Source organism: Falco biarmicus, chromosome 4 (genome assembly GCF_023638135.1).
Source record: "Falco biarmicus isolate bFalBia1 chromosome 4, bFalBia1.pri, whole genome shotgun sequence".
Classification (NCBI taxonomy): Eukaryota; Metazoa; Chordata; class Aves; order Falconiformes; family Falconidae; genus Falco; species Falco biarmicus.
Genome location: NC_079291.1, coordinates 93152706 through 93294697, shown reverse-complemented (window position 1 = coordinate 93294697; position 141992 = coordinate 93152706). Strand labels below are relative to the sequence as shown.

Below are 141992 nucleotides of genomic sequence, written 5' to 3'. Positions count from 1 at the left end.
CACGGGCTCCCCGTGCCAGCGCCAGCACCTCGGCTGCCGCCTTTGCCGACATCCTTTCTGCTTTGTGTCTGGCCACTGGCCCGTACGGAGCCAAAGGTGTTTCGACGGCACTGCCACAGTCTTCCCAGAAGCGTCCTCATCGAGCCCTCGGCAATCCATCGACTCCACCAAAAGCACCAGCTGTGGTTCTGCAAAACTCCCGAGGTGCCAAAGAGTGGCATTTCCCAAAAAGCAGCAGGCCTGCCCCGCATTTCGCCCCAGCCCCGTCAGGCCTGCAGAAGCACTGCCATGGCAGGCCAGGCAGCGATGTGCCAAGGGCCAGCCCTTGCCATCTTTGCTGAGCCGCTTTTCACATGGGGCCGGTTCCTCAGCAGCGCCTGCCGGAGGAGATGAAGGCAACGAACAGCCGAGGAAGGGCAGGCTAAATGAGCGATGAGTAAAGACAAAAGTTGATTCAACCACTCCTAGCTGCATGAGCACAAGCCTTGCAGGGCTGACTTTTTTTTCACTGTGCTTTCCCAATTTCTCTGGCGACTAAGCCAAGCTTACAGCTCCCACCACTGAAGAGCAAACTTCGTCCCCAGGCAAGAACCAGCACAGGCAGGAGGGACATCTGTGAGCTGCAGGGGCTGTGCCTGACAGCGTGGCAAGCGGGGCTGCAGAACGAGGGCAGTCTGAACAAAGTTAACCTATGGCTGAATACAAGGGGGAAAAAAAGAAAAGCGTTACCTAAAAAGCAAGCTAATGTAAGCAGCTTAAGGCAGGATATGCTCCTACCATGGCAGGAGGCAAGCATAACCATGCCCTGCGCTTTGAAGCGATCTGGACTCACACGAAAGCCACAGAGGCTTTTTTCCCCTCCACTGATGCCCATTTTAAGTCAAATCATGCTGACAGTCACCTCCCCATATTTAATAGCTGCTGTAATCCACTTACCCTACCCAGCCCCCTCATCCCCACACAGGTAATTTAACCCTTGCTGGCACCTCCACCAACTGCTTTATCTACGATTTGCAGAGACGAAGGCTTCCAATGACTTTTTTTTCTATGCCACACAAGTTTCCGAACAATACAGTGAGAAGCAGACATACTCCGAGGGCAGAGTTAAGGTTGTGCAATTATCACATGTAGGAAGTGTCATTTTCCCATTGCATCTGCTGTTTTCCAAACATTTTTGCTCTTTTAGATTACAGCAATAGCGTTTGCTTCAGGAATCTGTGTGGGAACAGTAACTCAGCAATGCTCATGGGGTCTGGTAAGCGCAGAGTCCTGGTATGCAATCGCTACCAGAACTTCATGGCAATGGTGCTTATGGGGGCAACGAGAATGCTGTGTTTGGGGATGAGGTCAGTGGAGAACCTGAGAAGCACAGAAAGGCAGAAGGTGCTGAAATGTTGCCTCAAGAGGAGAGCCAGGCAAGGACTGACTCCCGTTTTCTGCCACAGCTGTTTCCCTTAGCTCCCCACTGCTGCATTAAAGCAGAGCGACAGCCACCACAGGCACAGAGTAAGTTATTGTGGAAACACCAAGGAGCTACGGCTCATTTTTAGAAAGCAACTTATCTCCTTGAAAAAGTTTCAGGGTTGCTGTTTTCACAGCGAAAGTTGTTTTCTTTCCAAAAACCTACTACATCCTTTGTTATCAATTCCCCTGGAAACCTTCCTTCCTCAGCAAATAAAGTTTTCAAAGTTATGTGTTAAAAGCTTGGCAACCCAAGTATAGCATGACTTCATTCAGTCACGTACGTGCAATAGGAGATGATCATTCCCAGTCTGTTAAACACCCTTCAAGCCACAGCTGAGTGTCTCTGCCCTCATGGACAGTTTCTGGAGGAGCACCGTGACCGCTGGTGGGGTCACACGTTGTTCCAGCCAGAGCTTTTGGGATGCTGCAGCCTGCAGGCACCACTTCCCTGTTGACCCGCCCTAGACACCAATGCACCAAGACAAGAACCATTGGCAGGAATCAGGGCTGAAAATACAGTCCAACTAAATGACAAGTGTCTTGGTGGGTTATTTCCTTCACACCATGGTGTGTTCACACCATAACTCATATGTTAGCACAGTGAGTTATCCTGCAGGCCTCAAAATCCATCGGGGTGGCACAGGCAGTAGACTCCGCTGAGGATCTGGGGATTTTTAATGGAGTCTGGGATCTCATGTGCTCCTAAGGCAGACTTAGGCAAGTCATTCAGCACTTCTTCTCATTAACTCCAGCAGTCTGGATTTGAAAAGTGAAAGGAGTAAATTTCTAGGCTTGCACATGAATCTGTGGCACGAGTTTTCAAACCAAACTCATTCCAGCTAGATGTTTTGGACTCCACGGTGCTGTTCAGCTGGTGGTAAATCTACCTGAAGGAATTCCCACCCTTGCCTACAAAAGATGCCGCTTTCTCATCGATGCGAACTGTGTGCAACTGCTTGCTTGAAAGAACTCTCAAATGCAAGAGGATGCTGTTAACCCACTTCTTTCCACTTCTCCCATTCCCCCACCACATGTATTTTACTGACATAAAACTTGTCAAGAGACAAGACACTGCTTGCAGAGACTTCCAGGGCATGACAAGAGACCTGGCAGCAGGGCAGACACGGCACAGGGCAGGCATGCTCACAGCAGCTGGGAGAGCAGGCTGCTCTCTTGACTTTTGTCTTGTCTTGCTGCTCCCAAACCTCTCAGGCCAACCAGCCTGTGCTGGGGAGCTCATGCACAAATGGCTTGGCGCAGCAAAGCTTTGCCTTTGCATTAGTGCATCCTTTGCATCAAGTTACAGAGATGTTAGGGTGAGACAGACAGAGCATCCTTACCCTTTTGCACCGGCTCAGCATCCCCATCCCTCTCACCCGACCATCCCTCACACCAGCAGCATCACAGCTGCTCCTGCTTCTTTGCTTCAGCTTGAAAACACATAACAGTCCAAACCCACGGTCTGTACCCTCCACAGAGCAGCTGGCCAGGGATGCTCAGAGGCACACCCTGAACTAAGCACCCTGTTAGCAGCCTGTTCAGTGCAGTAAGATCTCCAAAACCTGGGGTGCTGAAAGCACGGGGATAATTCCATGCACCTAGACCGTCGGTATAAACGAATGTAAAAATAAGCTGGGACGCTACGCATGCAGCCAAAGTCAGTATTTGTGCATAGGGTTCAATGCCAAATATAAATATTAACTTGAGCTTCTCAGCCCCATTGGTCACTGTGGTAAATACACATTTTTGTAATTTTGCATCAATGTGCGTAACTTCTCAGAAGTGACTGCTGCCCTGAACAGCCCAAAGTCTAACCACTAGTAAATTACTTTTCTGTGGATTTAATAAGGAATTTGTTACACAGGAGTTGGAATCAGGCTCAGGACACAGGTCTCTCTATTAGTTCAGCCACAGCTTTAAAAGGATCAGAAGTGATGATGATGCTCTCTGGGGCAGGAAAGTTGTGTATCACCACACGATTAGCACCTTTTCATAGAAGTGGGTGGAAAGGGAAATTAGCAACTGAGGGTAGAAATGGTGAACCAGCTACACTAGAGCACCTTAACAGTCAGCATTCATTTCACTGTCTCCTGCTGAAGGGGATTAAATGTGTTTGGCCTCCCCAGATTTTCAGGATGAAGAGAAGGTACAAAGGGGTGGGAGAAAAAGAGGCTGTGTGAAGGCCGGCAGACTTCACACAAAGCAGCATGTTTGCCATGTCATAAAAGCACCCTTGGCAAGGGAAGCAGGAGGAAATACTCAAAAGCCTGGAAGCCTTCACCACAAAACAAAATACCAAACCAGAAAGCATGCGTTGGCCAGACACTGGTGGCCAGCTAACCACACTCTCTCTTGCTTTCAAAGCACAGCATTAACTGCCGTCGGCTTCAGGTGCCGATGCCAGCGAGAAGTCAGGAGGAAACTGCTCTTGGAAGTCGCACTTAGCACTTGACAGCACCTTTGAAAGGATGGCCCAAGCCGAGTTCGTAAGCTTTTGGGGAAATGCATTGTGTTAGGGATTGTGTAAACGCAGAACTGGATGATGGATGGCCCTGGTGCACCACAGAGATTTATGCATGCTCCAGCAAAACATACTGAATTAACAAGCCTCTCAGATTAGTACAGGGACACTAAGAGACTTTGCTGATAATTGTGGGAGAGAAACAAATGATAAGGAAGAGTTACTACACAGCGTTCCATTTTCCAGACTTCAGTAAAGACTCAGATGCATGGTCAGATGGGGTGTTTTTAGCTGTGCTGGGAGCCCAGTCGTGGCAAAGCAGGCAAGGGATGGAGCAAGGAGAGCCATGGGGCTGAAGGAAGATTGTTGGCAGAGCTCCTCAAAAAAATGCCTGGAGATGAACATTACTTGATATTTTCCTTCATGACCCCATTAGGAAAAGGGGGGTGATTGTGCTCATAACCTGAAGATGAGAAGCAGAATGTCATGTTGGAAGAGGATAAGTTTGAGAGAGAGAGAGAGGGAGGGCAAAATGGAAATGGGATGAAATACAGTGTTACTGACTTAGGCAGCTGGGCGCTTGTACTAAAACTTTCTGACTTAGAGCAGAAGCTCGTTGATATGGCACACAGGAGGGAGAAGACCTGTGTCAGGCGTTTCTGTGCCACCGGTGTGACTTAGCTCCTGAAAAGGGCAATGTCAAGCAGAGGGTATCAGAAGAAGTACCAATGAACAGAGACAGGGAAGCATATAATGGCACTGTCTGGTGCACAGGCAAGATCTTGTTGGAATTACCATTCTCCAGATGAAGAAAAAAATGCATTCAAGCTGGGACAAGCATGGAGAAGAGTTTCTAGGATGGCCAGAGGAATGGCAAGCCTGTTCTGTGACAGAAGTTTCTATAGATTCAACTTGTTCAGCCTAGGGAAACAAAGGCTGGGAGGAGATACGACCACTCTTTAAAATACAGCGGGGAAGGAAGCAGCACATGCAGCGGTAAAAGAGCTAGTAGACAAGAATGAAGAGCACAACTGATCTATGCTGGACATGTAGGCTGGAAACTAGACATCTGATTCTAACCTTCAGAGGAACAAGGAACAGAAACATCTTTGCAATGGGAGGAGCAAAGGCACTCAATGTAAAGATGAATCTTGATCGCTTACAGAAGGAATCATGGAGTGGAGCAGCTCACGCAGTCCCTCCTGCCCCTGTGATCCTGCTGAGGTCAGACCCTACTGCTGTCATCGGAGCCCTGACTCTCCCTCCTCACCCACCCACACTAAACAATCTTATCTGTCTTGTTTCCAGCCAACAGATTTCAGTAGATGCTCCCTCAAGGGAAAGGGAGAAGAAAACTCTTCATCCAGCTTTTGTGCCTAGAGATGGATTTCTCAAGCATCCAGGGATTTCCGACTTGCTTCTAAATTTTCCTCCTGGAAAACTTAAAACTTCCTCTATTCAGTAAAATAAGGGCATTTTTAAAGTTTTCTTTCTTTCTTTTTCTTTTTTTCTTTTTTTTTTTTTAATATAATCTATTTATAGACAGTCTTTCATGGTTTCTTTGGAAAATTGTTTTAGAACTGAATTACCAAGTGATCAAATGCTGACTATCAGGAACTTCAAACAGCAAGCCAAAAAACTTTCTATCAGAAACAGCCTGCTGAAGAACAACGAAGTAGAAAAAGGATCTGAAAGATGAGGAGCAATATGCAAGCAGCAGCCAGTGCCAAGAATCTCCAGGGTCTGCAAACCCTTAAAATGCCAGACAAACAGGAGTAGAAAACTGCCTGAAAAGGTAGAGAGGCATAAAAAACTCTGCTTGCAACAGCGTTAAATATAAAACTCGGCTGAGTAAGAAAGAAAGCCAACAAAAACTAGAGGCTCTAGCTAAGCATCCTGCGTGCTGTATTCTACAGATAGCAAAGGCTGTGCAATTTAAATCTGTAATCCCTTCCCAAGCAAAGAGGCTTTTGCAGTAGCGCAATCTGGATGTCACCAGCATATGAATAGGCATCTTGGGAGTGCTCTGGAGAGCAGAGGTCAAAGTTTAGTGATGTATGTAGTTGTCTCCCTAATGGGTCTTATTGATTATTATCCATAGAAACAAGCAACATCTCCAAATCTGCCTCCCCTTTTATGCTAGATGCTGGCAACCAAGAAAAAGTACCTTGATCTTTTTACTCGACACAGTTTGTAGAACATTGAAGCATGCGACAAGGAAAGACACTAAGTTGCTGCACAGACTAATGAAACTTGGCAAGTGGAAAATGGTAAATAGATCTGTGTAACATCTGTGTAGCAATGGTACATGGGAGCACAGTGTCAAAAAATAATATGTAACAAAATAAAAAAAATATAATTTGGGATAACAAGAGGTGGGAAAAAAGGAAGTCAACATTGCAATTCAATCACCTAAGTAAATTACATGTTGTGGAAGGGGCTGAAAAGCCCCATTACAGATAAAGCCAAATTCACGCTTGTCCAACCGCAGGTATTCCAGCAAGGCATCTTAAATATTGCAGCGCAATTGTCATATCTGTGATACAAAATGGTGGTAATAGGTTGGCATCTTCACAGCACAAGCACAATTCTGGTTTGGCAACTTCAACGGGAGAGCAAAAATAAAAAGAGCATCAGAAGGACTGAACCAGAAGTACCAATACTATGTTTTCCTATTCTAGTGACCACTGCTGTGGCAGCCAGCCAGCATGGCCATGTGAGCAGAGCCACCTCAGGCAGGGCACTGGGAACCCCCTCAGATGGAGACTAAGCTGATAAGCAAGGATAAGGGTGATTATCAGACTTCTTAAAACTTCCTGAGTTTGCAAGATAGAGCCAGAGAAAGCAGGCTCACTCTCAAGTCATTGGTACTTCCACTTTTGGCTGCTGCTAGAAACTGGAAGTAGAAGAAAAAAACCAATCCAACCCTGTCTACAGTATTTCAGAATCTCAGAAGATGTCCCATTTGGGTTCAGGGTTAGGAACCGTCTGAGGCAGCAGGGAGGTCCTGGCTTTCTCTGGAGATGTTTGCCCACCTCCATATGGAGACACAAGGCCATTAAGGCTGGCCCTACTGCTGCGCTGCCTGAGAACCGGCTGTCTGCTCTGTCCATCCTCATCTTCACCTATCTCACAGCTTGCAGGCTGAAAAGGGGCAGAGGAGGTTGGCTGTGCTGCTGGGCTCCCCTGGTCAGCCAGGGACCCAACGCTGGTCAGCAGCAGCCATTTCCCACTGGTACCAGACACCAGTTCCTGGGCTGTTCTGCACATACACATACCTTGGCACAGAGAAATATGAGATGTGGAAGAGGCTCCCTGCAAGAGCTCCATGCGCACACTCCTGCCACCTCATAGCGAGACCTCCGTGCAGGGCAGGGATGAAGCAAGGCTTGCTGCCCAGCAGAGGACCACGTAGATGACTCCTGCTCTTGGCTCCATGGCATGTGCAGCTTGCTAGCAGAGGTTATATAAACCTAGTTAGCTACCCGCACATTCTCATATTGAAGACCCATTAGAAAAAGATGGGTCTGCACACCTGAAAAAGAAGACAAGCATGTGAGTATGAAGCAGAGTGTAGACTGTCTCATTGATAGTGAGGCCATAGCACAAACCAGACCAGCAGTAACTGCATTTACTCCAGTGGAATTGTAACAACACAATCCCAGACCCTGCCAGGAATGTTTTTGTTCAATACACATCTAAGTCATAAAACAGCAACAAGCCTACCACACACTCAATTTTCTTACAGGTACAGCAAATCTGGCTTGCTCTGGGCATTTGAAGGGACCAGCTCCAGGCAATCAGAGATGCTGTGCTCTGTGCAGCTGGCATTAGGATCACTGGCATCTGGTAGGAGTGCAGCTACTCAGGACTCACCGAAACAACAACAAAAAAGCCTCTTTTCTCATACAGCTGAATTCCCTTCCTCCCATTCCCTTAACAGATGTCAGAAAAAAGCATGAATGGTGCAGCTCTGTGCTTGACTCACAGCTTTCACACTTGCTGCAGAGCTGGCCTGCTGCTTCTGAACACAGGAAGGCGTTGCTTTTTGGAAAGAAAAAAAGAGAGAAAGAGAAAAAAAATGCCTTAAACACTTAATAGTAAACTCCTTCAAAAGAAAACTTGCTTCAAGCCAGAAAACATTTGCCAAGTTTCAACTAAATGTGAATTTTCATGATGCTGTAATAAACACCTCAATATGGGGGTTTCAAAATGAGAATGCTGAGACAACTTTGCTCCAAGCAGTTCAAAAACTTATATATATAATATATAACTTTAAAAAAAAAAAAAAAAGAAAAAAAGAAAAAAAGAAAAATCAAAATACCCCAAGGAGACATTTTACGGTGTTTCAGTTATATAGAGATATTTATAAAACCCTAAAATACAGAGAAAGCAAAATGAAAAGCCATGGATTCATCTGTTGCCCATCATCCCCGTTGTGCAGGAGGATGTAGGCAGGAGCAGGACTCTCTCCCCAGAACCAGATCACAGGTCTGGATGCTATTGCAGCAGATTAACCTGGGAGTACCATAGGAAAGAAGCATTTCCAGGAGAAAGAAGTGGTCTACTGCAGAAATGCTCTTGCAGAACCTACCTGGCCAATTTGCCTCATCTAGACTCCAGCCAGGGTTCCTGTGCTCTCTGCGACACAAGGTGCTGATTTCTGAGCTCACTGCCTCCTTCCCTGAGCATCACACCAAGTGGTGCCTGCCATGGCTGTAGGCATCGGAGGAGCTCCAGTGAGGTTCTCCAGCAATGGATAACAATGGCATCAGCCATCAAACATTCCTAGGACTGGAAGAGTCTAAATTTTTGACTGCTCAGATGTTGAATAGCTTTTCCTGTGCTTAGGCTGATGCATAAGATGAGATCCCAAGAAAGCAGAGCTCTGAATGCTAAGCGTGAGCACACCTATCTTTCCTCAGGGCCAAGTCTGGCTGCCTGTTTTGCAGACAGCTGCCAATTTGTTTTGGAACGTACAAAAATGCCCTTCAATCCAATTTAGGCATTAAGGGGAAAAAAACCCCGCAAGTGCCGTATGGTAGCTTTGCAGCCCCAAAGGCATCTGCAGCTCTGGAGGGGACAGCAGTGCTGCCGTCACCAGTTCAAAACTAGTGTCGTTGTGCTGCCAGCTACAGCATCCCTGCAGAGACGAGCAGTGGGACTCTGCTGCCAGGGGAACCGACAGCCTAAGGCTGGTTTTAATTCTGGCCAGCTCCCTCATGCCATCGCACAAGGATGGATTGGGAAAGCTGCAATGAAAGAAGACGATGTGTTTCTGCAGGGGAAGAGACCACGTTTGGGACTGCAGCCATGAGTTAGCTAAACTTGTCCAAATAAGGGGGGGAAAGAAAGCTACTTATATTGTTTCCCCAGCCTCGGAGCAACATGTTTCCCCAGGATCAATTCATAACAGGTTGCTGTGTTCAGAGCTAAAATTAATCTTACACCAGGAGAATGAATTAAAAAAATAAAGGGCTTCCTGCATTCACTGCTAAAAATTTAATCTTCTGCTGAGAGCTTCCTTTTCTACTTTCCAGTTGGCCACCTTGCTTTCATTCAGGGAAAGCCTCAGTAAAAATGTAAAACCATTTCCAGGTGGTTTTGGTTAAAGCAAACAAAGAGCCATGAATTGTGTCAGAGCCTGGTTTCAGGCATGGCAGAAGGTGGAGGGTTAGCCAGAAAGAGAGAACCCGCCGCTGCAGAGATACAGCCACTGGCCTAATTAGGTGGAATAGCTATTAGCAATTCCACCTAATTAGATAATTAGATTAATTATCTAATTAACTGAGATTGTTGTTAGACAAAGGCAGGTAGAGCTTCAGAGGTGATAAGGAAGATATCAGGGCAAGGTTACTCTGTGATTTATATTGATTTCTTTAACAGTTCAAGAACTCCCCTGGTTCCCACATTTATTTACCCTAGTCTCACTCCTCCAGGGCTTGTTTTAAAGTGATTAAAGCAGGGAGGGGAGGGGGGGGGGAAGGGGAGCTTTTTTAAAAAAAAAATAGAGAAAAGGAAAAAAAGGGAAAATTTCACTGCAAGTTCCCTCCACGCTACAGAAAACTCAGGACTCAGTGGAGAGGAAGAAACCAGACTGGGCAGGGGAATGCCCTGCAGGCAAGGACTGCCCGTATCCTCCCATTTCTTGTGCTTGGATTTTGCTGTGCATCTTCCCCGCAGACCTTTTCGGCTACCCAATTTGATTATCTTCGGTGAGAGAGAGGATGTGTGAACTAACAACGCACCAACACCGAATGGTAGCTGTGATACCAGCAGATTTTTCTCCATCGCCTGTTCTTTGCTTGCAGTGCTGGTGGGAACCACAAGCCAATTAAGAAGTCCTCGTTGCGGTAGACGTGGCGTAAAAGTAGCATTAGAGCATTCTGCCCCAGAGACCCAGCAGTCCTAAATACCCAAGGGCTAGCGCAAGGCAGGTTTGCAAGTTTAATAAGCTAAGTCCTCCTCACTCAGGCGTGAAGCTAATATTATGCCAGGCAGGCCCGGGTGGAGGAGGCACAGCCGGAGCCTCTGGCTTCCACAATTTCAGCCACCTGCTTTGAATTTCACCGCGACAAAGTCAGGCTCACAGTGGAGCCCAGATTTCAGGAGGTGCAGGGGGTGCGCAACCAGATCGACACTGTCTTTCCCATCCTACATCTATTGTTAGATGCATCAAGGAATTTGACCCACTTTGGCAGTTTCTGGTGGTTTTTCACATTCCATTTGTCCTTTCTGACTAACGTTTTGCACTCGTGTGTCACAGTCCTGGCTCTGCTCCCTGTTGTGGATGCTCAGATTGCCAGAAAAAGATCCAGCTGCTGTATCCCACTGTGTTTAGCGCTTCTAAGCTCTAAGCAGATCCAGGATGCTACCTACACTGGGGTTTGAGGCATCCTTTCCATGTGCCAGCTCCACCTAGCATCCTCCCTTCTCGCCAATCTTCCCTCCTCCAGACAGACGGTTGAATTTGGACCGTACAGGCTTTGCATGCTCACTCACACTGAACACACAAGCTCTGCAGACTATAACACAATTTTTGCAGAGGCCCGTAACAAGTGCAGTCCCAGACAGGCTCTTCCCTGAGTTTCGGAGGTGGTGAGTAGGATGTCCTCAGCACAGGGCTTGCTCAGAATCATAGACTTACAGAATCATTTAGGTTGGGAAAGACTTTCAAGATCATCAAGTCCAACCATTAAACCCAGGACTGCCGGGTCCACCACTGGTGTCTTTTGTTCACCTTGCTATAGGACTCCTCACAAATCAGCCATATGGCAGAAGAAAATATTTTACACACCTTGTCAAGAGCTCAAAAGGTGTTTTATGGTTTATCTTCTCTAGCTTTGGTTGTCCCACAGCTAAACCAGCCCCTTGCTGCTACGGAGGCCTCACCATCACTTCCCCTAACTTCTCCTGTGCACCTCTGAGGTTTCTCTTTCATACGCCCTCATAACACTCGACTTCTTTGTTCAGCCTTAATACCTGTGTATAATAATAGCTTAATAACTTTATAATAGCTTCAGCCTGTCTCCTGGGAGGTACAGAAATAAACCTGTCTTTCCTAGTTGCAGAGACTACGTTAACAGTCTCCTTATTGGTCAAACCCAAATTATTAAAATTCTTAGCACTCATTGCCCCTGCTCCAGTGAGTGTGCCTTGGCATCCTTTTCAGCAAAATGCTCCACCCAGGCCTTAGCAGCATCCTGTGGAAGAGCTGCGGAGTGTAAATGTCACGCTAGTGCCTCAGGTACCAGGGCAGGCTGTGCCCTGCCAGCTGTGGGGTATCAGGCTCCCACTTTCCTGCCTGCACCCCCCATGCCCCAGAGGCTTCAGCCACGATCTCAGGCAGAACTTGCTCTTTCCTAACAAAACATTTATGTCTCCATGGGAGCTAAAGGGTTGCAAGCGCAGACCAGGCACACCGCTGCAAGCAGCCATCCATCTGTTAAGAGTATTGGAGCAAGTGACTTTCAAAGCCAACAGACACTTTTTTCACAGAGTTTTTCCACTGTAGAGAATATCACAAAAACTTCTATTTTGTTGTGTCATAATACTGGTAACTAAGAGAGATTTTTATCACTTTCAACAAACTCTGAAACACATCCAAGGCCTCAAGGAGGGAGCTCTCTTTGACCAGCCACAGGACGTGCTGCCTGGGGAGGGGAAGACCAGTCCCCAACAACCCTGAGAGTAGCCTCGCCTTTGGAAAAACTTCCCCCAATGATTTTGGCCTCCTTGGAAACCTGTCACCAGTGCGCTGAAGCTGTCCCCCATTAGCCAGTAGGACAGAGGGAGACCACAGGCTGAGAGGAATAAATTTAAATCATGCCCAGCAGCAGACTTTTAATCCCTATCACAAAATCTGGCTGCTCTGCTACTGTTTGCATCTGGTTCAACAAGTTTGCAGGAATCAGACTGCAAGAAAGCAGGCGACTTAGCTTAAAAGCTAAAGGCTGAACATCCGCAGAATCTAGCGGCCTTAATGTGCTGATCACATTCAGTGCCGAAGGGCCCAGGTGGGCAGTTATTTCATTTTCAGGGCTTGGAAATCAAGCAGCGCATCTCACTGCAGCCCCAGAGTTCAAACCCCAGAGGACAGTAAATCAGGGAACAGCACACAGGCAGTGCATTGACACTCCTCAGCATAAATATCAATTTTCACACTCTGGTCAGGTTCTGTAAGTGTGGGGAATTGGTGTGGCAACGGGATTTTAACAAGGTCTGCTTGCGATTAGTCCCTTTCTAGGCAGTTCCTTTAAATGACTCAATTCCTTACAATCATCTAGTAATTATGAGACTAAAGAAAACTGTAAGGGACCACAACAAACACACGCATGAAAATATCCAAAGCTGGAAAATAAAGGTACTTGCTGGGAATTATTGAAACAGCACAAAACCACAGAACTTACCTGAAATGGAAGGTGTATTGGAATGGGTAAGAAATCTCATATTGCAATTAATGCTTTACAGGACACTACAGCAAGATAGAGCATATCTATGAAAGAGCGCTGCAATACCAGAGCAAAATCCACAGCCAAGCCTGAGTGCCATGGTACAGCTTGTGCTGGGCTCCTCCCTGCCATGCTGCTTTTTGGAGGGGGGAACCCATCCCAGGCTGGGGGAGGTAGGAAAAGCAGCAGCCCCAACAGGGTGAGATAAAGCAGAAGTCTGTAATAATAATAATAATAATAATAATAATAATAATAATAATAATAATAATAATAATAATAATAATAAAAAAAAAAACCAACCCTGAAATTTGTCACTCAAGTTCCTGCTCTTACATCATCCATTCTCTTGTTTTTAACCCTGCGGCAGAGAAGATTCCCTGCCCAGAAGGCAGCCCAGCCACTGCCAGAGTACGCTGGGAAAAGGGAGTGAGGGTTTGCTTTGCAGGGGAAGCAAACGACTTCCTCCAGCAGATCTCCATCGCTCTTTATCTGCCCGCAGCTGCTCGCAATCTGGCCCCGCAGATAAGGAAGGCAGTACTCCCCATCCTTCCCGTTCCTCCAGCCGGTGAGGTCTGGCAGCTCGGTGTTTTCTGGAGCTGCGGACAGCAGCACCATACAGCAGATGAGCACGTGGCCAAATCCCACAGCTTTGGCTGGGAGCTGCCATGGTGTGGCAGCTGGCCACAGGGAGAGCAGGCACACAGGCTCAGCACGCATCTGCTCTGACCCTGCAGCTCTCCCCACGCTTCAGGAGGCTGGTCTGCATCCGTCCTAGATCCATCCCTCCTCTCCATCCTTTTTGCCACCCCCTCCCCAGCTGTAGCAGTAACTCAGTGCCTTCCTTTCTTCCAGCTTAGCGGTATGGCTGTCAAGTGCATCCACTGTAAAAGGGCCAAATTCATCCCAGGTGTCCACACAGAGGCTTAACTGGAGGGACACTTGGGATGGATTTAGCCCATTACACAGCGTGTTAATCATATTACTGCAGAAACCTGACACAGCTCCCAAAGCACAAGCTGACGAATCCTCCTGGAGCCCGACGGGCCTTGGAGCCTCGTTCCAGCATGCCAGAGGTTCTTTTATTCATTAATCATATTTGCTTAATAATCTTGTATCTCTCCAGCGGAGGGAACTGCCAGGCTTGCATAAGGTAATTGTGGGATGGCTCTTCTGAAGAGCTGGAGGTACTGGCATTTTCAGCCATGCATGTGGCACGGCTCCGTGGTAATTTCCTTTCCCATCCTCAGCTGCAAGGGCACAGGGAAGGATGCGAAGCCCTGCGGATAATACATACCCTTCTGACAGTGATTCTCCCTCAATCTGGCAGCAAAGTTTATGACAGTGGATTTATGATGTTCTGGGTCTGAGCTGCCTCTTGACTGACAAGCCCACGTGCAGCAGCAGCATGTTTAGTGCAGGTAATTACTGATGTCAAGGAAAAAATTGCAGAGAAGATCCTGTACGCAGCCTGTTAATTGTACCTGTTCCTCTCGCTAAAAGTTTTGATAGGTGTAATCCATCAAATACGCTGTATGCAACTTTGCAGTGGTTGACTAAAGGCCAGTTTTATTGCTTTGGAAATCAACGGGTGCAGCACTGCTGGAAGCAGAAGATCCTGTTGGTGTTTCCCATCTCCTGTATCAGCACCTAGTGTGCGAGAGGAAGGTGCTGATTCCAGAGCCTGCTTCTCTCTGCCGCTCACTTGCTCTGTGCGATGTCTATGGTCACTGTCCCAGGAGTACTTTTTGCTCTTGTAGTCTATTAAAGCCTCTGAGATTATCACTCGTGTTGTTACAGCATGGGGTCTTACTTTGTAGCTGAGGTTCAGGAACTTCCCTTTGATTAAGCTTGTTGAGAATCAAGCTTTTTAAATACCCTGTGATTACATCACTGAAAATCTGTAACTGACACATTTTCCAAACACTCTGCTGTTTGTGTGATGTTCATCAATCAGCCCAGGGTTCTCCATCCCCCAGGACACCCATTTCCATACAACACCGCCTGGGTGTCAGTCCCAGAGCCAGGCAGAGTGACACCCTGCTACAATCCCCAGTGTATTTTTTCCCCACTACTGATCAAGGAAGGGATTCCCAGCCGGCAACTACTGTGGCCAGGGCAAGGAAGAAGTGGTGTATTTGGTTGCTCATTGCCATTCAGTATGGTCCATAGTCTACAATTCGGTCTCAGCCCAGCAGATGATGTGCCGTTTCGTGAAGGGCCAGGGGGCTCAGAGGGGCCGGGCAGCGCCTGCGGGGATGCAGGGAGCGTCTGGCAGCTGCTGTTTCCTCTCTTCCTCCTCCCAGGAGAGGAGCAGTTTCGCATCAGCAGCCTCATGGATGCAGTTAAACTGCAGCGTGGGCCAGTTTTAAATCAACCCCAGATGGGCCATCTCCTCCTTCCAGGGGGTCGTAGATCCTCTTCAAGTCCCAGTGACCTCAGAAGGCACTGGGTGAGGCCCCTCAGACTGGCAAGATGCAGCCTTCACCTGGCGTTCTGTGTGCTGCGAGCACTGCAAGCTACTTGTTAATCCTCACGAGATGGACGATGAACTGCATTCATTTCCAGTTTACAGGCGGAAAACAGAGAGAGGATAAGCACCCGGGGATGCTCGGGGAGCACATGTGAGGGGTGCTGCACAGGGCACAGCGAAACAGTCCTCTGCTCCTTCTCTTTGGCTCATCCCACCGGAGCAGCGCATCCCGCTCCGACACAAAGCAGAATTGCCGCTGATGGAGTACAACGGGAGTGTCAATGGTCTTCCCATTATTGGCACATGGACACCAGGGAAAGCATCTGTGTCTGGAGCTGTGTCACCCTTCTTTCTGAAATGCACTACCCCAATACCTGTTCTGGAAATAGAAAATCAGGGACCTGCTGGCACATATGGATGGAGGGGAAGAACTTAGGAAATTCAATTAAAAAGCTTTTAAAAAGCAAAGGGAAAGCAGACACCCTCCCAAGACAAGGAGAGTAAAAAGTGCCTTGGCTACTGGGAACAGCTATAAATACAGGCAGGCTGGTTCTGGTGGAGTCATGATATTGTTTAATAACATTGCCGGAAGGCTAATTGCAGAGTTTAAAAGGAAACTTAAGAAGTAGTAACTATGAAAATGTTAGTTCTGAAGTTACAGGATTATAAGAAAGCAAACTAGTCTATGTTGTATGTTAATGGCTGAATCAACATATTAGAGCAATAATCTGCACATAGTCTAGCTGTATAAACCTGCTTAATATTTCAGCAGCAAGATATTTTTGCTTTGGTTCTCACAGAGAAAAATACACTCATTTATTTCCCTGAAATACTATATTATGATGGATGCAACTGCCAAGCTATAGCTAATGGATGTAACATGATGGAAAACATCATTATTTAGGTGGGGGAAATTGTTCTTTTAGGAATCCAGTGTCTGTAGCAAACTTGCACTCCTTGAACCTCAATTCCACAACACATTTCAGATGTGGATTTTAAGTGACTGTTTCTAATTAGTGTATCACAGAACCCTGTCAAGATACCTTTTGGTGAATGGCAATAACGTGTGCACAGGATTTTAAATCGCACCTAGAGACTGGCTGTGGAACTTGATGCCTGACAAAGCAGGAAGAAGACAAATGCGGCGACCAGCCCCAGTGCTTGTGGGTGCTGCTTGTCCTGTGGCACTCGTCCCCCTGTGCCCTTTTGCAGTGAAGGCACCTGGGGAGACAGTGCAGCTGGCAGCACAGATCAGGCTGGGATCACTACATCTGCGAGAAGCTGCTCCCAAGGGCTGTGCTTCTCCCAAGGGCTGTGCATCTCCCGTCTGCCGCAGCACGGGTACCCAAGGGCCACGCTGGGGGGTGAGGTGCCTGGCACCGCTAAGAGATGTTCCCAGGTGCACGGGGAAATTGTAAGCTCCCTAGTGACACATGGCACAGGAGGAGGAGGGCTTTCTGTGCTATTTCCCTTAAGAAAACGAAAAGCAGCGATCAAGGCATGTAAGCGTTGCGTACAGCAGTGTGTCCAAGCAGCCCAGCTGTAACAGAGAAAATTCATTCTTGGTTGGGGATTTCCCTTGCTACCCAGACTGATGGAGCTGGCCTGGTGTAATGCCTGCGGGGAGCTGCTCTGCCCACTGGGGCTCAGGAACCAGTCTGTGCTGAGCTTCCTTTGGCCGTTTATTCATGGTCCAGCACTGACTCCCTGTAATGCCCCATCACACCGCGCAGCCCTAGTGACACAGGCCAGAGCCCAGCACCAACACACCCCAGTCCAAACACACTTACTTGAAGCTTACACAGCACTTCCTTGCAGCAGAGAAAACCCCTCTCTGCTCCCCCAGCGAGGGCACAAGTATAAACATTTGCAGCTGGCTCCCATCATCCGCACAGGGGTGTGTGCTTCAGGTGTTTGATAAATGTTCCTTGCTTTCTATGAATGCTTCTGCTGTGTATCAAAAGAGGCATTAAACCTGCCTCTCCAGCCTTAGCAGGGGCACTCCTGACAGCTTCGGCTGTGCTAGAATAACACGCTTTGCTACTTCAGTGCTCACTTCTGCTCCTGGAGGTGTACAAGCAACTCCCCTTGAATCCGGTCTTTTCAGGGGATGGGTTTCCAAGCACTTTGCCAGTGCCTTAGCCAGTTTTGAGAGGTGCACAGCATCCAAAGGCTGGGTGCTTTGGCATGCTGCCAAATCATCCCTGCACTCACACAGGAGGAAAACTCCAGATGTAGTTATGTGGGCTGAGCCCTTCTGGTCACCCAGGCTTGGCTGGCATCAGTGACCACCACTCTAGGGCACTAGCAACACTCTATCTCATTAGCTGATTGGGAAATTAATGATAATCAACTTGTACAAAATCTCCATCTCTGGCAGTTGTGTGACTGTCACTGTCATGTATAGAGTCCTCTTGCTTCTCCAAATTGCCCCAGAAAGCCTGGTCCGTGCATAGCCTCAATGACCACCATGCAGAAGAAATGAAGCAGCAAATCATTATTATTTTAGAATCCCAATTCTTAGCTCACTATCACTATTTCTAGCACCCACTGTATGTTTTTAAGCTCCTTGGTACAGTCCTAACCTGTTAGAGGAGTATCGATCATGCTGGATCCGACAGCCTGCGAGAGGGGAGGCTGCTGCAGCTCTGTGCCCTCAGCAGGCACACGCGGTGTGCAGTACACACATATAGAGAGATATATAGATATACACACACAGCCGGCCACGCAGATCAGATAGGCACTAGGGCATCCACACAAATGGAGCCAGCACCCATGGCCTCACCCTGTTCCCCTCTCTGGCTGAACAGGGTGGAAGTCCACTGGTGACAATAATTATATAAGATGGGTCACGGACCCCTTTGCCAGCCAGTGGCGAAGCCAGTCCCTGCGCAAGCCTTGCTGGGGAAGCTGCCATGCTGGGAGCTGGCTGAACTGGGAGGCACGGTCAGCTCGCCAGCCACCACGCTCCAGTTATCCCTCATTACAGCTGGTACCTGTTGCAGAGCCAGGCTGGAAGGGGAATTGCATTTAGCTGTTTAACGACGAGAAGCTGCTGGGAGGAGGAGAGCCATGCCATGGCCACCACCACCCATCGAGCTGGGAAAGCCACCCCAATGGCAGCGCTCCCATCCCAGCAGCTGGGAGCCACGGCCACCTCCCGTGGGTGCAGCACCCACATGGAGCCTGCAAACAGCCCTCGTGGGAGGGGGGGGTTCCTGTGCAAATGAAGGGGGACAGCACGTCTGAGCAGTCGGCAGCACACGGGTTGGGGCATTCTTCCTGCTATGCTTTTTGCCAGCTGCTGTGCATGGAGAGGGCTTTCCTGCCTGGGCTGCTGAGCAGCTGCTGCGGCGGGGTTGTGTGGCTTTCTTTTTTTTTTTCTCTGTTTCTTAGCTGGGAGCTTATTGTGCATTTCCAACAGCAACTGGGTGATCCAGGTGATAATTCAGCTGCCACTTGGCCTGGCACCGGCACAACTTGGACACGTTTCAGACACCTGGCATCACACACGGAGAGAAGGAGGCAAAAGGGATCGATACCCTCTGCCCCAAAGGCAAACAAACTGCATCGATTAACTCCAGTGGCTGCAGAGACTTGCAGAAATTATTTGGGTTTCAGCAGGTCTCACAGAGACAAACTCCTCCACGTGTTTCTCTCCTTAGGAAGGTGGTTCAGCATCCCCCTGTGCCTCCCTGCCCGAGGAGAGCTGTGGGGTGAGCCCCGTTTGCTCCATCTCTCAGGTGTCTGGGGCCAAACCCTCTAGAAGCACATGTGGGGGCAAGAGGACCCAGAAACCTGCCACCCCCACAAGATCACTCCCCAGAGGAGACAAACATGAAGTAGAAAACATTTATTTGCCACAACCTACGGATGAACAATGCAGCTACGGGGTTTGGAGGCAGGTGGGCAGAGAGAGAAGCAATCTGTGCCTGTAGCTGCCAGCACTTCAGTTCAGCTCCAAAGCAAAGCTCTGTCTGACGGGGCTGAGCGGCTGCTGGGATGCAGGCACAGCTCCCACGGCCACCGGCCGGGGCTGCAGGCTGGCTCCTGCGTTTGTGGAAACGAGTCTTGGTCTGGGGGTCTTTACACACACGTTCTCCTCCTGGGGTTCAGCCCAGGCTCAGACCTCCCTTCCACTCCACCCTCCCCTTCCCCATGGCCCTCCCAACATTTCCTGCAATTCATGACTCCAAGCTTGAGGGAAGTCAGGATTTAATACTTTAACTTGGTCACTCTGAACTGATTTCCCCTCTAAATTTTAGAGGTGCTGTTGTGTCCCTGGCATGGCTCAGTGGGACCCCCTGGCCAGGCAATGGGCAAAACTCCACAAATCCTGTCTCAGCACTTGCCTGTAAACAGGTCACAGCCCTTTGCAAAGGGGGCACTGCTCTGTAGGACAAAGCCCCGTCCTCACCAGAAACAAAGTGTGCACTGAGCCTGCCAGTGGTATGGCCACATAAAATGATGAGCAGCCCTTATAGAAAAACACCATGCAGGGAAGGCACCGCTCTCTGTGGGCGCACTCCAAAGCAGTGCTGGGCAGGAGGGCTTGGGGGAGAGGGTGGCTGCTTACTGTGGCTCCCAAAGGCCAGATCCGCACCAGTAGTGCTGCTGGCAGCCTGCTGCTGCTGCTCTTGGGAGGTCCCAGGGGCTTTCCCGCAGAGCCATTGTGCTCCGGCTGCCTTTCCTTCTCCTCACCCTTCACCACTACGCTGTTCTTCTGGCTTCCCGGCTTGATACTCAGCCAGCGAGGACATAAGCCACTGATAAAAGGAGAGAGGCTTTTATTTATTATTCAGCCATCTCCAGGGTTTTGGTGCCACAATGCATTATCCTACTTCCCATATACATTATTTATTTCCTGGTTCAACACAGGTAAAGCTAAAGCGAATGTGAAAGATGTTTGAAGTCCATACACAAAAGACTAATCCAGCCCAGCTTCCCCAAGCTGAAATCCCTTCTCTGCTCAAAACCCAGACTAAAGATGAAATCCTGCTCCTGCTGAAGTCAAAGAGAGTTTTTAATAATAGATTTCGAGGGCTCAAAGCCTTAACAGATGTCTGAAGGAGGAACGGTCCTGGATGCAGACGTCCCCTCCCAGGCAGCCCAAAGCGGGTCTGCCCAAGCACCCATCTGTTTTGGGACAGGGCTGCCCTCATCACCTCCAACACAAATGCCTGCGAGCTCTCAGACAGCAGTGACACCAGCCTCGTGAAACCAAAACGTCTTGGGAACTTGCTGCTAATCGTTTTGGGTTTGTTTTTTTTTTTTGTTTAGGGTTTTTTTTTTTGGCATTGAGCATTCAAAGGGAAGCAAATTCAGGAACCGGAGATGTTCCCGAGCCTTTGGGTCACCACCTTGCCACCATCTGCAAAGGAAACAATCAAATTTCACCTCAACCTCGGTGAATCCCAGGCTGGTGCCGGTAGCTGTCCCCGCAGGCTGCCAGCCCTGGCAGGAGGGCAGCGTGTGCCAGGCAGCTGCCGTGCTGTCACCTCCCCGCGCTGGCAGCGATGGACACTGGCTCTGGGCCTTGGTGCCAAGTTTCCGTGGACTCCTCTTCTGTAGAGAACAACAGGATTTCTTTGGATAACAATGAGATTTCCTTGGATAAGCTGTGGTTCCAGGAAGGAGGGAGAGGAATTTGATCCTTCACACCTCGGTCCTGAGAGAGGAGTGAAAAAAAATCAGCTGAGATTATTCAGGCATATAGGTTTTGATGAAAGCCGGCACTCGCCAGGAGTTACCTTGCCGAGGAAACGCTCCTTTTCTTCTCATCCCTGCTGCAAAGGATTGACAAAGTCAGACAGGGTGGGCTTGCAGCACTCAGCCTTCAGCACTGTGCTTTGCCATCCCTGGTCATACATGCAGCAGTGCTGAATGGGAGCTCCTCAGCGCAGGGACACGCTGGCTTCCCTCCTCGCCATCTCCCACCCCTTCCCGCCTGCTGTCCCACCAAGCCCTGGCACTCTGACCGATAATTAGAAGCGCAAGCACTATTGATGTGCAGTGTTTAGAGAATACTTAGCCAGCATTCCCCATCCTCCTCCTCGGAGGTAAATGAGTCCCTTACCTGGGCCTGGGGGCTTGTCCCGTGTGGCGGGAGCTCCCCAGGCAATGTCCCTGCCAGGTTGGGCTCCAGGGACCCCATCTCCCCACGCCACCTCCATGCCTCACTCTGTCCCTGCCCCCTTGCTCCAGGTCTGGCTTTTCAATTCAGACTTCAGCTTTTTAATCCAGGCTTCATCTTTGCCCAGAGGCAGCAGGATTTGGGGCAATGACCCACAGCTGCTTGCACTGGGCATGAGCATCACGGGGACCCCCAAGTCCCCTCCCACTGGGGCCAGCTCAGAGGAGAGATGGCCCTTACGTGGGCAGGGTGCTGCCGGTGCCTGGCATCAGGCCAGAGTCAGCCACCAGCTCCCAAACCCCATGTCCCCCTCGATGCCTCTGTGGCTGCTCAGCCAGGGCTCGCTGAAGAAGCATGGTGGAGGATGGAGATTTGCTGGGCACCTTCATCCCCACCCTTTCCTTGCTCTGCAAGAGCAGGGTCAGGAGGGGATGCTCCCCCTGTCCCTGCCACCCGCTTCACCTGTGGCAAAGCATCTCCATGCCAAGACCAGTGGCCCTCCCTACAGCCAGTTCCAAGGGGCAAAACCCTCCTCAGATATGCAAGGTTTCCCAGCCATGAGTGTTGATACAATGATTACCACATTTGTTATGTTAAATACCACTACTTAAACAAGCAGTGCCCTTAAGCATGGTGTTTGGGAGCCCATGTCAATATTAGCTTGTGAGCAGCAGTGAGCAGATAAGCTGGAGCAGCCAGGACGTCCTCTGCCATGTGCCGCGCAAGTAACGCCTTCGCCTTAGCTTCCAAACCTTCTTTGATCACTTCCCACAATTGTCTTGTCATCAGAAAAAGAACGTAGCTCTTCATAAATAACATTTGCTTTGATGTAATATCTCTACGTTTTCTGCTAATAAAATACCCTCAATTCAGCCCAGCCCTCAGTAAAGCCCATAAATATTGCTTTTCTCTTCTTAAGAGCATGTTTAAGTCCCTGCGATAGCAAGGGAAGGTGTGCACATGCTGCGGCACTTTGCCGAACGTGGAGAGGATTCATCACAGGCTGCAATTTAACCATGCACTTAAGTGATTTGCTGAACTCGAGCATTAAATGGGAAGCAGCGATTTCTTTTAACTGCCTATAAATACCATAACTTCTTCTCATAGCTGGAGCTATTTTTTAATGACTGGTGCTTAGCTACATTGAAGTTTAAAACCCCATGGAAAAAAAAAAAAAAGCCCTGCTTCAGCACATGGTTAACACAAAAGCAACATTTCTTGTCCATATGGAGAACATATTGGCTGAACTCAGCTATGAAGCGACCTTTATCTTCGCTCGTGAGATGAGACCAATTAAGTCAGTGGTGGCAATGCTGCCAGTGAGTTATAGCTCTCCTTCCTCAGGCAGATAAAGGTCAGGCGGGAGGCGAGCGATGCAGCACTCGCTGCACGGCGGCTGGCTCTGCTACCTGTTGCCCTGAGACAACTGCAGATGCCCACAGGCTGCTGCTTCTTGCACCTTGAGCAGAATGCTGGGGAGAGGGTCTTCAGATGCATGACAGAGAGAGATACATATGTATACACACACACACACACCCTGGCACTGTGCATGGCAGAGCACCACACTGAGCAGCCTGAACTGAACCCTTCTGCAGTCCTGGGGGTTTCTCCCGCTGCCGCCAGCCCCGTCCCACTGTGGGACACGGCTGGGGACTGCAGGGCACACAGTGGCCTTCAAGCCATCTATCACCGCAGCTGGGTATCACGGTCAGGGCACAGGGCAGCTGCCTCCCCCAGGGGATGAATTACAGAGCAATAAACCACGCTCGTCTCAGCAGGAAGGTTTTATGCTCACCATCAATCAGGAGACACAAACAGCTCCGTTCCCAGCAGGGCTGGCAGAAAGCGAGGCAGAAATGGATGCGCAGGGATGCTGGGGATTTATGGAGGGTCTTGGCCAGGGTGGGAGAGCTAGGCACCTTGGCACCCCTCGACCCCAGCACCCCTGCAGTGTAAAGCACTGCAGCACTGGGGATGCGGTAGCAACTCCCTTATTACCCATCCAGCCCCTCTTGGCACCTGGGAAGGGACCAAGCAGAGACGATGGCTGTGGCCATGCTGTCCCAGCTGTTGAGCTACCATGGGTCTTATTTAAGCTGCTCACATTTAATCTGAAAAACTGCCAACAAGCTCGGTAGTTCCCAGGCTGGGGGCTCCTGGAGCTTCTACCCATGTGCCCAACACCACCCAGTCTAAAAATTCAAATTGCGAAGTAAAAGCACAAACCTGCCCCAAGGAGCCAGGGAGGTTCCAGGCGCTGGGGCCGGGGCAGCCGGGGCAGCGGCTGGCAGCAGCCAGAGGAGTTGCAGGTGCAGTTTTGCCAGCACTTGGCTCCCTACTCGTCCATTTGATCTCTAATTGATAAAAGAGCATCATGTGGAAAAAAAAAAACAAAACCAACAACCCAAAACACCTCCTTGAAGAGATTTTGGAGGAAGGGAATTGAAGATGTGCATTTGGGGCTTGCAAACCCTGCAGCGGTAGTTAGATACATAAGTGCCTTGCTGAATATGGCCCTAAACATCTGCTTTCCCATTATTTACAATTAAGAGAAAGAGTGAAATCCAAGCTAGCTCATCCAAATGACTGCATCCTAAGCACAAACACCTGGACAGGGAGAATATCTCTGACCTGATACCTGCTCTCTGGTGAATCTGCATTTTCATAACAGGCTTGTGTCACCAGCGGAGAGGAGTTGCTTTCCAAAGCATCCTGAGCAGCCCGCTGCCAGCTCTCCGGGGCAGTCAGCTACAGACCAGCCTTCTTGTCAAGACCTTAACCAAGATGACAAGGCAATAAAACTACAGACCCCAGTTCATTCTTCAAGAGAAAAGCTCAGATCTGAGCAGCAGGAAGGCTGCAAACCTGTTTTGCTGTGGCGCAAAGGGGAAAACAAGCCATGGCAGTGCAGAGTCACATCTTAACCTTGAAACCCCTCGGGATGTCCTCCCTACATTTCTCTGGGCAGAAAGGCTGCCTCCCACCCGCAGGCAAGCCGCAGACCATCACCTCTCCTCCTGCAGCCCAGTCGGACATTCCAGCCATCCTCCTAGCTGGGGCATTGGCAGCACAAGTCTCCCTCATCTCGGTGGGATCCCAAGGTGCGCTATTTTTTCTGCAGGAGACACTTCAAGGACATGAATAACAAGGGCTAATGACACAACAAAGTGCCATTCATGTATTTATGTACGGTCTTTTCCCTGGCTCCAGTTAGCTTCTCTAAAGCCAGCAGTTTTAATGAGCGTTTTGTTGTTACCCTAAACTCGCAGGATCTCATATCTTTTGCTCTGCTGTGAAAGTTTTCCTTGCTGTTGTATAGATGTTTTTCCAAGCTAAAAATAGGATTATCTTTTTACCAATCAAGTCTGTCTGGGATTATGTATTCAAAGAGTGTGATATAGAGACGTGGAATAAAGGTTTAATGAATCACAAAATTGAATTCTTTAGGGGCTGGCAGCATTTTTCTGAATAAAACAACAACTTAATGTCCTACGTGTTGTACTTTACGAACTGGGACCTAAACTTATCTTGTACAAAGGAAATTACAGAGGCAATCATGGGAGGTCTTTTATTAGTATTTCTTCTCTCCCTGGCACAGAGTAGAATATGAATTGATTGTCAAAGATTTTTTAAGTGCCTTTGATTGAAGAGATGATCTCTGATAAGCTGCTGGAGGAAAATAGAAGCCAACAGCTGCTCCATTTAACATCAGTTAGCCTCCAGTTCTGGCGGTTTGCTAAATAACTATTTTACATTCATAAACACATCTCTGTGTCACAGCCACACTTGCACACACCTCCCCACTGCTGCGGAGCGCTGTGCGATGCCAGCTATTCAGTGGTGCTGCAGGAGAAGTCGTGATGCTGAAAACACGCTCAGGTCCTTCCCCATCTTACCAGCCTGGACACTGGCATTTCGAAACACCCCAGCAGTTTCTGACAGTTCTATATCCATTCTTAAAGTAGGGAAGAGATCACCATTTGTGTTTCAGAGCTGAGGAGAGAAAATAAGCCATTTGTTGTCCAGGACATTGTGTCTAGCAGACAATTAAGACATAAATACTGAATCTTTGCTGTTAATAAATTTTGAGTGGGTTGCTGATCCCTGGATAACCCTGCCAAGCTTTCCCTCACGCATATTCCGTTGCAGCATATTACACCAAACCATGGCCAGACCCATTTCATAACTCTGGTAGCTGCTTGTTGCCATAAACCACCTTTGCCCAACCCCACACGCGTTGTCTTTGTTTTAACACCATCAACTGCCCATTTGCTTCCCAGGCTGCGCGATGGCTCCCAGCCCTGCAGTGCCTGGTCCCAGCGGGAGGGGACTGCCAGCTCTGTGCCCGGCTTGTGGCTGCCCAGCCTGCCAAAGTAGGACAGATGCGGGCACGGGTGGCCCTGACACCGCTGTGGGTACCAGGGGGAGAGGCAGCCCTGGCCAAGGCTGCTCCCCATGGGGGCATCCCCCAGGCAGACCCTTTCCTGTGGCCACCTCCAGGGCACTGCAGCTATAAAATCATCTAAATGACCTCCAGTTCCTCAAACAGTGCCGCATGCACGGGTGTACACCTGCAATGCCTACCTTGGCATGCCAGAGCAGCCCTACACAAGCCCAGCTACAGGATAAAAAAACCTCTCAGACAGCGCGTCCTGGCAGGCACAGGTGACTCCGCAGCCCAGTCCCATGACATACAGCCTCCTCCTGCACAAGGTCACCCTGCAGATGTGGGAGCAGGACCGGAGCGGTGGCCACGCTCACCCCGTGCCCAGCAGCAAAGCCCGACCTGACGGAGGAATTTATGTCCCACAGCTCCCCTGCGAGCAGCGCCCCACGGCACCAAAAATGAATCCCTCAGTACGGTTTTATTACGCAGTTCAAGGTGCGGATGAAAGATGTTGTCCAACACGGCCGTGCTTTCCTCCTCCTCCCTCCCTCCTTGCAAAGGAGAGGAGGAAAATCAAGTTGCTGGCTGCCATCAGCACCTTCCCTGCCCTGGCCGCTCCCGCACCAGGCTCCGCAGCCCTCCCGCACGTGTTGCAGCCTGGCTAATTGGCAGCCTGCATTTGATGCTATCCTGGAAAGGCTCCGAGAAGCTCACAGGCTCTGTGTTTAGCATGAGCAAAGCCTTTTCCAAAGGAAACACTTAAAGGGTTATGCAAGAACAAAGCTAAAAGGACTTGTAATTATTCAGAATTGAGCAGGGGCTAAATTAGCCAAGCAGAGTCATTAACCGCTTCAGATCTTCACTGCAAGGCAGAGAGAGGATGCACATCTCCTCCAGCTACCCAGCCAGTCAATTTGGAGGCTTTATTTAGCCCAGGAAACCTTCAGTCTCCCAAACAAAGAGCAGCTGCAAACCAGCAGCCCAGCGGAGTGGCCACTTCAGGCCTGCTGGAGCAGAGGAGGAGCTGGTGCTGAGCAGCTCAGACCTGCTCAGAGCCGCTCTGCCCTGGCCCGGCCACAGTTTGCAGAGGGTTTCATGCCCTCTGATCCCTCTCGAAGCTGACCGACCCCTCTGGGACAGACGCAGCAGAGCAACAGACAAACTTCAGGGTGCAGCAGCCCTCAGAGAGACTTTATAGAATCATTTAGGTTGGAAAAGACCTTTGAGATCATCAAGTTTACCGGCTTCAAACTTTGCCGGATCAAACTTTGCCTGCTGCCTCCCTCCTCCTGCCCCAGATTGCTGTGGCTTAAAGAATGAGTGGGAAGAAGTGGCGGCTTTTGTCCATCACTCTTGATGGAGCACTTGCCAAGGCAGAACTTCTTCCTTCTGCTGCAGGGCTCCTTCTGCTGGAAAAAGTCCCTTGGACTATGGTGGGGATGGAGGGAGCAGAGCAGGGTACGCAGAAGTTGTCAGCTTGGGCCTGTGCCAGAGCATCATGACCGGGCATTGCTGGGAGCATCGCTGTCGGGGAGAACCCTCCTGCCCGCGGCAGCAGCACGGGCGGGAGCCTGACCGGATCGCTGAGGGGCCTGAGCAGCAGCAGCCGAGGCAGGGATGGGCAGGGGCTCCCGGCGTGTTCAGGCTGGGCTCAGAGGCAGGGGGAGGCAGGGGTGGGGACAGGACTGTCCGCTGAGGCCAGGTCTGCTCTGGCCTTGTCTTCCTAACAGACAGGGAGAGGAGCTGTATTAGTACCATGGGCAAGTGTGAGCTTGTCGGGAAACTGAAGGGGAAACTGAGGCAACACTCGTTGCAATACAGATGGCTCTCCAGGTGCTGGAGAAGCATCGCCTGCCCAGTCATACATCCCTCTTGGTGATGGCCCTGGGGAACCTGCCCGTAGCTGGAGGCCAGCCCTGTGGCTCAGGGACGCACTGCGCCAGGGCCAGGGGTGCCAGCATGGTGGCTGTGGGACACCCTCCCCGCTCTGCTGTCTGGCAGCCCCACTGCTGGAGATCCACTCTCCTCCTGAGGTCTCTGAAACACCAATACAAACCCAGCAGAATTGGTTTCAAAATACAATTTCACCCTAATTGATATCATAAATATTAAACCAAACAAACCCTTCTGTGCCGTGCCATGCTGGGAGCGCTGCCTGCAAGATGCGCGTGCGGAAGCGCGGGCTGAATTTCTGAGCACTGTAGTTATAGCAACAGGCGCTGTCATTTAGCGGCAGCAGTTATGCAACTCTGGCCTGCACCTTGAAAAGTGCAACTTGCTGCACAGAGCCTCTGAGCAGCAACAGTGACCAAAAACCCACAGGCATGGGCGAGTGCTGCAGCTCTTGGGCACGACACGAGCCCCTTGCTGCAACACACCTGCCTTGGGCACCTGCGGAGCTCCCCAGCCATCTCTGTGCCATCACCCATGGGCACAGACCCCTAAAAAAGCAAGCCCTGTTGCCTCCTTTGCTTGCACAGCCCTCAAAGTGTTCTATCGACATTTTTGAGAAACAACACGGATGCCTGCTGCTGCCTGTGGAAGTAACCATCTCTTTGGTACCCAGCACGTGCGGGGTTAGCAAGGCACGCTGGTGCCTTTAAATGACACTTTGCTAATTTTCTCTTCTTCACAACATGCAGCTAGGCTAAAGAGCAGTTCTCCTGCCTACAGCTCAGACGCCCTGCTAGAAAATCAATACTCATTTGGTGATACTCTGGCACTTGGCTCACTGCATTGCAATGCCTTGGGAGGAGCAGCTCCTATTTGCCAGCCTCCAGAGTAAGCAAAACCCAGCAAGGCTCAGACTGGCCTTGGGCAGATACTCTTGAGCCATCTAAGCAGCACAGCCTGATAAATCCATCCAAATCTTCAGGTGCCTCATTTCGTGCCCGTCCACGGGACTGCCCCAGCCCGGCAGGTGGCAGAGAGCAGGCTGGAAAGGTTCCCCACGTCCCCCCAGCCGGGCAGTACACACCTCACTGCCGCCCGCCTGCCCATCCTAAAAGTCCTGAAAAACAGGGTGCACACCTCAGCCAGCATCACTAGACACCTGACAGGTTTATATGTCAGGTTTATATGAAACACATCGCAGCCTACACCAGCAACAGGTATTGCCAGCTGACCCCAGTGCAGAGCATAGCGTGAGTACTCTGAGCATCTGCGGCAGGAGAGCGACCAGAGAGGTCCCCAGGGCCGGACCCAGCACACACAGACCTGGCCCAGGCTGCTCCAGAAACACTACAAGGCACAAAGGGTGGGTACCAGCTTCTCCACCTCCGCTCAGCTTCTTTACCTACAGAAACAGAGAGAACGGGAATTACAGAATTCAGTGCTAGAAACAGAATCGCTGCTTCAGAGCTGGGAACTGGCCCTGGATTTCTGAGTCGGCACCAGACCAGGCTAAAGCGATGTGTTTCTGTTCACTGGCTTGCCCAGAGAGCCAGGGATCAATGAAGGTGGGCATGCCAAGCACCGGCTACGGTTTAGAACAATCAGGAAGTTTAAAATAGATTTGAACAACTTTGAACCACAAAACCAAAAGCTGATGGCATCTTTGTTTAATGAAGAACACAAATTGCTCTTTTCTGCGAATTAAGGAGAGCACCAGCCAGGCTGGATTTCAGCAGGTTTCAAAGGGCAGCAGACATATTATTTTTAAATGACAAATGAAATGTAATAGCCTGACCTCAGGAATACAATCGTCTGCTTTCAGTGCACTCCCGTTTCTTTAATTCTTCTCCATCAGCGCAGATATATGAACTGCCACAAATCCCTGCCACCTCCCCATCTGCGTGCATCACAGCCCAAAGCAGAGGACCTGGGCTGGGTTACAGCCTGGCCGGGAAGCAAATCCCTCCTGGAGAGCAGGAGGGGAAGGACATGACTCTTTCCCCTGGGTGCTGTCTGTGATAAGAGGAGAATTAAGACCTCCAATCTATTTCTAATGGAGAGGTTACGAGAGGGCATTTTGGAAGCAATTGAAAGGTTGGTAAAGGGGCTCGGCCAGGAAATGTATGGAGTCTCATTACCTTTTATCTTCTGAGCACATAAAGTTTGCAGAATCTGTGTTTAGGTTAGCAGGAAACCTCTGCAAGAATTATATATGCTGCCCACATGCTTATCAAGGGAGAAAGCTGTGCTCTATCAGCCAGCTGTGGGGCTCGGCGGAGATAAAGATATCCCCCTGCCCAGCAGTGACTTGGGATAAATCATCCTGTCCTCGCGCTGCCATTACGCCTAACCTCTGCTTGGCCCCTTCCAATCGTTACACAATTTAGCTGCAAGAGCCAGGATGAGGGAGCGTGGCTGGGGCTTAGTCCATAGTCCTCATGCTCTCCCCGCAGCGTGGAAAGAAGGGAGTGCTTAATGAACAGGCCCGCTATAAATGCCCTGTTCCAGGTAGCCTATGGAGACTGTGGCTTGAATACACACCCAGCTGGCCAGCAGCAAAATCAGCATTTGGATCGGTTGGTTTTTAGGCTGGATCCCAAGGCTGAAGTCTGAGAGGTGGCCGGGGACCAGACACCGGCTGGGCAATCCCCCTTTTTTCTGCTGACATCCCTCACCAGCTTCAGGGGTGTCACCATCCCTTTGTGCCTTCAACCCCTGGAAACAGCTGGCTCCACGACAGGACCTCCGACAGCCCCAGACCCTCCGTGGGATGCAGAAAACCAGCTGGGCCGAAGCTCAGGTCTGCCCTGTTGCTATTGCAAAGCGGGTTTGCTGTGGCCCAAAGTGCGTTGGCGTAGCCGCGGGGCCGGCAGCACAGCCTGTGTGGTGCAGCACGCCAGCGGGCCGGCCAGGCTGCCGGCGGAGCAGCCCAGGCTCTGCGTGGGTGACCTCACAGCCAGCACGTGGGGACCAGCACGGCCGTGGAGGCAGCACAGAAATGTCCTCAGGTGCCAGAAGTTGGTGCAAATCTTGTGTTGTGCATAAAGAGAGAGACAGCTGCTGCCTGCAGCGCTCGTATGTCCAGAGCATGGGCAGTGGACAGTACTAAGGGGACTCAGGGCTGTCACAGCCACCCAGGGAAATCTGTCCCTTCCAACTGATTCAGCAATGATTACAAGGCATGCTAGATTCAAGAAACTGCAAATGGAGCTGGCTGGCCATAGATATATAGCACAGGGCCTGCAATATTTGCTGTCAGCCAATGCCACCACGTCATGAAAAGTAGTGATGCATATAACCAAAATCCCAGAAGACTCATTGTTTTATGTAAGCACCATATATACACCCAGAAAATAAAACTGCGTGTGTGAAAGAGAACAAATTAAAATTCAATTTCATCTATACCAAATAAATGCTATCATCACTGGGAGGATGTTAGAGATATATTGGTATTCGCATAATTCCTTGGTGAACCTTTATGGGCCAATTGATAAAAAATATTCTCATGAGAGCAATGCACATTATTTCTAGAGCTCCAGTATTTTACCAGCGAGTCAGTGCAGAGATGTGTGATTTACACAATGAACACAGAGGGCTACCTCGACATGGGTAGCACAAGCACGAGTGCTCCGTGGGGAATCCTCTCCTGGAATCAATGCACGATGTCTCTGTTTGGCCTGCAGAGAGATGATGATCTAAGCCAGGATTTATGTGGATCTCTCCTGTTAGAAAAGTAGCAGACACTTTTAACAGTGATGTTCCCAAGCAGGACAAAATCCAGTGGAATGAAAAAAAAATATCCGTAGCACTTCTGCATCTTTTCTTACTATTGTCTTAAACACCTTCAGCAGAGCCGAGAGCAAAGCAATTTCCTCCGGCTCTCCACATGTTCACAAAACCAAGCATGAAAATTTAAATAAAATATATTCATCTGTGTCTTCTTTCCAGATACGTGGCACCAGGTTGAATCATTGCAGAGAAACAAACCACTCTGGTAAGGCCATCCCTGTTTGCTAACTGATGTCCATCCTCACCCAGCGCAAAGGAACGGCTGGCTGGTCCCTGCCGCATGCCGGCACTGTCACAGTCGAGGCTCCTGACACCTGAGGATCTCAAAGCACTTTCCAAATAGCAGCAAAGTGCCAGCTCCTTGCCCTGAGCTGACTGTAGCTCCCCTGGAGATCAATGGCAAAGGTTTCTCCCCGGACAGAGGATGCTGTTTCAGACCCCCCATAGATCACTGGTCGGGATTTGCTTATGGAAAACAGATGGAATTTGTGCTGTTCCACATGAGAATTACATTCGGTCTTGTGGAGTTCAGGGGTACAGCTGCAGCGGCGAAGGTGCTGGCTGTGGCTGCGGAGCTCACCAGTGCTGCTGCTGCAGCCCAAAGCCGCGGGCGCTGCTGCAGCACCTCCGGCGCACAGGCTGCGTGCACCAAGCCCTCCCTACTCCTGTGCTCCCAAGGGACCAAAAACTGAAATAAAAGAAAACAAACATGGAACATCGGTTTTCTGAGCTCGCTCACCAGGTGCAGTTTCCGATTTCATTGAATTTACAAGTCCTGTCTGTGTGGAAGAGACCTCCGTAGTTAACTAGTGGCATTTACAGAGAAGAGACCATTCAAAACCAAACATGAAGAGGCACGGCAAATTTATCCTGAAACTCGGAAATCAGGTGCTGAACTGGTAGCAGCTTTGTTGCATTTTACTACACACGTGCCTCCTGCCCCTGCTCTGCTGACTCAGGCAAGTCACGGGGCCCACCACTCCAAGGATGCTTTTCTATGTGATTCAGGGCAGCAGCAGCCGAGCTCAGGCTCTTGACCTCAGGCACAAACAGTTCCACGGGCACAACCTCTCAGCCCTGCGATGACGAAGGAGATAAGTCAGCTCTTTGTGCTCTGAAGGTTGGGGGGAGGGGGCTGTCTCAGGGAATATTTACTGGGGCTCAGCCTTCACCTATTGTTTTTTTATTTATTCATGCATCTTTGCATTAACATATCACAGCTCAACCCATTTCGATTTTTTTTGCATAAATGTATAATAAAATAATCTAAGATGGTTAAAAACAAAAACCTGAGGTTTTTATTTCTTCCACCGCAAGAACAGGTAAGTATTTTCCTCAGTCAGGAGTTCCGTGGGCTGCCCGGGGAGGTTAAGACCTCATGTCTAAGCCACGCATGGCAAACGCGCTGCAGATCACCACGGTCACACTCCCATCAGTGCAGCACGGATCCTGACTGTTTGCTCCAGCGGGACAGGGGCACCCAGCCGGCGGTGCCAGGAGAAAAAGGATCAGGATGGGCCTCTAAGGATCAACCTGCTAAATGTAACAACTTCGTTACTTCTAGCTGGCACGGTACTAGACACCGTAATCAACTTTGCCATGTTTTAGCCCATTCAGCAGCTTATCTGTCCCTACTATATTATTAAAATAATAAATTTAGTATTTTATTAAAATCTAGTCCAACTAAACGTACTATTTTATTATTATTTTATTAAAATCTAACCCAACTACAGAACAAAGAAAAATCCAATAGTAACATTGAGGTCTAATTAAAGACAAAAACCTGTTGCCATCTTTCTAGATTAAAGGGTCTTCATTCTACTTCACAGATTTGTACTCATGTAAATCAGCCCATCAGGCTCTTTTAGGCATGTAAACGACTCCAAGGGAGGGATGGCCCCCCCCACCCCCGAGAGACACCCCCAGGGGATACGACCCAAGCACTGCTCCAGCAGGTTCAGGTAAACGAGTTATCTGATTTTGCTGATTGCATCTTGGGCTGCACGGACTGCATCTTACTTTCTAAAAGCCGTTTCCCGTGGCTGCAGGCGACCTTACCTTTTTGCTTCATACCGGGCAGCAGGGTTTTCACCAGGAGGGTTGATCCAGCAATGATTTTTGGTATTTCTTGGATGTTTCCAACAGCAGGAAGAGTTGCTGCATCCCTCAGCCAGAGATCCCAAATTTAGCATCCTGTGGGAGGCAGCGCCGGTTATAGCTTGCTGGGGACTGCAGCCTCATGATAGCCCTGGAAGTTTGCAATCCCACACCAACTGGGTCCGTCAAATCACAACAAATTTTGCTGGTCCATGCACAGAGGTCGTACCAGGCAAATCAGACGTAGATTTCCAGGCTGATTGTTAAGTTTGAAATCAGGTGCCATTGCTGTGTTGGCTTTGCTCCACAACGGTGTATTCTCTTCTCCAACCTCCCCATTCCTTTCTTTAAATGGCAAAAGTGGCTTCTTAAGAGTGCCAAAACAAACCTGAACTGTGAGAAGACACAAGGATGCGACCAGACGCTTGGAAAGTGAGCAAGGACCAGAGCCACAGCTCTCCGCAGCGCTCTGGATGGTAACAGCACCCGATGGATGTGTACCCATTGCCTCCAACACGATGTGCCTGCGCTGTCTTGCGGCATTGGGGGGTTTATCTGGCTTCTCAAACTACACCAAGCACACATAAAAACATGTCCTAGTCAATAATTTATTATACTGAGATGGCAGTATAATTAGGTTACCAGAGGGCTTTGGGCAAATATCTGGTAGCATAAGGTGCTACGTGCTTTTGGCACGAGCTTTATTTAAACACATTGGATCAATTTGAATCAATCTGACATATACACACTTCAGGGCATGGCTAGTTTCAAATCAATTAAACTCCTTATGACTTTATGATTAGAAACCAGAGGTTATAAAACATTAATATAAAATCACAGTTTATAAAATGAAAAATAAAATCTCAGTGTAATGTTTCATGAAGATCACAGGAATCGTTATATAAGCTTCATTAAACAAACAAGGTAAGGGTAATTAAGCTGTAAATTGAGTACGGTAGTTAAAAAAAAAGACAAACTATAATTAGGAGGTGATGGCCACTTAACCAAAAATAAGGAAGTATGGATAACTAGTTGCCTTCTGCACTATTTCAAACAAAACCACAATTGATTTCTTCACAAGATGGTGTGTCCAAACAAAACCGCCAGCCATAGAAGTTGGTTGTAGCAAATGGCCACAGGACAAGCGAGGCAAAGAAATTGATTTACAATTTGCCTGGAAAGTAAAAAAACCCATACCAAGCAACCAGGTACATACGGATCTTGTATACAAGAGTGAATAAAATCCTAAACTGCATCATGGCCGCAAGTTGTGCCATACAGCTACAATTCAGCAGAGCACGTGAGCGGCGTTGGCCGGTGGCCCGTTGTGTTTGCTGGCCGGGGCAGGTCTGCAGCAAACCTATTTCAAAGCCAAGCAGCCAGGCAAGCCAAGAGAGCCTCCCAAATCCCGTAACAACATCCTGACAGCTCAGAAAATAAGGTATCGAGACTCCAATGAGACTTGAAATAAAACCCAAATGTGGATCGCTTCAGCCTTGCGCTGCCACTTTGAACTTCTTGGCAACGGGTTCAGAGCCTTTGAAGCTGCATCCCAGTCCCACCTCCCTCCCAGTTCAAACACGGTATGGTCGGCGTGCCTCCATCAGCTGGCCAGCACATTGGCGGCAGCAGGTCACGTGTGGGATGGATGGGCGGCTGCAGCACCCCAGCAGCATCGGTCGGGGCTGCAGTGCCTTCAGCACGGTGCTGTGTCCCCAGGGAGATTCATGGGGAATGCACCAGCTGAGGGGGTTATGGTGGGGAACGAATAAGCAGAAAGCAAGGATGAGCCTTTGCGGTGAGCCATCAGGCCAGAGGATCAGACCCTAAAGTTGAGGTATCTGAGTCAGGCCCCCAACATCATGATCTTGGTTTAGAGCATGAGGAGGTGTAACTCACTGCCCGAGGCTCAGCTGGCGCCCCAGCAGCGTTGGCTCGGTTCTCTAGGGTGTGATGAATCACTTTTCCATGCCTTCCTCCCTGCCCGGAAAGGTGAGAAGCAGCTAAAATCAAGCAGCCCCCCAAACCCCTCAATATTTCCTATGGCTTTGCTGCAGACGCCAGAAACCCTCCAACCCCTGGGGACAGGGCTCCCTGTGTGTGCAAACACAGAGGAGAAAAACTGGTTCTGTCACAAAAGCCATGGGGACACAGTGGCCTGGTGACACCGTCCAGCCCTTGCCACCTCCCTGCTGAGCATGGGGGGATGAGTCTCAACTTGGGCTCTGGGGGCTCCCAGGGAACACCCGACCCAGCTGTGGCACCACAGGGGTCTCAAGTGGGGAGGGGGAGGGGGGGTGACGACGTAGGGCTTCACAGGCTGGCAGGTGGCAACTGGCCGAGGACGCCTGAGTGCTGGCAGGGAGCCAGCACAACGCTCCTGCATTTATTAGGGGACCTGCTGGCTTACCAGGAAATTACACAACAGTTAAATACTTTATACATTGAACTAGTTTATTAAGGAGCTGCTAGAGAATTTTTTTCATAGAGGGACTGTTCTGGAAATTCTGATGCTGTGAGCAGGAGCTGGCCCTGCCCTGCGGCACAGCTCAGTGGCACGGTGCGTGGCTCGGTGGCACAGTGCCACTGCATCACGGCAGCACAGTATGCAGAAAAAAAAAAGCGCCATAAAACAGGAGCTGTCTCCAAGAAGCCTGCAAGTAAGTGTAGAAGAGCAAATCCCAACAGGCAGGGGCGAGCAGGGCTGCAGCTCTGTCTGCACACCAGCAGCCCCAGCTGTCCCACAGGCTGGCAGACCCACATGGGTTTTTATTCTGCGAGTGTGGGCACTGCTGGGCAAAATCCATGGTAAGATAAATCCCACAGGGAAAAAAATGCTTGTCCCATGTCTAGGCCAGGCTGCGGAACAGGCACGTCCCCAGCAGGGCTCCCCGTGCTGGCACCTCTGCCCTGCTGCTCCCTTGGGAGATGGGACCAGACCCCAGCGCTGCTTCTCAGGTCGCCTCTAATTTTGCCTGGATGCAAACCCAGCTGTGACTCGGCCTGGCCTCACGCACCAGGCAGGATCTCAAGGCTTCCAGGATGGCAAATGCCAGCACAGCAACTAATGAGGAATAATCCCTGCCAGGTAATGAGTAACTCGGGCGCCTACCCTGGGCTAGCAGGTGCCAAAGCCAACACAGATAAATGACAAACAATGAACCTTGAGACTAGAAACAAAACAATGTGCTGAGTGGAAAGTTCATGATAGGGACTGACCAGAAAAGTCATTGAGGCTGTTGCAGATAAGCAAAGAAAGGGGGGGGGGGGGGGGGAGAAAGAAATCCCTACACTTTTTTATGGCAGTGGGAGGCAGCGAAGGAACACTGGGCTCCTGCCTGATGGCCCACCTGCGGTGTGCTGCTACCAGAGGGACTTTGCAGAGGGACACAGCCATGAGCAGGGGGTTGCACACTTGTTCCTACAACCCATCAGCCCCAGGGATCACCCAGCTCTTGTTGGGGGGCCTGAGGCACAGCAGCAAACACCTGCAGGGACAGGGAGGGGAGGGCGACTGCTTCCAGTTAGGCAGGGAAATGGTGCAGCCTGTAACTGCCAGGATGGCTGCAACCTGTGAGCTCCCCGAAGCAGCATGTTACAATTGTCTCTACCAACACAAACCAAACCAAAAAAAACAACAAAACCTCCATGGCAGGAGGGCATGCGGCCACTATCGGGGTAACAGCAGCCGTTCTGCAGGTCCCAAAGAGGAGCAGCAGCAAATGAGCTCTCCACAGCAGGCATAGCTGTCAACACTGCGTCTGCGCTGCATCCATTACCGCTGGAGAAAACGGGATGGTGAGCGCATCGACCTTTGCAGGGACAGCACCAAGCAGCTGCAGGCTTTGGGCTGCAGAGCAGAAGCGCGCTGCTTGCCTGGCACCGCTGAGCCAAAGGAGGGGTCTCGCCACCCCCTGCCTCCAGGGCACAGGAATCCCAGCCCTCCAGTACCAGCACACCCTTGGCTTTGCCCAGCAAGCACTACCCAGCAGCAAAAAGCCTTCTCCCAGCACGTGGTCTTCCACTCTTTCACTCCTTCACCTTTTGACTTTGAAGGCGAGGTTGTGGAAGATACTCGCGGAGCTCAACAGCGTTCTGCCCTCAGCCACCTCTGATCCCGGACAATCCGGGCACACACAGCCCAGCAAGCAGTAGATCATGTACAACTGCTGGAGTGTCACCAGCGAGGATGTGGCAAACGGCAGCTACAGCCACTCACCCATGAAATGTAAATTTAATGTAACTATTTGCAATGTAAAGTGCATTGCACTTTGAAAAATAAGCTATTATTTGTGCCTTTTATTGGAAAGAGGGGGAAACATATATTCAGAAACAGTCTCTTGTGCATGTTGACTTCTTTCTGCATCCAGAATTATGGAATTTATATTGAAATTTAGCAGCTGTGGGATACACAGACCAACAGTGCCATCACCACTAAATCATCTCTTATTTAGCTAATGCCCTTCATTGCTCGCACTCTCCTGCAAAAGCTACATATAGAATAGAAAATGACCTGCCAGGCTAACAGCACGCTGGTCAAAAAATTCCTTCTTCCTTCAGTTCCTTCAAAACACCCTGTCTATAATACCAACAATGTGTTTATAAATATTTCAGGACTAGCGGGTTTATTCTTAGTCAATAATAACATTTTCCCAAGAGTCTTTTTTGTTTGTTTTCATTCACCTTACCAAAAGTGTCCACCTCAAAACAGTTAAACCAATTGCAAAGGAATATGTGTAAATGCATTAAAGAACATCTAATCCACTACTGCCACTAGGACATTTTATTCTATTTAAAACTATGATAAAGATTTCTTACCTTTCTAGTCTCACACAACTTATTAAGGAGCTGTCTTTTTTTAACTCTACGTCTGTAGATATTAACAAAGCAAGGAAAAAAAAAGGCTCGCAAATAGAAGGATTTCAATTATTTCAAAATAATGTGGGCTTTTTGCCATCTCCTGACTTTCAAATTCATCTGTCTCCCACTTTCAGGTCAACATCGTAAATTAGGAGTTTCACAGCCAAGGAACTGGAGCCACCGATAAGTCAGAAATTAATAGATTGGGGGGGGAAGCAGTTGAGAAACAGTGGTTATTGTTAGAAGTAACGCAAAGAAACTTCTTTATAAATAGCACTCTGTATCCACAGACTCCAAAGGAAACGCCTCCAGTAAATCCCTGCAGAAGACTGTTTAGCAGAGCTCTCGCATAGAACCATAGAATCATTTAGGCTGGAAAAGACCCTTCAGATCCTGGTCCAACCATAAACCTAATGCTGCCAACTCGACCACTAAAGCATGTCCCTAAGCACCACATCTATTTGCTATGGGCTATTAACGCTCATACAATCAATTAGTTGAGTGCAGGAGAGAGGTGATAACTTCTTTGCTCCTCTCAGTCACTCATAAGCCACCTCCCTGGTCTTCAATGACAGGGTAAGACTGGAGGCCGGCAGGAGGCAGCTAACCCGCTCTGAAACGCTGACGGACATCCACGGCGGGTGGCAGAGCTTCGGCCAGCACTGGGCACATCCACCCCACCTCAGGCAGGCGACATGACATCCCTCGTTTCTGCTTAGATTTAATAAGTTAACTATTGCAAGCTAGTTACATCTTATAAATTCCACACCCCACACCCAAAAATATGGTCTTTCATAATTTGGTTTCACTGGCAAAAGCGTGTGACAACCTACAGGCGACGCTTGCTGATATCTTTTCTTTCTTCTGTTCAAAATAAATCAGCTGTTTGTACTGTATTTTTTTAAACTGTAGGTCAAAGACTTGTTTTGCTCCAGAAAACGTGACTGCCTGCCTGGCCAGGCTTAAACTGGTGACGAGTCAATGGAGGCGACAACAGCCTCAGGTACTTGATAAGGAATTTGTCCCCCCCCAAACCTTAATCTTTCACTAAAAGTCAGGTGTGTTAAACACTGCAGTGGAGTATCTGGTATCCCAGTATGAAAGCAGATGCACTTCATCTCTGGGTGGCACCGTCATCTCTGGGTGACCCCGCCTGATGAAGGCAGGTGGCTGCGGCCCTGCAGAGCCACCCCACAGCCCCGTCCCTCCCCCGGGTGAGCGGGGGGGGGGTCACCTTGACCGCTTGGTACAGAAAGTTGAAGATTGATGATGGTGAGCAAGATTTTCCTCATTCAGTGAGATACCAAGAGGCAGAGATAAACACTTTTGCAGGCTGCAAGGCTGGTAGGAGTGGTCTTACCTCATGGTTCATTAAGTTTGCAGAAAGCTTCATCTGCTGTCATTAAGAGCTGCACTAACAGGACTGGGTGGTTCTCCAGTGACTAGACTCCAGGAGACAGAGCAAAACTTACATCAAGCGCTTTAAGCCACAGCCTTAGTGATGACTAATACAAAAAAAAAAAAAAAAAAGGAAAAAGGGAGAAATGCAGGTCAATAAAAGCTCTAAGGCCGGTTCTGTCATCCATCTGCAGCACTGCAGACAGCAGGAGGAAGGCAGGTGACATGGAGCAGGGGCATCCCAAAGTCAACTGCAGGGTCTGCAGTGCTCCCCACGTGGGAAAACAGGCGCGCACAGCACCGTCTGCAGCTCAGTCATCATAAAAGACTTGATCATTTTCTGACTTACATCAGTGTAGAGCAGGAGCACCCATGGAGGCACTAAGGTCAACCTGAAAGTAACAACTAAGTGAGAGAAATGGCCATCCCAGAATGCCAGATTGTGCAGAGCTCACCCCAGGTGTGAGGACACTGGCCCCAGGTCCCCTCCCAGGGCGCAGAGGGGACACATTTGTGCCGGCCAGGAGCTCCGGTAGAGCCAGGGCTGGGGGGTCCCATCACATGCACCATCGCCTTCGCAAGCTGCCGCTTACGCCTGGCCTTCCCTCTCATTTAGCATACGCAGTCAAATGGGTTAAAACCTAAAGCCATTCATAATAATTATTCTGAATGCTGCCTACAGATAATGTAGAAAACACTGGATTTGGGGAAAAAAATCTTTTAGCTTTAATAAAAGCATTTCAAAGCACTAGATGGTTATTTATAGGGTGTGTAAATGTAACTGGAGGGGAGGCAGAGTAAAGGGAGTTCAAAGGGTGTCTGTGAAAAGAAAAAACCCACTCCACTGTGTTATTGACACCACTTCCTGCTTTCTCACACTCAGCAGCCTTCTTAAAACAAACTAGAGGAAACAACAGCAACAAAAAAAAAAAAAAAAAAGAGCACTACTGAGAGTTATTTGAGATTAAATAATACTTTTTGACAGCTGGTAGGAAAAGGACTGGTCCTGCATTCATGCTTACAATAGTATCCTGCTCCATACCCTCACTTGCATTGCAGAAGCATCCAGAGTGAGCAGCGGGCTGGGGCTGGCAGGGGGACAGGGATGGGCCTGGGGGAAGTGCTGAGCCCTGACCTGCGGCACAGACGGGCTGGGGTGACAGCAAGGTGCTCCCTTGCACCATAACCCTCCAGCATCACCTATGGATCACGCACGGGGTATTTTTGTAGGACAAGTGGTTTTCATTCCCTCACACCGAGGTCACCGGTCTCCATCTCACAAGGACCCCAACTATTCTGGAATGCAGCTTTGGCTTCCCCCGCAGTCACCGCTACTGGACTTAGGTGGGAGACAGCACCAGCTGCTGGGGGCTGCCCACACACAGTCAGATCAGGATGCGTGGGAGAAGTTTTCCTGGCAGAAACATGGCTTCAGGCAAAAATAAAATCACATAGTGTCTTTGTTTCCTCAGGGCTTTGGAGCATCCGTAGGCTGAACAGGGCTAAGAGGGAGGCTGAGGTCCACCCTGTAGCTCCCAGCTTCTCCAGGGAGCTACAGCATCTTCCAGCTCATGTTTCCTGGCCTCAGGAAAGCTACCCACACACCCCCACAGAAAACTCTCAGATTTTTCCTTCAGCAGGTTCCCCACAGATCCATAATCCATCCATAGCATTCTCCTTGCAGGTTCTTTCCAAACCCAACATCTCACCCCTTTCTTTTGGCCCATCTGGGAAGTGGCCACTGTCTCCCTCACTGGCCCATGTGGATAGTCTTGGGTTTCCCATTCAACCCTCCGTAGCACCCCCACCCCACTGTTCCCTGTAAATATTGGGTGCCTTAGGCATGCAATGATACACACATTCTGACCCACTCATTTCCCCTTGGGAACAATAAGCACAGAATTAAAAACTGCTAAGGCAAGTCACAGACAGCACCTTATAAAAGATGAACTGCTTGCCCTCCCCGCTTCCCCAAAAAAACAATGAAGCAGAAATTAAGGACATGCTATTTTGTCATATTAGGTCTGAGATTTTGTGCCTTAAAGAAGCCATCAGCAAACAAGGATGAGAGATGATGAGCACCAGCTGCTTGGAGCAGCAGAAGAAACTGCAGCTTCTGGGGGTCCCTGCACATGCAGAGGAGCCGCTCTGCAGACAGTACCACGGAATGGGGACAGCACTTCTGCATCAGGTCCTCTCCTGTAATTGCAGCTCATCAGATGTGCAAAAAGTCCCAGTGGCCTTTAGTAGCTCAAAAAGGTGATGGAAAAAAACCCCACCAAACCAAACTGACAGGTGGCTTGAAAACTGCTTGAGAGAACCCACACTAGGAAAAGTCTACAAACGTATCAGCATGTTAGAGGTGTGTATCTGGCTGGCAAGAAGCCTACATGGGGTTGTAGAAAATGTTCTCCATTCTAGCAGTAAGAAAAAAGAAATCCTGAAAAGCGATGGAGGAAAAGACAGTTTAATTCCTTGCAAGAACCAGGGCAGGAAGGTGGGCACACTTGGACAAGGACACAGGATTACATCCCTACCATTCATCCAGCTCAGAGGGAAACAAAGGCCGGTGTCCCTGCTGTATCCTGAGGTCCCACCTGGAAACCTGTACCAGTCCTCCAGAAGCAACCTTCCTGCTTCAGTTTGCACTGAATGTTAATGCAGCCAAGAGGATTTGAAGCATGGGACATGAAAGCTTCACAAACATACACCCTTTAAAATGTCTTCTCTTCATCTTTTGCTATTCCCTTAAAAAAAGTAATATCAAAATACACTACACATTAGATTACTAAATGAACAGAAAGCCTTGGGGCCTGGGAGCCCATATTCCAAATGAGAAAACTGCAGCCACAGAGGCTGGCCAGGACCAGCCCAGTAGCCCCAGGCTTTCCTAATGAGCACTAACAACCCAGCAGCTGAGTTTGGGGAGCGAGATTCCAGCCCCCCCATCTCCCACAGTTTGGGGGAGAGACACCTTTGAGCAGTGGGGGAAAAGAGTTTGCAATGCACTTCACTGGGCAGTGTGGTTCAGAGATGGGCAATGCTGGGTGAAAACAACAGGCTACAAAGGCGCTTGTCCTATTTTAAAAAAATCAGCACACTGCAGGAAAGCCATCGGTTCAGCTGGCTGCTTCCCTTCTGGTTCAGGAGAGTCAGCCAGTGTATCGGATATTCATTCATTTTGGGTTAACTACCTTTTCCATTTCTGAACAGCTTCAATTTTCTTGATGTCTCAGGGAATGGTTTATGAGGAAATAGAGCCTTGAGGGTGGACAGATGGAGAAAAATCTCCCTTCTCACCAAATTGATCACTCTAATCTTTCATCTGCTCAGCGCAGACCCAGGCTGCTGGCATTCAGAGATGCCACAGCCCTACCTGCAGAGCAGCAGTCCGGCTGCACAGAGCCTGCTGCTCCTGCCCTGGACCGAGACCTGGGAGGAGGATGGATGGCAAAATCCCAAACCATTTCATGTGGCAGAAGGAAGAAGAAAGGGGGGGGGGGGTGTGGTGGGGTGGGTGTCAGATCCAGGGTCCCGCTCCAGTACTGAGTGGCCTCAGGGCCTGCCCACAGAGAGGACTCGCAGGGATTTAATTGCTGCTCTTGCCTCCTCCCTCTGCTACTGCTATTCTGTGGCATAAAGGAGCTGCATATCACTACTGCTGATAATGAGGAAGAGAAACCCACGGCCCTTGTTATGAAGCACTTGTATAACAATACATCCATGCCACAGGCTGTGACTGAAGCTGTAATGGTGCTGACAGTGACACACTGTGAGATCTCCAGTGTCGGCAGAGCTCAAGAATGGGTTAAGTAAACAGCTGCTGGCAATGATTCTGACACAGATCAGCCTGCCTGAAGGCAGGAAAACAGACCTTGCAGGGCCTGTTCCCCTCCCATGTTCCCTGATGCAATGACTTCACAGGTACACTTTTCCCTCCCTGGTCCTGGAAAGTTCTGGGGATGCTGAAAATGTGAGCAGCTCAACCTGGCCACAGGTGCACCGGCGGTAGAAACCATCTTCCCCCAAAGGGCAACCTTTGTTAGCTGGCAAAATGAGTATGTTGAACATTGAGCAAAATAACTATGTAGAAAGGAACATGCCAGGAACAATTGTGACACACAAAATTCGACCAGGTCTACAGGGAAGACCGCTAAGCTTATAGATACCAGCCTACACATGATGCAATTCAAGTGCCTGCACCAAGATACTCAGGGTGGAGTCACAGTGACTCATTTGACCTTTCTCATCCCCAGGCAGTGTCTGAATCCTCCTCCTCCTCCTCCCCAGGGCTCACCTCCTCACTCCCGGGCTGTCCAAGCTGCCCCAGCTGCCCCCAGGAGCAGCCCCAGCGCAGCCAGCTAACCCTCCCAGCTCAGCGGCCAGGGTGGCAGGCCATCTGCCCAGCCACAGGCAGGTTTCTTGCCAGCATCCCCACAGCAAAAGTTACAACAGACCTGGGGGGGAACATATTTGTAGGAGACCTGCCGGGGCAGCACACCACGACACAGCCCGAGCAACCCCCCAGCAAAGCCCCCCTGACAGCTCGCCCCCCCCCCACACCTCTCCTTTGGCTGAAGTCACTCCCGTGACTCTCAATTAACATTTAAGGTTTCACTGAATAGCTGGCTGATTTTATTTCTCAGGCTGGTAATTTATGGAAATCTGTTCCTAAAAAAATCAAACAAAATGCATTTTACTAATAGCTGGACCATTCCCTGACATTTTGCAGAGTAAATGAGCATTTGTGCCCAGTGGCATGTTGTCCCACGACTGAACCCCTATAAAGGGCTTCAAAAACATCTAGAAAAGCTCATTAGCTTAAATACTATTGAAATAGATTATATTTCTCTACACATAGGCCCCAAAGTGAACACTACACTCAGTGGTTCCAGGTCAAACACCCACTTCCTCCAAGGGCTCTGTGCTGAAAATGGAAAGGGTGTTACAATTCGTTCACACAACTGCAGCAGTAAGGAAGAGTCCCCGTACAGGAATGGATCTGCCCCTGCCTCGCTGCTCAGTTTAAAAGCATTAACGTCGATTATGCAGAATTCATGACAGATTTTCTTTTCCATAAGAATCAACTTTAAAGTTTCCTGTGAACATTAACAAGATCTTTACCTTAATTGTACTGCTTTTTAGGTTTATTTATGTATTCATTTAACCTGTTTAGGGACCCATTTTAAGGGAATGCTTTAAGGTGGGTTTACTTTGCTGTAGCACAATTTCTCGTATTTCTGGTTTTGAGGGGGAGTGTGTTGGTTTGTTTTTCCATTGAGCAGGCCAAAAAAATTAAACAAAAGTAGCACCATCTCCATACAAATTGCACAAACTCAATTAGGCTGATTTAAAACGCTCCCCATTACCAGGACTGATTTACTGCCCTCCGCTCAGCCGTCGTGCCGCTGCCGCACAGTAACTCCTCGCACACCGCACACCCCGCTACGCTCCGACACTCCTCTGCCTGCAGCAGCAGCTTTCGCTCAGGGTTTTGCTGCTCATCCCAGCCCTTGCTCCCAGCCAGGATACAGCGATGGGATGGGCTCGCTGGTGACCCACAGAGTACCCTCCTCGCACAACAAAGGGCACAAACAAGGCACACAGGTGTACAGGGATACCCGGGAGTGACAAGCAAAGAACTTGCAACCAGAGCCTGCACAACTGCACTGCCTATCAGAATGCTTATCCCATAAACCGATAATTTTTGAACAGCAGAGATGCAGCCATTCATTTGTCGGCTTTGCTGAGCCTAGGCTGCCAACAGGGAGCATTTCCTTCTATTCCTTGTCATACCCCACCAATAAAATTGTTTCCAAAACTCTGAACAGTTGCAATTTGTTACAACTGGAAGTTAACAGGACACAGCAGCATCACTAATGGTATAACTGGGGTGCGTGTGGTTGCAAAGAGGTCACATAGCCCTTGCTGTGCTCTACCTGCTACGGGTGATACGAGGGAGGAAAAAAAAAAAAATCTAGGGTGGCTCCAACGTCTCTGGGCTGAATTTGCAGAACTAGTAGTTATCGATGAATAATACCGTCAAGGCACAGTGAACATGGCAACCCGCAAAGTGATTTTCACAGCCCTGTCACAGCGGGCTCCTAACAGTCTGAAGCCACGAGGATCTGTGGCCAGGTGCTTGCAATGTCTCGAAAGAAAACCCTCCCAAAATGCCACACCAACTGAAGCGGGCAGTTACACCTCCAGCAGGTACCCACAGAACAGACCTGCAGCTGCTGCAGCTGCAAACAGAAATTAGACAGCGGGCAGCGCTGATGCCTGGATCTCAGTCATCTCTGGAGTGAAAAGTACATGTTATTACAAAAGCAATTTGTATGTTGCTATTCTCAAAGCATCACAGGAGTTGTACTTTCCTTGTTAGCAGCACCTCAAGAACATTACTGCCAATGTAACAGGAACGCAGCATTGAGGTCCCCCCGTTAGGGCTATGACAGATTGCATGGGGAAACAATGCGGTGATTGAGGACCTGGACTAATCACACCAATTGATATAAATTACCATGTCAGCTATACCGTTGCCACAGTCTGCAGGTTTACACCTCATTAAGCTTCCAAGTGCCAAATGAATCAACAGGGTTCAGCAGAACCATTCTTAATTAATTATTGTAGCAATAGGGAAAAAGTAACGGAAAAAAGAGAATCAGAACTCACAACGAATACGGGTGGGTCTGCACAAACCGAAACTGCTTCTCCAGTTTAGCATTTGAGATTAAAGACACCCACGTACTAATCTCAGCCAGCAAATAACTGCCAGGGGCTGGTTTTGGACTAGGGTGGAGTAAAAATACAGGCTGGTGACTTGGAAAAGTTTTTTCATCAAGTTCTTCAGTTTGTTTTGCCTAGCTTTTCAGGCCTCAACACTTCCTTGCCTATGAAATCTCCAGGTTTCCACCTCCCACCCCTCCCACAGTGGGCAGAGGCCACTGCTGGGCACCTTGGCATCCCTTGGAACCAATGGTATTTGCTTATTTTCAAGTTTAAGCCGAAATGCGTCCATTTTTTCCTGTCTATGTTCCCCAAAGCAAGATGTAAACTTAACAGCGAGGGAGGAGGCCAGGAAAGCTGCGGTCTCACCTCTGGCAGAGCTCCCAGCCTCTTGCTCTATTGCATCTGCCATGCCAGGCCGCTGTAAGGACACGAGGTCGAGCTTGGGGGACAAAGCAGCAGCAGCCACAGCAGAGGTTAAAAAGCAAAGGATTCTCTTGTCCCTCACCTAAGCACAGTGCCCTTGCCCCCACAGGTGGCTCTCCTTCAGCAGACGAGTCTCATCAAAGCTGAAGACCTGGAGCTCAGGGCACACCACAGAGAGCACAAGCACAGCCCATGGGACTGCAGCATCTCCTGCGCCGAGCACACAGCCAGCCTCCAGACACACTGCTATAACACCTTGTTGTTGCATCTTTAGGATGTATGAAACACAGCCCCCTGGACCCCATCACAGGCAGCAAACCTGCCCCGTGCCTGCTGCCATGCCTGCTCACACAGCTCTGCAGCTGGGGTGCTCACCCAGCACCAGCAATGCCTCCAGAGCAGCGGTCCGGGCTGGCAGCAGGCAAGCGGCTGGCGCTGGGCAGCATCCAGCTCACCACAGCATCATTACACCATCACACTCACGGACCAAATCCAGCCAGGACTCCGGTGTGCACAGCTCATGCTCTCCAGGGGAGTTTTGTGTATCTTCTTCTGCCTTACCTCACATGTCCATTACGCCAGCTTAAAACCTCCCTCGAGTTCACATCTGCTTACCACACAGCTTGTAATTGCTTGTGTAATGTAATGGTCAGTTTAGCGCCCAAACCACATTTCCAGCATTGGATGTCTACAGGTACTTACGCTTCCCGCATCGCTGCCAGTCATCCAGCCCATGCTCCCTACTCTATAAAACATCCATCCACTATTGATGTCGCAGTGGGGCTTCGACAGCCACAGCTTGTAGTCAGCGGCTTTTCCTCCAACATTCAGCCCTAGTTACACTATATCATCCAGTCAAATTACAGATCAATCAATGGTATAGCATAAGGGATTTATAAGTAAAATGTAAGTTTAAGACAAAAATAAGAGTATGAACACACCTCTTTCACGCCTTTAACTGGGGAGCACTGCTGCATGGCAAGGAAGTGTTACTGTTTCCATTTTAAGGGGTGCCAGGAGCACAAGGAAGGTGCCCATGGTCACTCAAGGAAACCGGCAGCAGAGTAATGAGCCAAAATTACCTGTCCCACATCCCACACCCTCCTCCTCCCCAGTCCCGATTTCTTTTGTGCCTGGTGTTGGATCCAGCGGGAAACACTGGCCAATTTCAGGGAACTTGGGGCTGTATTAAAGCAGCCAGGAAAACCCAGTCCTGCAACTCTAGCCCTTTCTGCAGGGCCTGGCTCGGTCAGAGGCCCCCAAGGAAGGCAGATGTCAATCCCTGAACCGAGGCAGCAGGCAACAGACTCACAGCTTGGTGCTCCCAGCACAACGCCTCCTGCATTCCCAGGCACGCGAACATGTGCGTCAGGGTCTGTATCACATTATCAGTGAAAACATCTTCCCATGACTTGCCAAAAATCCAACAGATTCCTTTAAATGACTGGTCTGGGACTTCACCCGCATCCTCAGATTAATTTGAATCATACCTCCTACTGACCTAACACATTGCTATTTTCTTTAGTTTCTCTTTTTCCCCATGTAAAAACTATACTAAATTAATAAAGCTGATGATTTGTTAAGAAAAAGTGATTTTAAATCATATTTCTAAGGCTCAGAATTCCTGTCCTAGTAACTATCAGTATTAAAAAAAACTAATTGCAGTTTGGTTTTAATGAAGTTGGGGCCAAAAATAATTATTTACAATATACATATTTTGTTCTCATACATTTATTACTGCAATTGGTACAGTAACATTTCCACATTTGTTTTATTTTAAGAGATTTAAGGTGCAAATTGGAGGATTAGCAATCCAAACAGAAAAGTGGGAATAGACACAGGCTTCCAAGCCCATTTATAAGCAGCTAATTGCTGAAGAGCCTCTGTTAACAGCATTCTGCGGTGAGACAAGCAAGGAGCCCGACACTGGAAGGCAGGTTCTTGTGTGGAAAGTCACTTCACACCTCAATTACAGCTTCTGCCAACCACTTCAGATCTGAAGTAGATGTTTTCTCTGGTGAGAGGATACCATTAGCACAAGGAGCAGTTAGCACCGAGGCTACGAACTGAGGAGCACCAGGGGAAATCACCTCACAGGGGGAACTCCTCAGACTTTTGTTTTTAGCCACTTTGAAAAGCAAATCGATTAACAGACACACTTGTGCACACGAACACACGGGCTTCCTTTGCCACCTGCGCTGGATATTCATTGACATCCAGTCAGCTTTACAGTTAGTAAGAACAACATGATGTAGGACTTTTCATTAAGGTCGTTAAGGGTCCACAAGCTTCCTGTTTCAGCAATATAGAACAGGTTCAGGAAAGACATCACTGTAATTATTCATAACTCAAATCCCTCAGTATTTGAGAGCATAATCACGTTAGCATCAGTCTCTTCTTGGAATAAAGATTTTCCCAAATTTTTTAGACAGTACTATTCCACTTACTCTCACAGACCCTACAGATCCTCCGTGACTGATGTAGTTTGCTGTGGGATATCTGAAGACAAAAGGGAACTTTCTGCTGGCGCCCCTCACCAAATCCTTGCCTAATACTTCAGACCACGGATGAATGACTGGAGCGCTGCCAGGCACCTCGATTTAGTTTCATAGGTCTCGTAGATGATCCTCACAACTCTGACTGATACAGCCTGGTGCGTCACTGCAGATGAAGCCGTGATCCTTCCCACGTGGTGCCACGGCGAACTCCCAGGAATGCCAACCTTTCTGCTCCTGCACCTCCGCCGTTTCCCAAAGCAGCGGGCACGGCGTTGCTTTGCAGGTCTGCAGGGCAAACGGGCCACAGAGTCAGGAAGAAAAGCACATTAAGTGTTGTAACTCACACCAGGACTCAGGAAGAAGCAATTTCAGCTCGCTCTTTTACCCCCAGCTATAGGCACCAGGCACACACAGACCAGTCGCTCAGGGCAGGTGTAAAGCAGCATGGGAAGGATGAACCAAAAATCTCACCTTTCTGTTGCAGGCTTGGTTATGCGTCTGTTCCAGACAATTTAATTCCTAAACTGATGACAGGACTAGCAACTCCTGAGTAATCTGTCAAGTATAGCAAAGTTAGGAGATAGCACATGGACACAATCAAACCTGCAGGGATGCACACAGTGTGTAGCTCCTCACAGTGCTGTTCCCGAGGTGCAGAAGTGCACAAAAAAGTGCTAAGGCAATTTAAAACATAGAAGGATGCACACCACAACTTTAACCTTAAGAGTCTTCCCCCTTCCAAGTGCATTATTCCCAGGGTGTTACAGTCCCTGTGCATTACTTGTTATAACGGCCCACAGCACATTCTGGCCTTTTTTAATTCCTCAGGTATTTTCCAATCGGACTAACAGACAAACTGATCTGATGAGTTACCTGCTTCCAGTTGTTCGCAGCCTAGCAGAAATCAGCAGGAGAGCGAGCAACACGTTACCCTATTGCCACTATTGATCCATCAGCAATCCTGAGAGCATGAACAGGAAAAGCAGCTGTGGAGGCATTAAACTCCTTGTCCAGGACAGCAAATACTGAAAAGCAATAACAGCTCCTCTCTGTGTGCTGCCTGGTACTACTCCCCACAGTCCTCAGCAACTTCTTCCTAAATCCACAGCATCCCACTTGCTTTTCAGACTATCATCACTGAATCCCAGGCTCAGATGCTTTGACCTTGTCTGCTTTTACACTTCTACATTCAGATCTTTAAACTAATCATCTAATTCCAGGTAACTGCCTTTAAATTCAGCTGAATGGGGCATGAATCTTGCTGAATGAGAAATGCGGGTCTCTATAGTGAAATAGATTAACCGCTGCTACACCCCCCATTTTGTTTCAAGACTTCAGTTGCAATTGCCTGCTTTAATTTGAGATGGGAAGTCTCACTATAGGGTAATTAAGCACACAAGGAGCTCAGGAGAGCTGCCTACCAGCACCTGGCAGTGGGATTCCCCTTCCAGAGGCACCTGCACTAAATGGTAATTCCTTCCCTCCATTTCCCACTTCACTCCCCGATGCTTCTCCCAGCAGCTCAGAGGAACAGATGGAGCAATCACCCTCCTCCTCTCCACAGTATGGACCCCTGCTGCTACCCCGCGCCTTATGCGGTTGTTATACACATAATTAGGCAAATCAATGGACAATGCAGCATATTAGAGGAGGAGGAGTTACATCAAGGCAAAACACGAATCCCAATTTATTTACCACAGGAAATGGGATATTTCTGCACAATTGCCAAAACTTGCGGACATGAGACAAGAAGTAATTACAGCCCTGGCAGGTAGGGTGCCACAGTCCAGTCACTACCCGGACTATTTGGAGTGCAGCTGAGGGAAGTTTGTTCTCCTCTTGATATGCTGTTGATTTATGCCTTAAACATCTCATTACCATTTATGAGTTATACTCCCAGATCTCTCACACATCCATAATTAGAAAGAACTATGTCTAATGCCATTCACCCTACCACTGACACCAGACCAAAAAGCACAACCGAAGGTTGCAAGCAGCAGCCCTCCCTGACCTTCATGGAAATCCAAAGCTTGCATGGCAGAGGCCAAGCACACACAGCTGCTGTCTCCCAACAAAACTGGCTGCTGAACTTTCTCCTCCTGTTGTTTCCCAGCCACAGTTTAAGATCAACACTGGCTCCATGATCCCTGCCCAGCAGCTTCTCTCCTCTTCTCCTTCACCCCCTGCAGCTCCCACACAGCAAAAGGCAAGGGACAGTGTGGTCTCACCAGATCCAAGTGGCAGAATAGAGGCATGAGAAGCAAAATACATTGACATAAAGAGCAGGCATACTGTGGACAAGTGCCCTATGAACAGGCAAGGCAACAAGGGGAATAACAGTCAGAGAAGGGACCTCCAAAAGCAGCTCAGCACACAAGCAGGGGGGTTCTGCACTGTAAGCGGGGTCGTGCAGAGAAGAGCGCTGCAAGCAAATCTGCAACAAGAATGAGAGAGGCTATTAAATTTCCACACTCTTCAAAGAGGGTGATGTGTCTGCCAGGAAGAAACACCAGAGAACCGTTTCCAGTGGTAGAAACAGTCTCGTGCATGCACAGTGGGTTTTATACTGGTTTAGTGACTTGAAGCAAGGTTATGCCTGGGGATTGCCCAAGAACAGGACCTTTCCAAAAGATAACCACTGCAATATTGTTCAAGTGGAGATGAGGCCTCACAGATCTTTTGTTATATTTTTAAAGAGGTTCCCAGCATCTAATTTTGGCCAGGTTTGTCTAATTTTCAGTTTAGAGGAGCAGTTACTCCAGCTGGTGTGGGTGAGAACCACAGCTCCCAAAGCACTGACAGCTTTGAGTCAAGACACTCAGATACCGATACATAGAAAGGTACTTAAGAGTACATGAGAAACTAGATTTTAGCCTCTTGCCCTTGCTCAGCATAAGTCAGTAGCAAAGAAAGAAATCTCCACTCTCAGATTTGAGCTTTATTCCTTTTTACTGTATTTCTGTGCTCCCTTTCCAAAGTCTGAAGCTTCCCAAGTTAGGCTTGATACCTCTGTGAAACCTGGAAAACCGATTTGCAAAGTCACTCAGAACATCAACAGCAAAGACGGAGCGGCCACTGAGCTCCTAAGGTCACCAGTTAGTAAGGTTACCGCCTGGCTGACCTTGTTAGTCTACAAACCTGAAACTTGCTATTCTTTTCCATGCTAATCACTAGCCAGCACTACTTGACTAAAGGAAGCTTCTCCCACAGAAATGACCAGCTGTTGGGTCAGAGCTGACCCCCTTCAGAGCTCTGCAAACATTTCAGTCCTCACCTAAGGGACACAGCTTTTGTTCTTGTCCTCAAGCACTCCAAAATGCCAACTACGCTCAATTGGATTGCAGATTTTGAGAAAATGTTTAATGAAATGCAAACCAACATTACCAAAAGCATTTCAGATATGATCTAAGTCACATCTCCAAATACAGTATCTGTGGAAGCAGTACTGTCACTTCTCCAAAGCCTAAGAATAATAATAAAAAAAATCATACGAGTACCATGACACAATAAATTTGGATCTGTAGTGTCAATGCAAAATCACGCCTCACACATGCCCACGTAACCACAGCCTGCAGCCCGCTTACCACTAAAAACCAGAGAAATAGATCCACGACAAGCTCAGAAAATACTTCTAAAAATCAGTGACTTCCTAAGACAACTGACACCAATACCATTTGTTTGTATGCTGTAAAGATGTAAATATCTGAAGTACTTAAGAAGAGCTTGCAAGTTCACCTTAGACACTGCCCTGGGTGCTGCACCCTACTCACTGTAGAGATTCCCCAGGTGGGGGTACCTGTATTTGCTCCGTGTGTGAACACCCAAGTACGAACATAGCAATTCCACATTCATTTTATTCTCCCAGCTTATCTACTCAGCTTTGGAGTGCATTCTTCCTTATCTTGGAGACAAATGGCCTCCAAGGAGATCTCTAAACAGCAGAGCTATTTATCTGTTTGACATGTGTTTCCCTGTTTGTTTTCTCCAGCCTTGAGACAGTCAGCTGGGGCTTTGACAATATTCAGCTGTGTCAATGGCGGAGGGTTGTCTGGCCCCTTCACTCCAGTGCTATGAATCTATTTCTTTGCCATAGTTATTATTTACTGTAGTAAATCAAATTAATTGATGCTCTCTTCTGTAGATATAGAGCAAAGTTTTCCCAAACTTTTCAGAAAGTTGTTTGGAATTAAGAAAAGGTGGTGGTGATGAATATTTTATCAATTCAGCACTAACTTTCTCATTGGGGAAAAAATGAAAAGATAGTAAAGCCCTGTGGGTCACACTACCCCCATCAAAACAAAAATGGAGAAAAAACCAAACCAGTTTTGTTTAGTTACTTCTGATTGCTTCCAATATTTCACTTGTTGCTTTTAACACCTTAAAAGCACTACATGAACAAAAGCATGTCCCTAACACAGTGCATCTCCATTCTCTCCAAGCAAGGGCCTCCCTCCCTCCCTCCCTCCGCACACACATCGTGCTGCCGCCTCAGTCCTGCCAAGCAGCAGAGCCAAAGCTTGAGAGCATCAGATTCGCCTTTGTTCTCATTTACCAGGGCTCTGTTACACTTGGGCAGCTCAAGACAGCAGGGCTGGCACATATACCACCGACAGCACCAACAGGGCCTGCAGATCCGTCTCCTGCTATCCTTGGCAGAAGTAGCACTCCAGGCAGCAGTGAGGATGGAGAACAGACTCCCCTGGGGCCTCAGGCATGAATCCAAGCTGCTGCCATTCACTTACCGAGGGAGAGCAGCTTCCTCCAAGGTCAGCTCATAACCATTGCTGCAAAGATGTGGGTGTGGGAACGAGACCTTGCCCTTACCTGGGTCTGGGTAAAAGCAGAGGCCAGTGCAGTCCCAGCAACAATCTACTGCAGCAGCAAAGTGTTAGGATATTCACTGGAGTCAGCTTCCCATGGCCACCTTAGCTGGAGCTCTGCACCACTGCCACAACATAAGGTCAGGATAAAATGCTCTATTTAGCCTAAATCTCTAATATAAAATTAACTGATTAATAATAAAGACATTAAGTTATAAATCCAACTCCATTTAACCTCTCCCCCAGAGCACTCCATACACATCAGACAACTCACTTTCACCTCCTCCAGCAAAATGCCATAGCTCTTCCCCTGTCAGGCTCAGCTCAAACTTATTTTCAGTAGGAATTTTGTCCAGACACTGCAGTTTATTCCCTTCAGACTGATTATGATGATGAGAATCAAATGCCTTAAAACAAAGTATTGGCTGTGCAACAAATATGCTTGGGTGGATAGGGTGAGGAGGGGCACTAGAAACAAGGAGTATTTAAAAATCATTAGAACCAATTACATATGTATTGAGTTCCTCATCTACCAACCAATTTCCAGCCTGGAAAACCTGCGTAAGAACAATTCCTATGGATTCATCCAAAAAGTTCTTCTACATAAATTCAACTCTGAGTTGACTCACTCCTTTCAGGACCCACAGCAGCTTATGGGATTGAGGGGTCTGGGCTTTGAGGTTTTTCGCTCAAGTGTTTGTGGCTCATAGATTCAGCAAGCCTCAGTTTTGGCTAAACAAGGTTACAGAGCTCCACTTATCTTTTAGAAGTATCTCCGAGTTTTCTTTTTGGAGAAGCAAGGCTTCTCTTTCATACAGACATTGCTCACCCTGAGCACTTTGGGTGTGCTGGATAAGAATTTCACATGTGGCTGCATTATCACCCAATAGGGAAAAATTCCCCACCCCACCACAATGGTCACATAAAATTGCTATCTATCAATATGTAACAATCAGCATTCACTATCAGCCCCACAAGCAGTGAACAGCTTTGTAAAAAAGGCAATGATGAACATCAACATTGGACAAAAAGGGGAAGAAACCTGGGAATGGGCCTCAGGGTATAACACACCACAGCATGTTTTGCCAGGTGCCAATGTGCAGAGGAATAGCAGGATAGAAGCAGAAAGTAAGGCAGCACACTATAGACCTGCAGGAAGCAAGCAGGCACTGGAATGTTTTCAGAGGCAGAAACAGAGCTCAACTATGCAGGGTCTCAAAGGTGAAGACATCAATGACATCGAAGTTACCTGGGAGTTAACACCTCTGTGCTGGCCACGTTCTCATCTGGCATTTATTGCAGCATCACATTGTATGGACACTGAAGATATTTAACCCAAACTGGATTCATGCAGACAGATGGAAAAGGCTCACAAACAGCATAAAGAAATCCTGCTTATAGGCACAGAGGAAAACACAAAAAGATTCACTAAAGATGTCCTCTTTAGAAGAGGCAGCCAGGCCCGGCAAGTAATCAGGTCTGCTGGGAAGAGAGGAACATTTCCCTCAACAGCCTGCCACGAAATGGGAGAAGGGAGACACTGAAGGTGAGGGGGAAGAGCACAAGAGCATGCTAAAGACCTGGCATATTAAAAATACCCATCAATTTTCACAGTTTGTATTTCCTAACTTGTACTCATACAGCTTTCTCCAGCTCATGTTCAGCTGAAGGAAGTTTCAGAGTTCATACTTGTAATTTGGGGAGAGTGGGAGAAGGGTTAGGTTTGTGTGCGTTTTTTTGTTTGTTTGGTTTGGTTTAAGTGCATTTTTCCCCCCCTCTCTGACATGTGCTGCGTAGTTGCAGCTACAGTGTAGGTTTTATTGCTAGCATTTAGAAGAGTAAGTGCTTACTGACACACAAGATAGGAAAGGTTCCTCCCCTGGGGAATGGAACAGAGACTGATTAAGCAACGGGTAGGTATTTAAGAACATAAAAAATATTGGCAGATCAGGGTTGCGGTTCTCACCGACCAGGAGTCAGTGCAGGAACAGAGATAGCCTGCTGGTTTCCAGCAGGGTGTAATGTCAGTGAAGAATAAGTCTTTAAGCTCAGGATTTTTATACACTTTTTAATAGTAAACACGTTTAACAGTAATCAACGGCTTGTTCCTCCAGAGGCATGAATTAGGTGTTCCTGTTTTGCCAGACTGCTGAACCAAACCTGGTGGTCCATGTCCCATCTTGTCTCCCTCCCAAATCCTTTTGCAGAGATTGAATAGCAGCAAATAATTTGCAGTAGCCAGCTGGTTTCAAAAATCTATAGGTAACAAATTAGCACAAAACATACCAACTGGATTATTTTAACCTTATAAAGACAAAAAGGAGCAAACGAGTTGGCCAAAGCTATGTCACAGACTAGTAATAAAGCCAGGTCTATCTAGACAGCACGGGTTTGCTTTCAGTCCTATACTCGAGACTGCTGTACCATGTTGTTTCTTCATTTTGGTTAACATTACTGTGGCAACATTAAGAGCCATGGAGAAAGAAATGAGAGTTAATTAGGATTTCTGTTCTTTAAAGAGCAACAGCAGTGTCCACATGTGGAAACATTTCAAAAACAGCACAAAAGAATGAACAACTAAATTACTGAAACTTACATAAGAACTGCAAAATTATATTATAGCCATTCTATCTTCTAGAAATATAAGCTATAACCCTTCCATCTTGTACTGACGACAAAGAAATTTCCTTTATTTTGTAAAAAAAAGTAAAAATAATTTGTCAGCACTGTTTAGACTTTTCAAGCTATAACCATTTTTTATAGTAAAGCATTTTGAAATGTGAAAAAACGCAGCAAAATGTCATAAACCAGTTTACACAGACATAATGAGGATATTTTTCAAGTAAATCCCAAGAGCTTAAGGTAACTAAAATAATGCTGTAACTTATTAAGCTTAATGAAAACCGTTTCTAGAAGTTTACTGAAATTACACATTCCCAACATGCAGGGATCAAACCTGAAACTGTCGGATCAGAGAAGAAAAACAAAAATCTAACTATGAAGATGTCTATCATAGTCATTTCAAATCTTTCCAGGATCTCGTCCTCCCAACTGTCAACACACCAAAGAAGAAAAAACATCAACTTCTTTCTGCAGCTCAGGATAGCCTTGGGAACACCTCATTATAGCAATCACCTGTGTTGCTAGTGGGTCACACTATGTTCTAACATAGTCCTTTAGTCTTCATCTTCATTTATGCTATGAAGAAAAAAGTAACGGGTTTGTCTTTGACAATACCGCCAAGAAATCTCCCCAGTAGCATCTCCTGATTATGTGTCACGTTCAGATACACAGTTTTCTCCTTGTTCCTGCAAAATGCAACCTGCATTAGCCAATCCTTCAGGCTGTTCTGAAAGTCTAATTGCAGTGTGCATTTGCTTTTCTAATTCTCCTATCAATTTTCCAGGAAGAGATGTAGATTGCAAAGAAACCTTTGATTTTTCATCACTAACCTCAAACATCGAAGTGTCTGTGCCCTGCCTTAATCCATTACAGTCAATAAGTGGAGCTGTCCTCTCCTCTTGAAGCGTGCCTTGTAAAGAATTTATTTTCCCATCTCCACTGGTTGAGGACTCTTGCTCCTCTGAATCAGAGCCTTCTGTCTCAGATGATGAAGTACTGCTTGATTCTTCAGAGTCACTTGTCTCCCACTCAGAGGAAGGCAGCTGTTGCTTGGAAACTGTGCCAGCAGCTTTTAAAGCATTCTCCTCTTCTTGTACTAGTATTGCTGCTGCTTCCAGCTCTTCCAGTTCAAATCCTATGTGAGACTTAGTGAGTGTGGTTTTCTGCAAGGATTCAGAGAGCATAGCCAACTTTTTTGACCTTCAACAAAAAACAAGACGTATTATTAAACTTTCCAAATAGAACTTTCCCATTTGATAATGCGAACACAAACCTTAAACATTTCCACTATTCACTTTGTTTGCAAACAACTTCTTCAGTTATGACTACAAAAGTGGATGCTACAGGGGGAAAGACACCCACAAATATTCATAATTACTATTATCTTGGGTAACTTTTCCCACAAGGCTAGACAATAACCCACTGAAACTCTTTGGTGACACTTTCAGAAAAGATACTGCTTCTTTGATGTTTCAGCAGCGCATAGTAAAGGAAAAGGGATTTCAGAACAAACCTTTTCAGGATTGCTGCCTTTAGCAGAGAACTCTGCACTATGTGGCTTGCTAGATTAAGTTTAAATGCAGCAAAATAATTCTGGTTTACTACCCTTCCAGATGTGTGTTAAATGCAGATGAACCAACAGAACACAGCTGATCAGGTCTGTCTCAGTGATACATTCTCCTCCTTTCACAGCTAGCTTGGTGCACCCATGACAGCAGGAGATACTCAATGCCCCATCTGCAGATGTGCTTTACCTTTCACTTGTAAATCAGCTGAAATATAATTCAACAGAAATATCAGGACCATTTAGATAAATGCCTCTAATAAAGCAAGCACAATATGTCAGCTTCAAATCTTTGGTACAGCCATATCCATTTCCTCAAGCGTTCTGAAGTCAGCACATGCTTTAGCAGAAAAAGTGCATCATGGATTTATAAATAGAGAGAACAGAAAGTAAGAGAGTACCTTAAAATGGAGGTGGGAGGGCAGAGGGGAAAACGGGTATAAAATAACAAACATACATCCTGTTTCTTGTTGTAGAGTTTTGCCTCAGACTATCAATCAACTTTTCACCACTTCCTGCAACAGCAGGTCTACTATAAATCCTGCAGAAACTGACTGGGTTTCATTTCCTCTGCCAAACCTGCTAACCTGCAAGGCATGACACACTGACACTGGAGCAAGTAGCTGATAATGTAATACATGACTCCTGCGAGGCAGAAGTTAAAGTGCTTGCTCTCTCAGTTGAATGGTTTTAAAGATCTTTATATTCTATTTCCCAGGGGGCATAATTACTCAGTATAACATAGAAGCTTCCATTTTTTTTTCTCCTAAAGGAATTGTATTTAAAAGTGGGGGAAGGGAAATCCAATGCAGCTTCTTACACATTTTACAGAGACAGCGCAACATTTAAAAGCTGAATTTGGAATAAAACATACTGAACTTCCTTAGTTAACCCATAGACTAAAAATCTAAGAAATAAGAGTTTCCCATAAGTAACTGAAGCAGCAGAGAACAATTTATATTTCCAGGATTTTTAAATCTACAGTGAAGAATTAAATCATGTTATCCTGCCAGCCTCCAATATAAACACAGGTACCAAGTTTTAAAAAGCTGCTTACTTAACACTACCCTTTTTTCCTTTTTGATGATGCATTTCCATTTTATTTTTTGTCAAGAACTTGACTTTTTCTTGTAAAGTTATGGAGAATTTGAGAAATTGCCAACCTAACTGGGAGCAAAGAAAGTATTCTCCAGGTACCATAGGTAAAAAGAAAGAAAAAGAAGCCCAGTGATGTATCGAAAGGTTCACAAAGCTTTGCAGGTAGGTGGTAACAGAAGAACTGGCTTGCAGGGAAATCTGCTTCCCGAACACACTGGCGAGAACCTAGTTTACACCCGAAGCAACAGGAGTTTATATCCCTTTCAGAAAGCATTTTACAGTGGTTTTGAAACAGTCTCCTTCCCTCCTGCTAACAATACATATGCATACGTGTGCACGTACCCCCTCTTCCACTGTGAGAGCTGTTAATAATATGAAGGTACAATACTTTCTCCTGTCCTATTGCCTGACTGTCCACAAGAATATGAGCTCCAAAAGCTAAATGTGCCTTGTGACAGAGAACACTGTTTTGAAGCCATTTTATATGTCGGTCCTTCTAATTTCATTGACAGCCATGAGCAACTAACTGTAGGCACAACAACTTCCTCTAGTGATACATCTTCAGCTCCAGCTACCTCAGTCTCACCTACCTGTTTTAATACTGCCATTACAGATAGAAAAATCAATTTTGAAAGTCCTGTTTGTCCTCACACCTCTTCCATCACGTCTGCTACTGTTTCCCAATCTTATATGTATTTTTTTGCTTTTCCTCATTTCTGCTGTTCCAATTTTTCATGCATGTTTATCCTGCTAGATACTCAGTCCTTGAAATCACTCCCTCAAAATCCTCTCCTCCTCTTTCACTCTTCTCTTACAATGCAGTTAACACATTAGATACAGAAACATGTCACATAATCAAGTATTAAGGAGATGTATGGCATCATGTATGTGTTGGCATTAATAAATATTTCACTGTGCTCTAAATCACTTAATGCCAAGTGTTAAGGAAGAAAATACAGTGATATATACTCATTTGACTCAATACACATTATGTTACTAAATTAGATGGGGTTCTACTGACAGATAAAAGAATGGCCTCTCTAAAGCTAGATGTGGTCCTACTGACAGATAAAAGAATGGCCCCTCTAACGCAGCAAGTGTTCAATCACTCTATACACAAATGCATTTTTATCAGAGTTCAAAGGGAATGAACGAAAAGGTTGGTGCCTGACAGCTACAAACATCCATCCTACTGGACAACTGTAAAACTGCAAAAGGTATTCTTAATCTGAAATTCAGATCAATGCCTTCCGAGGTATCAAAATACCCTACCAAATAACAACAATAACAGATTTCATAAAACAACTGTGGCTTCAACTTTCACATGTAGCCCTTCTTCCCCAAAGTTTTGACAGAACTACTGAGACACAACAGGCTTTTTATTGTTACAAAGGATTACAGAAAAAAAGCCATTGAAGAGAACAGCCTGCTCTTCCCTTCTAACAGTAATGGCACAAATGGATACTCTGCTTGGATAAGTAAGTGCCTGCAAGAGGCCAAGGATTCCCATCTAGCCTCTTAACCTCTACAACTGCCTGCCTTCGTCTCTCTCACATAGCAGTCCCATGGAGCAGTGTGACTGCCACCACCACACACAGGGACACAGCCCACAAACGTTTTGGCGTGTTTCAGGAAAGGGGAAGGGATACAGTCTTCATGCAGACCTGCACAACCTTCTTTCTCTCTGCCCTACCAATACTCTAAAGGCCCTATTTAGGCCAACCACAACAGGAATCTAATAAATCATTACAGAACTACATTATTTCACTTTTTTTTTTTTTAAGCTCTTGGCCACATCAGGTGTTTTATTTAAACAGTGTGGGAAAAGTCTCTTTTCAGTTACTCAGGAGTTCTTAGTAGGCTAAAAGTTTCTTCCTAACTTTCACTCTGGTCATCTAGTCTCTTCCAGAGACTAACAGAACTGCAATTAGCTATCAGTCCATCTTGTTTAAGGCCATTACCCAACTTCAAAGAGAACCAAGTTTCAGGAGCACATTTCACATCAGCCTTAGGAAAAGGTGGCAGCACTCCCTGGACAAGAAAAAAGGCACACACCATAAACCTCAGAGCATGGAAACGCTTTCAACAGGATACCATGGGTCTCTGAGCAAATTATTTCCCAAGCTGAAAAGTAAGAAACAATTCGGGAAACAAAAATGAGACACCAGAAATGAACTATCACGTATTAGAGACTTGCAGTAAACAGGTCCTGCTGTTTCCAAAATCTTTTGAGTACTGTTTTAGAGATTAGACAGCAAATACTTTAATTTTTCAAGTATGATTAATGGAATCGCATGATTACTTTAAGACATGCTCATTCAGTATGCACATTTGCAGTAATGATATCTTATTATTATGGTAATAGTGTTCTTACATAAACATGCATAATAAGCTTTAAAGGTGCTACACATGATAATTATTAGTTATCAAGATGTCAGTTGCTTAAGGAAAATGTTTAATTACAGGTTAAACTGATCAGATGCATGTTTTGTTTAATGTATAGCTTTGAGGAACAGATATCAACAGAGGCATCTCAGGGCTTGTCCACATAGTCTAGAATTAAAATTTCAAGACAGAACTACTGTAATCCTTGTCTAGCCACAGGAGTTTCTCCATGTGCTAGAAAAAAGAAAAAACCACTTGTTCCATAGGTCTCAGATTATGAGAGAGTAAAACTGAGGTGAAAGGAAGAAAGAATCAAAGTACATGTAACAAATAGAGATGGATGAAACAAGGAGAGGAGGAGAGGATTATGGCAACAGGAAAAGTTTATAGCAAAGCCCACCTGTGACAGCCTGAAGACAAGCTATTGTGATTGGGAACTGACTGCAGAGCTGACAAGCAGCAGCCAGGGTGAGAGAATAGGACACAACTACTCCAGTTAGACTAATGCTCCTACAAACTCCGGTTCTACCTTATGTTCCAAGGAGTAAGGAGACGACACTAGGATCTGACGAATCAAAATAGCTGTTGCCTCCAGAACACAGAGCTATGAGAAAAAGGTATCACAGAAGGCAGGCGTTAGGGATTTTATTGTTTCCAAGGAAGATTTAACATAAGCTGGAAGGAACAACCAAAGTCGGCGTAGCCGCAGAAAGTAAAAAATAAATGCAGGATTTAGGGGATACATCCCGCCACAAAATCATCTAATTCTTCCCCAATGTAAAAAAAAAAATATTAAGTAATTACGCCTCTGTATATTATGCCCATCAGTCAGAAATAGCAGTACAAAAGGAAAAGGTTTAAAGAAAAAGTGTTAGTGGGCCAAGCCTTTCTGTCTGCCTGGTACTTACTTGTCTTGCATCTAATTCCCTTGCTTTAGTAGCTTAGTTATCTTAAAAAAACCCCAAACAACTAACTCTAAATTTGAAAATATGAAAATCAGCATTCTGCTCCTCATTCTGTAGGCTGGGTGACAGCACATACTCCATCACAGCATGGGAGTTACCTATGTAAAACTGCAGAGTACTTGTAAACAAGGGAGTAAATAGCCAAATCGGCAGCACAACCTTTCAGAACAGGAGTCAGTAATGTTTCACTATGGAAAGAAAAGGGACTTTTCTTGTACAGACACAAGCTCTAGCTTGCTTTAGCTTTCGTAAACAATTGAAGGATTATTTCTACTGCCTCATAAGTTTGGCTTTGCATTTCACAGATGCATACGAACATCCACTTTTCTGAAGTACGCCATGTAAAATGGGTGTAAAACATGGCAAAACGCAACAGAATTTTATCTACCCCTAGCTTCATGACAAGCAAGTCTGTGTACATCGCCCAAATGCTGGCATGGCAGACTGAGTATTCTTGCCCCAGCACAACACAAAAGCAACAAAGCATGGGAACCCATGTATCAAAAGCATTGACAACAGCTTTAGTTCCCAGCCTTAGGTCTGAAAATGACCTAGCTAGTCTTGGAACCAAGCTGGAACCTAACTAATCTTGGAACCAACTAAAGTCTCATTGTATTACGTTGATCAAGTGTGGTTAGGGCCTGTGCACTGAGTTACAGTGGGAATCAGTCCTCCACACCTAGCAGTAGCTCTACAGGGCTGACAAGCCCTGTTTTAAGTGTAAAACACTTTACATTAATTATCTTTAAGCCTTACAGGCAAGATAAACAAGTCTCAAAGAGAATAGATATTTCAAGTGCAGACGTGCCTTTGCAGTGTTGTAGGTTCCACCAAATATGAAAATGGGCCTGTCTCATTGCCAAGCAGCCATCCCCTGGTAGGCCTACAGTTCCTTGAGATGCATTCAAATACAAACTAGCAGCATGCTCCGCCTGTCAGCAGGGCTGACAAGTATAAAAAGGTCAGTTATTCAGCTTACCTCCACTCAGCTGGAGCTCTACACACATAGAATCCATCTAACAGTAAAGCTGGTGCATTAAGCAAAAGGCTTTCCATCTGCTGGATCACAAGTTATTTCCCAACTGCCTTAATTTTATACATTTATTGTATGAGAAACTACCAAGTTTAAGGAGAAAGCGTCACTCTATATTTAAAGTACCTTTCTCAGCAAGGCCTGGCAAAACTCAGACTTCCGAAAGCTTCATAGACACCCTCTTTCTTAGATAAAACAGACAACAAGCAATACAACCAGCCAAAGTATAACTACTTTAAACGTGCTCCAAGTTACATACCTGGCAGCATTGCTTACAATTTCCCACAATTACTCTTTTAGCCAGAGGAATTTCAAGTATTAAGACAACTCTAGAGTTAGTATGACCTCAGACATCACCAGATATCATCCCAAAGTAAAGCCTCAGCAGTTCAGATACAGAGGATGTGTAAACGTACTATCTGCAAGACATTGAAATGTCAGTTAAACTATAAGGGATAATGACATTGCCCGTCTTGCCACAAGACTGCTTGAGGACAGTCTGCAATAGGATGTAACTGACATTTCAGCATGGTCATCACTGGTGAACCAAGGGGCACCTGCAAAAGAGCCAGATTCTCCAGATCATCCTATTTTTCCCCCTGCCCAGAGTGGTTCTTGCTGGATTCCATATATTGCTGCCTTCCAGCCCAAGCCTTATCTGTCCAGACAGAAGGGGTATGAAGACACACTTTTCAATATTCAGGCCCTCAATAATGCCAACATTTACTTTCCACAAGAACTCTGTCACAATCTTGATGACAGTTAATAACCCTATGGCAGTAAGTCTACTGCTTAAGCTCTCTTGCAATAGAAGGCTCAAGAAGTTACAGCCAAACATAATATCAAAAGGTAAAAAAGTAAGCTCATACAAGACTGACACAGCTGATGAAGCATCCAACTATTCTTAAAGATACTTAAGAAAAGAAATTGTTCTTCAATCTAAAATTCAGATGTCAGCTTCTATCTAGTCCTGCACAGCTGCCCGAATAACTGAACTGGTGGCTTTAGGGAAAGTCTCTTGAAACTTATAATGGAACTCACCCTGTTAGCCAACACACCATAAGTCACTGGAACAGCATATTCTGACACCCAGGGGTAGAGGACAAAGTGAGGGAGACACACATACTCATGAATTACTGTAACAAACTTCAGGGCTTTAAAACAACATAACATGCTTCCTTCAGAAAGGCAACTAACGAAGTCAAACATCCCTTCACACTTGACATACAACTTCACATAGCTAGAAAGAAAATATAATGATTGAATTCTTGCTATACAGAACTGAAAGAATTTGATTTTAATAGAGACATAAAAAAGAGTCTCAATTTGATCAACCCCAACTGGTAAAACAGATGCAATAATGGTGATTGTGTTGAATGTAAAAGCAGACTTCATTGATGTAGAAACACCTAAAGTCAGTTTGCACAAAAAAGCATAATGGTCAAACAATAAGCTTAGATAAAAAAAAAAGTCTTCCAGTTCAGGAAAAGAATCCTTACAAATGGACATTTAGCTGCAATAAGAAACTCATCACACTAAGCACACCATCCATATGCTGAAAATACTCTTTAAAAGTCATGGGTCACAAAAGAATATGAGCCTCTGAATATGCCTGGAGATAAAAGACTAAGGCTCAGTTACACCTTTTAGCATGCATTTTATACAATAAGCCATATTTCACTATTTCACTTACAAAGTTATTCCTAATGAGCGCTTCAGGTTATACACTAGTCAATAATCTCCAACCGGAGTGAAGTAGTATTGAAAAAGCAAGCTCAGAATCAGTGAACAAAAATACTCCAAATTAAGTTCTGAAAGAAGTTCATAGCAGAAAGGCCGTAGTCTTGATAAAAGTTAACAACTAGCGAAAACCACTTTGGCTATCTGTACACACTGTTTAGTATTACAGACTATGACAATAAACCTAATTTTACACTGGTTTTATTGCAAAGTACCTTACACACGCCTTTACCGTAATTCCCCACAAGCTTGGGAAAACTATACATAGATTTTATTTCATCCAGCTCTGGGAACCCAACTATCCTCCACAGTGAAATATGGCTAACACTTAACAAAGCATTACAATACTGCCGTGAAATTTAAGGCATGAAGTGGGATAGAAAATACACACAGCACCTAAATTACAGGGCAATACTTTCATAGAAAGAAAAGGCACAGAAAAATCACAGATAATCTTTGTGCCATACACACAAAATACCATAGGTTTCTAATGAACATAGAAGTCCAAAACCTATTTTACATTTCTTTTCAAAAATGGCACCTCAATGCACAAAATTCCTTACTGCATCAGTTAAGGAGAAAGACGAATATGCAACATTTACTAAATCACTTTTCAGCCTGTATTACCTGTTAGCTCATCATAACCCCACCTAGCTTATGAGATCTGAAAGAATCACAGAATAGATAGTACAATTAACAGCACCATTCAACAGTTTCAGGTGCTTAGTTTAGTATACGTTTTTATAGTAAAAGGCAGAACCAACAAATAACTCCATTAAAATCTCATTAGCTCTGATCAATGATTAAGGAAGATAAGAACAAAGAACAATTTAATGTGTTAGTGAAGGAGAAATGGGTTCATTTTATTCAAGACTCAGGTAAAAAGTGGTCTAAACTAATCTTCTACATTATCTGCAGCAAGAAGACAGACAGGTGAGTGCAAACAACAAAAATAGTGCAACATTTATTCACACAATTTAGTCCTAGATTAAACACAGTCTCCATACGAAATAAACAAGCCATCTCCACAACACAGCACTAAAGGCTGTTTAATTTCTACCCTTTCTTATGAAAAGTCAGCTGCTAAAATAAAACGTGCTCAGTCTATTCAAGGTATTTTATGCAATTGTAGCTAAGAACTCATTGCATTTCTCAAGAGGATGGATTCTGATTTTTAGCCTAAATAACTTGGGTTTACACAGTTACAACTGTCCATGTCCATACTGCTAATTATTTCAGTTCTAACAACTCCTGGAAACCCCAGGCAGCTTCAATCAAACTGAAGAGCCATTCATGAAAATAAGCAGAAATATAAATAATGACCCTCAAAGCCGACAGAACACAGCTATCATGTATTCTCTTGGTAGAAGGCCACAGCATGCACATATCAACCAGGTTATCAGTGCGAGGACCAGCTACTGCACTTGCTGCCTCTTTCTTACCTGGTGGAGGTGTCAAAGGATATGATGAAGACATTAGGGCACAAGGCTTGGGTTTGTAGGAAGATTACAGAATCTTCCCCACCCCCACCCCTTGTGGACAAAGCAGAGACTGGAAAAGCATTCACTGCACACCAAATCTTTATGTTAACTTAAGAAAATCATGCTATAAAAAAAGGGAACACTGGGTTCAAAAAGAACCCTGGAAAACACATCTCCCTGTAAGCAACTTTAAATCAACATGATTAGAAGAGCAGAAATCCAGTGCTAAGAGACTGCTATTGACATGAGGAACCCACCACTTAACTTCAGGTGACAAAGCAGTCCTGCAGCATAGAACAATGGGTGATGTGGAAGACTCCAATGAGTAAGGAGAACATAAAATGCTTTCATCTTGAAATTCTGGCTTTCAAAGGTCATTACATGACCTGAAACAAAGGCAGACATACTTACACTGCAATTCAACTTGTAGTTTTGTAAACATTAATTGCTATCTACATAGCTTCAAGTACTAATGTTTGTTAACCATAAATCAAATATAAAATGTAGCAAGTTTCACTTGAAGTGATTTCTTTTATGTTAATAAGTCTGAGTATTTCAAGTGACTTTCCCTCCATATTTGTTCTGAAATTCCACGGTGCTTCTTTCATAGTGTATCTAAACACTGCATGAGCTGAACTTCACATTTATAAATTTTTTTTTTTAAAAAAAGCTTCCCAATATAACATCTTACTTTCATTACTTGGTCTTTTTGATAAGTTGGCACCAAACATATAATGGATTATAAAAGAAATCAAGTACAGCTTACTTATGTAGATGATACTATGAAAATATTTGTAAGAGAAAACAGAATATTGGACTATAAAAAGTAACTGAACAGTATTTATGTGTTTTAAGAAGACTTTAGCTGAGCTTAGAAGCAGCTCAGTGTTGCCAAAATAGCTCACTAAGTTGCCACCAGTCCACGCATCTAACAATGGCACAGCTTCCAAAGTTATATATGATTAATACAATGAAAGATGAACAGGTAACACCACAAAACAGATACAAAGAAAGGAACAGATTTTATGTGACAGGAAGTATCGGCTACACTACAGAAATGGAACACTGACAACTCTTCTACATTAGCCTCATTTCCCTCAAATTTCTTAATTGCCATTACCTAGAACCTGGTTTTCACCATCACTGCTGGTGATCCAGGAGACAGCACTCCTAACACTGCAAATTGTACAATTTGCGTTACAATATGAGAATGAATACAGTGCAGAAGATGTGAATTTTAGTGTCATGATAAAGTTAGTGAAGTCATGTATTACAAAAGTAACAAGAACAATGACAACGAACAGGCTTAAAGGCAGAATTACAAACACATTACTGCAACCTAATCCTATCCCTTACAAGGTTAAGTCCTAGTGAGGTCCAACAAAATTTTAACTCTGACTGCTCTGTTGCTTCTGACCAACACCCTTAACACTTGGGAGGGAAGCCACCAGCTGGTAGCCTTCCCATTCACAGTCCATTCTCAATTCACACCATCTAAAGATCAAAAGACACACAATATGAGTATATTGTGAATTCCTTGCAGAAAGCAGAATTTTTGCAAGGACCTAAACTCAAGTGCCTACTCCCACCTTCTCCCACACACACCCTGCTGTGTTTGTAGGGCACCTATTATCAAATGCTCTAGAGCACAATCATGCCTCTTATGAATAATAATTAATACCACCATCACATGCAACTGAATTGGCTACAGATCTGGCTCCCTGACCCCGACAAGAAAACTTGCAGGCCATGCATGCAGCATCATGTAGCTGGCCCACACTACCCAGTTCTTGCAAGAAAGAGCCCCCAGGGAATAGTGGGGAGTGGGTGTTAGGCCACAGACTAAAGTACCATCTCTCAGTATTACTTTTTTTGTCTCATTCTACCTCTGTTCTGTCTTAAGATTTACGGGGTATCACTGCAAGGGGCAGGGGCAGGTGGAAGAGACCAAGCTAGTTACTGACAAGGCTGGAAACAAAACAGGAAGACATTATCAGCCTGCCGATCAGCTTCCCACTTTGATCACAGCTGCACACTCCACCTGCTTAGAAAGCCAACAACTACACAAGCTCATCCTTCCCCTAGTCAAAACAGAAGACGAGTCGGCTGAGATGTGCTGACTGAAAAGACATGACACAGATCACTGACCCTTCTGTAGGCAGATAGGAACTGCCTCCCAACAAGTTTTGAAAATCAAAGCAGTAGCCTGAAGGGGAAAAAATGGCTTTCTTCTTTGCCTTCTCTACCCACAGCAAGGTGCATTCAGACACAGCCTGAAGGAATATGAGCTATAGAAGAGTGATGGAATAAATAGAAAAAAACAACAGAGAAAAGGAGAGGAAAAAACAAAGGAAACTGCAGCTAGCAGCTGGGAAGAGAGATTAAATCCCTTGCTAAAAATCCATGTTCTACAAGGCCTGCTAAAACACATATAAAGCAGAATTTCTGGTATTATATCCACCTGTCTATCACCTTTTTCAGCCTTCAGGGCAATGTTTTGCTTTAAGCCTCTTAACTCCATATACTACACTACTCAGGTATTGTTATTTACAAAGTGCTCTATGGACACCTACTGCTTTACAGACAATTGAAGTGACAGCTTAGGCCTTAAATAAGATGCAACATTTAATGAGAGGCATGGCAGCTCAAGATGACAGTAAACAAAAAAATTCTATTAAAAACATGTATCAAAACAGTGAAAGAGGAGACATAATGTGCTTGCAAATTATTAGTTACTATTTTTAAAGCAGAGAACTGTGATCTAAGGATCAAGAGCAGATGACTTGGGGTGAAAAATAAATCTCTGTTCTCTACAGAACTCGGACACCAACAGTCAACATGCTGTTTGATAAATTGGCAAACCCTTATCCAAGTTTTAAGGAAAATTATAGCATAATAAATGGCACAGAATCTCAAATACTTTCTGCACTAGACCCATAACTAGTGTTTGAACCACAAGGTACTTCTTTGAGCTATGCTATCTTGATGGAAACAAATAAGACAGTACAGAACTACTCAAGAACCTAGAGCAAATGAGCCAACTCAATTACTCTTCACTAGGAAAATGTGAAAACTTAACTGCTGTCAGAATTTTTCCTGTTCCCTGTTCAAACTAGATCAATTTTATTCGCAATTCTTTGTTATACTACACCATGGCTAAAACACAAAATGTCTGTTCCACCATACTTGCAGATAAGTCCAAATCAACCTTTAACTTTCTTACCAATGAACTACTGAGTTTATTCAGTGTCTTGCCATAACATAGGTCCTTAAGACATACACGTTCATGGAACCTTTTTTACCCCTCCTAGTTCTCTCCATTTCTCAACATTTTTGAATAGACACTACAATTAGTCTGTTTTGGCAGTGCCTCACAAATGCATTTAAGGTCATGCCACTTCTTTCTAAATGATACTGCTCTGCTGCTTCAGCTGAAGATTGTACTTACCCTCTTACCTCCTCAGAGATAAATAGGTGCTCAGGTTCAAACTACTCTCAAACATGACCCAATGAATTTTTCTGGAGCTGCTGCTGCCCTCAATTGTCTTATGTTCTCCAATCTATAACTATGATGTACAATTTTTTATTGTTCATCTGCCGTCTTATACTTGACTGTATGAAGTGCATGTTGTTCAAGCAAGCAAGTACTGCCAATCTGGGTCAGTCTCCACTATTGATTTTCTACCTTTATATAAATAACATGTAATGTCACAAAAGAGTTTTTGTCTAAAAAGACATATAGTGTATTTTCTTACAGATTGTGAAAGATACTGGACCGTACTTAAAACAAACTCTGAAAACAATGGATGATACTAACTTTATAAAGCAATTAAACAACCTCTGTCTTGTCCCAGGTTGATTTCCCACTCCCCACCCTTTTCCAATGTTTCCTAAACCACTCAGATTATTAGTAACTCCTATTGTTAGTGGTATGTAAACCGAGATATGCATAAAACGAACCTCAAAAAGCCTGCAAAGAGACCATTTGAAGTGGCCACTCCCATTATTGGCTAAAGCTTGAACACCAGCTGGGACATCTGAAAGTTAATACACCACTACAGGCCACCAAGAAGTGAATGAGAAGCAAACCTAATGCAGCATGATTACTCAAAGCAGTAAGCAAAAGTAGTTCTGCATGGTGAACTAGCTGCCAACAGTAGTAATGCCAGATTGTAAAGCCTGCTAAGAAGGAATTACAATAATTAGGGATTGTAGTCATGAGCTACTGTCGCAAGTCATCACAGGACACTAAGGGTGAAGCCTATGTAACCAGGTAAACAACAGCCTTTTTACTCTGTTCATGGAAAAGGTGTGACCACAAGCAGCACCAACATTTTTTCATTTATCCCTTATACCTGTATAGCTCTTACTAAGCCAAACAGCAAACAAAAAAATAGCCTTCAAATTAAGAATCTCAAAAATCAAACAAGTTGTTTTATTTTGCAGAGGGTGAGGGGCAAGTAATTAAGTGGCTTCAGGGTATCCAGAATGACAATACCATTGAAGTAGTATAACAGAGAAAAAAAATAATCCTCTAACTGCAAACTAGATCAAAATATGGGATTTTGTGATAGTGGCAGTGGGGTTGTTACACTACCTGATAAATAATATCATCAGAACATACGCTAAAAGCATATGCTAATGGCAAGGCCACTTTCTAAGCAGCAATGTGAAAGCAATGTGGCTCTTCCATGTAGCACCTACTTGGAGTTTTTATCAAACCTGGAATTACTGCAGCCTTCTCTAAGCTAAGGTTAACATGGGCAGCAATGAAGGTAAAGTAAAACCTAAAGTACTGCCAAAGTAGAGTACAGTTGACCATGAAATGGTAATGCACATAAAATACAGTACTATGAGGTGTATTCTTCCTAAGGTCTTAACTGTATGAAGTGCTTTAAACATGCTCTACAAATCAGTTCAATCTCACAGAGCCAAGAAGCAGGATTTTCATCCAGAATGTACTACTCCTTATGCCTTTGTTCTTCTGAATCATGGCTGCTGAATCCAAGAGGTTAACAGCTGAAAATATTCCTCTAACATTCAAGAATACTTTAAAACACCGATTACTTTTTCTTATTTGTTAATATGCTCCTCCCCCCATTACAAATCAAAAATTTAATGAACTTGTTAGTAGTACACCATTTGAAAACCTTTTAGGATAGTTTTGTTCCCGAATCCTCCTATCTGAACTTGTCGTCTTCACAGTAGAGGTGCAGTCAACAAAAGCTACAGCCCTGAGTTCCAGACATTACAGATGAGGCATTCTTAGGACCATGGCAATGCCACAAGGAGTGAACAGGACTTCATAAGTATCAACCCTACAAGCAGCATAACAGCAAAGACCAGAAGATCTTTAAAAAGCCTGTTTTTCCTCTAGTCAAGTATTTTCAGATTTACAAAACCCTAAACCGCTAAAGAAAACAAAAAACACCAAGAAGAAACAGCTGCAAGAAATAGCACAATGAAAACAACTTCCACATACTTTGATACACTTTTCTAAGCTTTCCAGATCCTAACAAATAATAACCAGGTCAAATTTCCTAAGTTTGCAGATAGATGATCAGTTTCACAAATAATTTTAACATACAATTGGAATATATGTTAAAAACCTATTTACATTCATCTAAAGATCATAATACTTGACTATAGAAGCTTAAATATGTTTTATGTTAACAAATATTTCCCCAAATCTAGCAAAAGCTTAAAGGTAATTCTTTCAGGAAGGCTGTAATACATGACCTGTTCTCTAATGCTTTTTGCCCTACAAGCAAGCACAGCATAGGATATGGGTGAGCTGGTATGTGTAACAAGATACAAGGAAAATATATGAGATTCTCTATAGAGAAAACACTGTAAATTAGTAACAGATCTATACAGCTAACACAAACACTTGTATGAAGAAAGGCTTTTGATGATTCATTGTAGTGCAGTGTGTTTAAATTGGGCTCAACAAACTATCAGCACTATTCTGATTGCCAAATGAAAAAATATCAGTAGCCTGTCCTATATATTTGCAGAAAAGGCTGGGTTTCAATGTAAAGAGATGATAACTTGTAAAATAAAATTTTGAAGTCTGTTAAAGCCAATAAAGAGGGCAGAATGATCATTAAGAAACCTTATCTCTACCAAAATTTAACCAATGCAATGGACGAAACTATGATGCTGAGTTCCCCACTCCCTTGTGCTCTTTATGATCCAATGTGACACAGACAGCAAAAATCCCAAACCTCACAGATCTTATTTTTGGTCTGAAAGATTTGGGCTCCATAATGCCTCTGCAACTGAGTCCTTAACATTTCAGACCCACATTACACTATATTGATTAAAACAGTAATTCAGAAAACCCAGGGAGAAGAAAAGGGGGACTGAACAATCACAGTCAATCTCATCACCTCAATGACATGCTGTGAATGTAATTAATCCTACATTTATTTAGAGAACTTCACACCCTACACATAAAGCAGCAACTCCCTGCTGGCTTCAGACTAGCTAATTATGTTGTAACAAGGATGAGGTTTCGATTATAAGAAAGAGATGAAAAGACAGACCGACCTATGAAGCTAGCCTATCTTTTAGGGTATGTCTTACCTGCAAATGAAGAGAAGCAAATATAACATACTAAGGAATATCTGACTTAGCTTTAATTTCTTTAGTTCCAATAAAGATAGCAGCTTCTACAGAGACTGTATAAGTGCCACCAGGAATCCTGGTTTTTACTTTAAAGCAAATAGCCCATGCTTGAACTGACACATTACACCTACAGTCACCAAAACTAGTAAGATTACATTTGCCTTACATTGCAGAGCACATACACATGAAGGTACAACTACAGAGCACACATACATTAAAGTGGCCTATATACCAACGTAACAAACCAAGTTGCAGTTCTGGTTCCACAGGACACACTGAGGCAATTTAACAGCTCATCTCTCAACATACAGACCTCCTTTACCGCACCAGTTGAAGCTACTACAATACACAACACAATGATTTTGTAATTTTTTGTAGTAGAACAGATCCTGAATAAAAGCTGAAACAGTAAGTTGAAAATTTTTAAAAAGTAAAATAGTAATAATGAAAAATATAGTAAAAATTATATTTGTATTTGCTTGATCCCTAGCTTATTCTCCTGTATTCCTCACACCCACAAAACTTTGAGAAGTATACAACCACGCAACAGTACATAACTAAGTGTACTAATCCCTGGAAAACTGCCAGGAATACTAACAGCTTCACCTCCAATTCAGGAACACAGAGAATACACATTAACTGATACTAAAGTGGTACATGTTTAAAACTAAACATGTATTTAAATGTTAATTAAAAACACTTTAAATCCATACGGGCTCAATTGTTCCCTTATGCAAGCATACAGAACAGTATGCACTTGTCCAGGCAGGCAGCTAAGGACTCGTAGGAAGCAGTTCAGCCTTCCACCTAGCCACTCATGTTATGGCCAGCAGGCATCATGCAGCCGAGCTACCAGAAGGCACATATGTACAACAGCAGACAATAAAAAGCAACATGAATAGAGACTGGCACAAAGGGGAATACAAAACACTGAAGAAAGACATCAGGCTACACAAAAGAACCTCAGCACAGCAAGAGTCAGTGGGGAGAACTACTCCAACTTCTGTAAAGGACACAACTCCTACGGGGTCACAGACACGTAAATCCCTCCAGCAGAAGGGAAAAAGCTCTCCTGCAACAAACCCACACCTATATTCCCCTGGTTTCAGTAGCTCATATTGTAGCAACCAAACAATCAGTGGTTTCCCCAAAGCTCCTTCTCCTCTCCCTCATTTCCTTCTGCTCAAAGGCAGGCATGAAAGATGGGAGTAAAGCTTAGACTTAGAATACAGATTCAGCTATAACTTCACCTTGGAGAGGCTGCCATATGTAGCATAGTGGTTTGTAAAAGCTCTGACCTAAAGAAAAAAGCATGCAAACCAGACAAATTAAATTTAATTTTATTATGGAAATGAAAGCAATAACAGAAGTGACAGCAGGGTGGATGATAAGCTCACTTAGCAGGGGGATCAAATGAAGTGATGACATGTCATTATGACCTCAGGGGTTAAAGAGGCAATTTTCCATCTGGCTGCATCTGGCTTTTCAACATAAATATTGACACCACCTGCCGAGATTTACTACAAGCTGCCTCCATAGGTCTTTGTCTAGCTTTTGTTACCCAGGTTAACATTTACTTTTCCCCTCTTTTCTTGAAGTTCTCCCAATCAATGTGCTCCCTTTCTTCAAAACCTCATGAAGAGTTAAAAGGATTTACATACCACTTTATACAATAGATCAAATTAATAATAACAACTTCACAAACAGCTCAAAGAGAGATACTAGATAGCTATAAAGCCGGTAAAGTTAGCTTTAAGACTGCAAACAGGAAGACAAAACTTTAGCTACACTTGTGTCTTGCATTGTCTTAAGACTTCTAGGGATCTACTTTTATCTTACTAATAGGCACCTGAATGAAATCCTTTTTCTGGAAAAAAAAATTAAAAATACCTTAGAATTAGAACTAGCTTGTACTCACCATACCCAATGGACCATTAGCCACCTGCATGTGTTTTATTCAGCAGCTTAATTGCTTCCAATTCCAGATACATTGTGCTTAAAATAAATCATCTTTTGCCAGCCCAGTGACACATTTGCTTATTCATCTAATTTAGCCACAGCCAAACTAGGATCTCAAACCAAATCTGGGATCAGCTATTAACGCACTGTTGGCTATAAGGTTTTTGCTTCCTCACTGTACATTTAAAAGGTAGTACCTACCAGTGGTGTTCCTCTCCTGGAGGCTTAACCTAGAATAGGACTGTATGCTTGCTACCACTTAATACAGCTATTACATTTTTGCCTGTGCCAAGCTTTTTTTCTAAACCTATAGCTCCCAGACTTTTCTCTGTCAGTACAGGTGAGCTAAAAAGCTTGCTTCCAGCTGTTTTTGAAGTGCCCAGATTCTTCACTAAAAAGAAACAACAGCCTGTTTCAACTGTTTAAACAACAGGGCCCCAACCTCCACTAAGGCTCTGTTACATACCAGCAAAAGAAGGGAAGAAAAAAACCCTCCACAGATTTTGAGAGCGCCCTGGGACTACAGCTATGAAAAGACAGGAGAACACGGAGACAAAGGAAGTTAATGAAGCTTGCACACAGCAAAGAATAGATACAAAACAAAACAGAGAAAGCATCCAGACTGATCAGACATGCAAATAACTTCACTGAAAGACCACCACAAAAATACTTATGAATACTTCCCCCTCCCAAAACTCTTTCACCACAAAGCCAATTACCAGAGGGATGTCATAACCTTCTTCCCCTGCAAAGGAAGTTGTACTACCCTCGTCTCCAAATGCTTTGCTCACCCCTGGGAAGCTGCAAACCCTTGTCTTTTAACAGATAAGTCGCCACTCATTTCTGTACGTTAAGGTATTTTCTGAATGACAAGTGAACTTAGCGGTTCCCTTCCACAGAGGGGAAAAATGAGAAGTGTTCCTGTTCGCTTCGCACATGCTTAACTTCAAGCACATGCTTCGCTGCTAAACTGGAATGACTTAAGCATACACTTAAATGCTTGCCCAATTCAGACCCTAGAAATAGGACTAGTTTCTGCAGTTCCTCTTTCTCCTGTTCTCCTAATGACAGACAACTATTGTGCCATGTCATTATGCCAATAAGATAGCTTAATTGCCCTCTTTCCAGAAGCTGTCAGTTCTGCTTAACTGGTACATAATGTATGCGTCTAGGAGTAAATGTGTTAATATATCAGTCGCTTATACCTACCATACATTTTCCTCTGCTCTATTTAAAGAAAGCCTTGGTTTTTATGATTGACTTGCTAGACATTATATTCATTGATAAGGGCAGCAGTAATATTACTGTCTTATGACTCATTTATTTGTGACAGATGCACAAAATAACTTTCTCCTTCATTTACTGCACCTTTTCAACTGAACTTAAACCTCAACATGAATTCCCCCATACTTTTATTTTAGTTCAGGTGCAGTCAAAAAAGGCCTCCTCAAAAAGACAGTGTAAAATGAACTGGATGTTCCTGTAGCTAATCAGGACTGATGAATCAAAATTTTAGGAAACATCTCTAGTTGCTTTATAATATTTTGGGCATTGTTACAGAGTCACTCAATGCATACAGAAAAAAGTAAGAATCAGCAATACGTACACCACATATGAATGCTGCAGCTCTGAACTGAAGGCCTTTAATTCGCCAAATACTGGGGTAAGATCACACCTAAACATAACGGCCTACGCAAGCTGGCTCAACTCTCCCTCGTATTCCCCTTTCTGATTATGATTATTACCCAGTTCCTTCTATATCGCCTCACTGCTTCTTGCGTGTTGTGCGCTTAAGAGGTTATTGTTTTGTCCCACAGTCTCTTGTTAAATTGTGAGCTGGAACGCAAAGACTATTTTTAACCACTCTTTTATATGTATGTTGCTGTATTAACACAAAAAATGCTGTTGTCATATTTGTTTATATGAGTAATGCCTTCCTTTTCAGAGAAATATTACTTTCAACTCATTCACATACTTTTGTGGGCCTTCAGAGAAGGCTGTGAAAACATAAAAAGCAAGGGAAGAAAAACACAAAAGCTGTATGAAAGAGTAAATCTGACACCACAATACAAAGCTCAGTAAGCTTTGAACATGCAGCTTGCTTCATTCATTTAATCCATTCCTAACTGTTTTCCTACCAATACTTCTGTTTTTAAAGCATTGAAGCAGGGGTCCTCAAACTACAGCCCACGGGCCAGATAGGGCCCCCCAGGGTCCTCAATCCAGCCCCCTGTATTTACAGAACCCCCCCTGCCCACCCCCCACCAGGGGTTGGGGGGGCAGAACCAAGCAGGCCCAGATGACTGCCTGCCACTTCATCTGCATGCCGGCCCCCTGTTTAAAAAGTTTGATGAGCCCTGCATTCAAGCATGCTGATACTTCTAACCAGTCTGGTTACGAAGCTCCCAAGACTCTGAAAGTAAGTAAAGCCATGCTGATGCCATTCAAAGAACAAAAATGAGACACAAAAGCACTGAAGGGCAAGAACTTTGCCTGGAAGTGGCAGAGTCACTGTTTCAAGTGAAGTAGAGGCCAGAGTGTATTGCCAAGCAGAGTGAGCTGGCAAGCGCCTACAGGGGCAAGAGTACACAGCACACAGAAATTTGTGACACTTACTCTGGTGTTAATCATCAACTGGTACAACTGCTACAGTTCCTACATCAACCATTTCACACAAATGTACATGGTTTGCATGTGCATCTGACCAGATTTGAAGTTGTCAATTCTATCTGAAGTTATAAACTCAGTCCTGAACTAGGAGTTGTTTCCAACCTTTTTCCTATTGTTACACAAGTGCTATATAAACATTTTCTTCCTAAGAAAAATCATAATGAAAATCCCCCAGAACCTGTTTCCCACGCACACAAAAAGTGTAATTACTGAAAATTCACATTTTTCTTTAAAATGCAATTCCTCTCTCCCTTCTCCAATGATGTCACTGCATTAAAAAATGCACCGAATGTCTTCGCTTACATAGTAAAAATAGCTGGATAAGCAAGGTTAATAAACGGAAGAGACTGATCACATTTCCATTTATAGGAAATACCATTTCTTTTGATTTTACCAATACTTGTTTGTAGATGAAGTACACTAAAAACATTACCCACATCAATAACTACTTAAGAACTTACTTGACTTTTTGAATCCAGATGCAATAATCTGTAATGAAGAGATCATTAAGGAGGTAGGCAGGGTCATTCTCCTTAAAAATCTGGTGAACATCCAACAGACACTTCAAAACAGCAGCTTTTCCTGGAAACAAATATTTAGTTTTGTAATACACTAGAAATTGTAACAGATAATCTTCATCTTCTCACCTTTCAAGCTTTAATAATCAGCTATCTACAACCATCTTGTAACTTCAAGTTGATTCACAGTCTCAGAACAGCAGTAATATGACTATGCCCTTCAGTATCTGCATCTATATGGATGTGGAGCCTCTGAATTCAGTAGGAACCTCTCTGCAAGACTGAAGCCTCAAGGCATAGTAACTCATGCATGTAATTCTGTACAGCTGAAGCAGCCCCCTCCCCCAGCTTCTGCACTTCCCAGAGCTGTGCTAGCCCAAACTTTAGCAGAGTTATGTAGTGCACCAAATAAAGCAGCAAGCTAAAAATTATCTCGCAAATAACCGAAAGTTATGCCCTATCATTTCTCTGAAGAAATCCTATTTCCCTGTATGCCTACAGAAATACCTGTGTTGGAAAATAATAAGGCTGGGAACACACAGCCCACAGCAGGGTCAAGCAGGCAGGAGCCACAGCCATTGTGTAAGCCAGTATAAGTAATACCATTACCTAACATCTAACCATTGCCTTAAATTAAGCGGAACTTTTCCTGCTTCTGTTAGTTACAGAACCATTTGGCAAACCGAGCCCCAAGAAAGAAAAAAAAAAAAATAAAAATCACTTGAGGCTCAAAAAGATGCCCTTTGACACACAGTTGATAAAGGCAGTAAAGATTAAGAACCTGAATGTTTTTTCATACCACAACCAGAAAACTTTCTGTAGTCAGCTTGATTTTCTTCACATGCAGCCATAGTTTCTAAGAGGAAGGCTGATTAATGTAACCCCACCAACTAGCTGGAATACCCTCCCTCAGTTTTCTGATGAAAATTGCTAAAGAGTTAAGTGCTAGAACACTAAAAAATAAATATTCCTATTCAGTGTTGGGGGGGACACCACACCAAAACCCCCAAATGCTCAAATAAAAACAGCCACTACTGCAAATGGAATCTAATAACCCTCTCCCAAGAGGCTGGCTCCTCCTAGGCTATGAAACCTGAACATGGATGAAATTACATTTTAAAGATTTAAAAACAAGCACACGCACAAAAAAGAGAGAGATCCGAACTCCCCCTGCTGTTCAAGCACGAAATTTGTTTGTTTTTAAGTAATACCTTGCTGAAAAAATGTTGACAGAGAATGAGAGTTAAAGGATGTGGAAGGTGGAAATAAGGAAGGACCTGGAGAGTAAAATGCAATAGAAACAGAAGTGACAATCCCATTGGTTTGGAAAAGATTAACTGAAAAAGGTCAGGAAATAAAATATAGAATCCCAAATATAACTGATGAACTTTTAGACTGCATCACGATCAATGCGTGCCAAGCCAAGCTTGTCAAACTTAACTATTTTGACTAAAAATAAATGGGCTCTTTTAAAAAAAAGTTGTATGTAGAATTAAAAAGAGCAAAATTTTAAGATTCTAGCTGTCAAGCTGCCAACCCAAACCATTTATAACATTAACCACTGTTACTCATCTGCCAAGTAACAATGTAAATTAGCAACTATATTACCAATTCTCAATAAAAAGTAGTCTTTCTTCATAAAGTTTTGGATTATGGTAGCTTAATGGGCTTCTAATCAGAGGTTGCAAATCTAACCAGGCTTTAATTAAACAGGGAACCCTACCTACAAACACATGGAGCATTGCAAATTACTAAACTTTTGCTTTCAGAAAATGCGTCTCATACATGCACCTTATAAACAAGAAGTCCTTATGTGAAACTGCATTTAACATCTTACTACAGGAACAAAAAAATAACAGCTTAAAAGCAAACAGTATTTAAGCCTTAATGTAGGATATTCCATACTACACAGATGATTCTTGGCCTATTTCTGTGAAATTCCACACCACAGGTTCTGTCTTTGGATATCTACTCCAGTCTTCAGTAGACATCTGGTCTTAACTTTCAGGCTGTAGTTATGTATTCAGTTATTACTTACACTGGCTTAAGTACTCTCTCTTTGTTACACTCCTTAGCCTCCCTCTTTCCCACAGGTCTTTCTGATGTGCCAGTGCAAGTATCTGCGAAACCATACAGTGTACTAGATCAGAGAACTGATGAAGCCAAAAGATGAACCGGCTAGAGGCTTTTTTGGCAGCTATGTCAGTCCAACTCACTGAAATGTTGTCTATCAAAGCAAACCTAAAACGTACTAGTTTTAAAAGTCTTCCTTCTTTTGTAGCCCTAGAATGATCATTTTTTGAAATTCACTGTATACTGGAGTTAAGAAAGCCATGGAATAGAAGATGAAGACATGCCAAGGGCAACTGATTTCATTTTCTTTACATAGCTTAAAGAGGCAAGCACTTTTAAGTTCAAGGGTGAAGAAGAAAAACTGTCTATTTAGAAAAACAGCAGTAAGTGTTCAAGAGCTGGTACAAAAAACTTTGATAGTATCAGGCAAATTAATGATGTATTTTTAAACCCATTTTTGCATTATCTTCTGTGTAAAGTTACAGGTCTGCACTACACCGATCAATAAACACACTGCTTTTTACATACAGATACTATTTCCTGATTACTCAAAAAAACCCCACTAGTTATATTTAAAGATTCCAACTTCTGTAATAGAATCAAAACTGTTTGATAATCTTCTAAGCCATTAAATTTTAAAGATGTGGAACTTAAAAGTATATGACTTAAAACAGACTCCAACATCCTCTATTTTTTTGGCTTGAAGATCTGTGTTAGAGGTAAAGGAGGATAATATCCCATTTTGCAGTATATATGGATTTCAAGTTGGTTATCAAGCCTATGTACTAACCCATTGTTTTTCTGAGAAAAATGTGAATTTCTTTTCCTGCCATTAAAAAATGATTACACTGCTGTTGGGGAGAGGATGAGTTGTAACTTCAGAGGAAAAGCAGCAGAGAAACCAAGCAAAGAAGGCAAATATCACAGAAGAGTAATACATATGTCCACAGAACATTGGATTCTTCTGGAGTTCATTGCTATGACAGCTGGTAGAGAAGAGCCTGCAACTTCAATTCCAGTTTCACACAGCCAGTCCTCCTCCTACAGATTAGTTCAAACAAACATGTAATTTGACCCCAGTTCTGGATCTGCCATTTGATAGAAGAACCTACTGATACACCATCATGAAATTCTACCAGCTTTCGTACTGAGTATTTGGAAGCAAAGGAAATTAACAGTCCGATCATTTTATTTCACATGAAGTTATTTTTCCTGCAGACTTCAGCACGTTCTTCCACGTTTTCAAGAAGGAGGAACATTCAACTAAAAAGACAAACTGAACTTTACTGTCCCATTAAAAAAAAATAAAAAGAAAAAAGTAGCATTCTTAAAAACAAGAAAAGAGCTCTTGCGGACTTTTAAATGAAAACACCCTGGTAACAACTTACACAGCTAGGCAACAGTACTATCTGGTTTTAATGGGTAATATAATCCTAAATCTGTTACTGTTAACTTCTGTATGGAAAGAAGCAAAGTATGTTTTATGTTGCAGCAAAGAGCACAAATAAATTCTCTTTATTATTAGCTCATAGACAGTAACTTTCAAATCAGTATTACGCAAAGGTAAAACAGTTTTGAGTAAATACTGACAGAACCAGCCCACACCACTGGCATATTACGGTCTACTGAAAAGAAAAAGGGCTACACGTTTTCACATAAACACACCTCAGATATTTGTTAGTCAACTGTCACATGCAGTATACACATTATGTTGGAGATAGCATTGTAGCTGGATGCACCAACACATTTTATTCCCTTTTTTAATCCTATCCAGGAACAGATAAATACAGCAGATAAAATAGTTCACAATTCAGCATAGTTAAGTATTATAGATCACTAAAACAGCATCAGAAAAAAAATATCTGCTGAGGACCTCAACATTAATCAGCTTAATGCATCTGTTTTACAATTAATGCTTTGGCAGGAAATCTTAATTCAAAATAAAAAGTGTTTAAATCACATGCAAGGATCCTTAATAGCTTAAGAATGCACTATCCTCTACCTTGGAAATGATCCACCAACATAACACTAGTATTTTAGAAGTCAAGTCACACAACCTGAGGCATAACATCTCAGTCCCATCAGAATTCTTTTCTATTTTTAAATAATTTACTTAGCTTATTATTATTATCAAAACTTTGTATTATACTATGTCCCAGCTTCCTCTACCAGCATCCTGAAAGAAACCTCAAGTCAGGATAAGGTCAACTCAAACTGATCCCTTAAGTTAAACACCATTCCTGTTGCGTCTACCTGAAAAGGAAGTTGTGTTACTACTTAATTGAATTATTGTATGTTACTTCAGTCATTTTTACCTATGTTCATCACACATATCACAATACAGTGCCAAATTGGTGAGGCATCATTTCCAGAAAACAAAGAGGGTAACAGTATTTAATGCTATCTATAACTGCTAGCTTTGCACATTGAATAGTTTGCCAAGTATTCTGTAAAAAAAAATTCCTCAAAAGCATGGCTCAACTTCCATTGAAGTTTGAAGGAGGAAACATTTTGACTGAACAGGTGTGCCTTGGCAGTACAAAGATTATCTAAGAAATCTAAAAATTACTTCTTTTAAGACTATATATACACACACACTTCCCCCCACCCACTTCTGATTATAAACAGCCAATACATCCACGCTGTATCTTAGTTCTTTGGTAGTTGGCTACTTAAAAAGCTTAAAATTTTTCACACTATACATGCACCATAATAGTAAATACTAGTTTGATACACAAACCCCAGAACTTTCAGAAGTTCATCAGAGTTACTTTTATCACCAAACTACTAACTTGCGAAGTCCCTCCCAACAGATTTATAACCACATGAAGGAAGCAGCGCACTTGTGTCTGCTTCCCAGGCAGCACTTGGAGAATGTCACAGCTCATACTCAGGATAGTGTTGTCTTCTCCACTACCAGTTGAAATGGGCACACATTCTCTTTTCTTGAGGCTTGCTTGTGCTTTTTCAGCATCTTGCTGATCCACGGCCAGCTCTGTGGACGCAGCCAGTCACCCCATACTGCACCGTTTCCCAGGCAACCAGCACAGCACAGACATGCACAGAATGAAGCCAGGCCTGCTGCATTTCTTAGCTAGAATGGTTTAGAAGCAGCCACAGAAGTTATCAACTAAATTAAGTTGAATTTATTTTAAAGCTTATGGCAGTAATTTTTATGCAAAGCACTGAGGTCAGAAAATACAAGCCTAGCATGTCTCCTGGTCCAGTAGAGAATGAGTTAACATACCCAAACTACTCCTCCAGAGATGACAGGGACTTTGCTGTTGAAGCAAGACCATCGTGGGTAACGTAGGGAGACCACAATGGTAAGCCCTACTGGGGCCATTGTGTTCTAGAACCAGAGGGACATGTGGCTGCTGTTGCCTCTTACCAACACAGGAGGATGGAGCAAGAAATCTGGCACACAGTTATTGTAGATGTCACTTCCCTTACCAAACTATAATAATAAGAATGTCACTGCTGAAAGAATAATGCACAAGCATTAAGATAATGACAGCTCCACGCCTGAAAATGAAACAAAAAAGCTGCAAGTATGTAGTGCGTAGTCCGTTTTTTCTTCAGTTTTAAAAGAAAGTATTTTTTAAATTGTCATTTATTTTTTGACAAAATAGTTTTAATGATATTCACTGCTTGGTTTTTTATGAACAGCCTTACTTGGCTGTTATTTAGGACTACCTTACTTCCTAATAGCAAGCAGAGAACTAAGATAACATACACGAGTCAGAGATTTCGGCCTCTGCTCCCAAGAGAGAAAAATTATATAGGAAGTACTAAAAGAACAATGATGCAAAACAAGTTTTAAAGCTGACACAAATTCAGAATTTCTGTTCTTCCCAGACTACCACTGGACTTACCGAAGAGTCATCTCAACCATTCTGCCTTAATCCTATGGAGAACTGTAACACTGACTATGAAACACAAAACCCTCCTTGTCCTCAAATTTGTGATTCTGTATGGCAATACCAAACTGGCACATACAATGAGACAGTTTAAAAATTAAAATGGCTAGATATCAAATAGTTATTTTGAACAAGAAAACAAAATTAATGGACTGGCTCAGTTACAAAGCTGAAAACCAACAAAAAAAAAATCTAATCCTAGAAAATAAAACTGTCAAGGAGAACAGGACTTCAACATTAGGATACATTTCCTTTCTGTCAAAATCCTAACATCACTGACAAGGGCTGAATTAAAACAGTAATTCTTCCAAACAGTAGAACATGCATGAAGGCTGTCCAGATTTGCAACTTCAAAACCATGATGAGCAGAATTTAAACCGTTGGAACAACTACAGACAACGATGCTTTAAAAACTTCCCTTAGGTACAGACAAATTGGAAGGATTTTTGACAACTTCCATGATCTTTTTTTCACAGGGTTTCAGTCAGGTTGTTAAAGAACACAAAGAATAACAGAAAACAACAGGACTGTTCTTATACAATAAGAAACTCTGCTTTGAAATAAAAACTTAAGACACCTTAAGAATAGGGTCTGAAAAAATCATAGTATATAACCTACTTTAACATAAGCCTCATTAAAATGTTCTTGTCCAACAGAAAAATCTCTTTACAGTTTAACAACAGTATAGAGAAAAATACTTTAAAGACTTTTTCCCTAAAGCTTTACACATCGTGGCTGGACTATCCTGATTTATCCAGAAACAAGATCTGATCAAAGACTTTTCTAAGAATGAGTCATTCAAAACATTTCTTCTGAGTAGATTTTCTGTTGTGAATAATACAGCTGAATTTACACCACAACTGTTGCCTAATAAATGAGTTGCTTCAGGGGCTTTTTCCTGCTAAGGAGACTAATTTTGTTCTTGTCTCTCCCCAGCCCCATTTTCAGATCTATCAAGTTTTGGTGAAACTGGCTAAAGGATTCAAAATTTATAAAAAAAAAAAAAAACACAGACACACAGACAATGTGGCTATACAGGCATTACTTCCTATCCCCAAAAAACTTACCTAGTTGCAGTATCATGACTGTATCATTGAAGGCACGTGTCACTAATCCAAAATGTCTGTATAGGGGATAGCACAGCACTCTTCTTCCAAAAGATACCAGGACATCATGAACACTAGTGAAACTCTGTGCATACCAGTGAAAAATCTGAATTAGCCTGTATGATTTTGGATACTAGGAATTATTTTTTGTTTTCCTTTTATGAAAAAAATCATATAATAGTTTACATGGCAGGATAACAGAAGTCCTATACATTTTATTGGTTTTGAATTAAAACTAAAGAACATAGAGAACATTAGAATAAAATAACTCAAGGCTTTGCCATCCTTTAGATTAAAGCAGTAAGTTACATCTGTCCCACATAGTTACATATATTAAGGGGAAGCTATCAAAAGCCTTTTAAGAATAAAGAAAATGTAAAACCACATATTAACAAAATACATGTGTACATAGAAGATCTCTAAAAATGATCCATGACTGCCTTTCATGAAAGTTAGATATTCAAGACAGGGATAAATATATCTGCCTAGGGAAAGCAGGTCATCGACCTCCTTTACAAGTGAGAAAGACCTCTAATTTACTTAGGCCAGAGGCATTAATGACTTATTAAAGACTTTACGACAGTGATTTCCTTTCCAGCTTTCACTTTTCAAGACAAAAAATTCCATTTATGAATCCAAAAAGAAATACCTATTCCATCTTGAACTCTCAATTTATTAAAATTAATAAAAATGCTTTGCTGACAGCCAGCACTTTTTTGCATTATGTGACTACCTCAACCTATTTTTCATTTTAATGGATCGACATTAAGCATTTAAATAATTTATGTTTTGTTATTTAATATTTAGAGTCTAAGGTGTGTACATGTCATGCACAGCAAAATGGCAGTCAGTTCAAACAAACCATAGCTGAGGCGATTTTGTTTACAGATTGATGAAAACACCCGCCTCTACATGGTTTGTAGAACAGATATAGTTATTAACAGCTTGGTGCCAGGAGACTGAATTTTCTGGGTGTGAAATATACTGTTGGCACAGGCTGCACCAGGATCTGCTATATTATAGGATAAGCACACACAGAAAACCCGTTCACTACGTTAGGACATGGATCTGAAAAAAATTTGAGACAAGGCAATCACTGAATTGTAACTTCACTCCTTTGTAACTTGCTACTGCAGAACATTCAATTGGACACAAAACTGACAGGTCTAGAAAACCAGTTGTCATAACATAAGTTCTTACTGAACAGAAGATTCACCACTACTAGAAATCTTTGAAGGACTGAACCCAAAAATCCCGTCAAATATCATTTTCGATCCTGTAAACAGAGACTTGGCTCAGTAATTTTGGGAATGAGGACAAATAGTCCTTTCTAGCTTACTGCAATCATAAGAAATCATGGATTACAGGCCAGATTAAGTCCCTTCCCACTTGAAGCTCTGTAGCAACTGAATTACATACACAGGCCTGTGTGCTTTCAGTAAACCGTCTGGAAGTGGAAAGAATAGAAGTTAAGTTTCCTTCCTCTATCTATGTTGGTTTCAAAGGGCTAGCAGCAACTAAACAAATAGGGACGTGGCAATAACACTGAAAAGCAGCGAGTGGGCAAAGCAACACATGTACTCTAACCCTCCATAAAGCCTGAAACAAAAGTATTCAGCCTATGTCTGAAATGTCACACAACACATTACAGCCTTAATGAGACAACAGTTCTACAACTACCTAACTGAGGTCTCTTTGCTACAAGAACATGGAATTCGACTTTTCCATGATCGAGGGGGGATATGGGGACAGACAACGCCACACAAAACCAAACCACCTTTTGATTGAGTTCTAAGAGCTTTTCCTATCATTGGGTTTGCATTTACTTCTGGGCTTCCCAGTTCCACTCTCCAATGCATTCTGAAGCCACACAGCAGAATGGAGGAGAAGCCAGAAGCCACCTGATTTGCAGCCTAGAAAAAGAGCAAGCTAGAAGTGCATTCATGAACTACGAAGGCTGAAGAAAGGCTCAGCAATCAAAACCCCCAGAAGTGAGCAATAAGCTTCCATCTTCTTAAGTTAATATATATCCAAGGCAGGACTTAAAGGACACAAGAAGACTAAGAAATTACATTCCCTATTTTTTATGCTCTTCTTATTTTGATATACTTCAGCCAGTTAAATGGGAAGGTATCTATGACTTCTGATCAAGGAGCCAGAAGGCTGTATTTTCTTGCCCTAAGCATGGAGCTGCACACACACACTGTGGATAGATGTAAGGAACAATTACAGTTACTTCCTAAATAAACGTCATTGACTTGAGAATCAAACCCAGGAGAGCTAGGAACAATGTGTAGACAAGCAGCTTTTTTCATAGTGCCTATCCTCAGCTTTTCCAGAATGAGCTAGAAGGCCTGGCACCCAGACAGATAAAAGGTCATACTCCAGCCTCTTGAAGCTACTAGTAGCTGGGAGCCCAGAAGTCACAATCAATTTCTTATAACTATTAAACAGAGGACATGCACTTAATGTGAAGCGCAAGCTTTCCACAAAAGCAACGCACAACACCAAAACCAAATAATACAGCAAACACATGATGCAAAACTTAAGTTTTAACTTACCTCCAGCCAGCACAGTGTTGCACTCAGCTTCCTGACATTCCAAGCTGATTCAACCTGGTTTTAAGAGAAGACCGTAAAACAAGTATTATGTAATTCAACATTCAAGACTGCCAGCAAACTATTTAAGATAACATTCTGGCAGTAATTTAAGAACCTTTGTGAATATGAAGCAGTAATTATATTATGTGCATAGAAATGGGCACAGGACAGGATTAAAAATTATATTGCAATGCAGATGTTAAATAACTGAATTGTTTTCCATATTGGGATTATGTAGCCCATGCACAGAGGCTTCAAAATACAACAGCAATCACAGAAAACCAGTATCTTAGTGGAATTCTGTCCCTTTTCACCAAGCAACAGAAACTTGAATCAACAAAGCTCAAGCTAAAATGCTTTGTTTTGTGAAAATGGCTCAAGACTTTTGGCTTTCAGAGAGGGTCCTAAAGCCAGCGGTACATGTGAAATATCATTGTTTTTAACATGTGACAGATTCAGACTATTTGTGTGGTAGTGTGGTCTAGTGAGGTGATTAGGGTTAAAAGCCAGGAAGCCTTGATATATAATCCTGGCTCTCGTAAAGATCTGCATGGCCTGAAAATCTTGGTTTTTCTATTAAAAAGGAGAAAAAACCTAGTGTGTTTTCCACATGTACCATCTGGTTATTGTGAATATCAGTAACAAACTGTACAACTGTGTTCATCACCTATTTGCGATTTTGTGCAACACTAACTCATGATACAACAACCATCCTAGATTATTCTGTCAAATAAGTGGGTCTCGAAATTTCTGCCTACCATTCTAAAACCCATGCCCTCATTTTAGTCTATGGTCAGAATGGTTTCAATTATGTGATCCAATAGTTTGATTAAAAGCCTTGAGAGAACATCTAATTGGTTAACACCAGCCAAGGAGATGCTAGGCACAGAGCTGTATCTGGGAAGCATGTCTATTTCAAAACAGCAACCTAACCACAGAACAACATGGCATCCATTCTGAACTTCTTCTATTTTCTTAATTCTTTATATCCTGTGAAAAAACTAGGATACAGAACACAAAATCAAGGTAGCTGCTGCTTGTGTAAGACATGGACAAACACCAGAATCTTGAAAACTGACACTTGCCTTCCTACTTCCATTCAGTGACTGACTACTAGAGAAACCTCTGCATTAGGATTTTTTTTGGTTTTACATACGTATTACTTGTTAAAATTTTTAATGCCTCACTTTAGGTTCTAGCATGCTTCAGAATACACCTTCCATACTCAGTGCATAAGCTTAAAACCACCCTAAAACCCAAGAAAAACACCCAAAAACCCAAATCCACAACAAAACCCCCAAAAATCAGTTTTTTAAAAAGCATGTAATGGTAGCCTATATAAAACACTACAGTTTCAGTCCTACAGACTAAATTATTTCCCATGCTTTCTCAGAATCCAAAAAAGTAGTGGTATTATCATAGTCAAACATGGTGGTTTTGTACAGTTCCATCAACATAAAATAATAACTATTTGTGAATTCTGCATTTACAAGAATCAAGACACATCACAACACAGAACAAATCACAAACAAACAGAATTGTCTGGAGTCTCTTGCAACTCCACTTCTCACCTACAGCTAAAAAGCTGCTCCAGAAGAGCAGCAATACTTAGAAGTCTTACTAATTCCCACATGCATCCTAACAGCTCAATCTAGACATATAAAGCCTTTAATTTTAAATGACTCAATTATGTATTTTTAATGCACAGAAGCAAGTTCATTTTAAAAGGTAAGTTTGCTAAATGACAGTACAGGGTCCAACACTAGGTCCCTAAAACATACAGCTTTTTTTTAAACTTACATTCTTTTCTCCTTCATTGACATAGACTTCATAGCAATACGCCAGAAGGATATCGATTAAACCAAGATATACAAGGTAACGACTTCTTTTATCCAGAAGATAAGATTTATTTGTGAATCTTCTCAGCTGCTCTCTCTCTTCCTCAGAGAAGACAACTATAAAAAGTAAAAGAATAATTGATAACAAACTTAAAGCTGGCACATTCATTTTAATAGGTGGCAATACTACTGCAATAGTCGCTTTAAAACGAAGCATGTAACTAATCATGTATCACTCACTCAAGAAAAAGCCTAGTTAAAGTCAAAAATGAAAGTAAGAATGATTTAAACTCTTATTAAACTCTTGATTTCAAATTCAAGTTCCAGCCGTGCAGTGTACTACACGTACATACGAGCAATTCTGAACTGCTCTGAACGTGCCAAGGATTTCTGTGGATGCCCGAGTATCTTAAAGATAAATGCACAATCAGGATCTGAGTAAACTGAAGTTTAAGTCCACATTGTATGAGACAAAACTAAAAACAGGATAACAAAAACATATTTTCTCATTGTAGAAAAGGGTAAGAACTAAAGAAATAGGGAAGGAAAAAAAAAAAAAGATACAGTTCTGTATTTCCAAGCTTCACCAGTTTCAACTCATGACCTAGGTGTGATTTAGGAGCTTTTCTTGTGCTGTCTGATAACAGCCTTCCAGTGTTTGAGGAAGATCAAACATCAAAACCTTACCCCACCAACGCTGGTATGAAAACTGCATCTCCTTCCAAAGAGCTATGGTATCTACCATCAGTGCCTGTCATATTTCGCTCTTTATATCTTCAGTGTACCTCATTTAGTTAAGAATGGTTACACTGAGCCAACCCCAAGAATCTTCTTACCCAGTACTTTCTCTTTGGGATGCATAATGAAGACAACAACACTGCAGGCATACTGTGACAATCCATCAAAGTATTTCTCAAAGAAACAGTGATACAGACATGGATAGCTAAGACTGAATATTGAATAGTAATCCTTCTGAAGGGCACTTAAAACATTTCAGAAAGCATGGCAGAATTGCCTTGAAGTAACAGTAGAGATTAAGAAGATGGCTTCTTGATTTACTTTTGAACTTGTTCAGAGATGGCTTCTAGTTGGCTATTTAGTACAATTAAAACAGCCAGAAACCAGAGCTAAGAGACTTTCATCCAGGCTGCCCAGAGCACAGGCATTTCATGTCAACAGGCTCCAGTTTACTGAATAGGATAGATGTAGCGCGCACATTTTGGTCACACCACAGAAGGAAATACTACTAGCTTGACAGCTAATGCTTTGCTACGCTGAGGAAGTCCAACCCCATGATTTGTTCAAGCACCAATTACACTGGAACCAAGTTTAAAATACCACTCATTGAAAGAGATTTCTCTGAGGACAGGAACAAGCCTAATGCAGCACTCTTGTTACTCTTTCAAAATAAACCCTAAGTGCCAGGGTAGATACACGATGTACCCCTTAACTCATTGATTTTCAATTATTTTTTTGTAGGGGAAGGGGAGGGGGAACAAAACCCAAAATGCTACAAATAGCAGAATCTCTCATCATTTATTCTTTTATCACCCCATTTTCGAGTCACTATGTTCTGGCATACTTACCTGGGGGCAGAGAAAAGCTGTAGGCAAGATTAACAAACTTTAAAATGTAAAACAGTTAACACTAAGATGAGGATGTGATACTGGTTAAGCGTTACTATGTTCATAACCCCTGACTGAGTACCCAAAGAGTCCTTGCTGTCCGACAGGCAGCTGTAGAGTCAGCCTTTGTAGCTCCCCGACACAGATCCCTGAATATTGCTCTGAAGTCAAGCAAGTCTCCCTTTATTTACAAGCTCTCACAAAAAGAAACTCCTGCTTTTTTAACCTCTGGAGAAAGCAAGTGTCTTCCACTTGCTATGATCTCATCACAAAGTGACAATTTAGCCAGACCAAGGCAGCTTAACTCTGGTTTTCTGTTAATACAATGCAGTTTAGCATCACCCCTTAAATCACAAATACAGATGATGTATCTACAGTATACAGCAAATTTCTTTACGAAGCTCTTAAATTGCATTGATTCTTCAGCGAGTCACCTCTATCATTAATATTAAAATTAACCAGAAACCCATACATGCAACCTTGTAGCACATTTGAAAGAAACAGCTTCTGAAAAACATAAAACCACTTTGTAAGTTGCTACAGTAGGGTGGGTTTAATGAGGTATCACAACAGGGTGTTTACAGTTAGACAGTCCAACTGGAAATAAAAAAGGCATTTCCAATTTCAGCTAGCTTCTACTAGAAAACCCTCTCCTGGAGTACAATACAATTTATTATAAAGTAATACACAAATAGCAGCTTCACCCTGAAGAGCAGCACAAAAGAGTAGAGCTGAAACTAAAGCTAAAGATGGAAAAGCAATTCTGAACAGCAAACAGCCAAAAGTTTGTTAGCGAAGACCACTACAGCAGATCACATTTATAAATGTTAAGATCACTTCTGATGATTACAGTAATAAAGATTTATTAAAAAGAGGCAAAATAATTCCTTCAAAGCACATGAGACTATCACAGACAGAATACCTGTTAAATAGTTATGCCAGCACTCTTGTATTTCTAAGCCTACCTCAATGTGCTTGCTACAGTTCGCAGTCAAGATGCACATGCATCAAGAATGCAACTGCCCTCCTTCAGAAACTCAGTATATTCAGTACTGGGCCCACCTCTGAGAATGCACTCTTCTTAATCAGCAACCACAACCTGAAGTTTGCTTCTGCCTCATAGCTGATCAAAATTAAATGACTTTCTTCAGAGAGAAGATGCAGTCCAACACAGAACAAAAAATTCACTTTATAGTTTTACTAGCAAGTATTTGTTAGATTCTCTAAAATCCACATTCCAGAGGAATATGTAAATGTGAGCCATACTTCTAAGCAGCAAGCAAAGAAACACTTGATGAAGTTCATGAAATCTAAGAGATAGTTTTCTTCTGCTAAAATTCAAACTTTCTGAAGCATCATAACACATACAACTGGACCATAAACACAGAAACTGCAAGTCTACTAGACAACAGCAAACAAGACAGACCAGATAGTTCGCAAAGCTAAGTGTTACAAGATGTTCATTAACTCACCGCAAAGTACCAGGTGTTCTAAATAAAATTTCTCCCTCTGGAGAGAATACTTCAATTTTACAAATAAAAATCTACGCATTCCTTAAAGTTCTTGATTAATAAATGATCCAGGCCTGAAACTCATTATTAACGTGTCAAAACCACCACCTACTTTGTTTTTCCAATTCAAAAGTACATAGTATAAGATTAACAAAACAAGTGAAATTGTAATTACATTTTCTGTTATATTGCCAGTACACTTTTGCACCATTGCGTTACCAGTGTTCCATCTAAAAATCTGTACAACAATTAACCTAATGCAATGCAATATCTGCTACTTATCAAGTATTAACTTCGCAATTTTTCCTGAAGTTTGATTTTAAAATGTTTTCTATATTTGTTAGCGCCAAAATCATGTTTCTTCTAGCCACAGTATAACTGTGTATTAACATATGTCTAAAGGAACCAGAGAAACTAACCACATACAAAATTATCGATAGATGAGACTACAAAGGCTACCCTTACTTGTTAATCACGTTAAAATGCTTACTTCAAATTGCCTTCAGTCAATGAAGTACAGCTTAACCTCTAAAGGGGAGAGTGAGGTCTGACAGCTAGAGAGTGTTTTGTTATGGTCTTACTGATATTTTATGCTGCTGACCATATCACTTAAATCAAGCCAGTGTAAGATCTCTATCTCAAGACTACTATGACACTTACAATTCTACGTGTTTTAGAACTTAGATAAACCATGCTATCTAGATAGATCCCTGACTCAGTGGTCAGACTCAGAAAATTACAGAAAGTATAGGTCAGGAAGGGCCTCTGATAATCAGATAGTCTGGCCTTCCAGTGAAAGCAGAGCCTTGGCTTATGGTCCATCAAGCCAAGTCTTTCCTTCGAGATGGCTGTGGAATTAAAGTAACTGAGCAGAACTGATCCCCCTGCCTGTCCGCCCCCCACCACCCCACCCCCCTTTTTAAATGTTAACTAAAATATCCTGCTACAATACTAAGTTTTTAAATGTGTCATTCTGTCCCTGTAAATTAAGGAATTGGCAACACCAGATAAAGGAGGACATCAGCCAGCAGAGAGTAATTTGAAGTAGAATAAAAATGAATTTTTAATTAAGTTGAATGTGATTGTTACAAAATACAAAACCTTTTGTCTGGAATCTGCAGAAGCAAGACTCTAATGTAAACTTCAGCAGCAGCAACCGAGCTTTCCAAAAGCTTTATTCCCTCATGGGAAAGTCTGTGTAATTAGTTAGGCTTCATGGAGTATTACTTGACTTCCATTAGATATTTTAAGTGTGAACAAAAACTGGGCCTTTCAGCTTTAGAAAAAGACCACTCCAAAAATGGTATTTTGATACAAACATGACAGTGAAACCTGCTCTCTAGTATTTCTTCTGTTCCTCAGCCATACTGCAAAAGCAATCATCTTAGCTGCCTGGTGATTGACCAGCCTACGAAGAAAATAAACAAAAAACCCCACAAAGGGCAAGAAGAGACAATACACAGTGAAATACTCTCCTTCCCACATGGTAACTTGAGGAGTCAGTTCCCAGTGACATTCCTGATTCCACAGACACCATGTAGGTGGGAACTTCCCTAACAAGAGCAGTAACAGAGCACAAAATACAGGGACTCTAAAGGTACCAGGTGTCAAATTCTAGTGCTGACACTCCAATACTGTGGTAGCCTGTACTGTAATGTACCATCAGCTTTAACATTACTATTCCTACCTTCTTGTCTTACCAGTCATCTACCTTCCATAAACAACCCTCTAAAAGGATACACCATGTCATGTTTGAGGGTAGCAGACTTCTCCAGTACAAGCTGCTGCATGTTGGACATCTTGCAACTTCCATTCCGTCTCTCTGTTTCTATGTTCTTGTGTAACAGCTTTGGACAGCACAGGTTTGATCAAGAATATCACTTTTCTTCAAACAGGACAGACAAGTGTTTCTGCAAACTGGTCATGGCAGTCCACCTACCACTAGTTGTACACATTTTAGACACCCCAATATTTGAAGTCTCTTTACAAGCTGTATACTTGGAAGTTCTCATCATGGAAGATTATGGAAATGACCTTATTTCTGATGCTTTCCTTAGCACAAGACATGAATTTCTAACTCAGGAAGAGTACAAAATCTGGGTACTGTTTTATGCCTTTTTTCCATAAGCAATGAAAAGAAACTGCATGAAGGTTTCAACCCCTCCTATATGCCCTTAAACAGGTTCAAAAGTGCACAGGGGAAATTTGTATCTGATTTTTATAATGAAATGGTTTGAGTTTACACCTACCTGCAGCAGGATACATGCACACACAGGCTCAAAGAATCACTGCACATCACTTCATAAAACACCCCAAAACATACTGCAACACATGTAACTTTTGTGCTCAAGTACACTTTGGCTTTTTATAGCTAAGCACTAGTGTTCAAAGGCTTTTTACTACAAGCACACACTAGTACCAACAACAGCCTACTTACCCTTCTAGCCGTATAGCACACCTTGGCTTAACGCAGTCAGAACTCTACCCAGTTCTAGTGAAAATAACATAAAAATTCTCAAGTAGTAAAGAAGGTCCTTCACCTAGCACAGTCCATCTTTCTTTAATGTGCCTTTTCTATGTCACTTCGATTTACTAAGCGTGCATACTGGAATATATATTAAAGCAGATAATGCAGTCAAATTGCATTCAGCTTGTAAAAATTCCTCAATCTGTAACTGAGATTAGCTGCACCATCCCCTTTGATTGAATAAGGCACAAAACCAATGGAAAACCACAGGGAACTCATCCTACTGATGATCAGATTCCAAGTCCAACAGCCTGGACCCATCTCCTGCCCTTTTGCACTTCCATTCATAAAAGATCTTCAAGTAGAACCTGTACTCCCTCTCATGGTGGTTTCTTTCACCACAACTCACACAGGTTAAAGAACCTCCAATGGTTTCAGATCTTCAGCCACTTGCCATCCCCAGTCCCTGTTGCCAGTCAAACAGCACTAACAATGCTACCAGAACAATGGCCTTTCTTGGGGAAAGGGGGAGGCGTTGTCATTAACTTCACCCAAACACCCTTCGCCCTCTTACATTACTTATTTCCTCACGATCGAGAAAACTACATGAGCCTCCTCACTCAGCCATATGAAGGTCAGGCTGAATTTTTTGCTCATTCTTATTAAATATATGTTTTATAACAAATGATTTGGAAAAAATCATTTACGTAGCCCCACTTTCTGCACAACTTGGTTTGCAGCAGGCCTGTCAGGCTTTCAAGGAGTTTGTCTGTTGTTGTTGTTGCCCCTAAAACCCAGCAATATATTTGGGTTTTCTTCAGAAATTCAATTTAGAGTAAAAACATACTTTTATCAAATGAAATCATCCAGCAGCTATTCATTTTCATTATATTCCTTAACACAGGCAAACATTAGCTTGTTTCATTTACTAAGGAGTGAATGGATAAAAATGAACAAAGGAACCCTTCATTATTCTATTTTCAAGCCTCTTGCACCTTTGTCCAATGCTTTTTAAATCAAATGCTTATGATAGATGTAATTAACAATTTCTGACTTCAGAGGCTGAAAAGAAACCAATAATGAAGATCAGATTATATTCACAGTAAAATATGCAACATTTACCCTAATTCCATTGTTCTCCTGTAGGAGATGTGAAAGTGCAGGTATTATGAGTGGACTAATATTTGTTAAGGACCTCTGGTGAAGGGATTATCATTACCTATTTTAGTAATATTGGATTTTCATACTATGTAGAAATGAACAAAAAACAATAAAAGAATATACATAATAGTAACTTGTAATGCTCTCTGCAACCACTGCGTACAGATCTGTGTACAGCAAGTTCTCTCTTACCAATACTATTACAAAGTCATCTACTCAACCTAAAACCATCCCTTTTACTTTCTAAAAGGACACAAAGATTTTCCTTTGAAAGAAGTCCAAGACCCATAAAAGTAACAGTAGAGTAATAAATACTATGAAATTCTGTGGTACTGTGTAAATGAAATAAAACATCCTGCAGAAGACATGCTCATCAGAAATAGCACAATCTTCCACAGCTGATCCTTGGAAAAGCTGCTGTGAATTGTCAGCACCATATTTGGAAGTGGGCACAACAAACAGTTTTAACTATTTTTTCCATTGAAAGTACAACTAGGAAAGGGAGAACAGTTACTCAAAAAATCTGGAGGGGAGAAAAAGAAAAAAAAAAAGATGCACCAAAGGACCCCTTTTCTAGCTACTACAACCAATGCACGAAGATAAGTTTGATTTGATTTCAGATGCCATGACTTACTGACACTAGCAGCTCCTTTGAAATCCTAAAGATTACAACATGTCCTTGAAAGTAAACTTTTTCTTCATTGATACCTGAGTTTCTAGAATGGCCTTGATGACCAGTTAACTCCAAAATTTGTTATGCAGATGAAAAAAATATTAAGAAATCACACACTACACTACATAATTGACAGAAATGCTTAAGATTAAATGACCACTTTACAATATACTGTCAACTGCTCCACACAACTGCCTCAAAGATTTCAGTATATAACCCTCCCTCAGAAAAAAAAACCAACTTTGCAGACAGGAGATGTAACAGAATATTCCTCTATTAAGAATGGTTAAGACTGCAGATTGTAGGATAAAACCATCCTTATTCCTGTAAGAACAGCCACCTAGAACGTAACAGGCATCACGACAAGTACCATTCAAGCAACAAGTGGTTTTGTGTGTGTATATATATATAAATATATGTATGTTCTCACCAAATTTATCAGTGTTATGCTCCTGATGACTTTCTCCCTGCAAGGCTGTCATTTTTTTATGAGCATCAACCCACCATGGTTTGTACTTTAAAACATGCTGAATAGCTTCATCTTCAAACAAATCAGCTCTGGGAAAAAAAAAAAAAAGTCATGTGCTATTTATTTCAGTTTATAGTGTATGTGGGTATATTTTAAGCCATACATTTAGTACACACGACCTAGCTCCAGGACATTTTCCATACATTAGAAATAAGTTCTTTGACTTAAAACCAGAAATAATAAAAGCATAAACAATATTCTCTTATCTTACAGTACCCCTTCCTTTATTTTTCCAGCTTTCCTGAGCTGGATAAGAAGCCTAGGAAATTACTGACCTTGCAGCATAACATGAAGGTGAAGAAACCTGAATTGTTGTGGATATATCTGAAAGAAACCATTCCAAAGAGAAGACTTCTCATACAATATCACTAGCAGCAAACTTGGTTTTACTGAGAACTTCTCCCACTTTAAGTCTGTATACTTTGGGAAGGAAGGGAATGTAGCTAAAAGACAACAATGAAATAGGCATGGGGGTTGACTTTTAGGTAAACAAGGGCATGCTGTAGCAAGGTGGAAAAATGAAGAGTTGTACATCAATTCTGGAAGAGAAATTACCTCCATCTCAGCACATCTCAGCCGCTGTGGTAAAAATCTCAATATAGTAATTCTGGGAGGATTTATACTAAAGGATTCGATTTCTAAGCCTCCTCTTACCATTTCAGCTTTTTCTTCACACCGAACAATAGTATAAATAGTGAGAATTGAGAAAAACCACAGAAATGTAATACATTCTTAATCACGATAAAAAAACTGCCAAATCTACTGAACACAATGTAATTTGCTTTACTCACACTGACAGATTTTTTGTTGCCTTCCTTCAGTGTCTTTATCAAGTAACTTAGATATCAGCCAGCATACATTTCTCTCAAAAGCAACAGAACACTTGTTTGCCACCATTTCCCCCAGAGATGTCCTTACCAGGGTACACAGGAAAACAATCTTTGTTGAAGAAAGGTTGGTATCATCTGTTCTGAAGCAACTAAAACAGCCATTAAACTAAACTGTTTGTAGCTCACCTACCAGGCCAGAATACAGGGTCTAAGATGGAAACTTACAATTACCATCATTTGCATCACATTATAGGTTAGGAACTACCTCAATTCTAGTGATATGTGCTTCCAACTGAAGTTTCAAGAAAGTGTTTCTAATTTTTATGTGCTACAGAAAGACATACAGCTGCCTCTGAAACACCTGCCTGGGGAAAAAGGCCACGTTTGCAAAGATATCTTCTGAAACAACTCAAAATGGGTTAAGCCTACCTCTCCCTGAACAAAACATACCACAAGTACTAATTGTCCCTACTAGGGACTAGACTCTTGTCCCACCAAATCAATCTTGCAGCAATCACCGTATAATTAACAGATCTCATGGCTTCAATTTACTTTATTGAAGTTTCTGAACCTAACTTGACCTGAAATACTCCAACTTGAAAGGTACAAAGAATCATTTACACCTTCATTACATAGAATGTAGAAGGCACAAATAAACACAAAGTCTTGGTTTGAAACTTTTCCTTGTTCTGCTGTAAAACAGGTTTCACATGATGGGACGCAAAAACCATGGTGGCCTAGACAAAGTCTTCATAACTTCAAAACTCAAGTTTTTCTTCCTCAGACCAGGCCATTTCAGTAATCTTTGTTTCACAGAGCAAAACAACGTCCTGACATCTACAAGCCAATACGCTGGCAGAGACTGGCTACTCAGCTGCTGAACAGACAAACTACAAAACAACGTTCAACAGTTCATAGCAGCCCCTGCTTGAACACAGCCTTAAGCAGTAATTAAACAGTCGAGTTACCCCCAAACAGATGAGCAGTATGTTGTGTCAGTGTCACACTTAAGAATACCCTTTTATGGCCTGCTGTGATGAGACAAAGAAACAGGCAAATAAAGTAAAGCTATTACTTCTGAAAGTGATCTTAAAACCAATCATTATGAAAAGAAAAAGTGAATGTATTCAATACTCACAAGTAATGATCAGAGTCAAACTTGGCAGCCTCAGCTGCCAGGCGTTTCTTCCTGCGTTCATCTACAGGAGTCTGGTCTGGATGCTTAATGTCAACAACATCACTGAATTCATCCTGTAAATGCAACGAAAATTATAGGACCCAGCCACAGGTATAACAAGCAACATTTATTTAATAAGAGTTTAGGAAGAAAGCTCATCAGCATTACACTGAAATCCCTAGATGCTCTTCAGTCTCCCTTTTAAATCTTCCAAATTCAGGCTCCATTGTACAAATACAGCATAAGAATTCCAAGGAAATTCAATTATTTGAAGGTCCTTAGAATTCCATGATATTATGAAGTCTATTCAGGTTGTTTTATCATAAGACAAGCCCATTATTTTGCATTATGCTAAAATTTGCAGTCTTTAACAAAAGCAAGCAACCACAACAATGACAAGGTAAAAATCATAGCTATGGTTCTTGTGTCTTGAGATTCTCACACTCTGAAGTGGCCATACATTCATTAATGGGCAACTGCATTGTCATTTTATGCATCATTAAGCGGCAGTACGTTAATGCTGATGGGAAACTTCATTAATTTCATAGTAATAAAACAGTGTATATACCCTAACAGAATGTAAATACTTTCTCCTGAATAGCAACCCTTCTGCTCCAAACTCCAAAAACACAATTCATGCAATTATGAGTTACAGAGTTACATAATTGCTTTTAACAGCTACATCTTCAATTGCTCTAAGAACACCACAAAAAATTAAGTTACCATCTGCAATTAGAAGTTGTGTATACTATTACTGCAAACTGCAGCATGCTAGGTAGTACAGATAAGCTTCAATCTATTTGTGAATTAAAGAAGCTGCTGAACGCACAAAAACGAAGTAACTTCATTTTAAAGCTCCTATCCTACCAAGTAATCCACAGAAGCAATTTCAGCACATCAGCATAACCCTAGTAAATCTCACAGATAACAGGTGAGCAGACATCTTGAAAAGTACACACTTCAAAAGTTACTGCCTTGCGAGAAAAATCAAGTCTAAAATAAAAAGTACAATCATATAGTTACCATGAATTTCACAGTGAAAAAAAATGTAGTGCCACAACAATAACAGGACCTATAGATTAGCCAGCTTTATGTGTTTTTTTAATTGTGTAATTTCTTTGTAATTCAAAAGTATATTGAAATATACTCTACACCAATGTTAAGTATGTTTGAAGTCTGAATAGAAGACAATAACAAATATAAAGCAGAAGTGTTAACAGCACACTGTTAACAGCCTGTAGACTGTTTGCAGCTTGCCAGAACTATTCACCTGGCACGTGGCCTACTTCATACAGGCCTTTTCCTCCGTGTCTTCACAGGCTAGCTGAACCATGTTGGTGACAGCAGCCCACTTCCTGAGGCCATTTGTACTAAGGACCCCACTCAACCCTTTCCTCCAACACTGCAATCACTGCAGAAACAGATCAGCCTGTTGACTCTGCTACAAGATGAACTCTGTCTCAACTACCTGCTACCTCTGCAAGAACAAGGATTTGTCTTGACTACCACAGGCAAAAGCAGAATATTCTCAGTCACAGAACGCGCTAATGGAAAAGTTACCTAATGATCCTCTCTCGACTATGAAGTGAGCCAGGAAGCCCACCTAATGAGAAAGTTATCCAGAACTTTTATGATAGGACAAATATGCATCTACCTGCAGACGCTGGAACACCCCTGACCGCATATTCCCAAATCCGTAACAGTACTGTACTAGTAGAGTGTTTTCTGTGCTTGCTTTGTAAGGGGTCTGCTCTATTTCCCAGTCAAATTCTTCTTCCTCCTCTTCCTCCTCAGACAACTCGGCAGAGGCACCTTAATAAAATCACACAGTCAGAGAAAGATAATTACATAGAAAATATATATGATCTAATAGAAAGGAAAACACTGATAACACAATAAGCCTTTCTCATTTTAGTTTATCTTTTAAGAAGTCTTAGACAACACTGGGTCATACAGGCAAATGCTTCCATCAGTAATGCATCGGTCCTGCTCCCAGTTCTCCTGCTTTCAAAAATGAAGACCAGGAACACTAAATTTTTTAAGTATACTCCCTCAAAGACTGAGGTAATTGTTCCACTGATTTCAACAAGATCACCATTTCTACTAAGAGAACCCTGACAGGAGTAAAGTGACATTATCAATTATTTAAGACAGATATTAAAAAATTTAACACAGGTAGTCAAACATTTTTGTCTGTTAAATACTGATGTTAAGCAAGTCATCCACTGGAACCTGCGGTTTTAATTAGCTTCTACCATTCGAGCTGAAAGTCCAGTTTTACTAGCTTGTAGAAAGCACAAGAGTCAAATGTGTGTGCATTATGCAGCCACTAGAGGGGCACAGAGATCTACAGAGGATTAGCATCTTGGGCACATTTCTGAAAATGTAAACATAACTATGCCTAGAAAGATGATGCGTATATAACATACAACACATTAGTTCTCTGCTCATCCGTATTTTCAGATTCATTCACACCATTCCTGTACCTTGGACTAGACAATAACCGAAGTAATGTATTTTTTCACATCTCACTATGAAGTTCTATAATTATTTCACTATGTACATGTACCACTAGGTTAGACAAGATTTTTTTTGTCATACCTATCTCTTCCACTAAATGTTTTGCTGTTTTTAATTTCTTTGGTGCTAAAAGAGATGTCAGCATGTCCAGTCCCTCAAAATATTGACCAGGAATCTCCTTAGGTAACCGAAGTGTAAAAATTCCTTAAAGGAAAATAAAAATACAATTATTACATTAAAATATCCCAGAAAAAAAAGTGCATTTTCCCTCTGATGAAAAGCTCACAGAAACTGGGTCACATGCAGGTAGCATGTTGTTAAGCATCAATCTCTGTGCATGTTTTTAACCTTACTTCACAAACTTCTCAGAAATAAAAGATTCTGATAATAGAGCATTAAAGAAAATATTTAACCAGCTGTAGTCTCTTGACTCACATGGCATAAACACAAACCAACAAAATACAAGCTTTATTTCATTACTAATCCTTCCACCAATCAGGCAATCAACAGAAGTTCATAGAAACCTAACTACATTCAACAATCCGATTGTCTTAAGTCAAGCACATAATAAAGGCTTTGCAAGTACCAATTATAGGTTTATCATTGTGTTATTTTATAAATAATACATTAATTCCAGAAGGTATATATTTTATTCCAGACATATCTTCCACGAAGGTGCTGAGAAAGGCTAATGTCTTCTCTCCTAAGAGGTATCCAAGAGACTGCCTTAGAATTCTCTGATTTCTACTCAGCCCTACCTGACTTCTTTGTAGATTTACTAGACTAACAATCTTGGTACAGTAACACATCTAGCCCCCACAGGGCTCGAAGAGGACTTGTACTTGTTGTTTTCATTATTAGGACAGCTCTGAACACATCCTTGGTGCTTAAGGATGGCCTAAGTACATACAATAAATCCTGTGCAAGATATTTTTTTTTATACTACATGACATAGGAGAAACTTGACATTTATGGTATCATACACTTCACTGAAGTTCTATGCAATTCCAGTGCAGCAAAGAAAAATGCTACTAACTTTCCAGTAATTTATAAATTATACACATACTAATAACATTAACTAATACCTTTGTCTGTATTGTAAGATGCTTTTTCTCTGCCATCTTCTACAACTCTTCCAGGAAGTGTCAATCTGTGGGTAAAAAATGAGGCACCTCATTGAATGTCTGACTAATTCCATAACTTTACATTTCAGCCTATAAAAACATATGGCACATTCCAAGAGCAGCACAAAGGACTTAACCACATGACTCCTTCCAATAGTAATGGGAGACATGCAGCTGATTTCCCATGTACTTCAAAATCTTTTTCCCTAACTTGGCAGAAGAGATCAGCACCCGAAGTTGTGACTCCTGGTTTCCCAGGTTGGATGAGGTCACAGCCACCACAGACGTGACACTCTCGGCACTACATGCAACACCGAAAATGCTGCAATTTAAGAACTGTAAGATAACCCACAGTGACAGAATATGAGAAGTCATCCAAAGTTCTTTTATTTCTTATTCAGAACACCTAGGTCACTGCATTCTATCAGTCCACTAAAACCCCTTGCAGCTGGTCTACTAATGCATATTACGGAACCATGTGCAAGAATACAGGGAACAAAAAATAATGAAGGTTAATAGCTCGTCAGCTCTTGCACACCTTAGGTTCCCTTAACACTTTTAACACCGAGATTGTCTCTTCCTTTTCTACAGAGTAGTAGGAAACTTGCTATCTAGAAAAAATATACAGCACAGAACCTCACTTCCTACTGCCTCCACCCACATGACTTTGCTCCCTTTATATTATTACAAGTTTATCAAAATCCATTCTTTACCAAATATACTGTATCTGGCTCTCAACAAGGAAGAGGCACACATATATCCAGAGAATTGTCTTGCCATTTTACAATTAACAATCTATTGTAAATTTATAAAATTTTCTTTAAACTCCCTTAAATGTGATTTAATGACTAGAAACAAAGAGGCCAGATCCATAAAAACAACTCTTTGCATGAAACAGGCTGTCTGCAGAACACAGTGTAAAAGCTGCAGATGAGGAGCGTTCTGAAGAGACCAAAATGAAGTTCATTCTCTACTGACTTATTAAGTTATTTTTTTTAACTCTTCCACTACTTACCTGAGAAAGTATGGTTTAACATGAAATTTAAAATCTTCCCCTTCAACATACACATCAAACTCTGAAGGTCTGGCATAAGGTACTTTGATTATTATTGTAAGAAAATCCGGATCCTGGGTAAGTTCAAAAGCTGGAGTTATCATGATGAATCCAGCAGAAGCAACCACTGGCTGTGTGGCCCTACCAAAACAGGAAAACAAGAGAAGATTATTGTAGTTTCCGATGTATGACAGCAAATAGAGGCTCTTCAAAATTCTTTAAGAACAACGTATCAGATTCTCACGGAATTATCTTCCACATGCTCAAGAAGAAAACACTCACGACAACAGCAATTAAACAAACAAAAAAGCGTTATCATTAATTTGAAGGTACCACCTCTCTGCACCTTAATGAAACAGTTGAACATGCATCAAGGCAAAACATTTGGAGCACAGGAAAGTGCCTATTCAATTCCGTACAAACAACACACTAAATTCAGTCCTAGAACGCAGCACCTTTTTGCAACTGTTGTTTACAGTTTCATACATAGTGGATGTTAGATCTTTACAGTTCATTACTGACCTGATCACAAACCACTACTAAAAATTACTGAAAAACAGTAACATTTCAAAAAAATTAAGAGCTGTATTTTATAATTCACACACATATTAGTCCTAACACAAGCAATAGATTCAGTACACCCTAGATTATTAAATTTGAAGAGCAGTATGCTTAGTGTGTATGCTCAGATACACAAGCCACTGGAATAGTACATGCACAGTAAGAGAAAGATGCTCCTTTGTGGTGGGCTTGTGACACAAGAGCCATCTGAACCGTTTAAACATGAGCAGCTGACACATTCAGGATGTCCAATGCAAACATGCTTACTGTTTTGATCAGTTTGCAGGCTTTTCACAAATCTTGAAGTATCCTAAAAACCTCACATTCCTTCTGAGGATTCAGTCAGAGAAAACATAACTAATACAGTAGTTGTAACTGAACTAAATTACCTAGAGGATTAGAGCATATCTGGCATCTCCTTCACCAGGTGTTTTTAAGGGCAATTTAGATAAACATCCATCAGAACCATATGTACATGGGCATGTGTATATATTTAGCATGAGAGAAGGAATTTATACAGTACCATTCACCTTATATATAAATTGTCAGACTCTTCAATAGCTTCTAAATGCAAGATAATTCCTCAAGTTTAACTTAGAATACAGTTGGGGGGGGGGGGGGGGCGTGCAGGTAGGAAGGATCACACTCTTTTAAAATTATCTTTTTAAGATAAAAATATTTTTATCAAAACCTGCAAAACAGAGCTATTATCTGGAAAAGAGCTACTTTTGACTTTCGCAGTTATCTTTATTAAGCTTATACCCATTCTGACAATTTCATGAACACACACAGGAAATCAACCATAGAGGTGACTTAGCAGTCCTGAGTTAACAGTTGCCCTTTATCTCTTCGTCTTGAAAGTCTTTTCCAACCTAAATATTTCTGCGACAAACCGATTACCCTTTTTTTAAAATACAGATCTACCTCATTCAACAGGTATGAAAAAAAATTAAACTCCCCATTTCACCGCATCACTTGATTCCAGGGCAACATTCCCATCCATTCCAAGCTGAGAACCTGCCACGTGTTTATTGAGCTCTAACTAGATAGGAAATACCTGGCTTAAAGAACACCTGCACAGTGATTTACATTGCTGCGGGCTTTCTCCATTTAAGCACCACATGCTGTGCAACAACACAGGATAGAAGGTAACAAAAACCCACTAGCTCATTTAGACCCTTCAAAACAATATGCCAACCTGTATTTTTATCCTCTCAAATCAGAGGTCTGTTTTTGTTTTGGTTTTTTTTTTTTTTTTATTTTAACAGTAGCCCCAAAGCCAGGCCCAGCTGTTCCTGCTCTGAGCTTCTCAGCGCTGCTGCACCTGTGGAAGCCATAACACAAATAACCCCAAAACAACCTGGAAGCTCGCACACAAATCCCTGTTATTTCCCAGACCACAATCTCAGAACCACCGAGTTCCAATCCCCAGCAGCGCTTGCCACAAGCTAAAGTCAGGTACTCCAAAATAATTAAGCTTCCCTGCGTTTTCTGTAAAAGAGACAGCTATGCACCACAGAAAACAAAACATCAAAATTAAAGAAACCCCCCCACACACACACACAAAAACCAAACAGCAAGTAGAACTGAACCGTTTCCCTTGCAGCAGGAGCTGGCAGGAAAAGGGACGTCGAACGCTTTGCCCTGCTTTCCCTCAGAGTCATTACAGTAGGGCACAATTCCCCCCCGCTGCCCGTTAAACCGGCTCAAACCGGACTCTCAAGCCGCGCCGCGGGGCACACAAGAGGGAAGCCCCTCGGCCGTACTCCCGTCGGCCCCGGGACAGGCGGAGAAGCCGCTAAGACAGCGGGGACGCAAGGAAGGAAGGAAGGCAGGCAGGCAGGCAGGCAGGCACGCGCGGACTCCCCGCAACAGACCCGCACCCTGGCTGAGGGCCGCGAACCGCCGCCGCCCGCCCCAAGACCTGCTGAGGTGACGGAGCCCTCCGAAGTTGCGGCTGCCGGCGGGGACAGGACAGCGCCGCGCCGCTGCCCTCAGGCCAGGCCCACCCGCCGCCGCCGCCACTCACCGCGCCCGCGCGGCTCCCGCCGCTGCCCGCCCTCACCGCGCGCGCGTGGCTTTGCGACAGGGAACGCGCATGCGTCAGGCGGCTCCGGAGCGCGGGAAACGGCGCCGCCCCGCCGGGCTGCCCCGCCCCGGTCCTCCCGCCTCCCTGAGGGGCCGCCCTTCTCGCCGCTCCCCGCCTTTGGAAAAAAAACAAAAATGGAAGGGACGGGGTAGAGTGGCGGCGATAAGAGAGCGATGTAAGGCCTGGGGAGGGTCCCCTACCACACACCAGGCCTGGCCTTCCCTTACGCTCCCTCAGGGGTCTCACCGTCGTCGGGGGCGCCAGCGAACAGGGCCGTTCCCGGCAGGCTTTACGTTAAAGCAAAAGTGATGATTTGGTGGGCCTGATGTCCTGGTTTAAGGGAGGTCTAAGGGTCTCCAGAGAGAAAAGCAGTATTTGAGCAGATCCTAACCCTCAAATTACTGTCATTCTGATACATCTATGGAATGCTAGTCAGAGACCGGGCTGCTGCAGTGTGAGGATTGCCTGCCTAACCTCAGCTCTTCTCTCCTTCATGATAGCTGCAGCCATACCTAAAACTGGTTTCTAACGTGGTCAGATACTGCTGAAAGTAAATTGTCTCACAACTAAGTATATAAGAAATACCTGTATGTGTGTAAGTAAAGCGTGCAGTGAGAACAAATACCTCTGGAGAGGACAGAATGAAGTTAAGAACTGAGTAAATAGGAATAGAAGGTTTGGACCTAATGTAAGGTGAGGTGGTAAGGATAAAATGATTTCAAGAACCAAAATGCATCAAAGTGGAGGACTGCAGAAATAAATGGAAGAGTGACCTCGCCAGCAAGTCAGAATAGGAATTCCCAGTTACATAAGTCTCTTCTAAGACAGCGGATAAATGCAAACAAGACAGACAATGTAAATAAAAGTCAATCCTGATGAATCAAAAGAAATACAGCATCAAGGAGAAAATACAACAGGCAGCTCAAAAAATTGCTAAAAGCAGAAAAATTGGTTTAAAAGCCATAATTTACGTATCTTTAAATATAGCACCTAATGTAGGATTAATCTGATTTTTCTGTCATTAGACCATGAAAGGTATTCTGGTTCCAGATAATCTTCTACATTTTTAAATTCCTCTGACTCTTCCTCTCCCGGCCTCCTCTGAAATGCATTCAAACATTTTTCCTGACGGGAAAAAAACATAATTATGTAACCTCTGCTAATGAAGGTTTTTTATTAAAAAAAAAGACAAACAATCTTTCAAGCTAATAAAGATTGATTCTTCTTGGGGGAAATCCACTGAATATACCATCTTTTCACGAGAAAACATCTTCACTCTTGTAAAGAACTGAACCAGCAGTTTAAATACTGCACAAAAATTAAATAGTTGCTTCAAAATAGATCATTCTCCCCATTGATCTAAAATTGATGGATGTTTTTAATATTCAGCCTAAATTTTCTTATGTCCCAGTTTTTTACATGCAGAAATTGAAGATGCATGGCATATAAAATGCATTTTTTTATATTAAGATGTTAATGACATCTAATTTCAGATGCTGGTTTGACTTGGACCAAGGCCTTGATCAAGTCCTCAGAAACTTTTGACGCATTTCCAGAGAACAGCGCTATTTAACCTCTGGACCTTGCCAATGCAATCTATAGTAAGAATATTGGACAGGAAGCTGAGTTATGAACCAGTAGGCGCCATCTACTCTGGGTATATTTAAATTTGCATGACAAGTCTATGAAAGATAAAGATGATGTTTCATCAGAGAGTTTATTCTTGCCTAACTGACACTTTTCAAGACTGCCTCAGAATTATATTTTTAGAGTCTAAGAACTCCCAGCCTTTTTTGTCTGATAATACTTTCCTTGTAAGAGGAATATTTATATGCTGATTTCAGTGACAAAGCTGGTGCATCAGCCACCCGGCTTTTCCATCCCAAATTAAGTATGAAGAAGCATCTCTAAGAAATTTACATTGCTTTCTTCCATAGAAAGCATACTGAGTTTTTTAGAACTATAATGAAAAAGTCTTATCTAGAAATGTAAAAAGACTACCTCTTCTGGCGCATCTTTCTAATGAAGAAGTGAATTTGGCTGCTATATATTTAATGGAACACTGAAGAATGAAAATGCAAGTATCTACAATTACCTACAATGTCTTGGGCAAGTAGTTAGCAAGACTTGCTATCCCTTTGAAAAAAAGAAACATGAAGCTTTGCAATTTACAAGCGCGATTGACTCTACATGGCTAATAATAACAAGTAAATCTCGCATAATCCCACAGACACAATACATGCTATATTCTAGATATATAATTGGCATGTACATAAAAATGGTAATCAGATACAAAATGTGCATTTAGTTTAACATGTAAAAAGAGGAATAAAAGTGTTTCTCTACCCAGGAAACAAATGGAAATGCAGTAGGTGTATGTTTCAATCAGAAATATATTCCTCCATGAAATACATTATAAAATACAATATAATACATAACTATTTCCATTGTCTGAATTGCCAGTGCTATAATTGTTATAAACAACTAGAAGTAGTTCTTTAATTGTCAAACTTACACTTGGCAAAAAATCAGTGTAGATGAACAATGTAAATTATAATTGAGGGCCTTTCCCGAGATGGAAATAGAAAATATAATTGTACACTTGCGTAAAATGCATATTATTCTTCCCTTTAATTTGAAAAGAAGTGAAAAACAAGTATTTTGGCTTCTTTTGTCTAAGTGGACTGAAGCATTCCTCCAAATCTAACGCATTTTAATCTGAGTTTTCTTTCCCCATAGATTTGATTTTCCAGGAGTTTATAATCCTTAGCAATTTCACTTACAGAAGTACTGTGTTCATAATACAATGTTATCTTCATAGTTTTATTGTCCCTCTTTCCTCTTGCAGTCTCCATTCTACAAAGATAATGAAGCTTCTCATTTTATTTCTCCAGAGGAGGTAAGGATCCTAGATCATGAAGACCTTCTGTCCTTTTTCAGATGAGGATAGCAGCATGGGTCTCTAGAGGCAGGATGGTGGTCTTTATAAATTCAGGATCAAACTTGCAATAGTCTTTACAAGAATAAGATTGTAACAGGCAGGGATGTAAATACGTAATGTGTTTCTTGGTGTTACCTTTTGTGGTGTTACCTGCTTGGCAGATGTCCAACTTGCTTTGCAGGAGGTATATGTAAAACTTGCATGGGAGAGATCAATTCACAGTTTAGCTTCTTAGTGACTGAAGGACATTGAGTGTAATATCAGTACCTAAGAGCCTGACCTGCCACTGCTAAGCAGGAGAGTTCTTAGATCAGTGGCCCATGGAGTAGTCCAGAGGCAGGCACATTGCATATGGCTCTATGTGTGGCAAACGTGGTTTTTTTTGTGCTGAAGCTGCTTTCAGGTTTTTGAACAGCTTCCTAGGGATCTGCTGGGGTTAAGAGCCCTTGGAGTTGTTCAATTTACACTCCAGAAGTAGCATATAAAAACCTTCATCTGGGTTTTTAGATCAGCTGTAGGACAGTGAATTTTTAAAATTTATTACTCACTAGATAGCATGTGTATAATTTTCTTACTGTGTCTAATCTGTAGAGAGTGTACTTCCATTACAGCCCTGTTCCCAGGAACCTGGCTCTTTTAATGCTTGAATCTTTGGCTGCTGCAGAAAATAGCACCTCTGACACAACCTTAGAAATTGTCATAAAAAAATTACTAAGAAAGCTTCATTTTTAAGATTTTCTCAAAATACAACTATACTTTAAATTAGTTCCTTACAGAGTTACATTATAGTACAGGCCTCTGAATGATTTGCCTTTTGATACAAACAACAATGCCACATTACTGTGTTTGCAATACAAAATATGCCAAACACACTTGATATTGATAAATTTGTTTAAGTCTAAAATATGTGAAGTTTTACTTAAGCTGGTTGTCACTATTGTTTTAGATCTAAGCCACGAGTTTAACTGAATATCTCCGTAGCCACTATCACGTATAGACACTGACATCGTGGCCAGTCCACAGCTTTGCTGCCAAAGTTGAACAGTGTATTCAGCAATGCTGGTCTGAAGCTGTGCAATGGAATTTTGTTTCAGTCCAGCAGTGGAACTGATTCTGGGTGAGTGTGCATGCTGGTGGCATGGAAGAGTGGATATTTGCACAACTCAGTTTGAAAGAAAATGGCGCAAGGAGGCAGGTAAGCAGTATACTACAGCATGTCACAGAAACAAGGGGAAAAGTCTCTAAAAATCTCTTAGAATGTTTTTCAGATTTCATAATGTTTACCTTAGTATTTTTATGCAGACACTGCTGACACATCTCCTGCATATGAAATAGGTTTTATTGACAGTATAAAATCACACATTTGTACAGGTTGAGGATTTTAGGGGGTTGCTACTGGTACTCTTTTTTTTAATGTTTGGTAGGGTTTTATTGTAGTATATATATTCTCAGAAAAGAGCATATGTTCATGCATTGTGGTTTTTCTGTAGTTTCTCATTTGGTATTGCTATTTTCTCATACCATGAAGTAATTTATATTTTGCATCTGCTCAGAATCTGAGTTGGATGAAATCCTGAAACAGTAATCATTCATTGCATTTTCACTGATACTAAGGCAAAGGACTTTTTGGGACACCACTAGTGAAGGCATGTGGTGACAGCAGCATAAAATGGCCAGGCTGCATAGTTTCACTGCCAAGTGAATGCCATTTAAGTAGCAAAGGACCAGCTCTAGGAAGATTTATCCTAAAAGTAAACCTGCCCTTACAGAGTAAGCTGTGCAGCTGGAGGTTCACCCCTTTTGCAGGACATCCATCATTTACAGTATTGATATAGTGAAAAACCTAGAACTCTGCTGCAGACTGAAGCTACATAGATAACAGAAACATTAACACCCGAGAAAGAGCGAAGCTTAGCACTTCGCATTTCGAGAAGGGACAATTAGTACCGATGTAGATGAGCTTAACAAGAATGTCAATAAGGAGCCTTCTGACAAGGACGTGCTAACTGCTAAAAGAAAATAAAACAAGGTAAAATAATGGAGGTAGTAGGAGATCAGCAACTTCCTACTCAAAAGGCCCCCACCCCAATGAAGATGGATCCCCCCGCCTGGGGATCATGCTGATACAGATAAAAAACAGCCCAGTGGGCATGTATTAGCTTGACTGTTTAGAGTGGACAATAAGGAAGGACTAATCGTTAGTTAGCAGATGTTTTGAGATAACAGAAACTAAACAACAAAGACTGCTAATGTGTGCAAAGATAAAAACTTCAGGTAACTGACCAAGGAGATGAAAAGTACATCTTGTAGAGGCGTCAGACGGAGGAGATGCTGACTGTTCGGAAACCTTATGTATATGCATGAGTTTGTGTAATAAATATCGGACTGCTTGTTGAAACGGTGTGCAAGTTAGGAGGAGCGATCCCCCTTGCACGCGGCGCCGTAATAAACAAACATACCCACATTATGACTCTCCTCGAGTTGTAGAGTTCGATTCCACACGTCAGTATGTCGATCTCTTGTTCAGGAGACTTTGTCCTCGCAGCCTGTGTAGTTACTTGTCTGAAATGTAACACTTTCTCTCAGCACTGTGACTTCAGCCTTCACAGGACAGTTGCAGAACTGAGCATTTATTTGTTTAAAACAGATGAAATAGCCCTGCGGAGAGCACACTTCCACAGAGGTGAGGGACATGCTGAGAGCTACGCTGGGCATCTCAGCTCCATGGCCTTTCTCCAGTGTGGGTCAGCAGTGTGAGGTCACCGCTCTGCAGGGCAGTCCTTGGGGCTGAGACCGCCACGCAGTCTAGCTCGCTTCCAGTACTGACACCATGAGGGACGTGGGGGGCTCTGCTTTCCCAGTTCCCAGGTTGGTGTCTCCATTCTTCTCACCGTTTCTGCTCCAGCTCCATGGAGCAGCAATATGGCTTGTATTTCTGTCATGCTGTACGTTTAAAGGTCATAAATCAGGTTATGGATCTAAGCAGGACTTATTTCTGTGAAATTCACAGCGTTGCAGTCTCTGTTGATGAGGCACAGAAGACAGGCTAAGGCCAGTCATTTGAGGACAAGTTCAAAGGCCCCCAAGGTAAGTGAGCGGCTCTGTTCCCTCACTGCTCTTACAGGTGATGCTCTTTACCGCGGTGCAGTAGCAGGTGTGACCGGGCTGGTGTGTAGGCAGGTGATGGCCAGAGGCTGCGAGGTGGGGGGATGCACAGCCGTGTGCCTGTGGCCCCGTCAGGTGAAACACGCTGCGGAGACCAGCCTCTTGGCTCACCGCTCCCTGAGCACCCCTCCGCACACACTCGCGCTCTCCCAGCCCCGCACATCGCATCAGGCCGGGGTCTCCGCGGGGCGCGGAAAGGGAGGGTACCCGTGAGTCGCGCAGCCTGCCGGCAGCGTTCCTTCCTGCAACGCGGAAACGCTGTTTGACCGGCGTTATTTAGCAGCGAGACTCGTTCTGAGCCTCCGCGGCCCCGTAACCTCTGCCTGCGGGCCGTCTCCCAGAGGTTCTGCGGCCAGCGGGCGAGCGCTGCGGCGAGCTGGGCGTCCCGGCGCGGCGCCCCGGGCCCGTGCGGCGGCAGGCTGGCCCCCCCTGGCGGGGGCCGCTAGTCCAGAGAGTACGGTAGGGCGCGCCCCGCCCCCGCTGCCGGGAGCCGGGCCGGGGCTCGGCGGCCACGTCCTCGCGCCGGGCCGCGGGCGATGTCGGCGGCGGGCGGGCTGAGCGGCGGGCGGGCGGCGCGCCCCGCGCCCTGACCTCCCGCACTATGCGGCTCTCCTGCAAGGTGGCGGCGGCGCTGCTGTGCCTCGGCAGCCTGCTGCTGCTCTATCTGCTGGCGGGCAGCGCCGCCGCGCCCCCGCGCCCGCCGCCCGCGCCCTCCGCGCCCGCCCGCCCCGCCGCGCCGCTCGCCCGCCGCCAGCCGCGGCCCAGCCGCAGCCCGCCGCGGAGGAGCCCTGCCCGGGGGAAACTCGCCAGCGCCAGGTAACGGTGCCGGCTGCGGGACGCGGAAGTTCGCCCGGCCCACGCGTGACCGGCCGGCGCCCCACGCGCGACCGCCCCCCCGGTCTTTGCCCTCGGCGGGGGAGCCCGACGGGTCCCTCCTGCCAACCTCCGGCCCGGCCGCTGGAGCCTGCCCGCTGTCAGGCGTGCCCCAGCCCCACGCGTGCCCGGGCTCTCCCGCCCCGTGGGTCCCCTCGGCTGTGGCCGCTCCCCGGTGTCCCTTTGCCACCTCGTCCTTCCCTTTCCCAGATCTCCTTCCCCTCGTCTCCGCGTGTGGCTGGTGATCAGAAACCCTCGTGCAAACTGCTCTGGCTTGAGAAGGACAAACTTTCCTGTGTGTTTTCACTTGGAGCATGGTTGCCAGAGATGCCATGAAAGTGCGTGGAGGTCTTACCTCCGCTTCTGGTCCCCACGTCCGAGCAGGATGATACCTCCTCTGCGTGCCTGTGTGAGGGCGGCCTCTGAAATAGCTGCATTTCCATTAGTTTTGGCCTTGTTTTGGAGGCTGACGTGGGGAGTGTGGTACTCGCTGGCTGGAGTCCGTGAGGAGCTGCTGTCAGCCTCGGAAGCTGTGCTTCTGCGAATTTTTCGTTAATGTTGCAGGGAAGGTGCCTGGCTATTTCTGTGCGGAACTACCATGTTCCGAACTGCAAGGCACCAGTGGATTTAAAGCTCTTGATCTTTTTGTTTTGAATGCTTTTTATATGTAAATTAATTTAGCAGAACTTTAAAAAAAGAGTTTAAAATCGTGGTGTGGTGTGTTTCCTCTTTCAGTGCCTTACGGGCAGAATATTTTTTGAAAACTAATTGCTTCAGAAAAAGATAGGGCAGGGTGCTTTTGGTGGGTGGAGGGCTGTTTTCCCCTTTGCATTCCAACTATATTATGGTCAGTGTGACCTCATATATCTAATTAACTTGGTATGTCTTTGTGTCTTTGGTTCATGATTTCACAGAGATGTTCTGAATGAAAGACTATTCCTGGGTTTTGAGCTCTTATTCCTTAACTTATTAAAGCAGTTGGTTTCTTATGAGCATTGTTACCCTACTGAATGCAAGAGATGTTTACTGTGGCTGAGAATGGATCATGGACAGAATTCAAATGCATGTATTAAAGCAGGATTATTTCCACTAGCAACTGTACCTCCTGAAGTCATTTTTCTTTAAGGCATATCTCTGCGATTATCATGGAAATCAAGAAGAACACTGAAGGAAGGAGCCCAGAAAGTATGAAATTGCTAGAGAGTGTAAACAACTGTTCCATTTCAATGAGCATCTTCATGGTCCAAAATTTGACGTTATCTAACTTTTCTATTATTTGTTGACTTTGCAAGTACTTTTTACAAGGTCTACAACACAACAACAACAACAACAAAAAACCCAAAAGAGAGGAATGCTGTATTTAAACCATGCCTTTTCTTCAATTTTTTTTCGTTTGTTTTTGTGAGGTTTGGTGGTTGGTTTTTTTTCCCCCCCTCACATCTGCTGGCACGGCATGATCCCACACTGTTGGCACTAGCAGGAGTTAGTATAACTGAGAAGCACGATTCTGTGGGTCCAGTTCTGTCCCTTGCTGAAAGATTCTAGTAAAATAAAATCTATGTAGGTGAGGGCATCCATAAAAAAAAATTGGGGGGGAGTGGGGGGGTGGCAGTGTGACATAATGTGGTCAAAGTCAAGCAGATGCCAGTCTTCTTGGAAGGGCAGAAATACCCACCAACGTGTGCCATTCTGGAATGAATTGCATCCACACTTGCACAGTGAAGGCATCAGGTGGTGGAATCTGCTTAAAAAGCCTAATCCAAGATACACTGAAAGCAGTGTGAGGCTGTTTCTGTGGGGCTGGAATCTGGAGTGGAAGAAACAATGATTTAACAAGTTATTAACTCAAGGAGTGAGTGTTCCCATTGATTTGATAGGCTTTGTGTATGCATATGCTCACAGTAAAGCACATCCAATGTGTAACATGCTGAATCAGGGTTGTTACTGCCTATTCATTCCTATAATACAAATAATGATTATTTTAGTTACTCCTCATGAGCAAAGGAAGATTATTTTCTTTATTTGATGTGAGAGATCATATATGATCTCTTCATATTCCTTCAGGATAATAAAAAATCTGATTATGACTGTGTAAGAACTTCTGAACTGATCGTGGTATATGTACTTATATGTAGACTGCACAATTGATTCAGATAACCTCAGTGAAGTTTTCTCTATGTGAATGTAAAAAGTTTTCAGTTTTGCCAAGTTGATTTGTGTAGTTTTGTCAGAAGGATGCAGACTTTGGGCTGAACTCAGAAGTAATCAGAAGCATTATCTAGGATATGTATTCGCTTTATAAGAATTAGTCATGTTGGAGGCACGGTGAATGGTATTTTAAGTGGGATTTTGCAATACCACTTTTTGTAGTCACATGATAATGATAGAAGACATTAGTTTTTAAGTTTTAAGAAGTGCAGGTTTCTTTTAATGTGAGTATTAATACATGATAAAACCTTAATTTAGTTGCAATTCAGCTGGCTGGTACCTAGCAATTATTAGTAAATACATTCATGTGTCCTGCTTTGGTCATTAGATAATTTTGACAAACATAGATGAGCATTGCATTTGAGTTTCTGGTTAGCAGTGAAAACTGATTTTTGACGGTGGTTTTACTGATCCTTCCTCTTGGAAGTGGCGAGTCCTATGCCTTCAGTAAGATTTTTTTAATATGAAGAATTCTAAGTACATGCCGAACCAATGTGTACAGAGTATCAAAAAGCAAAAGGGTTATTTTACATTTGAAGGGCAGATGTGGCCACACTTTCTATTAAACCAGCGTGGCGAGGCTCGGGAAGTGAACCATTGCCAGCACATTTAGTTCCCTGGAAGTAACTTTTCCAAAGCAAAACATGTCTTATATGGCAACCTGTCAAGATACTTCTTTCTTTGCAGCCTGTGTGCACATGAGTTTGGATTGAGTTTGATGGCCTATAATAACATGCTGAAGGCCTGAAGAGCTCATAACTTGTCTAACAAAGAACTCACTTGATAAAAGGAAAAGATAGAAACATTCATTCTAGTTTTCAGTGGTTTTCTCCCTTTTCACTGAGCAGTAGAAGGAGGCTGAAACTTCAAGTTTTTGATGGTCAGCAGCCACAGTCAGTTTTGTGCAACTGCATTGAAGTGAGAAAACTTTGTTTAGAAACATGTAATTTATATTTTAAAGTGTGTGAGATAATGTGTTTCATATAATTGAGTGACTGTTGGGACATTGACTCAGTGTTGACTGTCGGGAAAGGAGTCTATTTAGTGAATCACCAGTTCTGATACAATGTCTAAATCTAACCTTGTTTAGGCTGCAAGAGTAAATGAGATCATAATATGAAGAAGGTTTTAAAAACTAACAACTATATTGCATTTTGTAAGAATCTGCATGCATTACCTTTCTCTCAGGAATAAATTTGAACACTTGAATAGATTAGCAGGCTCTGTAATGAGATGGGAATGCATTATTTTGAATGGATCCAGATTGATGTAGACAGGTTTTGGGTTAATTACGTTTGAGACACTTTGGCTGTGACTAATAAGAAAATTGCATGTAATCTAAACTTTAAGACCTAGAAATGTACACTATTGTGCTTGAGCACTCAGGCTTCTTCTGCTGTGTCAATACCCATGCCTGTCAGGAAAAAAGCGTATGGAGTAAACAAAATACCATTGGGCAACTGGGTGGGAGTTGGTCTGTATTGTTGGAAGGCCTTTGCTATAAACATTTTAATGTGCTACGTATTATCAAGTCTGCCTTCAGCTGTTTCATAAGGATGTATTCTGCAAGGATTTCCTGATGCTTTCTGTAGCTCTTAATCTTAGGCAACAGTGCTTAATTTTAAAGACACATAATAATAGAACAACAGCAGGTAAGGGACAGCAGGAAGCAATTTTCTCTGCACAAATAGGTAAAACAGGGAACAGAGCACAGAGTTGGACATGTTATGTAAGATAGATGTATAATATACCAACAAGCTACATTTCTGTACTGAAATTAGAAGACGGATAACAAGGCAACAAAGACCTTGTGTATATAGTTTCTTTATTTGTTCTTGTCAAACACATTAAACTTTAAAGCCCAGGTCACTATTGTTTTACATGCATTTGAACATTTAATTTAGGTTATGAAATCCAATTATAGACTCGATCCATAACCAATAAGTTGAACTATAAATGAGTGCATGCACATATGAATGTTAGCAAGAACAGGTTACTATTAATGATTGTAGTACACTGTGTGGACCTATGTACTTTTTAATGTGCTTGGAAGTCTCTTGAGGTAGGTAACTATTACTACTGTAACAGCTGTTTCCATTTTACAGGTAGGACAACTAAAGCATAAAGAATTACTGACTCACCCAAAGCTTTTCAGGGGCTGACTTGCTGAAATAGAGCCAAAAATGGTGCTCACCCGCCTTTCAACTACTGCCTGAAATCTTTTCTATGTCAAAAGCCTATCGATATCTTAGGTTGATAACCTAGCAGTATCTTCTTTCTTGCTTGCCAGCTGTTTTTTATTCTATGTTACAAATTGTATCCTTTGTACAGTTTACCAGTTATTAATGTACTCCAGCCTTTAAAACAAAGTATGAACCTTTAAAAACAAAGTACACACCTTTCATCTTCCTTTTGTATTGTCTAGGAACATCTGAGCAGGCAGTGTTTCAGAGAAGTCCTAGTTTCCCAGTATGCTTGCTCAGCCACTGGTAACGGCAGGATAAACAAACGTTTACTATTAGAGGAGATACATTGTATCGATGCATAGTTCAGTGTGTACCTTAACTTTATCTGAAACCTCAGGTTAAAGAAGGCCTTTCATTAGCTGCAAGTTTGTTTGAATGAGAAGGGTCCTGGTGCCCAGCCCGACCTACTCCAGTAGAAATGAAGTAGCTGCTTCACAGGTATAAGCCAAGTTCTAACCTCCACTTTGTCTCTGATGACACGTGGTGGAGGCCCTCTTATTTTCAAGAGGGGATCCGGATAAGCCAGCATAGCCATGTATTCTGTGTGAGGGTGAAGCATCCTAGATGGTGTTGGTCAAATTGGAACTGTTTTGGTTGGATGCTGCAGATCTTTAAGGAATAACCTTTCATCCCAATGTTATTTCTCCCAGTCCCTTCCATTCTTCTTTGCACTGTATGTACCAGCATGTATTAGCAGAGGAGGGAAGGGGAGTTGTGATGTTCTTTGCTGTAATCTGCTCGTTTGCCTTCCTAGCAGTTTGCCGTTGCCTTTACACCTACCACTTTTCAGACTTCTGGATAATAGTAGTGATCTTGTAAAAGCTAACTGAAATAGCTGTGAAATGTATCCTGCTGTGGCACACTTTTATCTCCCTTTCCAGCTTGCCTTTGTTTTCACAGCCCTTTAGTTTTCCTACTTAAAAAAAAATGCCAAATATTGTGTCCCAACATTCTTCTGTACCTCATTGCTGCTTCCCTCACTAACTTGCCTTCAGTGTCCTGGACTACTACTGAGGTAGTTCAAATACACCTCATGCTCCTTTCCTCAGAATTTCTTATTCCTACTTAGGGCATTGCAGGCTCCTGAACTCGTTTCAGCCTAGGCCTTCACAACTCATAATTCTTTATCTCCAAGGCTCAGCTTTCTCCTCCACACTCTGGGGCTGGGGGTGTGTGTGTCTGTGTTGGCAGACAGCATGTCTCTTGTTCATCTGTAGCTGTCATGGGCTTGCAGGGCATTCTGCTTTCATGGACATTTGCTTCCGCTAAGGCTGTTCGTTGGTAGTGGTTGTCTGCATATACTGGATTTTTCACTACAAAATAGCTGCATAATGGAGAGTTCACTGTAGCTAAAATTGCAAAGAAAAGCTTAGTGCTTTGGTGTTGAGTTTTGAAGTGTTTCAATAAAAGCTTAGAGTTTAGTCCCTCTCCCAGTGAATTCCATTGCCACAAGCTGTATCAAAGCAGTTCTCATCCTGCATATGGCTTGATTTAGAGACTCAATTAAGAGGAAACATTAAACAGATAGGGAGAAGGGGGGAAAGGGGATCTGTGTGAGCAGCTAATTATTCACTTCAATAATTCAGTGGTTTTTACACTAATAGGTTGGAAAGTAAATACCATTTCACATAGATGTAGTATTCCATTATTTATACACCGATGAAATTGGAGTTTAATTAAGGCTAAAGCCTAAGACTTTAAACCCTTAATGAAACATGTTGCGTTTTATAGTTAGTAAAGTATCATTGGCTGGTATTCCTTAATACAGAGGTGGGTTACTCCGTAGTATAGAATGCTGCTGTTACACAGAGCAGCATTTTAATGTCTGGAAAAAAGATGGCAGCTTTATAACTCATTTTTCTCTCTATTTAGAACTTTTGTTTCTAGTATTAACTTTACTGAGTAATTGTATGTGTGTAATTGTGTGCACTGTGAATTGAGAAGAGGCAAGGATTGATGTCCTCTGTTCAGTGATATGTCAAGAACTGGTAGTGATCTATGATTAGCCCTTTGAACTCTCCAATACTGATTATGATGCTTGTACTTTTAGTTGCTTTGACAGCACACATCCATGTAATGGAGTAGAAATGTTATTTGTGTTGGAATGTCAATGCAATACGGAGGAAGCATTCCTGGAGGTTGTGATTTTTACCCCCATACTGATGGGGACACACACACAAACCCAAAAGGCCATATTTTCAAAATGTTTTCAACTCCCCAAGAGAACCCTGATTTTTCTGGCAAGCAAGTAGCTTCAGTGTGCCTTTTACATGCAGATTCCCTTGTAGTCTAGCTGGAATTTATTTAAAGCCCGCACAGATGGGTGCTAAGTGAAAAAGTTAGAGTTTATATTCCACAAGCAGACAAGGGCCAGTCTGATCCGTCTGGGACATGTGAATATGTTTGGTTTTAAAAATCTCTGTTTTAGGAAAATCTCAGGGATTCCATCAAGTGAAATGGAGAGCAGTCCTTTGAAACTATGCCAACACCTTCAGGCCAGGATTAAGGCATGCACTTTTAATAGCAAAATTAATTAACTGTTAGAATAATTTACATATGGATGGAATAGATATTTTTTTTAAGGTATGGATGTCTTCTTCCCGCCTAACCATTAGGAGCCTAGTAATGAAGTTACTGGATGTAGTTCTGTGATCTGCATTGTGTTAGAAAGTTGGCTAGGTTGTAATAAGTCCGTTCTGGCTTCATAACCTCTAAGCTGGAAAAAAAAGCTTGTCATTTGCACAGAGAAAGCTGCTGTCTGGTTTGAGGTGCTATTGAATTAGTTTCATCTGTGTATGTAGTGCAGTGATTTATGCAAATCCAAAAACATAGGAGTAACCAGAAAACTTCTGAAAATGGCATATTTCATTGTGTTGTAATTTTAACGCTCCTGATTTGTATCATTGACAAAAATTGGCATGCCACTTGCATGTTCTGTGGATACCTAGTCAGAAAAAAACTTTTGAACCCTTAGAAAATGAAGGGGAAGAAAAAAGCCATGGAATCTGCTAATGCAGGATTCTCTTAATGTCTACCTCAGTATTTTTTATATGCCTGTTGATGAATTTTCAGGAAGCCTGGAGACCAGAAACATTCAAAAGAGCCTTCATCTTTGCAATGCATGCATCTGGCAGTGGTGGCATGTGGGGACCGGCTGGAAGAGACGCTAATCATGCTGAAATCAGCAGTTCTCTTTAGCAACAGGAGGCTCTGTTTTCACATTTTTTCTGAGGACTCCCTTAAGCCTGAATTTGAGAAGAAGGTGAGTTTCATTGTCATTTGCTAAATGAATGAGTTGTAAGTCACAAATCTCTGAGAAAAATTACATTGATGTCAACAAGTAGCAACTTAAGCACTTTTTCTGCTGCACATTGTTTGTAAATTCCCTATGCATGTTTTTTTTCCCTAGAAAAAGCTATATAACATGTAGTGTCTAATTCCTTCCCCCATGTCTTTCAGTTAAAGGAATGGCCTTCCTCATATACAAAGAAGTTTCAACACAACATTTACCCAATAACCTTCTCTGTAGGAAATGCTCAGGAATGGAAAAAGTTATTCAAACCATGTGCTGCCCAGCGCCTTTTTCTTCCGGTAAGGCACCTGGATTTCTGAGTACGTTGCTTCAAGAAAAGGTTAATTCCACAGAAAGGAAACTTTACTGGTATAACATTAAAACTATTTTCAGGCTGAAACATCTGCTTAAAGATAATTTAGTCTGTGCTTTAGCCACTTAAAAAAACCCCAACCAAACAAAAACAGAAATCCAGCCTTGCTTTTTTCTCCTGCTAACAAAGGATGTGTGTTTCTTATTTGTCTCTAGTTCCATTAGCCTCTTGGACTCCTAAGAGTCGGTGCGAGAACTCTTTTCAGGGTAGATGCTGCATGCCTTCCATAAATAACATTCCTCTCGGTGTGCAGTCATCATATTGTCTGTACCTGGTATCTCCCTTTCCATATGTTAGCCCTTAGACTGATGCTTTCAGCAGTCCCTTTTCCTTGAGTTTTATTTCTTTCTCCAACACTGTCAGATTTGCCCTTAAGGTGAGAATTCCAATGTGCTCCAAGTCAGATTTCATACAAGAGCCCCGTGTGTGATGGGATCTTCAGATTCACTGAAAAGTTGTATTCTTTGCTGTATAATACTTAGTGTCATAAACTTGGAAGATATTTAAGGTTGCTGGAGAGAAGGAAGGTGTTGATAACAATGTTGCATATGCAGAAATATCAGAAATTGAATGAACTTTTGCATAAAGCGATTTCTGTGGAATTGAGATCATCTATCAAAAATATCTTGTGTGTTGCTGTTGATTGGGGGTGGCTCCAATAAAGTGACATGCTCTTCACATGATCCAGATTTCTTCATTGCTGTCTTATGAGAAATGGGGGGACACACAAAGAAATCTTTACTTTCTCAGATGGAAACAATCAGGAGACAGCTGCACATCCAGATACGTAGACTATGAATACATATGTGAGAAAATATGTGCTGTCAGCAGTTCTGTTTATCTGCCTTTTAGGGTTAGACTATCAAATGCACAGAGGCCAGATGGGCTGAAAGTAACTCCAGCTTCAGCAGGGACCCTCTCTTCCCTGAGTAAATATTTGTATCACCTGGAAAATAATCTCTAAGCATTAGCTTGTTCAGTACAGATTGTTTGTAAGTATGTACTCAGATGGGCTTGTTTTCACTGGGTAAACACAATTCTCTGTTCGTATTTCGGTAGTATTTTTTGTCATTTTGGTAGACTGTCATTCACAGAAACAGTTTCACTTTTATTTGTCAGCACCCTTCTGATGACAGAAAATGGTTATGTATTCATGCTGATTCCTTTAGGCTGGGCAGTGCTTTTTTGCTTCCTTTTTTGTCACTTGCACGTTGCCATGACAGTTCTCCAGTTACTTCTTGTAAAGAATATTAGACTGCTGCATGTTGTCTTAGCAAAACTAGGAGGCAGCCTGAACTGTAAATGTTTGTTTCTCTTGGGGCAGTTGCAAAATGTTGTGTGTGGTCAGGCTGAGGTTTATGGCTTCGAGTAGGAGTGGTTGTCTGAGAGCAGTTGCAGCTGACACTAATGTGATGTGGATAAGTAAACAAGTTGTAGTAATGGCTGAAGTGGCAAGTGTCCAGTTGGACTTTGGTACTCAAGTTTGAAGGCTGACAGAACCATGGGCTGTTTCTGGGTGATTTCAGCCACCATTATTTTTCTCAGTGCTTAATAACTAGGATTTGATATCCCATTTGAACGAGACAATGCTGTAGAAATCTGGTCCACACACAGTGGGAGCAGAGGATTTCTAGTGTTAACTGTTTAGAGAACTATTTTGACTTTTATTTTAAATAAATACCAGCAGGATATCTATCCTTTTTTTCTTATCCTTCCCTGTACTAAGCATTTTCCCTTACCGTGGCATAAAGTGTGACTGGATATGGGGAGGACCCCAGGAGAGCAGTAGTTGAGTTTATCAGCTGTTTAGCTCTCAGTTGTGCAAATTGTCTTGCTCCTGATAATGCTAAGCCTGAGTGGAATGCGAGTCTTTGATTCACAAGTGCCTCTCCTGCCAAAGAAATCTGTCTTCTGCAGCACCAGCAGGCATGTGAAAGTGGACAGGAGGGTATGAGGAATGTGTTAAGGGAAAATTGAAGAATCTTTTGATGGTTTTACTCACTGATAAAGCTTAGCTCTGGGATGTGATCCTGCAGCTTGTAGTAGGGTTCTGTTTTGTCCTGGGTAACAGGTTGATGTACACATTCCCAGTTTGATCAATCTATTTGGGTTGCTAAAATATTAAGGACAGATCATGTGGCATCCTGCATTTTGTAGAGGCATTCAGTGACATCTGATCGTGTTTGCCACTTATATGCAGGGAAAGTACATTGAGCCTCCATGTAATCTCACAAGTCTAAACCTCTTGCTGCAGTCTACTATGATAAAACCATCAATGGGATTTGCAAAGACATAATAAGAGAGATGTGGATCTCAACATGAGCACAAAATGAAACTTTAAAAATAAAGTAGGAAGGTAATGCTCTCAGCAATCCCTTGAAACTGTTCTGTAACACTAACATGGTTGTTAAGACACCAGGTGAAAAACTCTTCTGTTCTCACGAATGTTGCATACCAGAGAGCTGGCTTGCAGCTGTCTCTATATTGCTGTTTTGGAGCTATATGAAATGCTTAAGGGATTTTTGGATTATTTTAGTTCTAATAGTAACTAACATATAGAGCCCTTCTCAAAACACTTAATCTACTGAAGAGCTTTTAAGGTAGATTAGCAATATCCCTGTATTATAGCTGTCCTCTGGAGTACACTGAAGTATCCAACCCAGTGGATCAGTGGCAGCACTGGGAATAGATGCCAGGACCTTATCTAGATAAAAGTCTCCATCTCTGTTGTAAATTGAGTTAATTGCTTGCTACAATTGACTTTAGTAATTTGACTTCTTGGTACTGCTACGTTAGCATCAAGATTTGTGATTTGTCACTGATTTTGGATAAAGCTCTGATAAACTGCCACGCTAGCCGTTACAAACCATTAGGTAGCACAGCTTCACAATACACCAATATGTGTTTACACAATAGTGTGTTATTACTTGCCAACCTTGCTAACACAGGGAGAATCTATGGAGACAGAAGTTGTGAAATCAAATTATAGATAATTGAGTATTTAAGTGAAGTGTCAGGCTAAATATAGTCAGTTCTGTGCAGAACTTTTTGACAGATTTGCTAAGAATACTTTATGTAGCTGCAAAAAAAAGATCACACTTCTAGCTGTAAGCGCCTGTCGAGGGAGGAGGAACACAAGTACAGACAAGCCATATTCCTGACCATTCTTTTCAAAAATCACAGTCTGTCAGGTATGTCTACATGGTTTGTGCTAGTAAGCATGAACTCGGACTACCAGACACAGTCTTGCATTGCTTATGCTCCAGGTCAGATGCATGTCATTTTTAACCTGCAGTCATGTCCCTATGGTTAGCCCTGCTGGCGGGCTCGGTGCACTCCCAGAATGAGCTGTGCAGCATCTGGTTCAGGCAGAGCAAGCTGGAGCAAGGTCCCTTGGACCACAAGCTTGCCTTGCGCCCATGCTCACCTGGTTTTGACATTGAAAATCAGCAGAGTCAAAAATTCATTGTCTCTTCTTGTATGCTTTTGAATAAGTAAAAGCTAAATATTGTTTTAAGGGCTGCGTAAAGTCAAATGTATTATTTTGAAAACTTTTATTTAGTTTAGGAACAGAGCTACCTGAAAGCTATGGGACACTGGGAATGCCGGAGTTATTTAAATGAAGTTTATCCCCAGTGTGTAACTCCATTGAAATCCTGGGAGTTATGCACAGAACTCTTGCAGACACAGTTTCTGAAATTAAATTCTCCTACCCAAGGTGAAGTTAAATGCATTGCCAGAAGGGGATGTGATCAATTCAAACTGGCCTGTGTAGGCTTAAAATAAGTCTTAACTCTTCACATGTGAAAGGGCTTAAAGCAAGTACCACAGCTTTTCTTTTAGCCTGTTAAGTGTCACTGTGGGGCAACACCTCAGACACAGGAGAGGGGAGAATCTTACGACAAACGAGAAAGGAAGAGCGTGTGAAGCCTGAGTGGAGGAATACAAGATGGAAAGCGTGGGGTCAAATGCTGGTAGGCACCCACTTCACAAAGAACTGAAATACCTGCCTGAATCCTGTTATATATAGGGAAATTATTACAGTCCATTGTAAGTGGATTACAATTAAAATAAAAATGCAAAAATAACGTTACAGTAAATTGTGTATATTTAAGTTTGCTGAAAGAACAGTTTTCTGCTGGAAGAAGCAGTGCCCAGGCTGTCACTTACGCTTGGGAGGAGTGCCTGTATGAGCCCATTAAACCTCCCCCTTAACTCTCTATTGGCAAACGCCTGAACAGGGCACCCTTAGAAAAAATATTACGTGGTGTACAGTGTGCTGTGGATGCCTCGGGCAAAGTCTAGCAGCTTCTGCTCTCTTTGTAGTCATGTGTCATCTCCTGTCTCCAACTAAATTTTGGGGTGAATATTTTCTCCCTCCCAATATATTTTGATTTTATATGATGTCATATAGTAGGCCTGTATGAATTAGGGCTCCTAGGTGCTGCAGAATAATATACAATATCCAGGATATCCTTAAGCTGAAAGCCCCTTTCTTCTTTTCAGCTCTCTGTCTTCTGCTGTTTTACTCTTAAAGTAGCTGTCTTTTTTACTTGGTTGTGGTTTTTTTGTGGTTGGTTTGTTGTTTGTTTGTTTGTTTGTTTTTAAGTAGTGGACTCTAGGATATCTAATATGTGCAAATATTTACCTCTGAGCTCTTTATGTGTTATTGAATTATTTGTATCACTGATTTATTGATATCTCCACATGCTGTTTTGTACTTTTTGTGGAAAAATGAGGTATTGTTATAACCTTCCATCCAGCAGCGTGATCTGGATTGTGTTGGACTTGTTTACTTAGTTTCTTGTAAACAGAACTTTTGTTTAAAATATAGAGGCACTTGCCTTCTCCTGCTTGTATTGCTGTTAGGAAGAACATGTAATTATCATGTCAGAAATATAGCTCAGGGATTTGTTAAACTTGGTTAAATGTCAGTCTGAATCCCAAAGTGTTCATTCAGGTGAAAAATCTCATTTAGGTCAGTACTCATGGGTTTAGCATCTCTGTGTTGCCTGTTGAACGTGCTTAAATGTAATTTCACTACCACCACCTTGTTCAAAATCTTAATGTTGTTCAATCTATTTCATAGGTAATCTTCAGTCACAATACATTTCAATTTATGTAAAATTCAAGTTCTTTATTGGAATTTGTTGTTACCCGCATAAATAGGAGAGTTTGTCATTAGTATCATTGCAAATGGATAACAGAGTGATTGTTCTGTTCTGTAACATGGTGAAAATCAGTAGCCTTTTGGATTTGCTTTTCAGAGAAAGGAGAGAAATAGGGCTTTTGGCTGAGACCAAAGTAAGAAAATTCTAGTCCATCAGGAATTTTTGGACAGTTCTAGGAAATAACGAAGAGCAGCAATAAAACCACAGTTGAAACTGATGGTCAGCTTTAGCTAATGATATTTATTCCTTAAAAAACAGCCTTAGAAATAGCTGGTGCAAACATCAAGGGAGTTTTCTTGGACTGTTGATAAAATATATATAATTTGCCCTACAAAAATTAATGAATGAGCATGTAAGGATTTGGATAGCCACAAGGGGGAACATTGTCCACAAGAACAGATTAAATATCTTGGATCTAACTTACAGTTTACACCCTTCTGACTTGACTAGCTTTACTGTGGTTATTCTTGATACAGAGTCTGACAGCAGAGATCAGAATCTGACCTGATAAGTTTTAATACGACATTTGTATTTACCAAGTAAATTTTGGTCTTCAGCAGGATGCATATACGTTTTTGTGATCAATAGTTTTCTTAATTAATGTGAAATATTTGTATATATTAATACTGAATATAAGTCTCCTAGGACCACAAGGTTGTAGTAGGAAAAACAGTCATTAGAAACTTATAAGGAAACATGATACTAAATGGAGATGAAAAGTATTCTGTTATACTAACTTACGCTTGCTGACTATGGAAGAAGCTATATGTTTCACCACTTAGGCATCTTGAAAAGAACTGACAGAGCTATGTAAATATATATTCTTTGCATTCTATTTCTGAACTGATACTGAATAGTCCTTGCAGGTATTTTTGAGAGCTCAGTGGATTACTGTTGTATGAAGTTTAGAATCCAGCTTCTGTAATTTGGTAGCTGTTTTGCTGTGTAGTTTGGAAAAAACCCAAACAATAACCAAACAACAACAACAAACCAACCCAAACAAAACAAACAACAAGCCAATAACCTGATAACTGTTGTTCTTATGTGTAATTACATTTAGCTGATAAATCAATAACCTCTTTCAATCTATCAGTTTAAAATTTTGCCAATAATCTTCCTGTTTGTTATTTCTTTTTCATCTCTTTCTTTTCTTACTGTGCAAACCCAAAAGGTCATTTTAAAGGATGTGGATTCTCTCCTTTATGTGGACACTGATGTTCTCTTTCTGAGGCCCATCGATGACATCTGGCACATCCTGAAAGAGTTCAACTCAACACAGCTAGCTGCTATGGCCCCAGAACACGAAATACCAAAGATTGGCTGGTATAGTCGATTTGCGCGTCACCCTTATTATGGGACAACAGGAGTCAATTCTGGAGTGATGCTAATGAATTTAACACGGATACGCAACACTCAGTTCAAGGTGAGAAGAAATACAGCTGTTGCAGAAACTAATGTTTTATGTGTTTTTCACATCTTAGTATAAAATTACATAAAGTTTGTAATATAAAGAATATGAAAAATTTAAGATGTATGTAATTGGGTACTAAATGCAATTACAGTGAAAATTATTATTAAAACAAGTAAAACTTCCTCAGGAGGCTGGAGGACTGAGAACTTGCCAGATGAAGCAGTCTGTTAGCAGTAATGAAAATGGCTTTTTCCACATTTCATCTTCCCTTGAAAGATACATGAAAGAATAAACTCGGGGATCTTCGGTGCAGTCACTGTGTTGTTTTTAAAATTGGAAAGCTTGATTTAATTAACTAGAGAAATTTGTATCCTGCTGCAGATCAAGTGATTCCATGAATTGATATAAATCAGAAGGAAACATTTTCATTGACATCTGACATCTCCCCTCTTTTGTGAAAGGCATGACTTGTAAAATCTTTATTTGTTTCATTAAGCACATATTCTCTAATCTCTTTAAAAACTTCATTTACCCCAAGTGGTCTTGTTTCTTAGTCAAGGCCAGGGGTTTCCTATATTGCTATAGGAATGGTTTGAGTAACAAAAGCCCTTGCTCTTAATATCATAATTCACACGGAAGGTAATTTTTAGTCTGCTTTTTTCCTCACTTCTGTATCTCAGTTTTCACCTTGTCACTGCATTTTTCCACTTTACCAGTTTTTCTCCCTCCTGTTGCTCAGAATAGGAAGATTGTGAATAGCAGGAGCTGACATCAGAGCTAGACCCAGGAGACCGTCCTTTCCTGTTTAGATAAACAGGAGCACAGTCAGCTCTGCTGTTCCAGCCCTGTCCAGGTCTAACATTTCCTGGAAGTTTTTCATTTTTCACTTAGGTATCTGACATAGCTTAGCAGACTTCCTAATATGTGGGTGTCGCACTCTGAGTCTTTTATGACATCACTGTTCACAGTATTAACCCATTGCTTCTGTTTTTCTGCTCTGCAGAACAGCATGATACCAAGTGGTTTGACTTGGGAGGAAATGTTATATCCATTATATCAAAAGTACAAAAACTATATTACATGGGGAGACCAGGATTTACTAAATATAATTTTTTACTTTAACCCAGGTAAGTTATGATTCTTGAGTCATGATTATCTGTGTTAAGAAAATCTCTTGAACTTGAAAATTTTTAAAAGTGCTATTTGTTATTTATAATATGCATAATGTACTCTGGCATGATATTAATGTAAGTACACCTAGGATTCACAACCTATGAAAATACTTCTGAAAATGGTGCAGGTAGTGGAACTCAGACTTGGTTCCATGGAATAAGTAAATCTTTTTTCTGGAGATTCTTAGAAAATAAGGCAGTATAACATCAATGATGAAATGCAGGAATGAAGTTTAAGGTGTGTGCGTGCTTAAGAGTGCCACTGCACCACGGCCTAGCTGAAAAAATGTTTTTGTTTCAGGTATTTATAGGAATGTGAAATTGGAAAACTTTCTGAAAAGCTGTGCTCTATTTTTCGGAAATCCAGCTGAATTGATGCAAATGAGTAACAAAGCTAATATAAACAGAAAATAGACATAGCCATTGGAATCTCTCTGCTAAAACTGTTTCCCTTCCTACTTTTTCTCCTTTACTCAATGTTACTTTTTGAGAAGGATGCATCCAGCCTCTCAGCTGAACGATCCAGCCTCTCAGCTGAATGATCCAGCCTCAGCAGGCAATAGGATAATGTCATCTATTCTGCTGCTTAGATTTGTGTGTTTTCTACTCTTCTGTATTCTGTGTGAGGAGCTGTGGAGGACTTCAAGTCTCTCAAAACCTTGTTCTCAAGGAAGAGATGGCATAACCCACCCATCCTAGTGTGGACCAGGTTATGACCAATGTTGTACGTCCTTGTCAGCCCAGCAAAACATTGTATTTGATTCTTGTCTATCACTCTTGCACAATGTCTCTGTAAACAACGTGTAATATTCTTGACTTGTCCTTTGTTTCCTCTTGAATTGGAGTTGTATTCACATAAGTGTGTGCTTCCAAGGAACTGGCAAGTTTAGGTATCTTTATTTTAGAAGGGTGAGCCTTTTTCCACAAGTGCTGAGACAGTTTCTGGAAATTCAGCCCCTTGTAAGTATTTTGCACTGATCACACAGAAATGACTTCAGGCACTTCTGAAAACAGTAACATCTGAGAAATGTGAGGATTTCAAAGTTGTAGCATAGTATGTGCTTCCCAAAGAAGTTGAGAACCTTATTCGTGCTTCTAAATGGATGTTAAGTATTCATTCTTATTTGCTTTACTTTGTTTCCTATGTGACCTTGTATTCCCTCAAGTGATCTTAACGGAATAAGTTTAGATTTATCTTTATTTATTCTGTTCCTTTTTCTTTTTCTCTAAGGAGTCATAGGGTATGTAATTGGATATACCCAAATCCAGGCAAATGAAAGGAGAGAGCAAAAGCAAAGCAATAAGCTAACATCTGTTTACTGCAGACAGATGTCAGACATCAGTGTCCCTGGTACACCATGTTATTGCCCTCGAGCCTAGGGAAAATAAAGTGGAAGAAATCTTCATTATGAAATGATAAATTAATTTCCAAAACAAAATTAATATTATGGGAATAGGGTCTACCAAAGGAAGAAAATGATGAAATCAGATCAGTTGTGAAGTCAAACTCAAGCTGCTAACTTCAGTGCAGAGGAAAAAACCCAAAGACTGCAAAAATAATTTAATTCTGTGATGAGAGTATTCTCTCTGAAATCCACATGTTGAGACTTTCTTTCTGCACCATAGTCTGTCTCTTGCTTGTAACTGGTAAATAATTGTTTACAAATTAAGTAACATCAGACTGCACAAGAAAAGGCAACAAAAGAACTGGATACAATTAAAACACAAAACTAGTCTTTCCCGAGGTTTTAAACTGCTGGGTTGTTGAGACTGGCCTGGGAAGGAATCAGTCAAGACTGCTGCAGGTGGCTTTTTATAGATGCAGTGTGTTGGCTTAAAAATACATGGAACTGTGTTACCTGGGGCCTCAAGAGAGGCCCCCTTTCCTCCCATCTCCGAAGACTGTTCTGATGATTAATGGATCTGAAGGCTCACAGAGCAGCTAGGGTTTGACTCCAGCTGTGACAGCAAAAATGCACAGAAACATCACAGTGGGGAGACAACCAAGAATACTCAGGTGACATGTATGAAACCCAGTAAGCACCTGATGACATCCTCGCCCCACAGTGACCTGCTGATGAGCTGTACTTGCAAACATCTATTCAGGGTTACTGAAAGGATCCTCATTAACTGTAACAGGGTTTGGATCAGGCATTACTGTTCTTCCTGTCGTTTTAGCAACACTGGGGAGCAATTCCAGGTGTGTGACAGGTCAGACTGAATGGAAACCCCTTAAAATCTACCCTTTCTGGAGAAGTCTCCTGATAGAGAGGCCTTAAGGGAGGAAACATTTCAGAAACTTTTTCTCCTACTTCTTCAAGAACCACACAGGACCAGCTGCAGACTTCCTGGGAAGCTAGGAAAGGCCAAGTGAAGAATTCAATCTTCAGTGCTCCTGATGTGACCTGCCAGCACCGTGCAATGATACACTGTACTCCATTTCTGAAGCAAAAAGGTCACAGGGACTGGCATGATTTATTTTAAGCATATTGCAAATGCTGTGGGTGCACAGAGAAAGTTTAAAAAAAAATATCAGTAGGAGACAGGAAGTTACAAGCCCATTTGAGAAATTAGGCTCATCTTTAAATAACGTAGACCTGTGAAATTAATGGATGACAACCCTTAGAAGGACTGTGGATAAAATACACAACCTCTTATGCTCTGCTGTCAGTATAACAGATTATCATAACCTCAGTGAAAGCTCCAGCAGCAAGCACTGTGTACGCTTTGCAAATTTTCCCATGCTGTCTCCAGCAGGATTCAGGATTTTGCATAACCCTCACCGCTATGTGTGCTTCCCTTCTCATTTCTGTAGCTCCAGAAACTTCTTGCTAGGGCAGAGGACCCTAGATAGTGCCACCTGGTGCATACTCTCTGGGTTTAATTCTGGCATTTTTAGCTTTGTAAAATCCTTGCTTGGTTTATGTTTGAACCCAGTTGTGTTGCCCTCTCTTTCTGTTAGTTCAGGTCAGTGCCGAGCTTTGTATAGTCATCCTCTGAGGAAAAGAAGTTTCTCTATCTAGCTGGGATATTTGCAAAAGAAGTAACTGAATTGTTTCTGATCATCAGTCCCAGCTTTTTTATAGAAACACAGTTTAATTTGTTGTAACTCTTGTTTGATGTGTCTTTTTTTTCTCTCCCCTGACTGACATTGTCAGAGTGTCTCTATGTGTTCCCATGTCAGTGGAACTACCGGCCTGATCACTGTATGTACGGAAGCAACTGTAAAGGTGCAGAAGAAGAAGGTGTCTCTATTCTGCATGGCAATAGAGGTGTCTACCACGATGACAAACAGCCTACATTCAAGGCACTCTATGAAGTGATACGTGATGTAAGTCTTCTAGCTCAACAGAGGCAATTGTTTTATTTCAATGTAGATTACCACTTTAACTGGGTCACTCAGATTGCTCTTCCAGCAGATCAGGCTGAGCATAGTTGCGCTTTATGTATATCCATCAGACACAAAATGACAAGGTTGCTTTCACCTCTCCTGTTTGACTGCATGCGTGTATTTGAGGTAGTTTAAATGATCTTCCTTCACTTTATAGTAAACTTCTAATCAAAAAGGCTGATAAATTGCTTTTCTGTGGTACTGGAGGCAGAAGAAAAGTGTCTGAATGGAGTTCTTCCTGGTGGTACTGCAACTCTGGTCCATAAATACCCAATGAAAGCTTGTCCTCCCTGAGCACCTGGAGCCTCTGGGCATGTGGAAGGCAGAAGCCTGTGTACAGGCACAATCCATATATCCACTTTGAATGTTGTACGTGTACAAGTCCACGCTCTAATAATATCCGTTTCATAACAGTACCCCTGTGTTAGTAAACTTTCTTTAAATACAGACTCTAGAAGTACGGTTTCTGAGAGGTTGGCTGTTTTGGGTAATACACTCTGACACACTTTTCTGAAAGCAAGCACTGTCAAGCAGACCAGTGTTTTAAGTTGATAGGCTTTGATGATGCTTTGGGAAGGTGAGGGCCAAGTCATTGCCAACCTATATAAGGTTTTATCTTACAGAAACTTTTGAAATGCCATTTTATAGCTAGTGAAAACTAATCTTTTTTTTTTTCTTTTCTTTAGTTCCCATTTGAAGACAATCTCTTCCAGTCTTTGTACTACCCTCTGCAGTCTAAATTTCTGGATACAGTGCACACTTTATGTGGGAGAATTCCACAAGTATTTTTGAAGCAAATTGAGAAAACTATGAAGAAGGTGTATGAAAATCGTGTCATTGTCTACTTGGGGGCCAACCACAGATACTAAATGTAGCTATATTTTTACAGAGTTTTTAATTCTTGCATCCCATCTTGTGAAGCATATAAAGGAAGAGTATGAACTTCTTTACTGAAACTCAGAATTAAAGTATTTTCCTTATCTGATTTCCTAATAACCCCTGAAATTACCAAACCAGAGGAAATTCTCAAAGTCTACCTGAACTGTCCTTTATTAGGTCTTCTGTTCTCTTCCTGTGTTTGTTTACTCTTAGTTGCAGCAGGGAGAGGTGATGAGTCTCACTTTGATGAGTTTAGTTTATTTCTTTAAGTACAGCTGTATTCACTGTAACTATTTTTGAAGTTCTGCAAAAGCTTGTACTGACCTTAGGCTTGACAGAGAAGTTACGGTTTGAGCTACATAATGTAGGGTATGTAACTTGAGATGGTAGGGCATAAATTCTTGACTACCATGAGAATACTGAATTACAGAAAAGATCACTCACGATAGGATGAGTTAAAATCTACTACAGTAAAGGGAAAGGACTTCCTTAAACTTGCACTTCTGTCTGAAGGTTTATTTCCTGCTATTCTTCACATGTAGGACCGAAGATTTCTCTTACTTAAAAAGATTAGGGGATTAGAAGTGCCTCTTCACTTTGTATTTTACAGCACTTTCTGCCTAGTGACTGTCATTTTTCCCGTTTGCTCCTCAGTAGTTTTATGAGGGCTTCTCATGCAGGAATTAGAAGGAAAACAATTACAGCATAAATAGCAAAACTATGTACAAGTAATGGGAGGGGGATGCAGTGGAAGCTGTGGCACCTGCACAGCTAATGGAGCAAGAGGCTCCTTTCTTCCATGGAATACAGTTGTGGTCTTCCCCTCCAGTCTCTTACAGTTTTAAGAAAGTATTCCCTATCTTGGTAATGCTAATTACATCAGACACAGTCCAAGAAGGTTGTGAATGAAGAGTACGAAAACAGGTACTGTTGATCTGTTTTCCTCTTTAATTAAGTCTCTTTAATTGCTATTTACACCACAGTAACAGTGATATGCCACTGACAACCATTCTTCCATCCCTGCGTTGGGAGACTGCAAATGCTGCCTCTGACTCCTCTTTTCTGCTTCACCAGAAGCTGGCGGCACAGAAATCTATTTCTGCCTGGCTCTTTTGTTCCTGGAAGCTGAGTTTTATGCTAGGATCATAATGAATAACCTCAAAGTGAAAGAGGATACAAGATGGCTTTGATGTTTATTTAAAATACTTCATTTAGTTTAGATTTCGCAAGTATGATGATCATCTTATGATATGCACAGACAAGAGCTTATTAAAACTTGCAGAAGCTGAAAGGTCTTGGGACAAGTCACTGGGGAACTGAAGGTGAGGACCCTCTTAAAGAGCAGTGATACCTGAGCGGACTCCCAGAGGGCATTTTCTAAGTGTGAGCCTGAGGGGTGTGTGTAGGTAAGCACTTGAAGAAAACAGCAGAGAGAATGATCTTGCATTTCAAGTCTGTTCAGCAAAAAAAATCAGCCATTACTTGGAACTAATCACTTTTACATTTAATAGGCAAAGTAGGAGAGGGGTGCGAAGGGTGAGATACATGATTAATGGAAGGAAAACCGATACAGATCATATATCCTGTACGTTTATGAGAGAGAAATATTTGGGGTGTGTGGATGAGGGAAAGCATGTATTTCCTAAGTTAAAAAGTAGGATTTCTGAAGAATTGCAGTTTTGGGGGTTTCTACCCTCTCCAGTCAGGACTGGTACACAGCTTCATAAGAAAACAGACTCCAAAAGGAAGTCCTTTTAGCTTGAACTTTCCTCTCTCCTTGTGTGGCAGCTCATGAGAGGAGGGAAAACGCAGGTCTTGCTGGCGTCTCAGGCTGCCAGATAAACAGCCTGTACAGAGGATGAGGTGCTGACAAACTTTTCCCAAACACTGAAGTGTGAAAATGTCTGTGACACATCCGTAAGCATGCTGGGTGAACGACACAGCATGGCAAACAGCATTGCTACAGAGTCATCTGAGCAGAGGAGGTGTGAAGAGATAGAGGCTTGGAACACAGGCCATGTCATCCTGGTCCTAGCAACTTCACTGCTGGTCTGTGCTAGTCCTCACAGGCAGGACAGACAGAAATGTCTGTTGTTTGCGCCTCTGCGTGCTGCAAATTCTAATTCGTTCGTGTTTGTGACTCAGCTGGGTTATCTGACAGTGTTTGCCACATAAGCATAAATTGACATGCAAAGGATAGAGGCAGCTCTGTGTTTATTTTGATTGAAAGCCCAAGACCCAGAAAGGCATTTAAACTTCAGTGTAGATCTTGCTGCCTCTCCAACTTGCCTAAGTATTTTCTATTTCAGCTGAAGTTTTAGTTGCCACTTAAAAAGAACAGTATGCTTCTAGCTACAGAGAAAAGTTTGAAAATGTAACCCAAATGAACATTGAAGACTTCAGAAGGCAATGAAGGAAAATTAAGCATGTTCTTTTAAAAAGATTAAGATAATGTAAGCCTAACTTGTGATAGGTAGACCTTTTAGACTAGCAATGCTGAGAACTTAGAAAAAATATTAGCTTGCTTTTGGTCTGTATTTTCAAATATCAGGGTGAAGCTTGATTGTAGGTCAAATGAGGCTCAATGAGATGCATGCTGGGCACTCAAATTCCTCATTTCTGTGGTATCTACAAGCCACACAGAGTTGCAGAGCAAAAGTCTTGTTGCCCAGACAGTTGCAACTCTGCAACTCTGCTGAGTCTCTGAAGTTTAGGAGGCTGCGATTGTGTAAGCTATGATTCAGCAGAACCCTGCAACTATGGGCACATTAAAATGAAGGAATGGAATTCATTAGAAAACAAAGGCATTACTGCATATAAAATGATTAGAGATTAAAACAGTGCTTTTTATGTTTACAAGAGGTGCTAAATTATGCTTAGAAAGAACTGTGTTATGTTCTCAACAGCTGTTAAAATATATGAAGTATATGCTTTAACATGAACATTTTTGTTAACGCAATATCAACTTGCAGGAAGAATGGGGGAGGTTCCCCCCTGCTGTGCTTTTTTTTCTGAGGAAAAAAGCTATAATGTAAGTACTCCAAAGTGTTTTAAAACAATTATGTAACTTCTTTTTTTTGTTGTTGCTGTTAGAATTATTAATTTATATTCCAGCTTCTAAAACCATGTTATATTTTGGTTTTAACAGTAGTTGATTCTAATATTAGTCTTATTTAGGAATCAGTTTTAATTCATTTTGTATTTTATACTTGTGGCTAATTCCTTGCTAATTAGCCTTCATTTATTTTAATAATGGGATGTGTAAATATTTATATAGACTTTATACCCTCATTTCCCCTTCCTGTCATGTATTTTAGTTACTTCCAATGGTATTATGTAACCAAAACACCTTTGCTAATGTAACACCTTGAGCAGCAGCAGCACAACACAGGGGGGAAACGAAAATAGTTTTCTTTAAATGAACAGAAGCTCCAGCATGCGGAATGTATGGATAACAAAGGGAAAGAATCACCTTTCACACTGAGAAAGGAACAGCAGGGTATGGCCCAGACAACTGCGTGGGGGTTGTCTGAACACAAGCCCTAACCCAGCAAACGTTTGATACTCTGAATTTTGCCTGTGTAGTCAGTAAGCTTCTATGCAATGCGTAAAGTTCAGCATGTAACCAAGTCCTTGCTGTATCAGCGTCAAATATTCGGGTTTTAAATTTGCTACATTATACTTGAACTTGCTGAAGATAGATAAATAGGGGCTTTATATTAAGAGCTGCTGAGCACCTCCATTTAGCCCAAAGCCATTTAATAAAGTGTCAGGCTACCAGTGCGCGTTGTACAACAAAGAACTGCCCGAGTGGGAAGCATTTTGTTGCATCATTTATATAATGTGAGAGTTTTTCTAGGCTATTTGCCTGCCTATTACAAAGCAGGCTTAGATAGCCCTGCTATCATTTCGCTTACAGGTGGAAACTGGAAACTGCTCTGTGCGTCTGTGTGTGTGTGTGTACACAACATGAGCGCGTGTGTGTAAAGAATTCTGTACCTTTTCTCAGTCATTTAATTGCTTGTGTATTTTTACTTGACAAGTGCACCAATTGTTTATAGCTCCCAAGGAGGCCTAGCAGTGCATTTCTGTGTTAAGATCCTTTGGCTTACAGTACAAATAAATGAAGTTTTAAGCACGCTCTGTGTTATGATAGATTTCTTTTAAATACAAGATTCTGTGTGTGTGTACTGGATCTGGCTGGGATGGAGTTTTGTGTTAGTGATGTTACAGTGTATGTATACATGTATCTCTGCATCAAGCAGAGAAAAATGTCCCTCTTTAACAATTTTACGTGCACCGTAGTGAGACAGTATTATATGGGATATGTTTCTGAAAGGGACAAATACATGTATTTAACTTTACTCAAAGTGCTCCCATGTTATGGAGCAACCCCAGCTGTGTTACAGTGACCATAGATCAGAACTATCAGAACTGTCAACTAAGGAAACTGAACTTCTACTCTTACTTGTGTTTCTCCGTTATCTTTTGCTCCTTAGAGGATTTGGTCATTTAGCATAATTTCCTTTTCCTTCTTGTATTTAATTTTATTTTATTGACACTCTTGTACAGTTGCTGCTGCAACATCCTTGGTTGTGCTGTGACATCCCTGTGTGACAGAAGCTTGTGAGTCGTCTGTTCAGCCAAACCAGTTGTCTGCCTGGTGATGAAATTGTTTTCTCGCTTGCTCAACTGTATGGTATGTTGGGCTCAGTCACGCTCTCTTTGAAGTCAAGAATAAAACTCCCATTGATATTCATGAGAAAAAGTATGGCCAGTTGTAAAACAATAGTGCTCTGTACGGCGCTGCTTCAGCTCTGGCCTGTGTGGTGTTCGGTTACGTGCTCCATAATCAAACTGGTTGGCAATGTCCTGATCCAAGATTTTTCACTCCCAAACGCGGCTTTGGTCAGTATTGCTGTGGGGAGAAGACACTGTTTTTCCCAAGGTGCAGGGTAGGCAGAGGTAATGCGGGCACAATAGCAGATGGAACGGGCACTGGTGGGCATTTACCACTTGCTGGTGAATCACAGGAAGGGACTTGATCTTCATTTCCCATGTCCCTGCTGCTGGACCCGTGACATCTGTCTGAGTCTCAGCTGCAGCTCTCCTGTTTGGGAAAAATAAACTGTCGGTTGACTGAAGCGAGGCCTTGGCACTCGGTTACCCGCAGCTGAGGGGCCGGGGTACTGCAGTGGCCTCGCGCTCCCCTGCCCTCCCCGCTGCGCGCACATCGGTACCCAGGGCTCGGGCTGCGGGGGCTGTCATGGAGCACTGTCTCACTGGAGCTCAGCTATCGTTTCTCTCTCATCCTCATACGTACGCTCCTAGTAGAGCCAACTTCTCTGCCTGTTCTGTGACACCTAGAGCTGGGAATTAAGAACAACTAATTGAAAAGAAAAAAGTGACACTAATACCAGGATAAATCTTGACACATTATCAACTTTAGCACGAACTGTTGATGATTAACCAGTACCTAAAGGGGGCACAAGAAGGCTGGAGGGGGACTTTTTATGAGGGCAGATAGTGACAGGACAAGGGGGAATGGCTTTATACTGGAAGAGGGTGGACTTAGATTGGAGACTAGGAAGAAATTCCCTGTGAGGGCGGGGAGGCGCTGTCCCAGGCTGCCCGGAGCAGCTGTGGGTGCCCCATCCCCGGCAGTGTCCAAGGCCAGGTTGGACGGGGCTGGGAGCAGTCTGGGCTGGTGGAAGGTGTCCCTGCCCACGGCAGGGGGATGGAACTAGAGGATTTTGAAGGTTCTTTCCAACCCACATGATTCTTGGATTCTGTGATTTAACTTCAAATTATTTCCTTCCCACTGCTTCAAGAAGAGATTCCTCTCCTAAAAATCAGGTACCTGTAACCATAAAGGGGCCACCTTTCAGAGAATGTTTTGCTCCATCAGATATAGTCAAATACGATGCTACTAAAGAGACACTAAGTACCCACCCAGAGAGGGGATGGCACAGGTACGTGGGTTGTCTCCCACAGAGGCTGGACACATGCCCCCACTGTGCTCTCAAGGCAAGGGCTATCGACGCCAGGATCCATGCAGGCTGCAGCCTCCTGCTGGCACGAGATAAGGAGTTGCTATTTGTGCTTCAAAAGGAATAGCAACATTTGGAAATTTTGCTTTCATTTTAGATCAAAATTAAAAACAATCTGTCAACACTTCCTTTGAAATGAAAATTGAGACAAAACACCAAAATGAGTATCGGCATTTAAGAATAACAAAGCGCTTTGTTAATGTTTTCTTTTAAGGTAAAATATTTTGGTTTGACTTTTCCATTTCTATAAATGTGCCATAACTGCTCATGTCATTTTGCAAAAACTACAGTATAGCCCCAAAAAGTATAACAGTGTCTTAGAACTAAAACATTTTCGTCACACTGAAATAATGATGCTGAAATGACATGCCTCTTATTTTAAAGAAAAAAGTGGCATCAGTTGACCTGTTCTGGCAGAAACGTCTTTCCTGAATCCTTCTGAAACCGGTTATTCCCTGCTGTGGTGATCAGAACTGTGCAAAGCAGGTGCCTTCTCAGGGCACACACCTTTGCAGAAATGTCTCCTTCTTCTTCTGCTCAGTGCTTCTAAAGGGCAACTTGTTTTGAATACTGCCTTCCTCACACCTGAGGCTCCGGGTGAAAAACAAGTCTGGTTTTAATCTGAATGATTTTGTAGTTTGTAGGGCAGTCTACAAGAAGCTTTCTGTCCTAGGAATATACCGGGAGGAAGGTGTGAGAAAGCAGCTTGGAAAGAAAACTGCACCGGCACTGGTTTGCCGTGGGCTCTTGGGTTAATATGAGAAAATATGTGGGGATGTGATGTGTGTCAGAGTAGGGGTTAGTGGCTAACCTAGGTAAAGCCTAGAATATTTATCACATCTAAGCATTCTTCTTTTTTTTTTTTTTTTTAAATCTCAGTGTGAGTACTTTTTCAAAATAAAAACCAACTCCCATCTTTCT

At 43.1% G+C, this 141992-nt stretch overlaps 2 protein-coding genes across 4 annotated transcripts; one reads left to right on the top strand and one right to left on the bottom strand.

Annotated features, from left to right (window-relative positions):
• Positions 1-56430: 56430 nt before the first annotated feature.
• On the bottom strand, positions 56431-107922 carry SHQ1 (SHQ1, H/ACA ribonucleoprotein assembly factor). Of its 3 annotated transcripts, none has more exons than XM_056336833.1 (12): positions 107840-107922; positions 105211-105390; positions 104157-104221; positions 103153-103275; positions 102206-102363; positions 100513-100625; positions 98446-98573; positions 90541-90695; positions 88702-88755; positions 86102-86225; positions 78985-79105; positions 56431-58198 (listed from the first exon to the last, which is right to left on the bottom strand). In XM_056336833.1, the coding sequence occupies exons 2-12, from the start codon at positions 105351-105353 to the stop codon at positions 57646-57648; spliced, it is 1737 nt and encodes a 578-aa protein (XP_056192808.1). In that variant the 5' UTR covers positions 105354-105390; positions 107840-107922; the 3' UTR covers positions 56431-57645. The 3 variants fall into 3 exon arrangements, with proteins under 3 accessions (XP_056192808.1, XP_056192807.1, XP_056192809.1); XM_056336832.1 differs by lacking the exon at positions 107840-107922 and adding an exon at positions 106573-107575; XM_056336834.1 differs by lacking the exons at positions 56431-58198; positions 78985-79105; positions 107840-107922 and adding exons at positions 81896-84109; positions 106573-107612.
• A 6414-nt stretch (positions 107923-114336) lies between these two features.
• GXYLT2 (glucoside xylosyltransferase 2) lies at positions 114337-139159 on the top strand. The gene is made up of 7 exons (XM_056336673.1): positions 114337-114821; positions 122405-122594; positions 122792-122923; positions 129340-129591; positions 130583-130706; positions 133910-134082; positions 134829-139159. The coding sequence occupies exons 1-7, from the start codon at positions 114607-114609 to the stop codon at positions 135009-135011; spliced, it is 1269 nt and encodes a 422-aa protein (XP_056192648.1). The 5' UTR covers positions 114337-114606; the 3' UTR covers positions 135012-139159.
• The last annotated feature ends 2833 nt before the right edge of the window (positions 139160-141992 follow it).

Coding starts and splice junctions, on each gene's coding strand:
- SHQ1 (XM_056336833.1), bottom strand. CDS start 105,353: ATGATAACTCCAGCTTTTGAACTTACCCAGGATCCGGATTTTCTTACA. Junction 88,756..90,540: donor TCAATGAAGGAGAAAAGAAT/GTAAGTTTAAAA, acceptor TCTTAAAACCAG/GTTGAATCAGCTTGGAATGT. Junction 58,199..78,984: donor ATCTGGATTCAAAAAGTCAA/GTAAGTTCTTAA, acceptor TTTTTGTTGAAG/GTCAAAAAAGTTGGCTATGC.
- GXYLT2 (XM_056336673.1), top strand. CDS start 114,607: ATGCGGCTCTCCTGCAAGGTGGCGGCGGCGCTGCTGTGCCTCGGCAGC. Junction 114,822..122,404: donor GGGAAACTCGCCAGCGCCAG/GTAACGGTGCCG, acceptor ATGAATTTTCAG/GAAGCCTGGAGACCAGAAAC. Junction 122,924..129,339: donor CCCAGCGCCTTTTTCTTCCG/GTAAGGCACCTG, acceptor CAAACCCAAAAG/GTCATTTTAAAGGATGTGGA.